The 121,896-nt window shown below is 51.4% G+C and overlaps 4 protein-coding genes across 8 annotated transcripts; 2 read left to right on the top strand and 2 right to left on the bottom strand.

Annotated features, from left to right (window-relative positions):
• Positions 1 to 9,052: 9,052 nt before the first annotated feature.
• Positions 9,053 to 10,976, top strand: NPPC (natriuretic peptide C). The gene is made up of 2 exons (XM_086468019.1): positions 9,053 to 9,145; positions 10,677 to 10,976. The coding sequence occupies exons 1-2, from the start codon at positions 9,053 to 9,055 to the stop codon at positions 10,974 to 10,976; spliced, it is 393 nt and encodes a 130-aa protein (XP_086324145.1).
• A 2,752-nt stretch (positions 10,977 to 13,728) lies between these two features.
• Positions 13,729 to 31,710, bottom strand: COPS7B (COP9 signalosome subunit 7B). Of its 3 annotated transcripts, none has more exons than XM_086467530.1 (7): positions 31,683 to 31,710; positions 29,533 to 29,708; positions 28,131 to 28,206; positions 26,517 to 26,605; positions 25,738 to 25,940; positions 24,373 to 24,478; positions 13,729 to 14,145 (listed from the first exon to the last, which is right to left on the bottom strand). In XM_086467530.1, the coding sequence occupies exons 2-7, from the start codon at positions 29,692 to 29,694 to the stop codon at positions 13,900 to 13,902; spliced, it is 882 nt and encodes a 293-aa protein (XP_086323656.1). In that variant the 5' UTR covers positions 29,695 to 29,708; positions 31,683 to 31,710; the 3' UTR covers positions 13,729 to 13,899. The 3 variants fall into 3 exon arrangements, with proteins under 3 accessions (XP_086323656.1, XP_086323658.1, XP_086323657.1); XM_086467532.1 differs by lacking the exon at positions 13,729 to 14,145 and adding an exon at positions 19,043 to 19,088; XM_086467531.1 differs by lacking the exon at positions 13,729 to 14,145 and adding an exon at positions 22,718 to 22,925.
• A 5,253-nt stretch (positions 31,711 to 36,963) lies between these two features.
• On the top strand, positions 36,964 to 76,272 carry PDE6D (phosphodiesterase 6D). Its single transcript, XM_086468055.1, has 5 exons — positions 36,964 to 37,001; positions 67,376 to 67,464; positions 72,235 to 72,360; positions 73,213 to 73,318; positions 75,646 to 76,272. The coding sequence occupies exons 2-5, from the start codon at positions 67,383 to 67,385 to the stop codon at positions 75,725 to 75,727; spliced, it is 396 nt and encodes a 131-aa protein (XP_086324181.1). The 5' UTR covers positions 36,964 to 37,001; positions 67,376 to 67,382; the 3' UTR covers positions 75,728 to 76,272.
• A 10,264-nt stretch (positions 76,273 to 86,536) lies between these two features.
• PTMA (prothymosin alpha) lies at positions 86,537 to 95,689 on the bottom strand. 3 transcript variants are annotated; one of them, XM_086468275.1, is made up of 5 exons: positions 95,633 to 95,689; positions 91,219 to 91,290; positions 90,464 to 90,560; positions 87,828 to 87,901; positions 86,537 to 87,395 (listed from the first exon to the last, which is right to left on the bottom strand). In XM_086468275.1, the coding sequence occupies exons 1-5, from the start codon at positions 95,675 to 95,677 to the stop codon at positions 87,348 to 87,350; spliced, it is 336 nt and encodes a 111-aa protein (XP_086324401.1). In that variant the 5' UTR covers positions 95,678 to 95,689; the 3' UTR covers positions 86,537 to 87,347. The 3 variants fall into 3 exon arrangements, with proteins under 3 accessions (XP_086324401.1, XP_086324403.1, XP_086324402.1); XM_086468277.1 differs by having other exon boundaries at positions 90,470 to 90,560; XM_086468276.1 differs by having other exon boundaries at positions 90,464 to 90,557.
• Positions 95,690 to 121,896: the final 26,207 nt, after the last annotated feature.

Below are 121,896 nucleotides of genomic sequence, written 5' to 3'. Positions count from 1 at the left end.
AAGCAGTCCCTCCCAGGGAAGGGCTGGACTGCTTCAGTCTTGCCTTCGGCTCCATCTTCCATCCGCACCATCCTCATGGCTGCTAAGCAGAAAGGAGCAGTCACCTCGCTGCTGTTTCCGTGACCCTCCATGGCAACTCATGGGCTTTCTAAAAGCAGGCCCATGGACAGATTTTTCCACTGTGCTCTCGTTTCCTGGGGTCCTGTAGCAGCAAGCCCAGCCCTGTGTCCTAGCTTGCTTTCCCACAGCATGGGATTATCTCACCATCTTCCCCCAGGCAGTAACTGGTAGCTGCTCCCCGACATTGGAGGCTGGAAGGCTGGAACGTGTTGCGGCACCTCGGCCAAGGTGAGAGCACTGCATGGCTCCTTGGCCGGGAGCACCCTGCTTACGAAGGCTTTGGCTCCTCTGCTTGCGGTTTCAGTGAGGAGTAAGGGCCCTCCCAGCCCTCGTTTACATCAGTGTTAATCAGGAGTGACTGGCCAAAGGGCTGGAGCCGCCCCGAGATGACTCAACAAGGGGAACCCTAGATGGGAGCAGAGCGGTTCCTCCGATGCCTCCATCTGCTTCCCACAGCCCACCCGGCGTGAACCGACACTGCATATGGAAATGTCACCCCTGCCAACCCGAATGTTGCCTGTCATTGATCTTGAATATTGCAGTTTGCAGGCCATGGCAGGGGTATGGCCGGCGGCAGGGTGCTCTGCCTCTGTGTCCTGGTTTGGCTGGGACAGAATCACAGCCCAGCCATGCCAGGCAGGCCGTTAGCAGGCTCAAGTCAGCCAAGACAGCTGACCTGAGTTAGCCACAGGGGTAGCCCATCCTGTAATGTCATGGTCATTATAAAGGGGGAAGGTTTGCTAAGGAAAAGGTGTTCCTGTAGGGTTTGTGTTAGAATTTCTTCTGTTCCTGCTCCTGAGGACCACTCTCACATTGATTGTTCGTTTGGCTGGGTATGGCTTTGTACGCCTCTGTTGGGGTTAGTGCTGTTTCCTTAAATCTGTTTTCACTTCAACCCATGGGTCTGCTCTCCTTTTCCTGATTCCCCTCCCTGGCTGGTGAGGGGTCATTGGGTGACAGAGTGACCGTTATAGTTTAGCCCTGGATATGGGCTAAATGTAGGCACTCTGCCTCCCTGCTGTTGTCCAGAGGATAGACCCGCATGGCGTGAGGATATGCTCAAAGGCAGAGTGGGGCTGTGGGTTTGCTCTGGAGCCTCTCTGCACCCTTAGAAATGTCTTGATTGCAGCAGTAGCACCCAGAGTTAGGCCAGAGTCTCACTCACTTTGACATTGCTCAGGCACTGGGAGCCGTCTGGGCATTTGACCTGAGGATACAAGCCATGCTCAGGGGGGATAGAGGGGAGGAAGACAGATTTATTGCCATAAATAAGCTAAAAAACATCTCTCTCCACAGTAGATACCCATCTCCTAACTGTGTCACAACACATGTGGTCTTGCCCCACCCGTCCTTCAGCTTCTCCAGTCTTCTCCTGAGCCCTCCATACCTCTGGTTGGGAAACACATCACCCAGGATCAGGACTGATGGGTTCCCATCTCCTTCAGACACAGCAGCGCCTGAAGGAATGCCTGCAGCTCACCCTGGGCAGGGGGGAAAGGTCTGGTTTGGCTGTGTTTGTCCAGCAAAGGAGAGGTAGAACCAGATCCTAGCGAAGAGGGACAGGCAGTCAAGAAAGGGTTGAAGGAGGCAGTGGAGGAAAGAGGTGGGGTGTCAGGGTAGGATGTTGAAGCAGCAGGGTTAGTGCCTTGCTCCTGATTTAGCTGGGGCCTCCTGGATACCTTCAAGTCTCTTCCTCCCTAGTTATAGATGGCCAAATCTCTTTTAAAACCCAGCCCTCAGTTTCCCTCCACCTTCCTGCCCTGCCAAGGGCAGGACTGAGCCTCCCAAAGGTACTCGAAGTGGTTTCCGATGATAAAGCTCTGAGGTCCCGGAGTGCTGGGGCACATGATGGGACACAGCTCCATGGGTCCCATCAGGAAACCCAGGCAGGCAGCTGCCCTGCGCTTAACAAGCTTGTGGGCAGTGGGAATTGGGGGACAAGTGAGACAGGGGATGTGCGGTGAGTTCAAGCCCCATATGATGGCACCAGGGAGGCAGAAAAGGAGCCTTTGAGGCAGACAGGGACTAATGGACCATGTTGCTCTGCAGTCCTGGGTTTTGGGACTCACTCCACAACCCCCCCTGTCGCTGCCACCCTGTCCTCTACCCCACACACATGGGATGGGGTCTGAACAGCCCCCACAGAAGCCGCTTCGGGGCTGCAGGCCGAGTGGGGGGACCATGCCAAGGGTGAGCTGGGGAGATATTCCAGAGGAGACCGTGGGACCAAGGGGCTAGCGGGCGCGTCCTGGCAGCTCAGCGAAGGCAAGTGGGGGCTGCTGCCAGTCCCGCTGCCGGCTGGCGGGCGGAGCGGTGAATGAGAGCATAACTTATCAGTATTACCTCATGTGAAAGCCCTGTGCCTTTGTATCTCAAGCAAACACCGGCCATTATACCCCAGCGGGCCGGCATTGTTATTCTGTCTGGTTGCAAGAGGTTAGGGCTGTGGAGCCCCGCACGTCCACACCGTCTGCCTGTGGGGTGGCAGCGGGGCTGCTGTGACACCCTGCAGCCGGCAGTGCTCCCTGGCCGCGGGAGCGGTGGCCCCGGCTGTTCCCAGGCCCGGCTGAGGCCCAACCGGACCGTTATCTGCTCCGCAAGGCTGCCCCACCATCCGCAGAACCGAAATCTGCCCCTTCCCTCACCAGCCTCTTGCCCTGGCCGGGGCCACCCTATGCTGCTCAGCCTCCCATGGGATACAGCCAGACTCCCTCCCAAAAAACAAAAAAAGTGGCAGAAAGCCCAAATCTGGCTTCAGTGGGATCACAGCCCTGGCAGGAAGTCAACGGCTTGACCACCAGCATCCCCAAGACCAGCATGGATTTGGCTCCCTGCAGCCCAACACTCCCCTGGAGTTTCCCACATCTGGAATGCTCCAGGGAAGCCCAAAGGTTTTGCCCCGAAGGATCGATGCCAAAAGGGACTTCCCACTGCCTGGCGCTGGGTTCCTGGGAAGCCAGCTCAGAGGGGCCGGAGGGTGTTTGGGGCTGGTGTGGGGGACCGCAAGGGAGCTGCAGATGGCATCTTCGAGGGTGACAGGGTTTCGCCCAGCCAAGTCAGCTGGAAGAAGCTCCTGCCAAGCCAGGGCATGCACCACCGGAGCTGTGGGGCTAGTGAGGACCTGCTTACCCAGCCTGGATGCACACGTAGCACGTTGGGCACAGACCTCCCCGGGGCTGCAGCAGGGTGACGTGGCGTGGTGGTGGCATCCGGCTCCAGCACCGTGATGGGGTCCCCCCTGGGTATGGGCTGGGGTCCATCCCCACTGGCCTGACAGATCCCTGCCTGGGGTCTGCACAAGGCACGGCCCCCTGTGGTGACAAATGCAGTGACAATACCTCATCCCTTGGCCTTTCTGGGCCACCACCTTTTTGGACAGTGCTTCTTCCCAAAGGGATAGTCAGTGCCAAAACCAACAAGCCTGGGCTGATGTTGGGACCTCCAGGCTGAGGATGAAATGCTGCCAGACCCCCATTTCTGGATGGAAGGAGTCTGAGAAAGGGAGGACAGAGATGACCATGGATTTTAGCTTGGAAAATCCCAACAACCTGTGCCTACATTAGCTGCAGAGCGGAGGCTGCCAGCAGCTGGAGGCAATGCAATTCATATCCTCTGAGGACTGACACAGAGGGAGGCTCATGGTGTGGACTCACCCGTGCGTTAGAATTGCTTCATTTTCTCAACATTCAACAAAAGTCTGAGACGTCGTGTTCCCGCTCCCACCAGCCTAGTGAGGCAGCCTCGCCTCACAGCATGGTCATCCCAGCACAGCCCCGGGGAAAAGAAACACCCAGAAATTCAAGAGGAGACTGGAGCATCCCCAGGAGCCCAGGGAAAATGGCAAACCCCAAAAGCAAACCCAAAAGCAAGCTTCTGGGGGCAAAACACATTGTGCCTGCTAGGGATACCAGCACTTCGCTAGCAGAGGTCTGGGAGTCTCTGCCTGGGGCTTTCCCTTGTCTCCTTGCCCTCACCACCCTGGGAGGTTCGGGAAGGGACAGAGATGCCCTCAGTCTCCGTGCCCTTGCTGTGTCTGCAGCCCCATCCTCTCTTGCCTCATCATGGCAGCTCTGCAGGGCCTCTCCCCATCACAGTCCCAGTTTGGGAAGAGGGGATGTTGGCCATGTGTGTGTCCTGGGCCAGAGTCCTCTCCCAGATCCAAAGGAGACAGGAGAAAGTGTAAAATCATGTAGTGTTTCCTGTAATGCCTCATTCAGCTGCAGCGTCCAAAATAAACACCAGCAATGTTCAAACAAGCTGAAATCTCCATCAGCGTTTCAGACGCAGAGACCTGGAGGTGAAGCAGACACTGGTGCTGCCACAGCACCCCAGGAGCATCGCACCCCGGCGTGTGGAGCCACCCTGTCCCCATCACGGCCTGGCGGCTGCCTGGGCCCCAGGGCTATTGGTGGCCATAGCTGAGCCGTCCTGCCCTTGGGGGCTGTAGGGTTATTCTCCAGAAAAACTTGCTTCAAAGCATCCTCAGGAGGTATATCGCCTGCTGCGTCCTGCCACAGCAGTGGGACCAGATGGTCCCCTGCCACCGCATGCGCCAGGGGTTGCTCATCCACCCCTGCAGCCAAAATTGAAATCCCCCAAAAACTGCTTCTCACTGAGCCTGCTATCACCAGACCCCTAGAGAGGTACTGTAAAACTGTAAAAAACCTATAAACTGTAGAAAGCTCCCGTTGTGGCATGTCAAACCCTCAGTGCTGTTCTCTCGGCGAACACCAGCACACGTCTAGTTCCTGGGAACTGGTAGTGGGTGACTGCGCTGGAGGGGAAGTAGCTCCTCCATCCTTGTACCTGCTCCTCTCCCTGGCCCTGCCCCAGGCGGGTACTGAGCAACACGGGCAGGACGAGCAGAGAGCAGCAATGTTTTGGGGCTTGTTCCAAAGCCACTGAGGGACTTTGGGACTGTGCTTAACCAACAGCTCCTTGGGTTGGCCGCTGGTTGTGGGAAAATGTTGGCCACCCCAGCATCTCCATCGCATGCATGCAGTCTTCTGGTGTCTCTTTTTGCAAAGGGACAACTGGTCCTCACGTGGCATCAGCAGGAAATCCTCACACTACAGTTATCCATCGCTCTGTCAGGAAATGGTCCCTGGACCATGCTGGCAAAGTGGCATAAATCTGGGCAGCAATTTCCCCAAATCTGTACAGAAACATGCTCCCTGATGACAACTGAGTGGGAGAGAAAGGGGATAGATAACTGGCTATTCGCTGCTGCGGTGGCACAGCTTTCTTCAGGCTAGAGTCCACATTTCTGTCCTGTAAACCTTCTCAGGATCATCCTCTAGAAGATGCCCAGAACCTGGCTCCTGACTTCAGCCTAGAGAGCCGAGGCCCCAGCGCTGCCCAGCAGGATCCAGCCTCACCCGCAGGCATCACTCACCCCTTCCTTGTGATGGGGCCGCAACACCCCATGCTGCTGTCACACATACCCCCATGACCCATCTCCTCCCACCCTCCAAATCATGCTGGCACCAGTCACATTTTGATGAATCCCTCTCCAACCTCAGGCGCGGGGACCCGTGTGCCCTCTCACACAATCACCCGCTCCGCTCCCTTCCCCACTCCCTACACACCAACAGTCGCCCCGAGTCCCCCTTCTCAGGGGTCACCCCCACTTTGGTAAGACTTGGCAGTATCTCCCGATTTTTAGCCCGACAGCAGCGATGTTCTCTGCTTTTGGGCAGTTTCCAGCATGTGCAGGTTCCCACCTCACCCTGGGAGCGGGGCTTTCTGGAGGGCAGGATATGTCCTGGATTTGGGTGATGCCCAGCAGGACCCAAAGGGGTGAGAGGCTCGAATCCAGGCTGGACAGACCCAGCACCGCTGCCACCATACAGACAGCTCTGAACAGCCCTCAGTCTGCTGTCACACGGGAACGGGTGCTGGGGACATTAAGTGACATGAAGAACAGTCAAATATGGATTTTCACTCCTGTCACCCCAAGCCACCCCCTCACCAAACGCACCGCATCCCATCTCCCCATAACCCCTGGTTCAGCGCTGGTATTCCCCAGGGGCAGACCAGCCCTGCAGCCCCTCTCTCCCCCTCCAGCTCTCTTTGGGTCCCTGGGTGTGATGGGGAGGGGTGTCACCCCCTCCAGCCCACCCCACGGGTCTCCATCCCTCCTTGTCCCGCTGTGCAGGATCCCCTTTGCTCTCCAGCACCCGGGGGAAGGCCCAGCGCCCCCAGCCCTCTCCACCCCACTCTCTCAGCTTCCCCACATGTGCCCCGAGTCTGCCAGTTCTCAGCCTGGGCAAGGGCCATGGGCTAAAGCAGGCACATCACTCTAAGGGTTAAAAGCTTTCAAGCCCCGTCCCACGAAGCAAAAGGGTTTCCGTGCTCTTAACCCCTTCCTGCCCACGTCGTCTATTAACCCCCCGCCCCCCCCCCCCAACCCCCCCCCCCCCCCCCCGAGCTGTTGCCACCCCGGTGGATACGATCTGGTTTGAGTTAAGGGAAAGGCTTTGCGGGCGCCCGGCTCTGACTCCAGCGACTTTCAGCAGTAAAGGCAGAGTAATTTGAATAACAAGACTAATTGGATTTATAAAGCACAGCCCCCTGCCCCCCCCCCCCCCCCCCCCCCCCCCCCCGCCCCAAACCCGAGGCTCTGCACAGTGTGACAAAGAAAACACGCTAATGAAAACCACCCTGGTGAAAGCCGAGGGCAGGGGAAGAGCCTCCTGCGGGCAGGCGCTGGCTGAGACCTGACCGCGTTGTGGCATTTGTGGAAACGCTCTATTACCCCGAGGTGAGGGGCTGGTGGACAGGCTCCCATACAGCTCCCGACCCCACGTCCCTCAGAGTGTGGGGGGCTGGTGGCAAGCAAGGCAGCCCTTCCTCCCCGCACCGTGACATTGCCCCCCAGCCATCCTCCCCATCTGCTTCCCCACCCCGGGTCCCTCCCCGGGAGAAGCCTGGGGACACTGCCCACAGCATCAGGGCAAGAGTCAGCCCAACCAGGACGGTAACCTCGGGCACCCTGACAGCCCCAAGGTGCGGAGACCCAGGGCTCAGCTGCCTGCTGCTCCCCTTTCCCCTGCACAAGCCCTGCTGAAGGGGGTAGTGCTGCAGAGCCCCCCTCTTGCACCCCGGAGAGGCTGGATGTCATCTCAGCTGTGCTTTGGGTAGGACGAGAGCTGAACCCCAAGAGAAGGGGCCTCTCTCTGCTCCTTGCCTGCACCCACGGTTCCCTGGCACCCGGGGCCGGCTTTAATCCCAACTCCATCGCCTCGCTCTGCCTGCACGCAGACAAATGCCCAAGCACAACTTTACACTCCAAGAAGTCCAAGTTGTCTCCACCTGGCAGGCATGATGGAAAAACCACTGAGACCTTCTCCTTCCAGCTCCCGTTCACATGGAGCTGAAAAGCCAATCTCCTTTGAAGTGTCCCGTGCCGATACAGTAGCCCGGGCTGTGGAGGAGGAAACATCTCCCAGCTCCTGAGCAGGGAAACCACAGACCCCCAAAGAACCACCGCCCCCCCCCACCCCCGGCAGGGGCAGCTCCCCAAGGATTTGGGGAGCAGCAAAGCCCAGAAAGGGCCAAAAAAAGGAGCAGGAGGAAGGGACCAGCCTGGAGCTGACCCCAGGGAGAGGGGGAAGAGGAGAGAGTGTTTCCCTGGTCTCAGGGAAGGGATTTAGGGTGCAAATCCAGCCTGGTGCAATCCAGCCCTGCAAGCTTCTGCAAAGGAGGGGTGTCTTTCCTCTGGCCTGATCCCAGTAAGTGCATCCCCACCAGTCGAGGTGCCAGGGATGGTGCCCAGCTCCAGCAGCAAAAAGCAACCAGAGCCACAGAGCTGCCCGGTGCCAGGCACAGCAGCAGCAGCCACCCAAATCCTGCCCTCCCAGCTGCTGCAGGGGAAAGGTGAGGGCAGGGGGGAGCCCCCATTGTCTCCCCAGAGCCCCTGCGAGCCTCTGGGGTTAATCCATTCCAGGATCAATCCTTCTCCTGCACGATCCAGCTCTGGGAGCAGGTCGGAGGAGTCCAGGCTGCATAGCTCTTCGGTGGGTCAGCCCTTGGGGTCCTGTCCCCAGCAGGGACCCCATGACACCGTCTGTGCCCTGCAGAGGACAATCCCAGGGCGTGTGAAAAGCCCCATCTCCAGGGCCAGGGACACCATCCAGCCCTCCCAGGAGAGCAGAGGGGGTCACCCCCTCCAAGCCGAGGCACCCACCTAGGTGCCCTCAAGCAGCGCCACTGCCCCCTGCATCCTCCTGTGTCCACAGAGTCCCTGCCAGGGAGGGCAGTGTCCCCCCTCCTGCCAAGCAGGGACCTGAGAGTGAAGTTGGGGGACAGACAGGTTCTGATTTAATCCTGGATGTGGAAAACAAACAAACAAAAAAAGTGCTTTGGTACTCGTTTCTGTCTTTTTGGCTTAACCCCCCGCCGGGACCCCCCTCCCAGCCTGCTACAGCCACCCCAGGCTGGCCAGTCTTCTTCTGCGGGGGGTCACCAGGGGAGTAGGGGGGAGCAGAGTGGACCTGGGGCAGCCGGGCAAGGGGAGGGCAGACAGCTTGCAGGGGGGTCTGGCGGTGGTTGGGGGGTAGGGGGCATGAAGCCAAATGCCCCCCACTTTCCCTTTCTGCTCTCTGACTTCCCAAGTCGGTTGCCTTGGGCTGATGTGTCATTTGTTCCTGCCAGGGGAGAGGGGACACCCCCCCCCCCCTTTAAATTCCTGCTATTGTGGAGTGGGAGGCCGGGTTGGACCTGGTTGTTTAGATGACATCACCGAGCAGGTTGGGTTATAAAATGAATGAAGCAGAAAGCCCAAGTTCACTAGCTCCGCACTTCGCAGGCGGCAGGAGGGACCTCGGGGCTCCGCTCTGAACTTTTGACTCCCGTTGGTCCCGGCCTCTGCCCGGGGCTCCCCTTGGCTCCCCGCTGCGCCCCCGGCCCCCCTCTCGCTCGGCCTCGCAGGATGCAGATCTCACCCTTGCTGGCTGGTGGACTTTTACTCGCTCTGCTCTCCGTCAGGCTGGAGGCGAAGCCGGCGTCTCAGCTCCCACAGAAGGTACGGCTGGAGCTGCCCCCCTCGGTTCTCCCTTCTTCCCGTCCCGCTGGGGGTCCTGATGGCGCAGGGGGGAGACGTGGGGTGATTTGGGGGCGGCAGAGTCAGTGCAAAGTAGGGTTCTCCTTCCCCATTGGCTTTTTGAGTGCGAGGGGACCCTCTGCTTCTCCAGCCTGTCCCAAGCGTGCGTGTCCCGGGGACGTCAGCCCCAAACCAGGGGCTGGAGGGGGGACGCTGTGTGCCCCATAGCTTGCGGGATCGGGGCCGGGGAGGGCGGCAGTCTGCTCTGTGGGGCAGACCCTGGGGTCCCGCTCGGTGCTGGGCACTGGGGAAGGGGAGCAGACCCAGAGCAGGGCGGGCAGCAGGTGCATGGTGGGCAGGGTGCGAGGCCAGAGCCCTCCGGGCAGCCCTGCCCAAACAGGCCAGGTAGGGGCACCTGGGGTGTCCCCCGGGGAAGGGGTGTCCCAATTGGGGGTGTCCCAGGGAGCTGAGTGTCTCGCCGTGCTGAGGAGAAGGGTTGCACCATGCTGGGTGTCATTGACCTGAGGGCAGGGCACAGAGACGGGGACACAGACTGAGGGCGTGCCCCAGGACAGCAACGGGATGGAACTGGGGGTGTCCTTGTAAGGAACTGGGGTGCAAGCTGTAGAGAGAGGGGTGATACGGGGGGAGTGGTGGTGTGAATGGGAGTGAGGAACCCCAGGCTTGGTGGGCAGCAGCCCTGAGCAGGGAGAGAGAAAGGGGGCCTGGAAAGTGGGGGGACAGTAAGGAAGGGGGTGTGCCCCCCATAATTGTGAGTCAGAACTGGAGGAGCAGAGGAAGCCAGGGAGTGTTAACTAGGGGAGGGGGCAGTAGGGAAGGGGAGCCCTGATGTCCCCACTGCTGCTGGGGACATTCTGCAAGGCAGTGGGGCAGGGAGGGCTGCTGAGAGCAGTGTCACTCCCCTGGAGCTGGGCTGGGGGGCAGGAACAACGCCCCCCTCCCCAATAATCTGAAGGGGCCTGAAAGCTGGCAGGGGACGCACGTGTCCCCTGCCAGCTTTCAGGCCCCTTCAGATGGGGGGGGGGGGGGGGGGCGGGGATCGTGACAGCAGCACAGCTGGGGGGTGCAGCAGCACCGGCCCTTTTTTTGGGGGGATGCAGTGACCCCAGCTCGGGTGAGGGGGCCACACAGTGACCAGGGAACTGCGGGAGGGGGGGCTGTCGAGAAATCATCGCTATGGTGTGGGTAGGGGGATGCTGTGACCCTAGCGAGGGTAGCACGGGTTTGGGCAGGGGGTAGGATGCTTTGGGCACAGTCGAGGGGCGATGGGCTGCAACTGCCGGGGGGGGGGCGGGTGGAGGGAGGGCATAGACCCCAATCCCGGGTGTGCATCGCTGGGGCAGGGGGGGGGGATACACCCACAACGCTGCGTGTCCCCAACCTTGGGGGGGGGGGGCGGGGGGGGGGAGGGCGCTGTCCTCGGCGGGGGGGGGGGGGGGGGGGGCGCTGGGGGGCGGCGGCGCTCTGACCCTCTCCCCCCTCCCCACCCCAGGCCTCCCGCGGCTCGGCGGCGGCGGCGGCGGCGGGTCCGCCCGAGGCGGCGGCGGAGCGGGAGAAGGAGCGGGAGAAAGAGCGGGAGAAGGAGCGCAGCAGCGGCGGCGGCGGCGGCGGGTCGGGCCCGCGGGAGGCGCGGGAGGCGCGGGCCGAGGCCAGGCCGCGGGCGGGTTGGACGCGGTTGCTACAGGACCCGCCGGGCCGCCGCCACAAGGGCCTCCATAAGAAGGGCCTGGGGAAAGGCTGCTTCGGCCTCAAGCTGGACCGCATCGGCGCCATGAGCGGCCTCGGCTGCTGAGGGACCCCTGGCGGTGAGTGCGGGGCCGGGCCGGGGGCGGGGGGGACACGGCGGGGTGGGCCGGGGGGTGCTGTGCTGTCCCTCGGTAGGGTGCTGGGTGGGAGATGCCAGCGGGGTTACAAGCGGTTAGCCCGCTGAAACATCTGCCGGTGGGTACAGAGGAGCTCAAAGTTGGGTTTAGCTGTGCTCCCACCCCCCGGCTGCCTTGCCTGCCCCTGCAGAAGGATCAGAGACCCCGGCCCTGGTCCGTCGCTCTGGCAGCAGCGCAGGGGAGATCCCCCCTAGACCCGCAGGCTGCGGGGAGGCTGCAGGAGGAGCTCGGGTGCAGCCAGTTGCTCCCTATGCTGTAACCCATGGGCGTACGTTAGGAGGGCAGGGTACCCGCTGTGTGCCCGTGATGGGAGGATTAGTGAAGCACCTGTCTCAGCCATGCTCCAGCTCTTTTAATTTAAGGAAAAACGATACACAAGTTCCCCAGGTGTTTCCTAATTGCGGTGACAGCCAAGGGCAGGACTTTCCTAACTTGGGCTTTGCATCCGAGCAAGTGAGGGGCAGCCTCCAGGAGAAGTTCTTCCCACAGCACTGCACAGCCACTGTGCTCAGGGACTGATGGGCAAGAGAAGTGGCGCTTCCCTGCAGTGACCCATTTGGGAGAAACAGGGCATCTCCTCCCCTGCCAGCTCTCCCCGAGGGTGCTGGGGGGAGCGAGGCACCACTCTGGCCTGGTCCCTGCCAGCAGGTCACACACAGATGAACTCACACCTTGGGAAGCACTTGCCGGCTGCAGCCCAGGCCGCTCACTCTTCTTCCCACGGCACAGCACTGCCCTACACACAGGGACGTGCCTTGGCCCTGCAGTAACATAACTGGGCACAGAGAGGAGCGGATCCAGGCATCCTGCTGCTCTGCAGAGCCATGGGAAGAGCCGGGCACAGTGGTGCCCGCAGGACACCAGCGCTGGTCCATGGCCCTGCGGGACGGGTGGGTGCTGCTCCTCTGCTCCCTCGTGCAGTGGCTCTCAGTATTCCCAAGGAATCGCCCAGCTCAGGGCTCTGAGAAGCACACGCACGCTGGTCAGCCAGCTTGCACCCATCCTCTCTTGTTAAATTCTCATCGGGGGAAAAAAAAAAAAAAATAAATTTCTTCTAGACCCAGGGCCAGGAGGAGCAGCAAGTTTCCCTCAGCCTCTCCCCTAAATGCCAAATAGCCAGAAAGCAAAGGGTGAGCTTCTTCCTTGCTTTAGCACAGGCAAAAAGCTCAGGGAGGGCTTCTGTTGCCTTCAGCATCCCCTGGCCCCAGGCCGGGATTATTCTCACGGGGATTTCAGCTTGGGACAGGCATGGGGTGTTGTATGGCAAGTACTAACAGGCACTTTGTTCTTGTTCCTCGCAGGGCTTTGAATCCATAGTCCATTTTCTCCTACCATGGCCAGGCAGGGCCATCCCCCAGGCAACGCCTAGAAGAGCAGAGACCCCCCCTGGAATGGACAAAAGATGTGGCTGTGTTTTTCTTTTTGGTACGAGGAGTCATGGCACCAGCTGTTTTGGTTTTGTTATTTTTTTAAAAAGTGCTCTCTCTATCTTATATATATTATATATACAAACACTCACCGAGACAAGGGACAGTGCTTTTCCAAGAGACTGATGAAGCCAGCTGTATAACGTTGCTGTTTGTAAATTCATGTCATGCATAAATGTATTTATGTTGTAAAGCTATTTATATATTGTTTATAAAGAGATATTTATAAAAAAATTATTTATGTAACTAAATGAAAAAAGTCAAGCATTGTAACATTTTTTGTCCTAAGTAGTTGAAAAACTTAAAAAAAAAAAAATCATTCCGTGTGGCATTTTGTAACCTGTCTTTATTTATCAAATTCACATACAATTTAAACGTCAGGTTGACTGATTTTAACAGAGTTAAAGAAGAAATTGTTCAGATGTTTTAGAAAAAGTCGGGAGCAAGAGAAAGGCCAGCTGATACTTTAAGCTTTGATCCTGTAGGCAAAAGTAAACTTGTGCCCAACGCTGTGGTGCTCTGGTGGCCTGAATCCTGCCCGGAGCTGTGCACCTCTGCAGAACCCCGCTGAGCTCCTGGCGAGAGCGCGGCCGCGGGCAGCTCGCCCTTGCCCAGACCCTGAAGGGAACCCCTGGAAATAAACCCATCACGCCCCAACAGCCTAGACCCGGACTGACGGCGGTGCGACACCAGCAGCGTTTGGCCTAGACGTGTCTTAACAGTGCCCAGGCTGCAGGTTTGGGTCCGAATCTCAGCCCCCACCTGTAGCTTTATGCCCAGGTGCCGTACAGAGATGCAGCCCCTGCTGACAGCAACGAAGAGACCGCGCTGGATCCGGCCCTCGGCGGCACTCGAGGGAACAGAGCTTTATGCTGGAGGCACTTTTATTCCGGGATCCAGCAGCTCCCTAAGTACCTTGTTGACATTCCCATTCACCAAACTTTCACCGCTAAGCTGTAAAGTCCCTTCCTCCAGCAGAGATTTATTTCACTGGGCCTGGGACAGTACATAGACAGACCAAAATATACTGAGGGCTGCCTGGTAGGGATTCACGGACACAGCTGCCCCTACAGCTTCCTGCTATGTAAAGTGCACGAAATAAATCGTTAAAATGACTGGGAGCTCTAGAGGAAACAGCAAGCGAGGGGGTGGGGAGCGCAGCGAACATGCAAACTCCTGCATGAAGGCTCTTTGGTCTCATTCTTCAAAGAGGCCTTAGGAGAGGGGGAAAAAAAAAAAAAAAGAGTGGCAGGCGCCCAGTCCAGCCGTGACAGGAGTCACAAATTATGCCCTGACCATTGTAGTGGGCTGGGAAACAACGAGCATTATGTTCTGCTGGGCTTCGGTGCCTAGGACAGGGCAGAAAGAAAGTCACCAAGACCTAGAGGCAGAGAGATCCTTTTCCTTAGCAACCACCAGGAAACCATAGAAACCTCCAGCCAGATTCTAGCCAACTATTAGAGAACATCAGGTTTACAGAACAAGAGGATTCATCCAGACCCCCGACAGCTCCATCAGGTTCGGAGCGCACGCGGGACGTTTCTCGCCTCGTATGAGCAAAGCCTCCGTCAGAGACAGGTACCCACCTTGCGGTGCCCACAGCGTCCAGCTGAACGGGGAGCAGCAGCTGACGGACCACGTCAGACGTTGCCTATGGGGAACAAAATCAAGACCCTGGGAGGCCGGGCTAGGAGGGAGACAGGCAGGACGGGCAGCTGGCAGCTCCTGCCCTGCCTGAGGGTCTGCTAGGGCCCTCCAGAGCTGTCCACAGGTAATGACAACCTGCTGGCAGGGCTCTGTGGGGCAAGTACAACACCCGTGAAGGTCACCCTACCGGCTCCCCACACCTTTAGAGGGAAGAAGGGGCTGTACCAGGAGCTCCTAAAGAGATGTCCATCAGTGGGGACTGTCTGATGCCACCGAGCAAAGCTAAGGAACAATAAGGAATCACCTACAGTGCAGACCTCACGCACCAGGTCTGAACAGTGGTGTAAGGAGGTGGCACTGCAGGTCCCCCTCGGGGTCTTGGTCCTTCAGCATGAAGCCAGAGTAGTGACCACCACAGAGTACCAGGCTGCAGCCAAGGTGGGGCCAATTCCCCTTCCAGCTTTGGCACTTTGCTGCAAAGGCAGAGCTGGAATGAAACCATCTGCCTGGTGGCAGAGGGCCCCTCCTTAACAGAGCAGAGGGAGCTTGGTCTCAGGAATTCAGTCCTCAAAATTTGACCACCTCCATGGGGCACAACTTGAGCTCAGGCTGGAGGAGATCCCAGCGATCACACACGGGTCTGGGCTCCCGTTTGTAGCACAGTCTGAGGAGAAGAGCGCAGCCCCATAGCGCGGGTTCCTTCCATCCACTGGGCTTGCTGCAAAAGAGCAAGCCCAAGGAAAAGGATAAAGCTGCACTGCAAAAGGACACTAGTTTGGCAGAAGGAGAGTGATCCGAGCGAGAGCTCCCTGTGCAGAGGGAAGGGATAACAACTTGGCTCCTCGCTTTGCTGCTTCCGCTCTGACCAGGGGTAAGTCACCCTGTCCCACCTGCAGGACGGGAACACCGTGCCCACGTCAGGGTGTGAGCTGATGTTCAAGACAGAAGGCAGCACGCAGGGGTGAAAGAGCACTTGGGAAAACTTTCAGGTCCGCTCCACCTTGGCCCCCAGGCGGCACAGCCGGACCGGCGGGTCTGGCAGGCGGAAGGGGGGCATGGCGAGCAGAGGGCAGTTTTCAGAGTGCCAACAAGCACCTTCCTCGGTTCGGTGGACAGGCCAGCACGGGAAAGGGGAACGGCTCATTAGAGCACAGCGAGCACCTGATAAGGCCACAATTGGGTCTCCCTGACAGGGGCTCCGCAGGAAAGAGAGGAGCCACAGGAATCTAATTCGGAGGGGAGGAGGCATCACATGCGGTAGAAACAAATTGATCTCACGTCACTGCCTGCCTTGTGGGCCAGCTAGGTCAAATCCTCATGACATCCAGTCAAAGGATCCAGGGCCAGCACTGGAAAATTCTCTTGCCACATCCCAGCCCGGAGACAGCCTAACTGAACAGCAAGAGCTGCCCTGGATGCAAGCTGCAGCCTCAGGGGGGTGGCATCTGCCATCTCAACAGCAGGCTCGGAGAATGGCATCTAGCAGAGGAGTACACACACACCTGGAAGTGAGGGTGGCAGGATTCCCAAGCTCCTCTGTCCACGCTCAGGTCAAACTAGCACCTCAGGTCCTACACATTTCCTACGCTACCAGCTGAACGAGCAGCAGCCACACTGAGCTTCCAAGTGGGAGCACTTGTGACATGACACAGGAACAGCCTCGATTTCCGCTTCCCAGAAGCTGTTCCTAGCATGAGATGAGCCATAGGCCCCCAGCCTGAAAAAGCACACTGCTCTCCAGTGAAAAAGAACAAGACCTTTCTCCAGCACTGTCGTACAGGTGCCTTGCAAAGCCCAAACAGGCCAGAGCAGACCTTGGAGCTCCCACAACAGGGACACAGCTGCCTTGTTGGAAATCATTTCTGTTGCCCCAGCCCACATTGAATGTTTTTCCCTGGTACCATTAATGCCATTTTTCCAAGGTATTTATTGCTGAAGGGTTACAAAGCCCAGCTCAGGTGACAGCAAATCCCAAATCAATGAAGAAAAAGAAAAACCCAGAGGCCCAGAGCAGGAGAGCAGTGGAATTTTCCAGCTGGAAGGAACTTGAGGCATTGAGCAGGGACTGCCAGGGGCAGCAGCACACACGCCCCTGCCACTTGCTCTAGGACTTCTCCAAGCATGGGCTGCTTCCCTTAGAATGCAGAAAAACAAAGGGAAGGAATCAGAGGGCAGCTTCCAGAGGGAGCCTGCGCTTGACACAAGTGAAAGTTGAAAACAAGAAGGGAATTGAATTCAGGCCCCTTCCTGTCAGTCAGCAACTAACCTCGTCAGAAGGGATGGCAGCACTAACCAAATCAGGCAATTCATTAGGTTGGGGCACACAGCAAAAGCCCATGCTCTCTGGAGCAGAACTACAGTGAAAATCCAGGGTAATGAGTTGCAAACTGCCTTTGTAAATGACACTTCTGCAGCGACACTGGCAGACTGGGAAAACAGCTAATAGGAAAATCATTAGGTAGCATCCCTTTGATATTGTTGAAAACGGCACAGGCTATTTTTCCTGCCCCCTCCATAATTAACCTGGCATATTACCCATAATACTCCAGGCCGATATTCCCACGATGGATCTCCTTATTTGCATCAGGGGAAAGGAAGGGTATGGTACACAGGAAGAAGATGACTTCTAGAAAAGCTTGAAAAGCTTTAAGATTCCCCCCCTGCCGTACACACACATCATCTCCAACGCCATCAGCAACGAACCTCTGCCCAGCCAGCAGATCAAACCTCTGTCACAGAGTCAGCACACGCAAGAGAGAGGTTGTCCTGGGAAACGCAGCTGCAGAGGAGCTGATTTGCCCAAGGTTGCTTTCTGCAGCTGTAGCAGAGCTGGAAGAGGACACAGCTCCATGCTTTGCCCCTTATTTGTAACACTGCCCTTGTCCTTGATTTCCACTGCGCTAAACCAGGCAACAGCCTGTGCCTCTCTAGACGCAGAACAGCTCCGAGGAGCAATGCCTACCCACCTGGCTTGTCTGCCAGCAAGGAGAGGTGTCATCTCGCAGTCGTGATGTAAAAGGAATAGCATCACAGCTGGCAGGTGATCCTGTAGGAGCTGGTGCTCTCTAACAGCTGCGAAGGTGACAATGAAACATCGAGACGTTACTTATTCCATCGGCGCAGATCAGCCTCAGGACTGTGCTGATCACGAGACGGCGACTGAAACATCAGGGCTGGCGAGATAAACAGCATCTTCAGGAAGAGTCTGGAGGGCTAGACAGCACTGCTTCCAGACTTCACACCCATGAAGGTACAGCCCTGAGGCCAGCGAAGCTCAAAACACTTGCAAAAAGGCCGAGCTCTGATGGAGCGAGGCATCGCTGCCCACCACAGCCAGCTCTTCTGGAAGCACAGAGGCATCACGTGTGCACGAGTGTTTGAAAAATGCCGTAACGACACCGAGATTCACAAGCCTCTACAGGAGACCTGGAGCTGCGGGAGGGTGTCCTACCTTTCACTAAAATTGCACCAAACAAGGACCACCGGCACCAATTCTTTTGCGCTCTGTGGGGAAACGCACATTTCAGCACTGTTAAGTGACCTTCTGGCATCCTATTAGTGCCTGGAATTTCCAGTGGGCATGTTCATTCGCTAGAGCAGGGACATCTTTTCTCCTTCTTGACAAGAAAAAGCCATGGTCACAGCTATCACACTCATGCAATTTGCAGCCTGTACCAAATACATCGGGGCATCTTGCAAGGCCTACACACTGTGGGGAAAACCAGCGTGCGCGCCTGCGTATTTGGAGACAGGGAGCAAGGTGCTGCTCTGCCTAATCCTTTGGCTGGTTCCCTGGTCAGGTCAGGGATGCAGGTACCACCACAGTGCTGCTAAGAAGCAGGGGGCAGCCTAGGCTAGGGGGTAAATTCGCACTCTCTTTACGGTACACCTCTCTAGCTTCAGTTACTTACCCCTGGTAGCTCTGTGGTAGGGCCAAGCTTGATGGAATATCAGCAAAATGTCAACAGTCCCTGACAGACACCGACCTTCACCGTGGAGCAGAGTGAAACAATTACATATTTCTAAAACTCTGCCGAGAAATTCAATCAGACTGCCAGGTTAAAATTCCGTCATAAAAATACAAGGTTGAAGTTACAAGTAGGAACTGAGATCACTAAACTTAAATTTACCTTTCTTGAAGCCCCTGGGTTACTCTCTCAGATTACACAAAAATAAGCTAGATAGATTCAGGTTTTGGATCCCTTGCGTTAGGTCAGATGCTACAGAGGACTTAGCGGGGGAAAAAAAAAAGAAACCACAACAGAAAACTTTGTGAGGCAGGTTCTTCAAATCCTCCATTTCCCCATTATTCAGAAAAAGTTTGCAACAGGCTCAGACACTGAAGTAACAAACAGCAGCCCCAGCCGGCCTACAAACACATAAGCTCAGACTGTTTTACCCCCGCAGGAGGTGGGCTTTATGTGGCTTTCAAAATCGGAGGCCTCTCTCAACACCTTAGATACACTTGTATAAACCTGTACAGAACTGAAAGTTTAGGAAAAGCTTGGTTTACCCATGCGATTTGTTACATTATTTACATTATGATACAGCTATCAAAAGTTGATGGCACTCTTCCTTCTGCCTCCCCTGCAGTGAGCGAGCCCAACTTCTTTTTTGTGCACGTGGACCAATGCATTTTACCCTCAGAGGATAAGGACACTAAACCCAAAAACACTCACTGGGTTCTGTATCATTTTCCACTCTTCCAGGAACAGAAAGCTGTTCAGCAAAATTCACTTTGCAGGGCTGGTGGGAGAACGGCCACCTCTCACCACCACTCTCTTCTATGGGAACAAGAGCTTCAGCTTCACTCTGGAGAGCAGCTCTGCAGGTCCTGCTCCTGTAGCAAATCCACGGAGAGAGACGTGCGAGCCTGAGCGCAGCTCCACAGGCACCCGTGGGACTTCAGAAGTCTGCACAACACTGACTGCAGGATGGGTCTCACATCTGAACACAGAAGGGTCTGTCAGCATCCCTGATTTTCCCTCCTGCTCTCAACAGAAGACTAAGCTAGCATTTCACTTATCTAAGGGGGTGAGGAGGGAAGGAAAAGAACAAGAGTTTGCGAGCCAAAACTTTTTTCTGTAAAAAGATTGACATCAGCACTGCTTTATGATGTTCCAGAATTGCCTGATGTTAGCTGGTATCAACTGAGTCACAGCAGGAACGCCAGGGACATTTGTTAGCATGAGGCACAGCTTTAGGGCTAGGGCAGTCTACCAGCACTGCAATCAGCTGAGATCCTCTCTTCCATTTTCCAGCTCAGTGCTCAATTCCATATTAAACAAGCACTAGTACAAGTGGAGCTGCAGAACATGACGCTAGACAATAAAGCCCTGAAGAGCAGAGGGAAGGCAGCTCCATCTACTTGGTTTCCCTCTGGGTGGAGGCAGCAAACAGAAGTTCAATAGCTCAAACTCTGTCCTGCTGCAATCTTGAAGTGAGCTGCAGCTGGAGCAGCCCATTGCTGCCATAAACCAAAGCAGGGCAGGATGCTCTCCCCCCATCAGGGAGCAGTGTCCAGCAGCGCTCAGGCAAACTGCATTAGCTGACTCCAGCAGGCACAAGCAATACACGGGAGTTTGCATCAAACCCACCTCTGCTTCCACCTCCCTCTTGTCCCCATGGCACAATTAGGCTCCCCAGGCACTTCCCACTTGAAACTGCCTGCAATTTAGCCCCCACCAGCCCCTAATTCACACAACTCTGGCTCCGACTTACTGCCCTCCCGGCAGTCACAGGCAGCCAAGGCAGTTTTTTATCTGTTGTCCTTCTCAAACACCATAGCACCTCCTGCATCCTTCCCTGTTAACAACTATGCCTTCAGCTTCATTCCTGGAATAGCTTCTAACTCTTTCCTTCAAGCCAGATTCATTAACCAGCTGCTGCAGAGCTGTTTGCCTCCCCCAGGTACTCTGTGCATGTCATTTGTTAATGACTCATCTCAGACTGGGCTCGTTGCAAAGACGCCCCCCTCCTTTTGCGGCACCAAGTGCATCGCTGGCACACCAGGAAAGCCAAAGATGCAAACAGCTCGGTTCCCTCCAATATCCCATTCCCTTCTCTCTCCTCTATCGCCATCAAGCACGGGACAGCTCTTTATTCAAAGTGCTGTTTCCTCCTTTGCTTCTTTGCTGATCAAAGGCAATGTGTACTGAAGCATAAATAAGATCTTCACCCCCAGCCAGGCTTTGAGAACAGCAAAAACGTAAGAACAAACTCGAAAACTTCCAACACACTAAAGAAGCTTCAGCAAACTAATGTGACTCCTGTAACTGGCAGGGAACAAACACCGAGGATGCCAAATTCACATCTACTTCCCCAGCAGACTGTGGCTTGCCGAGGAGCTAAAACAATTTCCAGAGGCATTTGTATTCCTCCTGCCTCTTTGCTGAGGCCTGATACTAAAAATGAGACGGAAAGAAAACAGCTAGTGAGGACCACAGTCAAATCTAGTGAGAAACTGGATGACCAGTACACTGCAGCTGCCCAAGTGGGAAGCCAGAAACAGACTCAGCACACCTCCATCGCACAGATCTATGAGACTTGGGTACACAAAGTCCACCTACACCTCCTGAAAATTTAATACAGAAACTAGTACTGCCACTGCTTGGGAAACAGTTCCCTTGAGATATAGGGGAAGGCTTTGTGCTCCCGCCTTACTTAACATCCTTCCCTGGCAACTTTTTGCCTAGCATTTCTTGGGGGAGAGAGCGCTGGCAAAGAATCAAAAAACAAGAGACTTGACCCAGAGGCAACTGGACGGGAGGTATTTAGATCCGCCTCTCAAGATTAAAAGCTGGTGTGCCTGCACTGCAGGAGAAGAAAAGGAATTTACTTTCACAAGTGTACAACAAGTCCTGCGACTGAGGACCAAAACCACGCAGACGGCAAAGAATTCTGGTAGCACTAAGAGGAAGGCACGTGCAATGCACAGGCAAGTGTAGGTGACAGCTGGCTGCAGGACTGGAGCACTGTCACAGCCCTCTGCTTCAACAGCTCCCCTGCCTGCTCACGGAAAGCCCTTCTCTTTACAGCATGGAGTGAAGTGAAATGCAGGGGCCAAACTACAAAGCAGAACTCTGCTAGACCCAGAGGAAGGAACTGACCGGCCTAAGACAGAGCACAACTACACACCTTCCACAATCAGGCATCAAAGGTGTTTAGGCTCAGGACACTGGGCTCAGCTCCTGGCTTTGCCACAGATCCTTCTGCACAAAGTTGGACAAAGACGAACTACTGACAAACTGGGAAGAGCAATTCCCTGTCTCCTGGACGCATCAGGGAGATCAGGACAACCTTCTGATAACGTAATGTCAAGAACCGAGTAAATGCTCAAGTGAACAAGTGCTGTTGGACTGCAAGCCTAAAGCAGCTTCAAAGCCAAGACTCCAGACTCTGACATTAAATCAGCATTTTTAATTTTTTTCTAAAATGTGCTTTTTTGTGAATCACTGTTTCAATGCCAACCCCAGCCTCCCCCTTAATAAAAAAAAAGCCCCGCACCTTGCCAAACTAGGTGCAAATCACCTGAAGTTAGTCTGTAACAAATAAAAAATAAAAAACCACAAAACAAAGGCTGAAATGCTTTAGAATCACAACAATGTACAAAAAAAAAAGGGAGGAAAATACAACCTGAAAGTGTTTAAAATTCAGAAAGACTAGTCAAGTCCATTGCTTCAGCAAGGGGATGCTGCTGCGACCCCTGCCAGTGGGTCCTGGGCCACCAGCCTGCCACGATGCTAAACGGGCTCTTCTCCCACGCAGACCACTGTCGCCAGCATCCACGGAAGAGCGAATGCCTTACCCTTGGAAGGTATCAATGGGGGAAACAACTCACAAGCAGCTCTGGGAGGTCACATCACATTCAGAAGGAAACAGTTTCTAGTACAGCCCCAACAACCTGCAAGAAGGAAGGCTTGAAAGAGCAGCCTGCTTCCTCCTTATTGTATTGACGCCTCAGAGATGCAGAACAGCGCTTTAAATCTGTGAGAGATTAAAGGGCTTAGTAAGGGCAGTAAACAGACAGTTAAGTAAACAGCCCAGCACTGGATCTCATCTTCACAGAGCGAGGTAGTGTGAATTTCACCCCAGTTTAAAATACACAGGGGTAGCAGAAAGGCTGAAGACTTCCATATAAAGCAGTTCCTGGCCTAGAAACCTTTCTGTGCTCCCTCTGGAAATGAAAAGATCTGTGTTGATGGCTTCCTCGCTCCCAGCCTGGCTTTGGTAGCCAAACTTCAACCCTGGGATTCAGACACTTGCTACAGAAGTTCTCCCAAGATCTGACTTAGTACAGCAGCTTCCTCAAGGTTAAGCAGCAATGAGACTGGCTGGGAGGGAGCAAAACTGTCCACAGATTTTTTATTTTCCCCTGCCCCTTTTGGTTAGTCCCTCTCTTTAGAAGTCCTTCTTTACAGGACCAGAACAGGGACACCCTGGACATTAATAGGGGCTGCACAGTGTAACTTAGCCAGGTGCTGCTAACTGGGAGCTGTATTCAAACAGGGCTTTTATTTGCCAGCCTGGAAGGACTGGCCCAGAACCCACTGAAAAAGGAGACGCAGGCCCTTTCTTGCTCCTCCTGTTGTCATTCCTAGCTGAATGACATTTAGATGGTATGTTCTAGTGACGGCTGGAGACCAGCCCTTTGACTTTGGACATCTTCTTTGTGGGCTGCCTTTGTTCTGTGTGTGGAGGGCACTCTCGCTCTACCAGCTGCTGTTCCATCTCCTGTGCCGACGACGAGGCTGTAGCTTTTAATGTTTTCTTTATGTTTGTGACCTGGCCAAGAAGAGACAGTGAATCAGCACCTGGTTCCTCCTCCTCTCGCAGCAGAAACTCTGTTCATAAACATATTGAAAAACCCCTGGAGCACAGAGTGGAGATTATAAAATAAACTCTCCCAACAGAAACATGCTCTGCACTTGAGTTTATTAAAGGCAATGTTTCATCCTCACTTACAGCCAGTTATTAATATTTCCAGTCTGGGTCCAATATGGAATAACGAACTTTTTTTTTTTCCCCCTAACAGACAAAGGCACAATATTGTACCACCTACTACTGCCTTGGTGCAGAAGGCAGCCATCCTACCATTATGTTGGCCAGAAGCAGGAAGGACAAAGGAGACTGCGAAAGAAACAAACTTATACTTAGGACTGCACTTGAAAAGGGAAAATGCCACTTGGCCTAGCTGGCTGTCCGAACCACAGAGATTTGCTAGAAGCAAGAACAGAAACTGGTTCTGTGGGAGGCAGCAATACTGCTTCTACTACTCTGGCTGAAAAGGAGAGATACAGCACCAGGCACCATACTCTGTCCGCCGGAACCCTGTAGGGCTCACCAGAAATAGAATGAGCAAACCTTAAAAAGTCAAACCAAACCAAACCAAAAACCTCACAGGCCAAAACAACTTCAGGAGTCAGGTGGGCCAACTCCGGGCCAAAGGCATCTGGCAAACCAAATGCACTAGGGATGCCAATCAAGCCGCCAAGCGTACGCTGCTTCAGAAGGCAAACGTAAACCTGCAGGGATGCAGCACTCTGCGAGAAATAAACCCTGAGCATGTGTCTCGGGAGGACCATTTTCACCTTTACAGCTGTATTAGCCAAGATTTGTTCTCACAAGTAAATACACATCAGCAGGAGCTAAAATCGCGTGCCTGTGCTGCCATCTACCGCCTGGCTGCGCAGGAACAGAGGCAGGAGCGCGCCCAGGCCACGCTGCTGGAGAGCGTCATCTGGGTGCTCAATGTGACCCACCCCCCCCGAAAGAAGCTCCCGAGGGCACTTTTTGCAAAAGCAATGAGACTCGAGAGATTTTTTGTTAATGACACTTTCAGGTTTAAAACAAAGACAACTGTTTTTTCCTTCCTTCCTGCCTTGCACAAAAGGAACAGAATGCCATCAAAGCTCTGCGTTAAAAGCACACTTCTAACAAATCCGTTCAGGAAACCATAGCTAGTGCAGCCACCTAGGCTAAATTTATAAAAATTTATAAAGAAAAGTTCCAACCTGCTCAGAGTCAGCAAATTTGAGGTTTGTGGTGTTACTAGCACATGGAAGCAGATGCGTTTTCTCCCCCCCCCCAAAACCGCCACATCTGATTTGCATGACTCCTAGCCTGCTTCAGAGAAGCCATGACCATTGACCGGGTGTCAGCAGACTATTTTCTTCAGTAAACAAACGTTTATCAAAAAGCACAGAGTGGTCTGAAGCGACTCTCCACCCACCTCCATCTCTACCTGCTGCTGAGTTCGGTGATGGTTCTCTTTGTATTGGTTGGCTCTAAGTACTTGTTGCTCAATTCCTAAAAGAACCGCTTCACAACCGTCGCACCTGCAAGACACAAACGTCAAACACTGTTTATGAGTCCTCTCTGGAGCAGCTCAATCAAACAATCTGAAAAGTCAAGTTTAGGAGATCATTACATTTCTACCTCCTGCTTAAAGACTAGAATTCCAAAAAGCTGACAAGAAAAAGCTTTGCTACTTACTCAGTGTATTTCACAGCACTATTTACAGAGCCCATCTTACCATCAGTTAGGGCAGGTTCAACACACTTTCAACTTCCATCAGAATTACTACTTAAATGGGGATGCAATGCATTTTTCAAAAGTAAGTAAGATTTTAAAATTAAACAAAAAAAAATGAGATTGAGAGAATCCTCCTGCCTGTCAAGTGTTCAGAAGACAAGAGCACTGCTCCCACACAGAACTTGTAACTGGAGAGGACAGAAAGGGAATTGGCAGTGGGTTCACTCTTACCTTCCAAACAATGTTGTAAGGTCCTGGAAGCTGCCAGAGCCCTCCCACTGTGATGGGATTGAGGGAGTTGGAGTAGAGAAGGAAAAAAACCCACCCCCACCTCAGGACGGCATATTTGCCCAGCAGTTCAATTACTTTTCATACACTCATTACCACAGCAACTAGGAAGCAATTTCCAGTCAGCTCAGAACCTGCCACAGACTCCACAATCTTCAGGGGAATTTCTTTGGGAGGGAAGGGAATCCTACAGAAAGATGAGAAGCAGCTTCCTGGCAAAGGTACAAAAAGATAGCACCACAGTCCCAACACGGCTGCCTGCAGCCTGCATTTGCAGGACCAAAGCGAAGGCAAACAAAGGCATCTGAAACTTCAAACTTGAAGAGACATCCCCTCCAAAGAACTGTGACTCTCCAGAATTTGCCCATGTGGTTTATCACAGTAAAAAAGGCTGAAAAGTAATGGACAGTTCTGGTTTTGTTATCAAGTGGAATGGCAGAAAGCGGAGCAGCTCCCACCATAAGATCATTTTGGCATGTCTGTTTGAAAAGGCTCTGACTCCTTGCTAGGGTTTTGCTATGTAAAAGCTATGGTGAGAGCAGAATCTCGAGGCCTAGTATAGTTTGGCTTGATACATAACACAAATTGAATCCTACACAGGCTCTTGTATAACTTGCTCCAAGACTCCTCCTCCAAGTGCCTACTTACAGCATAAGATTCCCAATTAATGGAACATGATGAAGTTGAGCCAGCACTTGAAACTTTGAGGAATAAGAAAAAAAAAAACAGGACAACCTATGTACAAGGAACAAGGAAGGTGGAGAGACTGCCTCACCATTCCTGGAGCGTTTTGACAATGTTACTGATGTCCTTCTTCTGAATGTCTCTGCCGATACAAAAATCCACCTCTAGCACCTGGTTTCGTTGATCCAACTTGCCCTGGATAATATCTGTATAAACCGCTTCAATAATCAGATCTTCCAACTCCCTCAGATTCCTCATATCCAGGTCCTTCAGCAACACAGAATAGGGAATGCACTAAAAACAGCAAGCCCAAGAGTAAGTTAACAGTCCTAGAGCCAAAATGAACAGCTAAGTCTCAGAAGGTCAAGACCCAAATGTTTATTGCACCCTACACCTTAACCTGCAAGTACAGCAGTGACTGATCGTGGCAGAACGAACGCCTGCTACTGGGCTACATAATATTCTGACACAACTTTGGTAATTCCTGAAGCTTTGGCATAGCACATGCTAGAGGCAAAAACATAATGGGGTTATAGAAGTAATTAAGAATGTTGAAGAACAGAAAGTCAGCGGTTTTAACAACGATTCTCCACCTCCAGCAGTGAAGAAGCCACACAAAAGTTTCCCAGCCCTTCCTGATCAATTTGCATGGCAGTTCAGACACCCCCAACATCTCATCCATGGAAGTCCACTAAATTAATGTCCCAAATGCAGCACGAGAGAACACTGCACATCACAGGTACTTCCCTAGTTGCAGGATTTTTTGTGAGTACTCATGCAGTCCGATACAACTTCAATGTTATGGAATTTATGCCATTTTCAAAAACAAAACCAAACAAAAAGACAACTACCATACACGGTGCACTCTACCTTCATCCTGGAAGCCAGGCTTACAATCGTCAAGTGTTTCAGCTTGTTTTTCTGAGTCACTGTTAATTCAGGCAGGTTATCTTTATTTGCTGTTAATGTTAAAAAGACAAGATTTAGGAATCTGCTTCAAGAATCATATAATCCAGGCTGCAGAACTTCAGGCTAGTTACACCACACTAAACCCCGAAAAGGCTGAACTCCTCCAGCTACTGGGTGCTGGTGAGCAGAGAGAGCTGCTGCTGATGGTAGATTAGCACACCCAGGGAGAGAGGGGAAAAGTTAAAAAACAAGTTGGCAATTCCATTCTTCTCTACTTCTTTAGCAACGCTGGGTTTGGAATTAAAACGTCATTTACATCTACACAAGTGACGTCCTGCCAAAATGGTTGGTCAATGCTTTGCTTCTACCACAAAGTCATTTTTATTTGACTAATAAGCCAACAGAATAAAATCTTCCCCCTTTGATGATCTGGTTGTAAATAGAGCTGGTTTTATTTCTCTGAAGAGCTGCAGAATTTAGGGTTTAAAGTGTAAAGTACCAGGCTCAGGAAGAGAGCAGAAATTATTAATCTAGATGGCCTCACTGTCATTGTATTATATCCGTGTGCTTCATGAATATTTAAAATCAGAAAGGAAACTGGCGGCTTTCCAAAGCAAAGAAACTCTTTAAAATATCAGCTTTAATGGAAATTAGTGTTTCAGGGCCACTCAAGTTCTCCCATCCATCCCACTTCATTCACTGCTCTTCATTTTGACTACTTTTCCCTCTCATTCTTCACTAGAAAAGGAAGAACGAGCTGCGCTGTCACGTGCTGGGACACAAGACCCACGCATAGCAAACACATCCTCTAATCAGTCACAGAATTCATGAGGCTCATGTTGCTCCACAGCCACTGGAATATTCAGTCCTTGCACTTACGGATGCCACTTCTCCTTACACAACAAGACAGCTCATCCACCGCAGCGATAGCCAGCACTATGACAGAATTATTTGTCACACACTGCAATGGTCTGGATTAGGCTGCTACCCACAAAGGAAGTATTAAATTGTAGCAGAATGGAAGCATAAACACAAGCGATAAAAGCACATCTCGACAGATATTAAGATGATTCACACATAGTCCTTCTGAAGCTGTACAAAAGTAATTATTTCGATTTGTATTCTAGCTAAGAAACGCTTCATTTTGTTTCAGCAATGCCGTCGCAAAATATAAGGTTATCCCACAAACCACACAGGTTTTTATAAATAATGCAGAACAATTTTGTCTAAGTTTTCTGCAGCTTCCATAGCCAGTGTCATCTAAATTTCAAAACAGGTGTCTGAAATTGCACTCCACGGAGGTAAGCGGCCTGTGCACGTCTATGAATACTGCTACTGACCAACTCAACCCAGTGCTGCAGTCCAATCCAGATCAGTAAAAAACACCATAGTCTCTAGCCTTATCTCCACCTTTCAGCAATTAAAAAGCATGTATGACCCAGAGACCCTCTGTGAACAATTCTTCTCCCCAGCAAATTCTGTTCTTGGAAACTTTTACCCATCCACACTACACCAGGTACCACAGAAAGCAAAGAGCCGTCCCTGACGATTTGAAAGGGCAACCCAGTCTCTTACCTACATAGTCTGGGTACGTTCCGTACGCAAACAGGTTCAGCAACTGGAAATAAGCAGCATTAGACCCTTCAGCAAGCTGGATGGGAAAAAAGCAAAAGAAATTCCATGTAACAGAATCACAGCATGGTGGGGGTCAGAAGGGACCTCTGGAGATCAACTGGTCCAAGCCCCCTGCTAAAGCAGGTTCACCTACAGCAGGTTACACAGGACTGCATCCAGGGATATCACACAGTAACAGCCAATACAACCCTGGTAGGCAACTTCTCCAGAGCGTGTTTGAAATCTACATAGGACAAGTAGCACCCAGAAAAGCAATTATGTCCCAATCTTAAAGAGCTGGACCCTCTCTAAGGCCTCATGAGCAGCAGCAAATTTCAGCAGTTTCACAGTCAGCATGATCCAGTTGTTTCTCCGCATCAGAACTAAACTACAGTTTGGACTGTCAGCTGCTTTGTGTGGCACCTTAGGAGGTAAAAGAAAAAGGCAACTCTTCATTTCAGCTGACGTTGTACGGGGGCAGCTCTTCTTATGACGTGACAAGCAAGCAGGCAATGGTGTTGGTTCGTAAGCATCCTTGCTCTTACTGGGAAAGCTAAGACAGCTTGCCTGCAGAGCCACAAAAACTTCAAAGCAAAGCAAGCTAGAACATTTTAAGTCAAGTGCATGTGAAAGCAATAGCACTCCTCTGACATGCAAACACTTCACTGGAATAACCGCAGCACCAAGTGCTGATTTTTACTGAGTGGGGTTTTTTTAATACCATTTGCTGCACACAGATCCAGGAAAAAAACATACTTGCAAGTTGATGCTGAATAACCATAGAGGCATTTTTCGGCATATCTAAGAGCCCAGCTGGAAAGCCAAACCTGCTGTACGCCACATCACCCCAGCTGCAGAGATACTCAACACAGATTCCCGCACTGTAGCAGACGGGGTGCTGGCGAGGCATTTTCAGTAAAAGCTCTGGAACTTACTTTCCACCTTGGTTTGAAATGGTTTGGATTTGGTTGCCACCCAGGCCTGATACACTAGACATCTGTTCACGAAGACTTTTGGAGAGCACTGAAGTTACGCTTTCCAGGACAACGGAGTAGAAATGGATTTTTTCGTTGCTGGCTGGCTAGGTGCCTTCTTAAAATGGTTACTGCGCTGCTGGCAGGTTTTTGCTGTATTAGCAATCACATTAAGGCAGCAAAGCTTTATATAGGTATTTTTTAATGTCTAATATATACAGGCAAAAGCGACGTCAATCTCTCATACACAAACATCTCAGAACCAAGGTAAGTTGCACCAGGCCCGCCCTGGCACAGAAATTTCACACAGAGCCTGCCTGGGGGAACTCCTGGGGATCCCTTATACTGGGAGTGCAGAAGGGGCATTAGGATAGAAACTCATCTCTTACCTCTCGCACATTGGTTAACTCCAATAGCTCTCCGAAGACATAAACCCCAGGAGCCTCCAGCACTTGATTTATAAGGGCAGTCAGAGCTGAGCCACTTGTACCTTTGGCTAGTAAAATAAACTGCTCTAGAAGATTGCAGGACGGTTTCTGTTCTCCTGCCATTCTAGGTTTTCAACCTGTCAATAAAAGAACATAATATTAATAAATCCTTTCTCCTCTGCTGAATTCTTCCTGACAGTGGGTCAGAAGGTACGCTCAGCATCGTAACGTTTCCGTGTCAGCAGAGCCAGGTTTTTCTGCAGCATTCAGAGGGCAGGCCAGGAAACCAGGAGGTTCGACTGCTGATTTACCCGGGAAGCAAAAACGATTAACAAAATTTCTGAGCAAAATTTCTGCAGACTGTCTGGTCAGTTCCCTAAAAGGATCTACTCCTGCTAGTAGGAAAGGAGTTTAGACTCTATGCTGTTTTCAGACTTTTCCTTCTACTAACGCTGCCAAATAATGCCAACAGCAAAAATGCTCATTGTTACATCTGTTAGAGGCCACCTAAGACTTCCTCCTTGCACAGCTTTAAAACTGCAACTAAGAATTCTCTGTGAAGAACTGATCCACCTTGTAGGCCCACACACCATACCTTGTCCTTCGACACCGGCTATAGATAAAGCGTGCGTACATAATTCCTATTGCTTTCTGAGCCTAAAAGGCAAAAAGAACTGCAGCTTCTAAGTAGCTTACCAGGCTACATCGTACAGTTAAAGTGTTTTGGGTTAACTGGAAAGCTTAAGTGATAAAAATACCCTTTCTACAAAGGCTCTATTTAAGTCCCTATAAAGAGAGGTCTTTGTCTTCAGCTGTTGCCTGACATTTCTGGTGTGCATTTTGTCTCCCAGCACCAACATGTTGTTTTTGAAAAATAAACCACTATTTATTAACAAGTTCAACAAAATAAGTTGTTTGTTTACAAACAACTAAGAAAAATCTTCCAAGCATATTATTCAGACACCAAACAAAGAACTTGGCAGATAAGAGGGGTTTTTGTGTCATGCTTGCATCGGATAATTACCAAGTATAGCAGGCAACCTTAACTCTGGTGAAGAAAACCAGCCACCAGAGAACCTGTCTCATTCTGTCTCACCACTGGGACCACATCTGCCCTCGTGGGGGTGGTACAATCACACAGATGTTCACACTGTTTTACCATGCCTAACCAAATTAAAACTTGTGAAGGCAAGGCAGCCAGCTTCCTTTATTAGTCAACTTCTAAAAATACACTTCACTCCGTTCCATTACACCTGCAGGTACAAACGGTGCCAACCTGAGCAGGCAATCTTTTGCACTCTCCACACAGATTTCTCGGTTCTCAGTGTAAAGTCTCTTTGGGACGCCTTTCATCAGAGACACACATGCAGCCCGGCTGAAGAGCACCTCAGTTTCAACGGTGAAATCCCTGCAATACAATAACCCTCAACGTGGCTTCCTAATACACCTGAGAGTATCTCAGCACCAATCTCCCCGCTCACAGGTAAGGAACAGACAGACAATCTTCTCAGGAGAGCACGTGAAGCAACCGAGCTGGGAATGAAATCCAGATTTCACCGTTCCCGAGTTATTGTCCTCCCTCACTACTTGAGACCCACGCTGGCGTGTGAGGATACAGCAGACCGGCTGGCTTTATCCATGCCCTGCTAGGAAAGGAACGCCCGGTCCTTCCCCCTTCCCAAGTTAACGTTCAGACCACCGCGTTGCTATTGCAACCTGCCTTCACAACCCTGCCACCGGGACCGCCTCGCTGCTCCTTCCACAACCGACCTCCCCTGCTGAGAAGTGACCGAGCTGAATCAAACGGAAGACCCTTAAACGGAGCCAGGCCCCCCGGCCCTCCAGGCCCCCCGGCCCCGCAGACCCCCGGCGAGGCCCTCAGGAATCGCGCCCCACCGAGCGGGCGGAGCCCCGCCACAGGGGGTTGATTCACCGAGGTCCCGCCGCGGGGCCCTCTCGCCCCTCACCGCCGACCCCCGCTCCCCGCTCGCCTCCCGGGGCTCGGCGAGCCGCACGCCCGGCAGCGCCGGGACGCGGCCGCGGAGCGGGGAAGGGAAAGGGTCGGTGCGCGGAGGAGCGGACGGGCCGTTCGCTCCCTGCCCCGGCGTTACCTCTCCGCTCACGGCCTCTCCACCCGGCCTCCCGCCCTGTGGCTCCCGGCGCCGTGCCCGCCGCGCCTCAGGCCGCCATGATGGCGGCGCCGGGGTCCCGCGCGCGGCTCCTTCCCCCGGAACGCGCGGCCGCGAACGGAGCGTTCCGCCCTCGGGCGGCCGCCGGGCCCGGGCGCCGCGCCCCGGCATCCCTCGGCAAAGCGGGGCCGCTACCGCCGGTGCACGCCCCGCCGCGCCGGGGGCGAACCTGGCTGGGCCCCTCCGGGGCAGGAGAAGGGCGGGCGGGCTGCGCTGGCGGCGGCTCCCGCCGAGCTGTGGCACGGCAGCCCCCTGAGCGGCCGCCTCTGCGGCCCCGCCGCCTTTAACAACAAACGCGCGAAGTTTCGGCTCCTCCGCGTTTCGGGGATGTGAGGTGCTGCGGGAGCGTCGGGGGGTTTTGCGCTCCGAAAGGACCCGTGCGAAGGGCCGCGGTCGTGAGGCCACGCTGTAGCGCGTCCTTTGTTCGGCCAGCATGGCAGCGCGGGCATCTCCCCTGCACGGCTCCACTCCTCCTCGGAGCCTTTGCGTGCGCTGCAGCCCTCAGAGGGGATTAAATCTTCCATTTTATGGCAAAAACCGGGCAATACCTGAGAAGCTGAAGTGGGGCCATTCTTAGATTGAACGGTTGCACAGGGCAGGATGATGGAGGCTACCAGGCGAGCCCCTCAGGCCAGCCCTCCTGGGGTGCGAACGGAAAAATGCCAAGAGACGGGGGTGAAAGATCACAAGGTGCTAGGAATTATTTTAAACTCCGTAGAAAAATGGCCCACACAAATGACAAACCAAAGGGCAGAGCTCAGTCTGTGATGTGAGGGAGATGGAGAGGTTGAGATCCTCTCCGGGACACAGCTCAGGAGCTAAAAGGCTCTTGAGGGGGTAGAAGAGCAAGGGTGGACACAAGAGGGCTTTTGGGGTCTTTACCCTCCCTAAGGTCTGTATGCTCGTCTGTGCCACGCTGTGAATAAAGAGTGCTTCTGTTAAAAATCCTTCAGCCGAGAGCAAAGTGCTTCTGGCTTTCAGTCAGCTAGTCCCTGAAGATCAAACTGTGGACACCGTCAGGCGGGGGGAGCTTTCAGAGAACGAACATCAGAAACTATTAGGAAAACTGACAGGGCTTAGCCTGCGCCTCAGAGCCATCCGCAGCAAGTCCCCGGGGTCCCACCTTCCAGAGAAGGGGTGTCAGACAAGCGCAGAGATGCAGGTGTTGGGATGCTGTTGTGACACTCCGGGCTTCAAAGAAAACTGGATGTAAAAAAACAGGCCCTGCACTGCAAGGGAACTCAGCCAGGGCTATAACAAGCCATTCAGTAATTTACTTAAGCCACGCTTAGATCTCATCTGCACAGGGAGGGAGAATTACCTCTTTAATCACATCCTAAACACGCCCTCCACCACGGTTCATGTCACCCCACAGACACACTGGAACAGTTGCCTTGGGCAAGCAGTGCGCTGCCTCATTTGTCTGAAGAGTCACTAAAGCTGAAATCCCAGGCTGAAATACAAATGGAAATATATGATTGTGAGCTGTTTCCCATGGATTGTTTTTGCAACCTCTCGCTGGAGCCTGCAGGTGAAAATCAGCTGTGTTACAGCTCCGTGTAGGTCAGCCAGGAGGGTCTGTTAGTCAGACTGCCCTGACACCTGACTGTGGACAGCCAGCCTGGCTGACTGATGTGGACTTTGGAGGATAGCATCAGCTAAGCTCAGCTTTTGGGATGGATTTCTCTTTTTTAAGAGAAAAATATGAGGATGCCCAGCTGTCTCATCCCCTTTTAAACAGCTATTGCAACCTCTTGCTCCGCCCACGCAGCTTTCTACGTGCAGGGAGATGTTAATCCATTTTATCTTTTAATGTTGGCATTATCTCTTGACTCATCCTGTCTCTTCCCCTTGTGATTCTGCAATCCAGGTCCCTTTTAGGTAGCAGATAATTCACCTTATTTCCCTGCATTGCCTGAGAAAAGAAACCATGAATCCAGAGTCACGTCCCTAAGCAGTGGGGTCTTGGAGCCCCAGAGAGAGACTTTGATAACATGGTTTCTCAGTCAGAAGCCAAGGCATGAGGCTGCAGTCACCTGTAAGGGACAGAGACCAGGAAGGGTGTGATTAACGCAGTGACCCCCTTCTGTCCTGCAGCTTCCATCACACCGAGTCACTGTCTGGTTATTCAGGCTCTCCAGCACCCTGTGCCTCCAGCTGCTCATCCTGCCTGTGGCTGCACCCTGCCTGTGTCTGCCTGCTGCATGCCAGGCTGGCGGCACCAGCTTCGCTCCTTGTAGGTTTGCACCTCCTGGTGCCCCAGGACACAATTCTGGAGCTGGTTCTTCCTCTCCTAAAGTCTCAATTCTGATGCGTCATTGGCAAGAAAATTACCACCTGGCCTCGCCAAGGAGAGGGCTGACAGTGTAAGCAGGTACTGTTGTGTTTCTTATCTTTTTCCTTATCCACCCTTAAGGTGGTTTAAATCAAAAACTCTTGTGAAAAGAGGTACATTAGGACAACATAGGACCTCTGCTCAGAAATAGGACACTATATTCAGAAATCATACACTAGGCTAGATGTAGCTGCCAGGATTAGGATCCAGTTCCTAAAGTGTCTGTAATAATTTTACTCCCCAACAACTTAAAGCAAAACAAAATCAACAGTTGGCACCGTGGCCATGTTAGAGCAGGAGCAGGTGCATCTGCACATGACGGAATGGCCAGTAGTAGCTCTAGGGGTAAGCTAAGGCTGCATAAATGCTACCATGGTCCTGGACGCAGCTTCGTTCCTCATCTGTGCACGCTTTCACCGTTTCATCCATTTATCCTCTCTCCTTCCAGGCTTCTGACCCCCGCTGCTGCCAGCACACATCTCCAGAGCACAGGGTGATGGGAGCTCCCAGGCCCTGCTGAAGAAGCTGTCAAGATCTCTGCAGTTCCCAGGATCCAGAGGCTAAGCTGCTCGCTGGATTCTCATCTCGCACCTTGGCTAGCTGACGAGTGATGTTGTGTGTCTGGGTGGTTGCAGATATGCAGCTGTACAACCCCTTCCATCAAGAGGGGGCAGGGGGGGAATGAAACCCCAGCTTATGAAACCATCTCCCAGTTACACTGATCTGCAGAAACACCAGCTTGTTTATCTGCACCATGAGAGAACAGCTTCTGGGGAAGCAGAAGGCAGGCTGGAGGCATCTTCTCACCTGCAATGGCAGCTCAGAAACTGCCAGAGATGTGAGAGCAAAGGTGAAGTTTTCAGTACAAAGTGGCACGAAGGGATAATGAGATTTGCAGCAACTTTCTTGCAAGTATATTGGAAAGTTGATGTGCTCAAGGGTGTCGTTTGTGCTAATGCAGCCAAAGGATTTTGCGAGGAGAGAGATCCCAGGGTTTCTGTCACTCTGAGTTACGGTGTCACGCGTTCCCCTGCTCCTCGTGCCCGGGGCAGACTCAAGAGCTTCACACTTCAACCATGAGCTCTTTTGTGATTTTCAGAAGTTCAAAAATGAGAGGCCTGTGCTTCCCTGCACAGCAAGGTGAATTTGGGAATTCTGAGATTTGGCCAGAAAACACAAAGGCCCCAGCTCTAAATTCTGGAAACACTCCTAGCCCTGTGCTAAAGAAGCCTTTCAACACTGCAAGAGTTCCCCGCTACGAGACCCATTTGGTCTCTGGCTCTTTCATCTCAGAGGAGCCTGAACAGAGGCAGGATTGAGTTCCTTACGTCTTGTGTAAACTGGCGTGTCATACTTCCACCAGCAGGCTCTTCCCACACACACGACCATTTGTTCCTGCCTTTTTCAGGTCTGCTTTTCTTCTTGCTCACCTTTTCACTCTGTCAGTTCTCCTCGGCAATCTTTAGTCCCTCTTCGTTAGATAGCATGCAGTTACAGAGCCTAAAACCCAGGCAGGACTCCTAATAAAAGATAGATATATATTAGCATAGCATACCCCTGGCCCTCTGCCCAGATTCAAAATGATCTGCTCATACACTTTTAAACTGATGGTGCAGAACTGAGCATGGATCACATACATCAGGGAAATAAATACTACCTATTTTTATTATTAAGATCTCTTATTGGTTATACTGGCAGTGGCCTTGTCCTTATGCATTAAACATGACCTTTATTAATGTTCATGTTCTCCTCACGGGTACAGTGGCGGATTTGGAGGCAAGTGGAGCCATGAACATATTGATGGCACCCAGATTGTTCACCAGTCCTGTTCTGAGCCTGGATTACAACCACTACCTTTATTTTCCTCGTGACTTATTACTGCTTCATATTAGCTGTGCTCAGCTCGTTAATGGAGGAGTTAATTTGTCATGCTCATATTAAAGAATACCCTGGCTTCTGGGATGTGTTAATGAACCAGACTTTCCCCCACAATCTGTTACACTGACACAAAGGCCAAATTTCTGCAGTGCAAAGGTGGCTGCTTTTGTTCCAGGGAAAACAAACTCTTTTAAGCTTTCTTCATGATGACGGTCCGGCCAGCTGCGGCCTCGGCATGCCGAAGTTGCTCTGGGCCCGAACGCAAGGCAGCACCAAGTCCCCAAGACAACCCAAATTCACGGCTGGAGCCCGCCTGGGCTGCCGTCGAGCAGCCGGAGGGATGAATTCGCTGCCAGAGAAGCGCCAACCGAGCTCCAGCAGCTCGGGCACGGCCCAGGCGGCGCTCGCCCGGCCGCGCGGGCTGGCGTCGGGCCGCTGCTGACCAGGCCTGGGGCGGCGTCTCGCCCGGGCCGCCGCCTGCCGCGCTGTCCGCTCCCCCCGCCGGCCCCGGCCCGCGCCTCACGACGGCAGAGCAGGGCAGGGCGAGGCGGGGCGGGGCGGGGCGGAGCGGCGCGGCCGGGAAACGTTTGTCCTGCAGCGACTCCCGTTCCCAGGCGACGTCAGGCGCGGCCGGGACGTACGCCTTAACGACCGCTGCGCAGCCGCCCTTGAATGGAGGGGGGGCGGGCACGCGGGCGCGCCGTCTGATTGGCCAGGCGCACCGTCCTTCCTGGAGCAGAAGGCGGGGCGGCGAGGAGATGACAACGCCTGATTGGCCGGTGGTGCGGTCCAGGGGGCGGGACTTCGGGAGGCCACTGGGGTTGGTTGCGCCGGCCAGTGGCGGGTGCGAGGGAGTGAGGGGGGAGGGGTGGGGGGGGTCCTGAGGCGCCGCTGTCACCGCCGCCTTCCCGCCCAGGCCCGCGCAGCCAGGCCAGCCCGGCCCAGCCCCGTCCGCCCGCGGCGCGGCGCGGCAGGACCATGTCGGCCACGGACGAGCGGGCCAAGGAGATTCTCCGGGGCTTCAAGCTGTATCCTCCCGACAGGGGCCGTGAGGCGGGCGGGACCCGGCCGGGAAGGAGGGGGCGGCGGGGGGTACGGGGATCGTCGCCCCCCTGTGGCGAGGGCGGATCGCCAGGGCGGGAAGGGTGGTTGTCATGGAAACGCCTCCCCGGCTGGGCCGTTCCCAATGGCGTCCTCCTCCTCCGGTGGCGGGGGAGGGGGTGTCCCTCCCCCTGGACATGGCCGAACCCCCGCGGAACAGGGACTGGCCCTGAGCCGGCTGGGGAGGGGGGGTACGGCGAGGGAGCCCCCGCAGCGCTGGAGCCTGGCTCCCGTCCCTGCTCCGCGGGGGTCGCGGTGTGAGTGTGGGGATCCCCACCGGGGCGGTGGCAGATGGCCAAAGTCCCTACCAAGGTGGCGGCGGCGGCCACCGCCTCCCCGGCCCCCACCGCAGAGTCCCGCCGCGCCGGAGCTGTCCGCCGGGCGGCTGCTGATGGGCGGCCGGGGGAGAGGGGCTGGGCAGGAGGGCGGCGGCCCCGGAACAGCGGGGTCCCCCGCCTCGGCAACGAGGAGCCGTGAAGTAGCTCGGCGCCCGGTGCCCTCGGTGGCAGGAGGATCTGATCCCCTCCCCTCCGGCCTGCGTTTGGCACCTCTGCTTGGAAAGGACATACCCGGTCGTTTCATACCGTGAGGTACTGGCACACGTTGTGTTGGTCATGGTTGGTCATCCAACGTCTTGTATTGCTGGCACTGACATACTCGAGGTGTTAGTGCCTTTCTGTGAAGTTCATTTGAAAACTTTCCGTGTTGTGGCTTTCAAAAAGCATTCTGATTTCATGTCTCTTTTCTGAATATGAATTTAAGGCTGATGAAATGAGATAGATCTGAGCTTGGAAGACAAGAGAGATCCTGTGTGTACTCTTCCAACTCAGGATTTCAGTGAAATAGAGAAAAGCTCAACCTAAAGGCCCATGTGTGAACTAAGGGTGGGAGAAATATGATACGTGTAAAATAAAGCTACTGTATTTTACTATAGTGGATTCTTCGAAGCTTGGAAGACAAATGCAAGCTTGCTAGCTTGACAGACCACAGAAAATTGTGGGTTGTTGGGTTGTTTGGTTTTGTTTTTTTGTTTTTTTTTTTTCCAATGAAAAGGACAGAAGTGAACTGAATACCCTCTTGATCTAATACTATTATTTCTAAACATTATTTTTTTTGTCCGGTGAGATGTTCATAATCTCTATGCCAGCTGTAGCAGGATCTGATTTTCTAGGGTGGATTTAGGCAGATAGCTGGTATCAAACTATAAGCAGATGCTTTTCTTAACTTTTGAATCATTGTCCTCTCCCCCAGCTCTTAGTACTGCATCTGGTTGCTTCGCTTCTGCACTAGCACTATTGACAGTTCTTTTTGTTTATGAAGATGGAGTATTTTAGCTGTCAAAACATAATTTAAAAACCTTTTGTGCAGGCAATTAAAAGAAGAATAAGCTTCTGACAAAACCAGACTAAGCTGTTGATAGAATTGAGGAGTGCCTGGAAAGTTAAGCCTGGGGAACAAACTTTTCAGTGCTTTTTGCCTGTTTTTATATATAGTCTTTGCTGGACAGCAGAAATTACGTGAAGGCCTTTGTCCAACTTGGGATGAAATAACCCATTTTGTTGTTTGTTTGCTTAAGTAGAAAATGCTTTTTGCCCTTTGAGAGGAAGGATGTTAGACAAACCTAAGGTAAACTTCTGTTATCTCAAGGAGCCATAGCATGGAGAAGAAGCTTTAGTAGAAATACTCTGCAGTTCCATGTTGAAGTACCTCAAATTTAGTCTTTCTTTGCTTGTCCTAAGCAAAAAAAACCCCAAACTGATACCAGTTTTACTTCAGATAAGACAATTTTAGGCAAAACCTTGACTGTACTTCTCCAAAAGTGCTAGAGTACTTCGATAGTTCCCATAGGGGCCAGGTAGGATAAAGTCTGAGAAACAGGAAAGTTTGGAGAAACGTTTCATAATTGGAACTTTTAGCAAGTTAAAATAGTTGAAAAACATCTACATATGCCTTTAGTAAACCAGAAGAGTGGCTGAACAGACATTCCTCATTTATGAGAGGAAGCCTGGAGACACTGCGCCATCCACACAGGAAACTACTCATGCCCAGATGTGGCCGTGCTCTCTGTAAGGCAGCCATCAGCTCAGACTTCTACTTCCTTTTCTAAAAGCCAGTGTGTATTCTAGAGAGCATTACATTTTAAAGAGATGCTTTATCTTCCACCCACTGTACTGCTGTGTGTGCTAATTTAATTTACTTCATAGAAAGAAAGAGAGAAACATGTTCTGAAAAGCCGTTAAGTTTCTACTTTGAGTACTTGACAACTTTTTCCTCAACTCCCAGGAGGGAAGGAGTTCAACTCCACCAACTTAAGCACACCCTGCAAACTTGGCACTTGAAACGGAACCTGCTTTTAGCACAAGAAACCGGCACAGTGTTACACCTAAGGTCTCTGTGTATTAGATTCCTTGTGTGGCAAGATGGGCTGATAGGGCAGAAAGCATCATTGAGGAAGCAGACTTCCAAAGTACTTCCTTACTTTAACACACAAACAGCCACTGTAGCTGGAAATCCAGTTCGCATTGAGTAATTGAAGTTTACTTAAACAAGTTCTGTTTACTTGTGGTTCCTGGGAAGAGGTTAATTACAAGCTTTCTAACTGATTAGGACATGCTGCTGTGGAAATTAAATTATAGCCCAAATCCACCCTCTAACTTTAATGCAGAGATATGCTTTCCCTCCTCTGTGACACTAGTGCAGAACCATGTTGTGGCTAGTGTCCTGGAATTCAAGCCAGAAACATTTACTCCCTCTTATCATGGATTTTGCTATTTTAAAAGGATTAAAACCAAAGGAGAAATATTTAATGCTTACAGGCAAGTGAGGATGTTCATTATACTTTTCCACACTTGTCCTAAGAATTTTTATGGCACCAGTTAAAAATTGAACACTGACAGTCCAGTAAGTATTGTGTAGTAAGAGATGGAAGGCAGCCTGCAAAAACTTTTATAGCTTGTCACTTCTTCAGAGACAGTATTTGTTAAGAGGCCCTGTAAGTATGTTCATCAGCTCCTTGTTTGGAAGGCACTCGCCTGAACAGCAGTTGTTACTCTTAACAACTTACAATAGTATCTAGAGCTGGTCTAGTACTGTGAAAACGCAGACTTGTCTTTTGACCAAAAGCAATATCAGTTCAGTTGGTAACTGAAGATTCATTCCTCTGGAATATTAGTCAAGTCTTACCTCTGCAAGTATTTATGCACAGCTGGCCCTATAATCTCAAATGCATGAAATTTGATTATGCCTTTTTTCTCCAGGAGATGAGACAGTTACTCTGTCAAGCCACAGAATAGCTTTTTACTTGACCCCCACTTGCCCTTTCAACACATTCTCCAGGTTTCATTTTGTCATTTTATCTTTAGAGTTAGTGTGTACTATTAAATGTATGTATTTAGCATCCTTTTTCGTAAAAAAGTAACACTGATAATGTATTTCTCTAACAGTGAAAACTCAGGGCTTTTTCCTGATTGCTTCCCCCCCACCAGCCCCCTTGATGGTTTGTGGGTTGCCTGTTTATCTTTGTTCTGATATGAACTAGAATTATTTTTTTTTTTATGCACTGTGCTCACTAGAGTGAGGACACTGTAGCCAGTTATCCTATTTAATTTGGTTTGCCAGCATTTAGAAAGCACACATGCTTTGGTTTCTCACATAGCATCTGTGCTGTAGATTAGAAATATCCAGCCATGGTTTGCAACAACAGATTCACATCCAGCTCTTGAGGAACCACAGTTCAGCTTCTTTAAGCACTTCTTCCTGTAACGTTTCAGCCAGAAGAGCAAGGAAGAGAAAACCCAAACAAGTCAGTTGGGTCTCACAGCATAGTTAAGGCATCTAGCCTCTCAACATATGAGTAAGCATATCCATTTTCTATTTCAAATCTTGCAAGTCAAACAGGATATCACCTATTTTGTGTGCTTCTGTACAGAGGAGTCTCATCAGTTAGGTGTCCATGGTGTTGATTGTCCTATAGGTACTTATCAGTTTAGGATAAGTTTCTCCATGAATTTCCATTTCAGGCTATGCAGTATATCTTACTGTACTTCAAAAGTCTCCTGAAACAAACCAGTGTGGTGAACATAAGCATGAAGAGACAATATTAACTGTAGGTCAGAGTAGTTATGGAGTTATGAAACTAGTATTTGTGGTCAGTATAGACATATATCCGTAGCTCAGGCACTCCAACATTTGTAGGCAAAACTTTACGTGTCAAAGGCTACCTTCTGGAATCCTCAAAGTTCCCTGTGCAACATCCTCCTAGCTCCCAGAGCTTCTTCCAATCCTGCTCTCACAACTGTTTTTCTGTGTAGAAAATCATTCTAGCAGAGCATTAACCTCTTACAAAGATGGATAGAGCTGTAATGAAAATGCAGTTATACCATTAAGAGCTTCTATGAACTTTATATTACTCTGCAGACAGAGACTTCTATTTCCAGTTTCTACCTGGTTTCTGCTGTATACACAGAAACTGTAGTCAATGACAATCTTGCCTATCAAGTCCTAGAATACTCACTAAGTTTTGAACTACTTCGATGCAGCATTCAAAAGTTGAGGAATCCAAATGAAAGCTCCATCAAATCAAGTTTCCAATTTATTTGTTAGGCCAGTAGATCTTTAGCTGCATATTCACTTAAAATGCTTGTCTGTTGTTTACAAAACTTAACAAGGTAGCAGCTTTATTTGGCTTAAAAATTCCCCTTTGTTTTGAGGTTTCCTCTGTGCACTTCCTCAGATTTCAGTTTGTTTAGACTTCTTGCAATGGAATAGAAAGATGAATCACCAAATTCATAGGTTAAAAGGAGACAGTGGCTGGCTAAAAGAGGGAACAGGGCTGCCCAGAACCTGGGCAATGCACTCTGTAGAACCGAAGCAGAACTTGCATGTAGCTTGTGCCAGTGCAATTTTTTAAAACACTCTAGAAAACCTAAATTTGTGCTCCCTCATCCATGTTCCTGGTTTCTAAAAACTGGAATGTTCTTCCATATAATGCATACAGTTCATTATTCATATCACATGAGAAATTGTCTTCTGTTGTTCTTGACCTTTCATTACCACTTTCCCATCTACAAACCTTAGAGTACTTTACAAGCAAGAGTTGTCCACATTTCCAGTTAGTCTGACTGCAGAACAAGTTCCCACCCTGGCAGCCTCAAGAGATCTTTGTTTCAAAGAGGCCAGTTTCACATAGAAGCTTGAGCCAGGTTGTACTTGGTGGTTAAGTGTCACTGTGGTCAAAGTACCTTTACCGTATCAGAATTGTTTCCAGCAGTGGCAGAAGTTCTGCAGTATGCAACGATCTGTAGTTCTCGCATGCTAAACACAGACTCATCATCTTTCTTATGCATAAGTCACGAGGCATGCTCCTGCTTTATTTGCAAGTAATTCAACCAGGTTTGGTTTTGCCTGCCTGGTTCCTCAGGGAGCACCAAAAACTTCCTGTCCTCCCCTTGTTCACTTCCATTGAAAAAACCTGTAAATATTTAATTGTGCTTAAACAGCGATTTGCATTAGCTTTATATCTGAACGAGCTACAGTCAGTTTTCTGCATTTCAGATTTAATGCAAACCACTCATAGTGCTGGAAGTGGTGCTCTGCGCCCTTGACAGTGGAAGGGGCATCAAGAGCTCCACCATCACAGGAAACAAATGAGTTGCCAGGTGCTACAGAGAATACATCTAACTAACACTGATTTAGAAATAAGTTGACATTGAAGTTTGGGGTTTTCTTATTAGTCAGCAATATTACTTTAGCACCTTGTGGTTAGAATTTTATTTCTAAGATTTATCTTTTAATCTCTCCAAAGCTTACCCATCCAGCACTTCACTGGAATTATGGTTTCAGTATTTTTAATTGCTTGCTTAGTGCTGACCTAAAGGTACCTAAAATAACGCAGTTGTCATTAGCAAAGTTATTTCCCCTTACTGCCTTTGTATCATGTTAAGATAATATCAGTTACTCTTCGCATCTTTAGAAGTCATTGGTGCCTTATGTTTCAGCTGTTGTTACAGTATTTGAATTTCCACACAGCAGAAGATAGTAATTTAATCCATCAAGTGATAATTGATAGAGCTTCTTCCCCTGCCATGCATCTTCACAGCCAACAAGTAGGAAAGGCGCCCAAGCAGGGAAGGCATCTAAAGATCCTCAAATAAAATGCTCAGATACTGTTCAGAGTAGGTTTTGGGTTTTTTCTTGCGGATATCTGATGTGTCTCCTGTGTCTCTGAAAAAAATGATTTTCTGTTACTGAAAGCAGTCTTAGCATGGAAGCTGATTGGACTTGCTCTTACACATGTTTATCTCTGAATTTAAGTTGATCTGGAAAGAATATTACGTCAAAATTTTACATGAAGTTTGTAAGATAGCAGGCCACTGTACTCCAACTTCTGCCTTTGACTTCCTCAATTTACTTAATATAAGCCTCTTCTATTTCCCTAAGATGGGAAATTAAGCCAGCTTCAAATTTGAATTCAGATCCTCCATTAAAGAGAAGTGTTTTGTTTACATCTAGATAGTCAAAGTTTGTAGAGAAGCATCAGGTATGCTGAATTCCCAGTTACAGTAACAAGCAGAAAACATTATGATCCATTAAGGTCCGCCTGGCAATATTGAATTTTGTCTTTTTCTGCATATTAGTATAGCAAAATTTATCAAAAGTAAGTTCTGTGAGCACATGAAAGGTGACTTTTGCACGTCTGTTGCTCACACATCTTAAGGAGCAGATCATTTATTTATGCTTGATGTGCAAGAAACTACAGTAGGGAGCAGTAACAGCAAAAACTGTTCTCAGGGGCTGCCTTTTTATCCTGAGACTGCATCAGGAGCACCCACAGAAACAAGAGGTTTGGCACCTGTGTAGCATCACTCCCAGAGCAACGTTAAAGGACAGACAGTTTTTGAGGGAACACCCCCCATACAGTCATTGGGCATCATGTCCAAGTAGACACAGTAGGGCTATTGGGAGGCTCTGTCCAGAAGACACCTGACTGTAACTGAAGTTCTCGTGAACAACAGTAGGAACCACATCTCAGCTGCATATTGCTAAATCCTGATTGACAACCAGGGTTTTCAGTTGTGAGCATGAACTTGAGATTCCTTTGTCAGATTTCTCCTGAACAGAGTTCTCACTGTGACAGAAATCTCAGGTCTAGAAGAGGCTTAGGGGAAACAGTCTCAGATTAATTCAGCCATGAGTGAACCTTTGAGTTAGTTATGTTCATGACTAGAATATCACACAACATTCTTCTGTAAGAACAGCAGGCTTCCGTAAAAAGCAAGAAAAATAATTTTTTATTTGCAATCAGCCTTTGGGATAACAGTGCACAAAAGCATCATGTTATTAAATTTATCCACTCCTGTATTGCTTAACTAACTAGGAGCAATATTGTCTTCCATTAGAGAAAATGAGAGTGCAGAGGATTTTACTTCTTAGTAATTCTGTGGAGGAATATTTATATGGGTCAGTCTGTATGCTACACTGTGTACATAAACTTCTGCTCTGTAGTGAGTCAGAAGCTTACTTGGTCCTTGGGACAGCTGACTATAGCCATCTTTTCTTATTTATTGTATCAAGAAAATGGAGCGGATCTTACACTTTAATCACCCATGAATGTATACACCAGCTAAGCAGGTTGCTTGCCTTCATGCCTCTTTCCTCCTCACTTCAGATGACTTGATTTGAGCCTTTCCAAGAGGAAGGTTACACATGCTTGGAACCAAGAAATCCATCTGATTTTTTATTAAGAGTGTCAGAAACTTCTAATCAGGGACAGCCTGCTGGGCAAGCAGAGAGCTAACGCCAAGTCACTTTGGTTTGGAAAGTCAAAGGAAATTCTATTTTAGACAGCAGTGGAAAACTGGCTATTTGCATTGCTTTAAATAAAAATTCTTTCTGTGTATGGGAAAACACTTACAGACTCTCACTGAGGAGGATCCATTTTCTGTTCATCTCTTGGCATGGACTGTTGCTAGATCTGTGTTTAAAGCAACTTCTGCAACACCCCCAGCTCCTCTTGAAGGAAGAGGTTTGCAGAGAGAGAGGGTAGAAAAAGAACCATTGTCCCCATTAGTGTACTGCCATGTGGTGGAGTAGACCAACCCATCTGGAAACTGGACACGGAGAAATACCTACTGACCTTTATACAGGGGGATCTTCTGGAGACACTTTAGACATGTGACTTCCAGTTTAAGTCTTTAGGGTAGACTCCTCAGTGTATTAGAATACTTGCCTGTCAGTCACAGTCCAATTTAAGACTTCATTGGTTCTTGAGTAAAGTTACTTTCTTCCCTAGGAGCTGAGATAAGGAGGAAAAAAATCCTGATGGTTGTTTTACTTGAACCTTATTAGCCTTTAAGTGACATTTTAAAAAGCAGTCCAGGAAGTGGTATGGGTTTGTTGCTTCTGAGGAAAAACAACATCTGAAAAATATCTGCCCTTGCATTCTTCTTGATGTGTGCTTCTGTCTCAGCAGCTGTGCAGAGCACAGATTACCATCCCCAGCTGCTTGTTACCTCATTTTCAGATTTACCAGCTGAGCTGCTCAGATGAGCACTGCAACCTCCTGTTTCAGTCAGGATGAGGCATGCTAGCTTAAAGAGCTTAAGCGATAGGTTAAGGAGCAGAGACCTGTGCTGGTTGAGTAGATCAGGTTAGCGGTTTTACAAACAGCTCAGCTGTTACATTTGAGGGAGAAAGTAAGAAGCAGCTGGGGAGGGCTGTAAACAGCAGTTCTCTCCAGCCACTGCTGCTGTGGGTGTCATACCCACAGCCTCAGTCTTAGGGCAGATGAACTTGTTCTCAGTGCAGCCTCACGCTGTCTTCTCCAGCACTCAGCATCGACCGACCTGAGGAGGCTTCTCACATTACGATGCTTAATTGCCCTTGCAGCACCGAGTCTAAAATCCAAGCTTAGCATGATTAGTAGGGCATTTTAGCTTTGCATTGCTAAGTCTGTGGTCACATAACTTCTTTTGAGTAAGAGAAATACATTTGAGATGACTTTGGTAAGGTAGTCATCTTTTTTCCCCTTGTTCTGTGCAAGAAGTCTTTAGCATTACTGTGCTGTGTGACAAGTTACTGCCCAGTCACCAGGCAGAGTCACAAACAGGGTCTGGGATCCTGTAGCAAGTGCCGTTAGAGACTGTTCTGGTGCAGCTCTCATAATGAGCCAGACATGGGAAGTCATTGGCTGAAAATCCCATGCAGCTTTGGAGAGCAAATGCATGTTATTTTTAAAATACTCTTTCCAGAAAGAGGGAGAGAATCCAATAAATTTCTCAATCCAGTTTGGGCTGTTCATTTATGGCACCCTCATTAATCCACAAGGAATCATTACAGTTACACTACTGCCATAAAAATGCAGTATTTAAACAGCTCCAGGAAGGAATTGTTTTATGTGCTTCCCCCTGTAATTTCTTCAAAGGGAACTGCATTATATTAGTATAACACTGACCTTAAGCTCAGCTTCTGCAGAGAAACATTTAGCTTTATAGAAAGAAAGAAAAAAGTGGTTCCCTGGTTCTCCTAGCACCTTCCGTTCTGCCATTAGAATAAGTTCCTTAGAGTTTAAAACAAAACCCCGCAAACCTATATAGATATTTTAAAGTAGTCTGAAGTGCTACTTGTGAAATAAAAACAAAGCTTCCCTGAGGAAAGCTGTAAGTTTACCTCTTCAAGGCTCTGGTCTGTTCCTCAGAGAAGAAGATCAAAGCTCGCTTCTTGCCACTGGCAGTCCCACCATGACCTCCTTCTCCCTGTCTATACAAAGAAGAGGTGAGCCATTAACCAGGCAGCTGCAGAGCAAGCCTCTACTCCTCCAAGGCCCTCTTTCTCATTTAAATACAGCCAGTGGCCAAGAGAAAATGGTTCACGGTTCATGCTGATCTCTTGCATTTGTTTCACTGATAAAGCAGTAGTTCCTTGGTTTCCTGCTTAATAATGTTGTCTGCACAAGTCCCAGTTTTGCCAGTTCTGAAATAGTAAATGCAGCGGATGAGGCACTGGGATGTTTGAAAAGGTGGAAATTGAAATAAATAAGGACTATATTTTAATGTTGGCATGTGTATAAAGGGTGCAGATAATTCTAATTATGGCATTTTTTTATTTTTTTTGTGTATGACTTCACAAAGTTAGCATTCACCTTAACATAATTGCTTATGAAGTTCACACTTTGAAACACCAAAATAATATTTTAAAACCATAATATTTGCATCAGCTGTAAGTCTAGCTTTTCAATAAGTAAATTTTTATTATTATTAATAACTAAATTGAAATAATCCACTTGTGAACTACAGCTGATTGTATTATTTATACATGCTATTCCTTTTCACAGCAGAAATAAGATATTTCATTGCTTCAGCTGGAAAATGTCTTAATAGATGTTGATTAAAATTAAAAAATCAGGTTTCAAATACTCTGAAAATTTAACATATGGCTACAAGCTTGTTAAAATAATAAAATTTAAAATTTAGTTTTAACATAACTGTAGCTTTTATTGACAATGAAAGCTATAGAAGCTGCTTGGAAGTAATAAAGGTCATTGTTTTTTTGTAGTTTCAGTGAAGATTTCATTATTGTATCCCCACAGTAATATTTTTCATTTGAATTCCAATGTGTGATCCCCTAGACATGCTCAGAGGTTTACATCGGTATAGTTCACACTAGTACACCTGTAGAGGCTGATTAAAGTACAGCATTCAGAACCAAATACTGGTATTTTACCTATGCTAAACTAGTTTGGAACTGAATTTTTTATGCGTAATTTCCATGTTTTGTTGTAGTGCTTTCCCAAACAACTTACTCTCTGTTCAGACTGCCATACTGTCTAACATAGTGTAAAATGTTGGGATGGTTAAATTGTCAAATCACTAATCCACACTGCAAATTTAAGCACTTCTCATGTTCTAGTAGGTTCCTAAAAAAAGCACAGTAATTCTGATATGGAGTCCTTGTTTTTTGAGAGTTCTGCCTCAATCTATGTAAATCCCTCTTTATTCCTCCTCTCTGCCTCCGCTTTCAGCAGCCTCTGGTCCATTTACAAGATTAGTTTCCTCATGCAACTGCCAATCATGCCCTCCTGACTGTATTTTCAATTTTATTTTGATTCTCCACTTGGTCTGTATGCTCTTAAGTTTTCCTCCCTTCCTCAGAAGAGACAAGATAATTAACTTGTTTTCCTTGAATAATCTTAGTCCTGTCAGTTTTAGGTGGAAAACCAAAAATTGTTTGATCCGCATTGCAGCATGTGGTCCTGCCATTAAGCTAATTTACTACTTTCACTCTGTTAAATAACTTACTGGTGCCGCATGTAGCAGCTATTGATTTTTATGTCCTATGTTTTTAATACCATGTATCCTAAAATGAGTTGTCAGCTTCTTGTTTGTACAGCAGCTTCCTATCATGTCAGTGGAAATTGGTCCTGGCTCTGAAAAATAACAGTGCCATGTCAGCAGAGGAAAGGCAGCTTTTTAAAAGATACTATTAAATGGTTCTTTCAATGACTTGCGTGGTGCTCCAGAGGTGTAACTACTTTAGTGGCTCAGATCCCCGACCTATTTTTCTCTTGTCCCTTTGAAAACTACACCTGATTCTCACTGTGGTCTTGTTCTGTGAGTGCCAAAGGCCACTGACATCCAGCTGAGCATTCACATCCTTACTTACTGCCTCGACTTGGTGTTGAGAGTGTTTGTAATAATTTTTTGACAGTCTGTCCCTGGAAAAATAGAGCAGCTGGCAGTGAAGATGGTCTTTGTGTTTAGTAATCGACGCCCTGGCTGTAAGGGTTGTACTGTTTGCAGGACTAAAGCATGCCCATTTCTCCTGCACGCATAGCCCAGCTTAAAACAAACAAACAAAAAAACCAAACCAAAACCAGAACCAAAGTATTTGTAGCTCCAGTAAGATTCAAGCCAGTACTGTCCACATGGATTGTGTGTCTGAGGAACCATTTAAGTTAATGCTAGGAAAAGGGTGGCTTGTTCCCCTGCTGTGCCTCGTCAGCATATAGGAGATTGGCATTTGTCATTGTGGACTTTGTGAAAGTGCTTGTTGTAGCTGTTTCTCTGGCTGATTTGAATTTTTATTTTGTTTATTAGATGAACAGTGTTAGTGCCAGGGCTAAATACTGTTTTACTGTAAAATCTCAATAAGATTAGATCCCCTTGTGATTCTCTAATTACATTTCAAGGATACTGAGTTGCTTTCCGAGAGAACCTGTGGTGATCTCTAGATGTATGTCTGGTTGCAGAGCAACACTGGATTGAAGCAGCGAGGGATACACTGTCTGTGAGAGACTGCGGGGCAGTTAAAGGTGCAGAGGTTCAAAAAAGCCTCTGAAGTGCTTTGAGTAAACCACCTTCAGTGGTACCGAGTGATTTCTGCCCTGCCAGCTCCCATGGCACATCCATGCTGGTGCAGATATGCTGAGTATTGCTATCAGGTTGAACGAAACAGTGGGACTGTGTTCAGCTGGTATTACTTCTGCTGCAATAGTTAGTTTTCACCCTTGTCATAAACACAAATCCTTCCAGACTAATTAACAGATGTATTGCAGCAGCAGCACTTGTTTTATCTTTTCCCTGAAGGCTGCAATTGGCATTTGCTTTCAAAGCTACAGAAAGAGTATCTTTCCAGGATTTCATTCATTTTTGTCTTTTTTTAGCATTACTTGTGAGAAAGGGCATATGAGCACACCTGGAAAAGGAAGTCCAATTGTCTGGCCTATTTTTGTGAATAGCACACAGAGCTGTAATCCCACCCTGAGGGAATACACACCATCTTTATGCCAACTGGCTTGGGCAATATGGAGCTTGTCTGTGCCAGGAGGTTTTGAACAGATGTAGCTACACTATGTAAGTGTACTGTACTGAGATAAAGCAGTGTCTGTACTTTTCTTCCCCAGTGTCAAAGAAAAGGTGGCTATGCTGTTGCAAAAAGCTCTAATCTAGATAAAGCCATATGGTTTATATGCTTAAAATTTACTCCATCTTAACTATTTCTGCTTGATTTCCACACTGTGCATACCTTTATCTCAAGATAAGTGTGTCCAGTTCCAAATCACAGAAGTCACTTCAAAGCTTTGGAATTGGGCTCTTTAGGTGCAGAACAAGAACATCCGTGCAAAGGTTAAATAAGGGGTAGTTAGCTCAACTCTAAATTCACTCCATGCCTTAGTCTGGATTGGCTCCTGTGCATTGACAAACTCCTAATTAATGCAATTGATGGTGAAAGGTACTGTTCAAAAGTTAACATTGTGCTGATAAGGTATTGAGGAACAAATTTTCTTTCATCAGAGCAAGGGATGTTTAGACAGAATCAGTGCGTGAATGCAAGAGAAATTCAGTGCTTGACCTTTTATTCGTGCCTTCTCTGAGACTGCCAACAAGAATCTCTTAAATGCTCCCATTACCGTTGATTTTGCTGGTGTGAACACCTGCCTATTAACAATTAGAATAAAACTCACAAGCTCATTTCCTGGAAGGTAGGAGCTATCAGACATAATGACTGCAGGCTTTATTGAGCTGATGGGGATTTGGAGTGCTAACAGACAGCCTGAAGTTTCCATGGCCAAATAAAAATCCCTGAGTGGTTGAAGTCCTTTGCACAAATTAATTGTTCCTCTTTTACAGACCTCCCAGAAATCAAGACGTGTCTCGGTGAAGACTGAGCTATAGATTTTCCCTAAAAGTTTTTACAATCTTTTTCAATGGTGATTTTTTGCTTTATTCTGTATGTGTGGATACCTCACTTGACAGTAACTCTGAAATCTCCCCAGGCCTAATTTCTGTTCTGAGCAGCACAAGTTAAAGTATGCTCTTGAAGAGAATTTTATTTCTGCTCTTCCTGATTCCCTGGAAGAGCAAGAGGCTAAGCAACATCAGCTTCATCAGAAATATAAAAAGTCAAGGACAGGACTTTCTAGAGCGACAACTACCTGTCCCTCATGGAAAAGAGGTAGGTGAACAGCTGTCGATAGGAAAGACGCATACTTTCATGTACCAAACATTCACCAATTACATAAGATTGCTGGAGAACAACAAACTACCACCCGAGAGTTCTTTGAACTTATGGCTCTTGATCACTTGTGGTAGCTGCTGTTGCTTGGATATCCAGAGTTAAGGATATTTGCCTCCTGTGCCTGGAGGAGTGTTTTAAGGGCCAGCTCAGAACAGGTTCTCTCCCCAGTAATAGTACAGCGTGCTTGTAGCCTCTCCCAATCTTCGGGCAGTTAACCAGAAGTAAGATGTAGAAATGTAGAAAATCTGTACTCCTAGGCTCTGCCCTGGCCAGTCTTTCTGCTGTAGAAGATGTTAAAAACTGACAGTCTCTCTCAGTTTCTAGATTTGGTGTTCAAGGACCTGTGTCACAGTCCTTGCTAATATGGCTCTACATGTTGACTTGTCATGTCACATGCACAAATTCTAATTTGCTCCTTTTTTCTCCTAACATCTTGTTGTCCACTGATAGCACCATTTTGGTCTGAGGTTCTCCTTGCCAAGGTGGGTATTTTGAAATATCTAGGAGTCCAAGTCCAGGGAGTCTGAGTTGTTTGGAAGTCAGAGCAAAGCTGTGGACTTTTTGTTCTTTGTAGGAGGTGCCCACAGACTGCACGTTGCCCACACGCTGTGTAGAGAAGTGAGGAGTGTGTTTCAAGAAGACATAAAACTGTATGTATACCATACTCATTGACAGATCCATCTAGTACCCTCTAAAAGAGAGGGTCAAGGCACACCTGCTTATCAGAGGTCTTAAGATATACAGAAGCAGTTCTTCAAGCCAATATCATCAGTGCCGTCTTTCATAGAGAAGCCATCAAGTTAACAGACTTTGTTGTGTCCGAACAAAATCATGGGTGTTGAGTGAATTACTCTGCAGAAGGCGGATATCACTTTCTCATCTCTTTCTATTGGGATGTAATCAGTGTCTGAGCCACAAGGAAGATTGACCCAGCAGAATAAATGTTCTTGTAAGTCCCAGAGAGGCCTTAACAGACTTGATCCCATACAGTTGATCTCTTACCCTCTGTACTCACTGCCCTGTTCAGATTTCTTCATGCTGCTTGCTACTGTGAGAAGAAATTGGTGTTCAGCAACATTGATTAGGATTGCTTTGCCAATAAGTTAATGTTACTTATTTTGTGTATAGTAGTTTTTATCAGGTACACAAATGTTTGTGGACAGAGTGCTGAACTTCAGAAGAAAAAGTATCACAATAGTCTTTGTATATGTACATATGTGATCTAGTTTTTCTCGCAGATCTGAAGAAGTACTTTAATTTTAGTCCAGAGAGGGTAATTGAAGAAAGCTTTATTTAAAACAGATGACATACAGAATAATCTTACTGTTGAAGCTGTCAAATTCTGGAATTTACATTTAAGGAACTCTGGACTCTCAGGAGTTCTGCAGGAAACTGCCTAGATTGCTTTCAAAATCTGTTAGTTTTCTTCACAGGTGGAAACACTGCTTCTTGTTAAGGATTTTAGTTGTAGGTCCAACAAGTAGAATCCTTTTCTTATCATTGTAATGGGATGAATCAATTTACTGCATTACACCAAAAATTTAACAGGAAGCAATGTTCCCACTGATATCTTGAATAGCAATTAAGCATAAAACTTGATCTGAAATTTAGAGGTAGCACTAGGTAACAGTTATTCTGGAACTTAAGAAGGTTTCAGACTTAAAGCATAGATAACTCAACTAGGATTTAAAAAAATGTGTTCTGTTTTCAAGACCCATCTCCTTTAGGACATGTTCAACATGCAAGTATGCCGACAAATGATGTGAGTCTGTGACTTGACATACTTGCTGTGCCGCCTTCATCATTGAACTAAAGTAGTATTGTAAAGAGATTTGGTCTTGAAATTAGCTCTTTTTAATGACTTGGAGTTTGAATGGCCGAGTTATTTAGTTCACCTGAGAAGAATGGCTGGGACTAAACTATTGCAGACAACTGCTGATTTTCCTATCCAGATTTCCACTATCTCACGTGTTAATCCTCTATACCAACAGGGATACTTTGGTAGAGAGGAGGGAGATGGCCGCTTCTGTGGTAAATAACCCGTTTCTTCTCTCTTCTCTTAGTACGTGCATCTGTGTGAGGACATTTTCATGGGAACTCACCTTACTTCTCTTACCAGTAGTTCCCCACAGAACAGTGTTTCTCCAAGGGATGTTTAAGGGGCATACAGTTCAGTCTAGGAGGACTCCCACGTATCTCTGATTTATTTTCCAGAATTTGTGGGTCAGCAGTTGCTACAAGTTTGGGGTTTTGTTTGTTGGTTTGGGTTTTTTTCTGAAGACCAAGAAGAAGGATTCCAATAAAAGATGGAATATATATTTGTTCTGTGAGGAATATTTTTTGCCAACAGAGATTACAGTAAAATTCTGGAGTAAACAGTATCCACCTGAGAGAAGTAACCAAGCTAGCAGGACTGTTTCCTTTGTGAACACTCTAATCACCTACTTAATGTTAATGTATGGAAGTCCAGGAATGATTAATAGGAGGCTTTATAAACAAAGATGTTTGGTAGTACATGCCTCCTGTATGTGTGATCTAAGTGCTGCTGATCTTTGACACGGGCAGCAGGCCAAAGGAACGGTAGTATGGAGAACCAGATGTTGAACTGCTAGACATTCGGTGGTGCTGCCATGCCGTGCCTTTTTTATCCTTGGAAGTGGAATAAATAAAGATTCTCTAAAGAGAGGAAGCCTAGTTGATCTGCTTGGAGTACAGGCACAAGAATCCAGAAGAATTTTTGCACTGTTGAGGGTGGCAGCATAGTAAAATAGCGGTTTTTGAAATTAGAGCTCTTTTGGATTAATAAGGGAAGCCTTTATGCAAAATATTAACTATAATTGCAGGCTCATTTTCTGATTGCCTTATCAGAGGAGATGCATCCTCAATGGCATCTTTGTTTGTCTTACAATAGAAAAAGACTTATTTAAATGAAAGTCTGTTTAGGTGCCACAAATCCGAGCATTCAGCTATGCACTTCTAGCTAAGATGTTGGTTAGCTTTTCTATTAAAAAAACCCAAATTTATTGCTGGTGTGTGTACTTGCTTTGTAGTGTGGCCAGGCTACTGACAAGAGATAAATTTTCTCTTTTTGTTTCAACTGTGATCGATCTTCTTCTCTCTCTTCCCTCTTCTTACCCTGAAGCAGCCTCTTATGAATGTGAACACAGAAATGAGAGGTTAATTACTTCCATTATGTTCTTGGGATCCTTGTTATACCAGTGAATCTTGTAAAGAAATACTACAAAATCTGGTACTGGTAATTTCAAAAATAGTTGGACTTTGCTCTGGATGTATATCAGTTGACATTTTAGGGGCAAATAGAGTATTTATCGAGCTCTGTGAAAATGCAAAACAAACCCCTTGCTCCCTAGCTTGTGGTCTGAGTGCCAGCAAGGCATGGGCAAGTCTACCATTAAATTCATATCTCCCAGGAACAGAAGATACCCTAGGGAAAATCAGCAGACATCTTTTATATAGCGATAAAGGAATATCTTTTCAAAAGGAAATGGTTTGGTTTTATCCTGTAATACCTACTCATAACAGCAGTCTAATATTAGTGGAAGATTAACACTATTCAGTCATTTAAATGTCGAATCTTTATGGCAGACCAGCATAGATTTTGAGTTAAATCTCAGAGACTCCTGCTTTCTCAGGAGGTGGGTGTGTGTGTGTTGCTTAATCTCCCTGGCCAGTGTAGAGGATGTTGTGATCTCCTTGTTAAAGACGTCATACTGAGAAGATTGTAGTAGGGAAATAAATAGAACAAGTGTTAGGAAGCCAAGCAGCTCATCTTGGTTGAACTAAAATGCACTCCACACAAACCAGCTTCCCTATCGGTCTGTTTCTCCTAAGTTTAAGTAAGATTCAGTTACCATTTTGCAGAGTATCTAGCTAGCTCCTTTGGGGCACTTCTGAGTACATTGGTATCCTTGTCTGAAATGTTGTTTTACCCATTTTTGCAGCTAAGCAGCCAGTAGTTTTACAAGAAGGTATTCTGGTGGGGAGAGCAGACGAGGGCAATGGATCCCGAGGTGTGTAGAGGCTCAAAATTTCACTGGTGAGGTTCAGCAGGGAGCTTGAGCACTGAAAGTTCTGCTCTGTCTGGATGCAGGCCCATCTCATCATTATTAGCCTGTATTCCTGGCCTATGGTGCTGAGGTGTGTTGTGCTGAAACACCAGAGTCATTCTGGGTAGGGGCTGCCAGACCCATCCAGGCTGATTCTCTCTTTCTAGGCGCCAGCTGCATAGTCACAGTGTGCATCTTTGCTAACAGGTCTGCTCTTTCTCCTTGTAATTGGCCTATCTGGAGCAATCTGATCAGACAGGGCTATCAAAGGTTCAGACATCCTTCACGAATAGAGGAGATCCATCAAAACAAGTATACATGTTTCTGCATGGCGTTTTGTGAAAGGAAAAATGGCAGCCCAATGTTTAGGGGTGCAACTACAGGTAGATATCTAAGATCTGAAAGATTTCCCACTAAAATGTTAAACTGTATGTGTTAATAGATGGCATAAAAACAATACAAGAATGAGTGAAAAACGAGTCCTTGCCCATTCTCAGCTGGATCTGGTGAGTCTGGAACTACTGGAAACTTTTTCAAACAAAGTTAAGTTAGAAAAAGCTTGCTGCTGGAACTTACTGCTTTTTTACGGAAGGTTTGTTTCCCAGAAGTGGTGCTCAGACTTTATTCTGCTCTGATCCCAACAGATTCTGAAAGAATGTAGTGAAAAAAGGAAACAAGGCAAGATGCAACAGTGTGGACACTTCCCCGTAGTGGCTGCCTGCTTGCAGTCCAACTCTGGGAAGCTTCAATGGATATGGAAACAGCTAATCCCAAAATACAGTTACGTTACAATACAGTGTGAGGGAATACCTCAGTGTTAGGAGTCCACTCGTGGATCTTTGCTGCAGAGCTGGTCAGGTGGCATTCACTTTGGAAGCACAGCTCTGCCTGGCACAGAGAGTTTATTTTTAGTGTTTTAACCAAACAGCTTCAAGACTTGGCATTTTCTCTGAAATTTAGGCTAAAGGCTCGACCACTGACTGCCCGTGTTCGAGGAGTCTGACTCTGAGGGTGCTGATGGAGTGAAGGTGGTATCAGGCTGTTTGGACATACTTAAGCAAAACGTTTGCATTGGTTCAGCTCTTAAGAGTCCTTTAGACAGTACTCTGAATGTCATTCCGTACAAAATGGGTGGTCACTTTGCACAAAATGGTGCCTGCCTCTCCCTGCCAGCAATGAACAGCCATAGCATTTGCCCTAAAACTTTGTCCTTTCGGAATGACTGCTGACTATGTTTTGCAAAATTATGGCTACAGTTCCCGGAGCTGCAAATTTTGAAGGTAATTTGAATAGATGAAAAACTGCTGTGTTTCCACTCATTCATTGGGCTCCGTTTTACACCTAATGAAATTTGGTGACAAGAAACCTTGTATATTAAAGGATGTATAAGGAGCATCTCTAATTTTTAGAGTGGGGGAGGTTTTTTAACTTAGCTGACTACTTGTCTTAAATGAACAAAGAAACAAGCGGTGATACTGAGCATGACCCATATACAGACTTCATTGAAGCACTTTGAGCTCAAAATGTGCTTGAGTGTCTAGAGTTAAAAAGGAAATTAAGCATTTTCATAGGAACTCTGTTTGAAGTAATATGAACCCAGAAAGGAACCAATGCGTTATTTTTCCCTATGACTCTCCTATTTTATATTTCTGGTGGTTTTAAGTTGTCTTAATGAACAAGAATATTATTGATAAGTTTCAGGGTTTACTCATTTTTCTAGGTTTACTCATTTTTCTAGCTAGAAGCATTTTGCTTCTATTGTCTGAGCAAATACATCTATTTTTTTGTCCTGCTTTAATATGCCATTTTAGACCCTAAAAAGTACTTCTAATTCTGCAAGCAATCATCTTTATTTCCGTCCTGCCCCCCGCTTCCATTAGTAATGCTTGGCAGCAATTCAGAACCACCCTGCAGTCTAGTTAGGGTGAATGAGAAACCACCAAAAGCAAGAAAAACGTGGAGTGAAGGGAACCACTGGCACCCGCTCCATAGCGTGATTGCAGCAATCTGTGCTACTGCACAGTCACTCCAAGTTAGAGTAAGAGTTTCCATTAGCCAGAGAGCACAGTTCCTGGCTGGCTAGAGAGAGAGAGGCAGTGTTGTCTATTGAAGCACGAGACTTGAAGCCAAACACCTCCTGAGATGTCTTTCCTCTTCTCTGACTGATTCCTTGTGTGGCTGTGGGCAAGTTTTTGTGCTTATTTCCCAGTCTCTAGAATATGCCATTATTAAAACCACTTTGAGAACATTATTTGAAGTTTTTAAAGCACAGCGTAGTACTAGGAATTGTTTAAATTATTAGTCACTGAGCTGTAGCGTATCGCTTATTCAGTGGGACATCCTGTGTTTCTCGTTAAATTGTAGGATTCGTCTCCTCTCTAGGGTAGCCCAAGGTAGATGGTAGTGACAGTGTGAAGCTGTGCAAACTGGTAGTGACTGAGTTTGTGCCAAACCCCCGTCTCCCATCAATTTCCAATCTGCAGATCTGTTCTTAAGAAGCACATTATATATTAATACATCCAGTAAATTACTTATTCTTCTAAAATACTTGAATCTGATAAATCTATGGATTACCAGTAGTCTTTGAAGCTCAATAGGCTGGTGTACTAGAGAGCTCTGAATGAAGAGACATGAGCTGAAGGAGAAAAAAAAGATATTAAACATTAATGGGGGAGAAAGCACACAGTCACAACATAAGCACTGGCAGTTGGAAGTCATCTAGGCTTTTTGTGTTGTCAGTTGCTTATTTTACCAAGGGGACGCTTTCAGACCGAGATGTTGCTTGGAGTTCAGAGGATAGATAAACCGAACAGCAGGGGAACCTGCTGATGCTCAGCTGTGCCATTTTCACTAAACATCACTTCGCTCAATAGAGAAATTATTGCAGAGGCCTTCAAGGAACAAAGGCATCGACTGGCCACAAACAGTGCTGTATAAAACTGCCTTTTTAAAGCCTTTTCGGTTGTTTTTTTTTCCATTCTTCACACAAGGCTACAGGTCATTCAAGTGAAACTCTGTGAAAACGCCAGCTAAGCATCCATGTTTATCCCATTTAAAAATGTGGTCAAAGAAGTCTTTGTTCCTCTGCTCAGGTCTGTGCCCTGTCAGTGTGAAGATCCTTTTAGACATGTAAAAAAAAGCCACTCCTACAGTGACATGAAATCAAGCCAAGCTTTCTTTTATAAGCAAGGCAATAAAATGCATGTTTTAAAACAATTGAATAATGGTATAAAATAAAGAGGCATATCAAGGTTCAAAATACCTCATTCCATTAAAGCTAATTTTGTTGCATGACTTGTGACATCCTGCGTTTTAACTCTGTAAAGAACAATAGGCCATAATGATTTACAGGGAGGTAAATTCCTCTGAGAGCTTCTGGTTACAACCTCATCTACGAAAATGAAGTTGTTCACCAGAACCCCTTGATAGATTGTTTCCATGAAACTCCCTCTAGTTCACTTATTGCTGAGAACCTTGAAATATTATCATAACAGTTCAGCTGTGTGGAAATGATTGAATGTTCTGAAGTAGTTAAGATGAAATGAAGTTGTTTCAGTTGCTGAATCACTTGGAGCATTCACTTGGAGAAAGGAAAATTGTTTGATGTGCTAAAATTAAAAAGTGGGCAAACTTACTCCAAATCGTTTTGGGGTTTAAAGCATTTTAACTTATTTTAAGCATTCTGGATAAAACAAAACCTCTATCCAGCCAGATTTGAATTGCAGGAGTGTTCTTCTTTTAATTGCCTCTCCCTCATCGTAGCGTTCCTTCGAGTGGCTTCTCAAGCTGTCCTGTGAGCTGCCTCACCTTTTGATATAGGTGAGGCATCTTCTGTGAGGAGGTACCAATGGGGTTTGTTTCAATTGTCTTTTTGGTTTCCCTCGTGTATGCCGTGCCTCTATTAGCTTTCTCCTTAGTTACATTCAGTTTTGTTCTTTCCACTGAGCTACAAGCAACCCACTTTAAAATAGCATTCTGATAAAGCCCTATGGATTTTAAAGGTCACGTTATTTTCCCAGATGGATGCGTCATTCCCATTGGTTCACCTGCTGTTTCTGCAAACTCAGAGTATTACTGATGACATTAATTATGTTAATATTCAAAGGGTTCTTAGCATGAGCTCAAGCTTTTGTAACATGCTAATTTTTGAGATCCATTTAAAATGCAGGGAAGATGGGGAGGAGTTGAGTGTCATCACACTGGAAAAGAGAAAATAATTTTCTTTGTGCAATTCATACTTCTGAGATGGTCCTGCAAGCAATGATGACTTTTTCTAAGTTATTGATTGTTTTACTACCTGGGATGTAAAGCCATCTCCAGATGTGATCACATGTTGTTTTTACTGCTGAGGCACTGGTATAAAGGAATTCTGTCAAGCCTATTCAGAGAAGCCAAAGAAAAGCCTAAAAAACACAGGCAGCAGAAAGCAGCATAAAACCACTACATTGCTTCAGCTTGCTTTTATTTTGGCACTGTTATCTGGTTCTAGGAACCATTTTAACATCTGTTTCTAGAGGAAACAAAACACATTTGTAGTAGTAGCAAACAAAGCACTTCCACAGATCTGGCAGAGAAAGCAGTTTGCTCCCTCTGACAGGAGAACTTGCCCCATAAGCTGGCGATCTGTGTGTGTATATTTGATTTGGAGCTTATTCCCACTTTAAACAACATTGTGTTCTATGTACCACAAGTGCATTTTTTTTCTTTCTTTAACTTCCATTGTCAGGGATGGCAAATCTTGGGTATTTTCTTTAGAAGTGGTTAGTCTTTTTGGGTTGAGCTTAGTTCCTAGAGAAGTGCCCGGCACGCACTCTGGAAGCATTATCTATGTGGTCTTTGCGGGTATGTCGGGGTAACAGGGCAGGCTTCTCCTCTGCTGCAGGCAGGAGCTGCTGGGGAGCATCACATATTCTTGCTTTTGTCTGAAGAAATCAAAGGTTACTTGCAAATGCCTAAATTGGTTCCTATTGCTCAGCGGAGACAAAAATTGCTGGAATTTGTGAGAGTTAAGCTTCTCTACAAGACTAAGACTCATCTGGACACAGACATAAACCTTGAAACAATAGTGTCTACATCCCTAGCTCAGCCATTTGCAAACCAGTATAATTTATTCTTTTTCATCTTTTTCCCTCCTGATGACCCTTAGCTTCATCTCAGTGGTCTGTAACTCTTTCCTTCAAAATGTGCATCTATTTGTTTCTTGTTGCTTTGGTTTGAGGAAAAGTCAGTGAAATAGAAGCCTGGTCACTTTGCAATACCGCTCTGTATTACTGAAGAAACAAAACACATTTTCCCACCCTGCCCTTGCTGGACACTTCTCTTTCCAGAGTCTAGGAGCTCTCCATTGTTTTTGTACAAGTACCTGCTTTTGTTCAGCCTGGTACGGGTGTCACCAGTTCTGATTTAAATATTTACGATTTGGAGAGATTTCACTCTGAATATTTTCAGGCAGTAAATTGACAAGAGTGCAAATTAAATGTAAACTAACTGAAAGCAAACTCTGTGCCTTGTTCGGTGACATCACTAGGGTGCTATGGAGTAGAGATGTACGTTGATTGTCCATTTGGATGAAAACAGTGCGTAACAATTGTATTATTCAACCTAAACTGTTGGAAAAGCACAAACGTTAAACTGGATAGTCTGCATAATGTTTTTATTAGCAAATGTTGGATGTGGTTTTACTGCATTTCCAAAGAATGCCGAGTTACGTGGCTCTGTATTTCCCTAGTTTGATTAGCATCTCTTTGCTGTTGATCTGACTATGAATTGACCTGTGCGGCACTGTTGTTGTAGACTTTTGCAGTGTGCCTCACTATGAGCCCTGCTAAGATAATACAAATTAAGAGGTTCAAGCATTGAAATACTTTCATGGTGGGAACATAGCTCATCTTCAAAACAGTTACGCAAGGCGCAGAGGGTCTGTTAAATTCTTACAGGGAGAACATGACCCGTAGCAATGAACAGCGTAGCTTAACAACAGGACTAACCTTACTGCACAGCAGAAGCAATCTGAGGTGTACTTAATATAATATAATGTAGCAATATTAACTTCTCCCCTATTAGCACCATTTTCTATTACAATCAAGGTAAGGTTGACATGGTATTCAGTCATATGTGTGACTGCCTTTCCACGTAGAGGCCCAGAACAGATTAATCCAGGACTGTCTGATATTAGATGAAACTATGTGGTGACAGGAGATCTGTGTAGATGGCATCTGCAAGCAAAGATGTAAAGGGGAAAGTAAAAAGGGAAGTGCAAATTATACGAGTACATAATATTGTGTTGATTTTTTTGCTATGATGCTGCAGCTGTTAAATATATCTCTCTGATTACATAATTTGCCATGAAATGACTTTGTTGGTTGCTGAGGACTTTTGCTGCATTTTGTCATGTGGTTCACATTAATCTGTGGATTTCCCTGGCTTCGGTTGCACAGCAATTTGTTCTGTCCAGGAGACTTTAAAAGCAGGCTCTTTTACAGTGAGTACAGGAGTGTGAGGAGTGCTTCGAAGGGATAATTGGCTTCCTTCCATTTGAGGATTTAATAGAGCACCTTTCCAGTCCCCAGTACCTCCCGTCATTTGGAGAAGCACAGTAACCCATATCTTGTGTGTCACTCCAGGGAAGTTGGTTTATAATAGCAGAGTTTTTAAAAATACCTGCTCCTGTGAGAGCTGTCATAGCACGCTTTCTGATTAGCCTGGAACCCCGGAGAGTGTGCTGCGGTCCGGAAGCAGGAGAGGTTGACAGTGCTATACCCAAAGGCTCCAGTGATGTTTGAGGAGTAGCTTCCAGTTTGTGTGTTTGTTTTGCTACTGCTGTTACTAGACAGAATGGATGGATGCTCATTCAGTTCTTCAGATATGATTTTGCACTGAATTTCAGCCTTAGGCTAGGAAGAAAGACTCCTTTTCTCTTAACACACCGCCAACATGTATACTTGTGGTTTATTAAACACCAAAGCAGCATTTCTCTTGAGTGCAAACAGCATGAACTCAAGGACCTGATTCAGCAGAATGTCTGTGCATATGCTTAAATTTAAGCACACGATTAAGAGTTCTGTGGAAGAGGGGATTTGGGAATTGTAATAAAAAGTGAGACTGGAGATTGGAAAGATTAGAGGACAAATGGCATGAGTGGAGTAGAAGCATAAGGCTGTTTGGGTGATAATCCTGTAGTTTGGTAGTTATTTTGTGTAACTTATTTTGGTCCTTACTCCTCAGACTGTATTGAAACAACTGACATGCAAATATTCTTTTGGGAAAATATGTCTGATAAAAATACAATCCCTAAGGTTGATCTTTACTTACGTGTAACATTCTTTGAAGTAACATGCTCACCCATGTCATGAGTACCTGGTTGTGCCTGCTTTTCACAACAGACAATGTAAAATCAGGAGTGAAAGTTAGGCAGTCCAGATCAGAAGCTTTTCTGGGTCTGCAACAGAGATGTAAGTCTGATTTGTTCAGGGCTTTCAGCTCCACCTTCTCCGCCTTCTCTCTGTCATTTGTCCTGTAGGACAATTCTTATTAGCACGCACGAGAGCCTGTTTGCACCTGACGTGTAGTGAACTGTTCTTAATGTTGCATTTCATGCACAAAAAAAAGAAAAGCTGGCAAAGATGATGAAAGACCTTCCCTTCCAGGAGTGGTTATGAACATTAGGCTTGCTTTTATTGTGAAAGATAAGAGTGCAGCGGTTCCTAAGGTTTTAGAATAGTGTAGACAGAAAGGAATAAAATGAAAAATGGACCATTTTAATGGAAGAAATTACACTTACTATTTGCTGCAGACTTTGAGATACTCAAGAAGTGCTAAACAGTATGACATAGAAATAATAGTCAGGGAGGTTGGGGCAGAACTTCTATAACTCCATACTACTTTAATGATTAATTTTATTTGTACTCATTCTCTTCCTCCGAGGTTATTCTTAATTACCATTGTGGTAATACATAGGAATCTTTTGCAATGCTAAAGCACTTAAAGATAAGTATGTATATTTTGATTTGTTTGAACAAAGTGATCTCTATGACAGCTATAAAAAAGAAAGAATTTCTGTTCTGAGATCAGAGGTATTCAAGACAACAAAACTTGGATTTAGAAATGCACAAACCGTTTCCCTTCATCAGGCTAAGCAAAGTAGGTCTGTGAGGAAGCTAATTCATGTCATGTATATAAAGCAAGTCAAATTCCAGCTACTACAAAGCTTTTATGTAAGACTGCTGACCCAATAGGTGGTGCAATATAAATAGATCAACAGTACACCCTTCCTTCTGCCGTTCTACCTAATCCTTCCTTGCCTTCAGGACTGAAGAGCATTTGATCTATTGAGTCTTAAATCAGACATTGTTTCCCACAGAATGAAATTGTGATAGTGTAAAAATGTTCTTGTGATTTTAGAATGAGAAGCTGAATGAGGAATATACTATTGTTCTTCCTTTTTTTTTCATATGTGTTAACTTCACAAAGCTGTAACTGCCTGGCTCTCTACTTGCTCTCCTTAGCTACCCCTGCCAGGTGGCTTGACATGAGCCCCTTCAAAAAGAGTAATTGCGTTAAACCTGTATTAATTTACTTTTTCAATAGTGCTTAAAATGCCCTCTTCCTCCTGCCTGCAGGTCTCCACTGCTGCTCAGAAGATGGAGCACTTTTTATTTTTAGTAACAATATCTCTCATGCTGGGATGGAAGAATCTTAAACCAATTAAACACATTAGAAGATAACAGTGCGTGTGGGTTTGGTTCAAGATCTCCATTTTCTTCACTCTGGGGTATGTCCTAGCGCCAGCCTTTCTATCCAAGATGACAGAAATAGTGCGATAAGCTGCTAACTAGGTAAGCAGGACAGCTGCTGCTTTGTGAGGTATTCCCTTGCCAAAAAATCACTTGTGCCTTTTTTTTTTTTTAATTCCATTACAGTTAAGTTTTATAAATTATCTTGATTTTGACTTAGGAAATTTTTTTCAGATGCCTGTTTCTTTTTAAACATTTATTTTTTTAAAAGAATGACTCTCTTGAATGTGAAGTGGCTTTTCCAATAGAAGAGGATTGTGTGTGTGCACTTTTAAGATTTGATGGTTTGTTCTTCCCTTTTAATAATGCTTAGTTACTGGGAAAAGAACTTGTGAATTGGCTAGAGTATTCTGATCCTTTAAAGTGTGTCTGGGTCCACATATTTTAACTCCATGTATACACTCCGAATAGCAGTTGATTTCATATTTTTATTTGCAGAAGTTGGAAAAGCATGTCCTGAACCTGCACGTGCATCTGTCTAGGCCAGGAAGCCTTTGGCTACACTGACACTGAACCTTTGTGCATTTGATATGGAATTTATATGGGTTAGCAGTGTCCAGATTGTTTAAATACAAGATATTTTCTGGGAACTGTGGCACGCATTGCTGACCTGCACTTGCTCTCAGCAGGGATATAGTCTTGAGCTTTTTATTTATTCTTCATCTTTAATTTGACAGTCAGAATACAAAGCACGAGGCAAGCTGTCCTGCATGGATTTCTTCTTACGGTGGAACATCAATACCGAATGAAGTCTGATAGCACTTTATAGAAGTCTAACACCTGAAATGTTAACATATCTAGCATTGTTCAGCATGACAACGTAACTTTATCATGTCTCTTGGACTGGATTGAGAGGTAAATCCTTAAGAGGAGAAGTAACAGTGGTCAGTAGGCTGCAGTAGTGTTTTCCCTGACCAGAATCGGTAGGTCACTGCCACTCTGTAACTATGCATTTCAACTAAGGATGATAATTAAGCTGTGAGACTACATATAGTCTTTGAAGGGCACTTCTAATATAGTACTTTTGAAAATGGTAAATGAGATTTCAGAGTACTCCAAAAGTTGATAGGGGAAGAGGGACAGGCAGGTAAGGCAAGGCATGGCAAGGAAAAAGGAAGATAGTCCATTAGCTAGTGTACTGGCATAGCGCTTGGGAGACTGGATCAGTTCCTGTGCAGTGCTGGGTTTGCTGTTCTGGTTAGTGTTTCATCTCCAATTCAGAGGAACTTGTCTACTGCTCAGTCTGGCACTACACAGCCTATGGCCAGACCTGCAAGCTCATAACTCCCACTGATATTGACAACGAACAAATAGCAAGTAAATGCTTCTGGAGGAGACAATTTTTAAAAGTAATACAGGTTTTTGATAATCAAGTGCCCAATTTACTGAATTACTATACAGCTAATAGTCAAGAGTGTTTGCGTCGCAAGGTGTTGTGGAGATAAATGAATTTGTCAGTGAGGTGCTGAGATTGTCTCATTTGTTATTCTTCCCTCGTGCAACGGCATATGATAGATTGCACACTGCTTTCTATGCAAACAGCTTCACCCTGGCTAGTTTGTATGTTTGTCTGTGGGAAGATGTAGTGAAAAATGGTGGGGTTTGGACATTTTGAATTGCAATTGGAGCGGTTCCATCCTGTGGGTTGCATTGGCTGGGGACTTTGAGTTTTCCAGCCAGCCCACATGAAGTGCCCAGCCCTGCTGCAGGTTCTTCTCGCCATGCTGCTACTCATTTTCTCTCTGACTTGCCTGGCTGTGGCCCCCATCTCCCTTGGTTTGCTAGCTGGGGAGAGATCTCCACTGTCCAGCTTTCTGCCAGGATATGGAGGTGGCGTATGGGGTCCTCCGAGGACAATGCTTTCCATCTTCTCCCCCTTTCACTTTCGCTTAATCCCAGAACAACTGGTAGATATTATGTGGTTTAGAACAAGTCTAGAAGAACATGAGCAAGCTGCCCTACGCTCCCTCTTCCCATGCTCTAAGTTGTTGCTAAATTTTGGAAGCTGTAAGGCCATGCCTGTGTAAACGGACCCTGTGTGCACATTCCCACCATTCTCCTCCCTCTTGCCCTTTCAGTGGGACATGGAAAGTCTGGCCAGGAAGGGAAAGGTTCCTCACATCTGTGCTGAAGCAGCCATCTTCCCTTCCCTCCTCCACACATGTAATTTTAAAACAAATGTTACCCTGTAATGCAAAATTTGCTAAAGCATCTGTTTCTTCCCTGGAGCTCTGGGAAAATGTGATCAATGTGACAAGTTTGTGTGTCTGCCTGGAAACTGTGTATGTTAGAGGATGAGCTCAATATGCATATCTCTGACAGCTCCTATTTATACCTACGTCAAGGCCCATATTGTCCCTCTTCTGTTTCCCTACCTCCCCAGTCAATTCCTTGAGCAGTTGGTCTCTCTCCTTCTCTCAGATAGTTTCCAGTCCCTTGTCTAGGAAGTCCTGAGTACGAAGGGTGCGCTGCCGTAAACCAGGAAAAGGAAACACCTGGAAAGGCAAACACCTGGTTTGCGTGGCCGTATCTCACAGGTCCTGCTCTATTCAGGCTGCTGGCGTTTACCCTGGTGCCTCCTCAGAGCCACCCTGAAGAGCTCTGGAGCAGGAGGCTGCTGCAGGGCTTCAGGCTTACGGACAGCTGTATCCCTGTTCAAAACGGCATCAGGCGGGTGTGCAAATGCCTTGTTTGGGTGTGTCGGTGTCTGAGTTATGTTAGGGGAGAGATTTTTCAAAGGTGTGCTTAAGATAGTTATTAATTGTCCCTTTGAAAATATTAGTATTTCATACTTGCCCATAACTTCAGTGACTAATTCACTGATCACTCACTTTTTGAAAGCTGGCACAGCCTCACTTGCTCAGAGTGAAAAGAGAGGATCTCTCTTTGCTTTGCACTCAGCAGCCGAAGAATTCCCATGAGTGGCTGTTACCAGGTCAACAGCAGTAGAACAACCCTTGATACTAGCATTTTGTAAACCAGGAAAACAAGCTTGATCGAGTGTTACTCTTTTTCTAATGTTATATAGGAAGCACTTCTTTTTCTAGCATTTTTCAAATGCTGGAGAACAGCAGTTGTTTGTGTAGAATTATCTGTTATTGTTAGCAATGTTCTTGCTTCTCTGCAGCACACTGGCATTGCCTTTATCCTTTAGAAGCAATGGAAAATGATAAATGAGGTTAACAAGCTTCAGTCTAAAGTGAAAACTAAATCTGTGACTATACAACTCTTGTTGCATTCATTCTGGTCAAGGGTTGGTTTGTTCATTTATTTTCTGGGAAAAAGTATCTCTTTTCCTTGGCCTCCTGAGAATCAGAAAACATGACTGAAACTCAGCTGCAGTAGCCTATTTCAGGGCTTAGCAAAGAATGCTAGGTACAGCATTTAGGGATGTAGAGAGCTTGTTTTCCTTAATTGCTTCCCAAATAGAAACTGGATGAACCTTCGGGATGCAGAAACAGGGAAAATCCTCTGGCAAGGAACAGAAGATCTGTCTGTACCTGGAGTGGAGCATGAAGGTACTGTGTGTCTTGCTGTGCATTTTGGGGACGGGCAGTGCTGCATGTCTAGGTCACCGGAGTTGCGAGCATACCCCTGCTTTGGAGGACAGATGTCCCGGCTGCGACTACACATCTTCGGAGGCTTCCACCACAATAACCTGGGGACACATGGAAAAGGGTGGAAGTGGATCAGTGGCTGGCAAAGGGGACAAGTTAAACAATGCTAAGCAGGGAGCTCAGCTGGGTAAGGAATGAGTGGCTGACCTTTGCTAGGTTGAGTGTTGGTTCCAAAATGAAAAGTATAAAAATATATTGACTTTTCTCAGTGTAACAACCGGGTTTAGTCAAGGTCAAATGGAGAACTGGTGGGGAAGAAGCATACACAGTAGTTACCTTGCCTGGCCACAACTGTCCTAATATTCTCCTGCACTAAACTTGACCTCTGCTTTACAATGGCGTACGTGGCACATTGGCTCTGCTCTCCTGTCCCTCTACCATTGCTAGGAAGGCCTGTTGCCCTTCTTCGTCCGTCCTTGATGAGTACCAGAGGACTTCACTGTCCCTTACTCTTCCCTATTTGTGACAAAGCACTGTGATGGGTAACGTCCCTTGCCAAGAGCTTTGCTTTGTCTCTGTGAAGAGTCTGACCTCACTGAATTAATTTTGAAGGCTTTTGTATTATGTGGGTACCATAGCTGATCTCCAGTAAGTGGAGTGGACTTGATCATTTAATTATGCTGGTGACATTGATGTATTTTTTGTTGAACATCAAGGACTGAGTTCTGCCTGTCACTACTAGGACTTACCTCTCCCGTAAATTGGAAAATCTGTTATGTCTGAAGGAGGCAACTGGCATATAAAGATCCTTCTCTGCCCAGAGAGCATACAGAAGATCTGTGGCAAACCACTGTGAGTCCCGTAGTCCTCCAGCAATATACCTGGTTTAAAGCCAGCTAAAGGCACAAGAGAAACAAGTTGCCTTCTTCTTATTTGGTCCCCAGTCAACGTCCATCTCCTTTCTGACAAGAGTTCATTAGCAGGAACAGTAGTAGGTTGTCTCAGCTTAAGAGGGGCCTGATGCCAGGCACAGAGGATGCAGGTCAGAGCTGGAGGAAGGCAAAGCTGTGACTCAGCGATGACTAACAGCATTTTCCAATCTTTGTCTCCTTCAGCCTGGCTAACCTGTACTCCCATTCTCATACCAGTGCAAACAGCAAACAGTTCTGCCAATGGGCCTTAACAGATGCTTACTCGTGCCTATCGTACAAGATACCTGTATTAAAGAAAAACATTCCAGCATGTTCATATGCAACTGAAGGAAAGCAATTGAAATACAACTTTCAAAAGAAATGTGGCACTTCATCAGTTTAATACTAAATTTCTTAAACTGCAGGTTAGCAATGCTTTGCCTTCCTGAAATAACTGTGTAACAGGAGACCTAGGAGAAATGAGGAATCAGGCTTTAGAAAGCAGAGGAGAATCAGCTAAAAATATTCCCAGTCTTCCCAGATTTTGTGCTGTAAAAGCTTATCCTTGGATGCACGGCTAGTCTTTGAATCCTCTGTCTCAACAGACTGTTGCACTGCTGTGGTTCAATGTAAACTGGGGAATGGTGTGCTTTGGGGCGGAGAGGACAGCTGAAGCTGTGTCTCAGGAGGGTTTGTTGTGTTGCCCCATTTCCCTTCTGCCACCTTTCTCCCTTTGGCAAATCGTATCACCTCACTGTGTCTCAGATTTTCCTCACATATATAAACCAGGAACCCTCACCTCCATCAGAGGAGCTTGGGGAATTAATTAAAACATACTCTAGCATGAGATTAATGCCCATTGTACAAGGAATTGTTAAGACCTTATCTGGTGTGCAGTTCAATAGTCCATCTAGAAGATGGATGACTGCAAACTGGAACAGGTGCAGGGAAGAGCTATTAGGAGAAGCCACTGGAAAGATTATGGGTGGGAGGATGGTCTTCCTTGGAGAGGAGAGGAAAAAAGCCACTCTTGTGTGGCTTAGCAAGAAAAGAAGTCTGAGATAGATAGATTATTCTCAACAAACAGGCTAAGAAAGGGCAGAGGCGTCCAACAAAGGAAGATAATCTGACTATGAGTTAAAAGAAGGTGTGGGGAAATGCGGTTCTGGTACAGTCACGCAACAGAAACAGTGAGGGCAAACAGTCAGAATAGTTGTTTTAAAATGAAGGCCATGTGTGTCTCAAAGTCGTTATATAGTACTTGTGAGTGCGTGTGTAAGTGTTCTGTGGCCATTCAAGGCAAATCACAGTCTAGACATAGCAAACAAAGAATCAAATATATAGCAGAGTGAAGAAAATATATTTCCTTTGAACAGGACTTTTGTTTGCTTTTTAAACAGGACTTCTATTTAATTTTAGTACAGGTTTCCTTAAAAAATTAACTCTTAAGTTTCAAATCATGATACTGTATTGCTATCTAAACTTACGACTGCCACTTAGATTAAATAAAAATAATATTAATGTGTGGTTTTGGATTGCTGCTGAAGTCTTAACATTAAACTGCTGAAAGTAGTGAAAATCACTGCCTGAGCACCTGAACCTGTAATTAACCATCTAGACCAGCTTTTGACAGCAGGAGCTTTTCCATGTACCCCGTCAGCTGAGTTCAGTGACCGTGCATTCAAAACTGGGAGGCAGTCTGGAAGATGCAAATCCATAAAGTTTGCTTTCTTCCAATATACAAACAAATCTTGAAGTAAGCTGCTGAGATCTTGCACAGTGTTGTTCCCAGTCACCACAGCCAGCTTTCATTCAGGGAATACAAATAATCCCTTCTTTATCTAGGAAAAGATCTAGTTTGAAATATAAAGTAAGTTTGGCTAAGATAGCTTGCTTTCTTACCTGTTCCAAACATTTAAGATAGTTTTATTAAACTATATGAAAACATAATGATAAGGATATTTTAATTGAACAACAGTTTCTAACTAAACGTAGTTGGGCCCAAAATGACTTGCTTAGTAAATCAGAAATATGTCATTCATCGCTTTCTAATCTAATTAGAATTAAGTATCTGACTGAACGTATGCTAGCTGTGTAATTGCTTAAATAAACGTGCAGGTATAGTATATTCTCAAGTTAACAAAAAGCAGGAGTAAATTTAGGATAAAGTCTATGCTTACCTGCATTTTGACTTGTTTTAAAAGGGACCTAACTGATGAGAATCAAACTTCTTTCCCTTCTATCTTTTTAATGGAAAAAAAGAGGTATAAAAGTAAATTGAATTTAAAATAAATAATTTAAATTAAAATTTTCTGCTTGATGATATAAATATAAATTAAAATCTCTTAGCACCAGGTTTAAAGACTACACAGTCCTACTTTTATGAAAATTAACCTTTTATTTTGTAGTGTTACAATATTAAAGCAATCATTCTCAGCAGTCTGTCTTGGGGATGTAAGAAATGTAATTACTAAATTGCAGGATAGTTTTAACAGAGTCATTTTACACTTAACTGCAAAGGGATGTTTGTTCACAACAGGCTGTAGTCTGTACTTGTGAGAGCAGTAAAGGATGGTGCCATGCAGATTTTTAGATGAAAAAAAAAAAAAAGACTAAAAATAATTAGAGAGGTTTTACATTTAAAAATCTTCCCTTACACTCTTAACTCTCTTTTTCACTTTTCTTTTTTTAAAACAAACCGTGGGCCATGTGTTTCTCCATGGGATGGGACAGTAGCTTACATTCCCTAACCCTCCAGCTCTCTAGATTGCTTTCATATCAAGGTCCTACTCCATTAAACTGTTCTACATTAGGTGGATTTGCCTGGGGTTTGGTAGGCTCTTCCTTTTATTAAACAGCAGCCTGCTGTCTGCTCATGGATGTTGTGATACGCTGTCTGTTTAGGAGCAGTTTGGCTCATAAAGCACATGCCAGCTGTATTCCCTCCCCTCTTTATTTCTAATAAATTTACATGAAACATTTTCTAATACGCAGGAAGGATTATGTGCAGTCACACCACTGAGGTATGACGGGCTTGGGAGATTTTTAGTATATTGACTCCCCCCCATATTCTCCTGATTAGGACCTTTCAGCATATTAATCAGTGCTCCCAAACTGTCCTTTCTCTTACTCCTCTGCCTCCGGAAAAAGCCTTGTGAAATATCTACCAGGTAGAGTTTGCCACTTGCTGTTGGCGTCTCACCCACTGCGAGAGCCCAGATACCTTGGATTGCCGAACTACTCTCTTAAACTCTCTAGTTTGGCACTGACTTTGCTGCCTGTGTGGGCCGCGGTGCCTGGGGAACAGACATTTTGTACACTTGCGCAGGACGACTTCAGAGCGGTGTGAGATAGCTGGAACAGTGCTGCTGGGCTGAGAAGTGGCCGTTTGTGGTTTGCTGGGGATGCACAGTCCGCAAGGGAAGGAGAAGTGGGAAGGACTGACACGCTGCGTGTACTAAGCAGCCCTTCGGCTAGTTGTGATCTTCAGCACACTTCCTGAGTAAAAATGGAAGTTGCATCTCATATTTTTACCTGAAGAACTGTGGGGTTTAGTAATAAACAGCTAAGAACCAGGAGTCTGGGAGGTCAGTCTTGTATCCCTGGTTCTGTCACAAGTCTCATTCCTGACTCTGGGCAAGGTACTTAACCTGTTTGCATCTTGGATTTCACTCCTGCAAATGTAAAACCAAAGTCCTTTGTATTTGCATTTCTCCTGCTGCTATGATCTTGCATTATTTCAGAGTATATTGCAATAGCACCTGAAGGAGCTGGGTTTGGTTTATTGTGTCCAAATAATGCTTCTTTATCTGTCTCACAGCTCGAGTTCCTAAAAAAATCCTGAAATGCAAAGCAGTGTCTCGGGAGTTAAACTTTTCCTCAGCAGAACAAATGGAAAAATTCCGCCTGGAACAGAAAGTTTATTTCAAAGGGCAGTGTCTAGAAGGTATGCATCTGCTCCGTGTGCAGTCCTGCTGCAGCGCAGGGAGTGACCCCCAGCACGGCGGGGATTAGAGAAACTAAAATGGGTTGAACGTGGTGATTTTAATTTTTCAGAGTAGCACCGAAGCACTCGTCAGGGCTAATGGGCCACAGTATTAGGGATAGCATTTCATAAGTGTATTAACACTTCGTTATGTAAGCAAAAAATCTGGGTAATCGTGCTTCAGGGCATAAATCCACCGCAGGCTGCCTGAGGCAAGGAAAGAGGTTATTTTAGAGTCACCCGTTACAGGGATTCGTGCCTCTTCCTCAGGAGCACCTAGTGCTGGCCACCACCGGACGGGAGGCCGGGCTAAAAGAGCCTCTGGTTTACTTTGGTTACAGCAGTGCCACCAAGTATTGTCCGTGTGACTCCATAGCTGCACATTTGATCTCCCTCACTGCGGTGTTACTCTTAATCTGGGGTGGAGGAGGGGGAGATAAAACATGGAGCTCCTTGTCTTTCTTTTGGGCAGTGAGTTGTACACTTAGTCTCAACTGGATCAGGGGGGTGTCTGCGAGAGGGGGAGTGTGGTTTCCCTGTTCCCAATTAGGTGTGATGAAATTTTCGCTGAATGCTGAGGAAGTGGTGTGGCTTTATCCTTACCATCAGCTGTTTCAGAAAGGGAGTAACTGCTTCAAGAGGAGGGCAGGGTTCGGTGCAGTTTAAGCTGTACGGAGTAATTTAAATCTAAAATGTTGGCAGCGCAGCAGGACAGTTTAGGGAGTTCCCCGGCCTGTCAGGTGAAAAGCAAAAGGACCATTTGTGGATTTTACCGTCTTTCAAATGCCTCTGGATCTTCTTTTTACTTTGCAGAATGGTTCTTTGAATTCGGTTTTGTGATTCCTAACTCCACAAACACTTGGCAGTCCTTGATAGAGGCAGCACCTGAATCACAGATGATGACAGCTAACGTTTTAACGTGAGTGCCTTGGGCTTACAGAATCTGAGAGCAGGCAGAGAAAAAGCAGTGTGTGGCATTTCCTTGGGGGCCACAGTGGGAATGAAGAGAGGGAGCTGCTACCAACTCTGAATCACCCTCACTACTGATAGCTGTTGAGAGATAAAAGGGGCTAAGCCAACCTCATTACCTTCTTTCCCACAGGTCCAATTTGCATTAATATAGCAGTAAAAGTTTGGAGAAAGTGGAGCTGATCCTTTATTAGAGTTGCTTGATTTTTCTGAAAGGTGAACTCTGAAGGAATTTTAAAATGCTTTCCAGCTTAATACTGCTTACATCCAGGAAAAAAAATAAAAGAGATGTTTGGGCCGTTTTCAAGTCCAGCGATTGATCACTGACTCTCGTCCAAGGTGGTTGGTTTTTGTGCAGTATATCACGCATAGGAGCTGCTCTAGTGTTTGTTTCATCACTGTAACATTTTGCCAAGCTTTGTTGGCTTTTACGTTGGCTTATTTAGTCACACAGAGTTGTATCTGGGGATAAAATACCCTTAACAGGTAGGAAACAGTCGTTTTACAGTCAGCTGTAGTGGGATTCACACACCTTCCTCAGAAGTCCTGGCCGCTGATTGCATATTGACTTCTGAGCAGGTCAGCGATCCCTTGGGCTTGTGTCAGAATAATGCACGAGCTGTGGTGGGGGTGACAGAACGGGCTCCCGGAGGGAGGCCCCTGGGAAGCTGTAATCGCTGACAAAAAGCCACCCTCCCTGCAGTTCTAGATGGGTGCTGGCAAGCACGCGAGGAGCACGTTGCCAGCAGAGACAGAAGGGTACGGGAATCCTGCTGCCAACAAGAGGCAGACAGGGAGCAGCCAGTCTCACCGCAAGGTCACTGTGTCCTCTGGAAGACCTCCCTCTCCAGCGTTTTCCCTCTCGTTCCTGCCTGGAGGAAAGCCAGTCGCATAGAGGAGGCACTGGGATGGGAACTGCCGTCCCTGATTTTTATTCTCGGCACGTTCCAAAGAGAGAGCGGACTCAGAAGAGCGTCGGTGTTCAAATAGTGCTCCCTGGCCCAATCTGCTCAGAACCTCGTAGGTGCTACACGTGTCCTCGGCTCCCAGAGCTGGTGGCTTTCAGTCAGTACAGGAGGTGCCAGATTTGGGAATCAGAGTAAAGAAACAAAGACATCTGACAAGTTGGGTTTGACCCCCTTGGGAAATCAAGGCATTTTCAGGACCGGGGGTTATGACAGTCCAGTTCTCAAGTGACTTTGAGGATTTTCCAGTGTCCCATTCTTTCCCTGGAGCCTGTCCACTCGTTGTGGGCAGCCCAGAACTCTCGCCTATTCATGGAGGTGTCCTAAAGCCATTCTTGAGGCTTTTCAGTAAAATCACCAGCCCAAAGAAACCAGCTTTTTTCAGCTGCCAAGGCTTGGAAAGCCCCTCACTTTCTGATATTCCCAAAGACCTCATGTTTGCCTCGGTGTTTCCATAGCAGGAGAGAACAGAGATGTGGTATTTGGTGCTCACCAAGGCACTCTGTGCAAAGGATTCCCAGGATGATTGACTGTAAGACCGAGAACATTCCCTGACATTTGAGTTCAAACATTGTCCACCCCACAGCAAAAACCTTACACTCTTGCCAGGTTCAGCTTTGCCAGTGTTACAGACACCAAGAGCGACAGTGAAGGTGGAACTGCTGCTTTGATTTTCAAGAGCCGGGTGATTTAGACACGATCAGATCACACTGCTCAGGTGTCCGGGTGTTGTAATGGCCCCAAAGTTCTTATTTTTGTCTACCAAAATCTCGAAGTCAGCACGTTAAATCATCGGAGCTTCTGTCGTGCCCACATCTACATTTCCATTGCAGTTTGTGTAAAATGTGCTTGTGCGTTTGCATTCAAGCACTTCTTGAGGGCAATGACATGCCAAGCTGGTTGGAGTAGCTTGCTCAGCACTCGAGGACAGAGATGGGGACTAAAAAAAGAATTCCCATCCGTTGTCACAATTCACTGCAAGAGAGAGGGGCCTGAAGGTGCTGGGACTGCTCGTTTATTTTTAGCAGCAGAAGTTTGCTGTTGGTGAGCACTCTGCAGCCTGCGTGGTGCCGTGCCCAGAAGGGGAGGGGTGGGGGGAACTGCTCCACGTAGGAATGCGGTGGGGAGATCCCTCAGCCCTGACAGCCCCCGGCTCAGGACACGGGCTCACTGCCTGGGCTCCAAACCAAAGCTGGTGTTGCTGGGGGTGAGGAGTCAGCCCAGGCTCGTGAGAGCATTGAGAGGAGCAGTCGTTTCCTGCGGTTCATGCACTCTTCTAACACCTCTTCTTTCTCCTCTTTTCCTTCCACAGTGGTAATGTTATTATAGAAACCAAATTCTATGATGACGACCTTCTCGTAAGCACTTCCAGAGTGAGACTTTTCTACGTTTGAGATGGGGCTTTTTGGAGCTGTTTTAGTTTTCCTCCATACAGTTCTTGGTGCAGAACCCCCCGACTATCCAGTGGAAGACACTCCCGTAGGCGGTGACCCTGGGGACCAGCTCAACGTGGGTTGTGACCTTTGCCCATCAGTTATTTTGCTTTCTCCTCTGCCAAGACCAGACCCTCAGAGACAGGACCATCTGCTCAGCGATGCACTGGGGAATAGAGGCTGTCTCTGAACGCGGGCAAACGATGGTCATGCAGAACTAATACTGTAAATTACGTTAGTCTCATCCTTTGTATTTCTCTGGATCCTGGTATCTTCTCCCATTTCCACTCACACCAAACTCTCAATGCGTTTCATTTTTGGGGGATTAAGTTAACCTTTTCATTTTCATCATGCTGTAGGTTTTTATCCTTTCACTGGATTTCTGTGTAACTGGTCCACACATCCTCTTACCCTGAACTTGTAAAATAGACTGTGATATCACCCAATGTAATTAAAACAAATTTCTCAATAAAAACATTCCTACCGTCCAAAGAAGGGAAAAACAATGTTAGTTCTGTGCGTTTTCCTTTCTGTTATAAAAATGCCTCACAGCAGGCACAAGCTCCCGTCACTCAAGCCTGCAGCAGAACAGGGCTTTCCACAGCCCCATTTCTTCCACAGCCCCCATATCCTTGTTAAATTTCTCTCCCTCCAGCTGACCACGCAGGAAACGTTTCCTGACTGCTCCGGCCAAGGTTTCTCCTTGGCCTCATTTCTGTCCGTGAATCCCTCGGGGTGGTTTGTCCCGTTTGCCCCGTCACTGGTTTCTCGAGCAGCGCTGCACGCTGTGCTGATTTTCTGAGTTCCTGGGGCCGCTCAAACCCCTCGGGAAAAACCTGCGTTCCCCTGAGCCCACCAGCACCAGTCCTGTGCTGGGCTGAGCGCCCCGAAGCACAGCTGTGGCTGCGGGTGCCGCTGCCAGCAATCCCCAGAGGTGGGCAGCTTTAACGACACGCGGCGGGAGTTTTCGCTAGGACAGGCTCTCAAGCCCTACCCCTTCCCCTTGTCCTTTAGCTCTAGCACCTGTAAATCCTGGGGAGGGGGTGTCGCCAGCTTCATAATTTAAACATCACGGGCAGCTTTATGATCGCTCAACACCTTGGTCAGCCTGTCCTGCGGCTGGGCTTGAGGTTCTCAGGAGAGTCACGGGGCAATGAAATGCATCATTTCAGCTCCTGAATTCAGCCCCTGGGTGTATGTGGGAGGGATACAACATGATTTGGTTTTAGGTGAGTTGAAGTTGGGCCGTTAATCCCCACGAGAAGAGCATTAGCTGTTGTAGCAGCTTTCTCGTGAGACCTCGCGGGTGGATTCCAGCCTGCTGGACTCGCAGGGCAGAGTCTTCTCGGCCTGTCCTAGGCCAGCCTTTATACAACGGGATCAGCCGAAACTGCCTTCCGCACCCAGCGTGAACGACCCCAGCAGCGGTGACCTCCGTCCGAGGGGAGAGGCAAAAGGTACCCACAAAGGAAAAATACGAAAGGTCGAGGGTTTTGAGAGCCGGTACCTCCACGTTCTGGGGCAGACGCTCTGCTAGACGCACGCAGGAGGTGTCGAGCACGGGCAGGGAGAAGGCGTCTGCTTTTGCCTCCGGAGCCCCTTTCCTCCCTGCCCAGTCCGCCCAGTTCACCCAGTTGGAGCTGGCCAGCCCCGCGGCGGCGGCTCTGCGGCGGGTCATTGCCGCCCTCAAGTGGCTCCGTGGGAAATAGCTGGCAGCTCACCCGCTCCTATCCCAGCCCCCCTCCAGCCTCTCCCAGTCCACCCCAGCATCCCCCAGTGCGCGGCTCAGCCTCCCTTAGAGAACCGAGGGAGCAAGAGCCGGGGGAAATCAGGGGGCCGGATCCAGCTGGAGGAAAGGGCCCAGTAGGGCAGGGGGGGAACAGAGTGGCCTGACCAGATGCCACCCAAAATCCGTGCAAGGGGCCCCTGGCTGCTCCAAGCTTGGCCCAGGCAGCTGCGTGTCCCCTCCCCGTGGGGCTGACGGGGATTTGGGAGCCCTGGGAGAAGGGGCAGGAGGCACTGCCGACGTGCTGCCCTCGGCGTGCCCCGTCCCCAGCGTGGCGTGGGGACCTCTGGGCTCCCTGGCACAGGGCCGTTGGCGCTGGGGCAGCAAAGGCACCAGCAAAGGGAAAAGTGGGGCTGGAAAGGGTGAGAGCGGAGCAGGAGGTGGGGGTGTGCACGTCACCACCGCCACCACCCGTCCCTGTGCCCATGGGCAGCCCCGTGCCACCCTCCGCTCAAAGGCCGGGGCAGGGTAGGGGGGAGAAGTTGGAGCTGGGAACAACACAGCGATTCCTCCTTTTATTTACCAAAAAAGATCCCACCTGGCAACTCACCGCCTTGGCAGGCACCTCTGCGGCAGGGAAACTCCCTGCAGCCTGGTCCACGCGCCAGGCTCTGCACGAGGAGAGGGGTCCATGGTGGCGAAAGGGGCAATTTTGGGGCGGGGCGGTAGAACCTGGCTGGGCCAGACAAGGAGCCTCTTGCCATGCGGGGCCCTTCCCAGAGCTCAGCCGCTCACAGAAACCCCGGCTCACCCAGAGCTACGGCCGAGCAGTTCCCGGGAGAGGGAACCCGCCGCCTTCAGCAGCAGCAGCCGCCGCAGGTGAATCCCAACCAACAGCCATGGCTTTCCCCAGCTCGCTGTTCGTAGCCAGGGCGTTTTGGCCTCGGCAGCCCCCATGGCAGGCGTGAGTTCCTTCCAGCGGCCCAGTGTGTCTGCGAGAGCCTCGGGGCAGGGACCGTGCTTGGGAGGCTGCTCCCCACCAGCCGGGCAGCCGCTACACGGGGCTCACGCTCCATGTCGGGAGGGCTCTGAGCCACCCTGGACACCTGTGGAAACCGGGAGCGAGGGCAGGGCGGCCCTGCAGAGCCCAGACGCGCAGTCAGAGGCCACAGAGGCATGTCAAGAAGCGGAGGAAGGAGGGAGGGAGAAGCAGGCGAGAGCCAGGGCTGTGCACAGCTGGGGGGGGGCTGGCACAGAGAGATTTGGGGTGAAGCTTGTGAAAAGCAAGCTTTATCCTCACTGCCTTTCAGCCATGGCTTCGCCTGGAGCCCTCCCAGCTGGGGTGTAGCACAGCTGCTGGGTAAGAGCAGCGAGGCAGCACTGGAGGAAGGTGAGGCTTTTTTGGCTTTAGGGGCGCTCTCTGCATGGTTTTGGGGTCCATCACACCACAGAGGCTCCCTGAAGCATGGGCATGGCTTATGGCAATGAAAAACACCCATCGATAGGAATGCAGGGCTGGATGCAAAGCAGGACCCTGACCCTGGGTGCATTGCGCTCTTGCCTGCATGCTGCGACGAGGGTGATGGGGGAAGGGGGCCAGCTCCTCCCCACCACACAGCAAGCCCTGGGCTCTCGCACCCTCACTGCCTATTGCCAGCACCCCGTCGGGCGGGGTTCCCCACCCTGGCTGCTGCCTGGGCACCCTCCCCAGCCACCATGGGGGCTCTCAGCTGCCCGACACTACGGCAAAGCCGACTGGGGCTCCCGCTGGCGTGCTGCCCCAGATCTGCCCTGCCCAATAACGCTCAGGCAGGGAAGCAGAGCCGTCCTAATGCGGTTAATTAGCTGATTCACGAAGGTTACTGGCGCACAAACAGCCCAGGGCCACGTTATGTTCGGTGCCTGCTTTGCTACTCTTACCTTCCCATGGGTGCAGGCAGCCCAGGCAGGCAGCGCGTGGCAGCAGGCAACGTATGGCAGCGACGGCAGCCTGCGAGGTCAGCGCCATCTCATCCCGTTTCATCCAGCTCTGTCCTCCCCCAGCAGCACTGGGAGGCGAGCGGGAGCGCTGGGAAGGCTCAGGTCCCTCTGCCACTTTTGGAAAGGGCACAAATCCCGCTCCTGGGTCACCAGGACAGTGCAGGCAGAGCCCCAGGCAGGCATTGAACTGCTTGGACACAGGGATTTGGGGCTGCCAGGTGACTTGGGTGCAGCCCCATCGGTCCCCAAAGACAGAACGGCAGCCGGGGCAGAGGCTGACACCCACAGCACACCTGGCACCCGCACCCAGGGCAGTGCTCCCCACCAGCACCCCCCACTGTGGGAGGGGATTGGGGTGAAGCTGTGGCCATGGCCCCTCTTGCAGAGCATCCCGTTCTTATGGCATCCGGCTCTGCGCCAAAACCCTGCCTGCACCACCCCTCCCCATGCCAAAATCCTGCCTGCGTTCCCAGCAGGCAGGGTGTAGGGAGCATAGCCCCCAGGAGGGATGATGAGCTGAGAGGGGACAAGCTGGGGACACAGAGCAAGGGGAGAAGGGGGCAGCAGGACAGTGCTGAGGAAAGCTCTCCTGGTGTCCCAAAAGCCGGGCTGGAGAGGGCTGGCATTGCCCCAGGTGTGCGAAAGGGGACAAGTTGTGGGAAGGGCTCACACTCACACCACCTATGGAAGATGGGCACCAAGAAACCAGCAGGGATGCAGGAAGAAGCCACAAAAGCGATGGGAAGACCCCGACGGACTTACAGAGCCAGCGTCACCTGGCTGATCGAGAAGCCAAAGTGGTCGGAGGAGAGGACAGAGGCCCGATTTCCATGGGAGGAGGCGGCAAAACCAGCAACTGAGGCCAGGTACATTCAGCTCAGGAACTGGGAATATCTGTGCCCCTCGATGCTTCCCAGGATCCTTGCAGGAAACTCCCTGGCGCGGAGTAGAGCAGTAGCTCTGGCTGCCCCACGCCAGCGGACGGGCTGTGCCGCCTGTTCAGCCCCGTCCCCAACAGCCTGTTTGGGTTTCCTGGCAGGGTGGTCTCGGCAGCACAACCCACGGACCCCAGACAGCCACGGCCTGTCCCCACCGTGCTGCCATAGCCCCCGGGGGGGGAGCGGGGGGCCGATAGTTGGGGCGCTGGGCTTCCCCATCCCGCAGCACTAGATGGTGCTGCAATACAGCGATAGTGCCTGGGCTGCACCGTGCCTACACAGCGCCGGCGGCCGAGCGGGGACGACGCTGGCTTGGGTCACCGCATCGTCCAGCAACCCCGGGAGAGGCACCGAGGGCCAGCTGGGGCCAGCCAGCCCCATGCCAGGTAGGCTGGCAGGCCGCCTGGGACGGGACGTGTCACCAGCTCTGCCCCCAGAGAGGAGCAGCCCTCGAGCCGGGCTGGATGTGCCCAGCCCCAAGCCAGCCCGGAGCCCCCCGGGAATACCGACGGGGGGCACGGTTCGGAGCAGGGCTGCTCCTGCTGCAGGGGGAGGCGTCCCAGCATCTCGACACCTCTGTGCCTCACGCCTGCCTTCGGCCCTGCCCCTGCCAAGCTGGGGGGTGCACAAGAGGCGCCGAGAGCCGAGGCCACAGCTAACAGCCCGGTGGGGCTGGCCACGGCCAAACGCAGCGCAGGGAAGCAGTAAACTCATCCTTGCCTTGGGGGGATAAGTAGCGTTAAGGGGGACTTGCCCCAGGATAGGGGAGCCAGCCCCTGCAATGGCTCTGCACCCATCCCTGCAGGGTGGGTGCACCCCGCAGCAGCCAGGAGCTGCTCTGAGCCCTTGGGCTGCCCTCGGAGCTTCACTTGGTGGTGGAGCCAACCCCAGGCCCACGTAGGACCACATTCCCTGCTGCTCCAGCCAGGCAATTTGGAGCCATGTCCCTTCTCTGCTTGTGGATTCCAGGGCTGGCAGTGCCCAGGCTACCAGCCAGGGAGTAGGTGGCTCATACATGCTACGGGTTGTCCTCTGCAGCGTTGCCCATGGGTCATGCGCCAACTGAGCATCCAGGTCTTCGGCTTTGGGCACAAGCTGCATCACCCTTCAGTCCTCTTGCCCTAAGTCATGAAAGAGGGGTACTGGTTTCCAGTTCCCTGAAAGACCAGGGCCAGGAGCCTGCTCTGCCTGTGGCAAAGGAGACGGGTCCAGAGAGGTGCCCACAGCAATCTGGAGGACCCACATCCCCATCCGACACCCAACTGGCATGCAGGGAGAGGCAGAGCCCCTCACCTTCAGGCCTTCCTCCTGGGGAGTAAAGGACACATGCGAAGATCCCCTCCCTGCAGATTTACAGCCTGAGGTCTCCATCCCTGTGGACTCTCCAAGGGCTGATGAGGTTGAGCTTTCTCATCCCCCAGCTGCCTCCCTTGCACTGTGCTTCCTTACAGAAGGGATGCAAGAGCTTCTCCAGGTCCCGTCTGCTCCAAAGGGCAGCACTTGTCCCTTCCTCCCAGGTCTCTTCCTGGGTCAGGTGTGGTGCAGCACTATGGAGGGGCCTCCAAGTTCACCGCCCCTGGCCAACCCCCACCCCTCCCTCCAGGGCTTCTTGGGGTATGCAAAGCCAAGAGTGCCCTGTGGCCCTTCCTCCTGCTCTCCTGCCCTTTGGAGAGGATCAGCTCAGCCAGACAAAACAGAGCAGCCATTGGTTCAGGGAAGGATGGAGGATTCCCAGTGTCTGCGCTGGAGGAGCCCAGCCCTGCTCCCTCTCCGAGGTGCCCATCCCAGGGTGAGGAAGGATTGGGGTGGTGGCCCCAAGGAGACCTGGCAGCAGGGGTTAGCATCCAGCTGGGTTTCAGATTTTGTGGACCTCCACTGGGCTGGGGACTGCCAGGTCCCTCCGACAGCCAAGTCAGAGTCCTGGACTAGAGCTGCCGGGGCTCACTGAGGGGGACGGGCTGTGGGGCACACAGCAGCCAGGGACAAGACAGGAACTAGGTCTCCCACATCTGCTCTTCAGTGTGGGCTGGGCTTTCCTGCCTACACCAGACAGCCCTCAGGGCAAGCGCACAAACATCATTACACCACTTAGGAGGTGCATCTTTAATATGTGGGACGAGCCAAGACTGGCCAAGGGCCCTGGGATTCCCCAGCCCACTCCTCAGGGGTCTGCTCCCCTGAGACACCTCGCATCTTGAGCCAGGTGGCAATTTCTCTGCCAGAGGAACAACTCTTCATGTCTATTTTCAACAGCAACACCCCAAAAGTGCTTCTGGTTTTGTGACCTTGAGGAGTCATGCCTGGAAGGCAGTTTCACTCATCAGACTCTTAAGTACATGCCAATTATTTGCCCAGACACAAACTGCACCAGTAACCCCAGCCTGTGTCTAGTTTGGAGTTCAAGTCCTGCATTCCCCACAAGCAGGTTCTTCACCAAGCCCTCAAGGTGCTCCAAATTTCATTAAGGTTGTCAAGATGCAACAAGAAGAGTTCTGGATGAGGCTAACCAAAAGCTACAGCTGTTGCAGGACAAGCTTTGAGCTGATGAAATGGATCCTATCCTACTATGGGCAGGAGGTCAGCACTTGAGATAAGGCTGCTGGTCCAGACCCAGTCCAGCTGCCCACAAGGAATGGCCTCAGACCCACTGGTTACACTGGCTGTGACCTTCGGTAGCACGGCTCCACTGGTGCGTTGCACTTCAGGCCGACCACGTGGAAGCTGCTCTCAATTCACGTGGTTGTTCAGCCACACGCAGGACACGATGGCTCCAGCCGAGGTCCAGCCACAGCAGACTCCTTGGGAAGGGCTGCCCTTGGTCGAAATGGCCCCCTGTACACATTGGCACAGCCTGAGTCCTTCCAGGCTCATACGAGGCACCCTGCAGCTCTCCCGGCAGCTGCGTTTGGGAGCTACCTCGGCTACCTTCAGTGGTCAGCAGCCAGCTAGCACACCCCAGAACAGCTTCACCTCCACGGTCTCCAGGACCAGCGTGCTCAGCAGTCCAGCCGGGGTTCAAATCACTCATGGGTCACATCTGCAGGCAAGGGGCAGCACAAGCACTACTCCTGCTCTGCAGGTTACAGCGGAACGTGCGACCTGCGAAGCTCTAGGTGAGGGACCCACTGTCACCACACCATGCCTGAAGGCACACAGTGGCCATATGCTCTTCGCCTCCAGTCCCGTGGCATCATTCCCCCACGGAGCCTGGCTCTGGTCACCAGGCAGGGGCGGAGATCATCTTCTGCGCACCACAAGCGGACAGGACTCCTCGGGTCCCAGCAGACAGCCCCCAGCACAAGGCCGGCCGGCGAGATCATTTCTAAGATCCTTGGAGGTGCCTTCAGGTAGCACGACTCCTGCAAGCCCTCTCCTGCTGGGGGTGACCTGATACTCCCAGTCCCCATCCCGAGACATCCAGGTGAGCGATCCCTGCAGCGTTTTGGATTCTCCTAAAAGGCCCTGCGTGGCATCGGGCACCAAATGAAACGAAGAGCCACCTTCAAGGCTGCACCCCCTCTGGGACCTTACAGGCAGGAGGCTACTTCAAAGGACCATCACCCCTCCACCCCAGGACAGCCCCAAACACAGGCAGAGCCCCAGCACTGAGGGGCCTTTATACCCCTTGGTGGGGTGTGGCTGCCGCTGATTGGCTGGGACAGCTGACAGGTGGTAGCTCTGGATTGGCTCGGAGTGGTCTGCCTCCCCCTGTGATTGGTGAGCTGCTGCTGCGAAGGGCAAGACAGCAGGAGAGACAGATGGCAGCACGTGGTTGGCTGGGGGGAAGCACTAGGTGGCAGACTGGGATTGGTCAGGCCTGGGTGTTGCTTGATTGTGGTTGGTGGAGGCAGCATGAGAGAGGGAGGGAGCTGTGGGGGGGAAGGCAGGGACAGGTGGCAGTGTGGGATTGGCTGGCAGGCTGTGCTGGTGTGTGGGGATTGGCTGGGGCGGGGTGACTGGGCAGTGGGACTGGGGAGGGGTTCCTTGCAGTGGCCCATGCACTGAGCTGTGCCCAGTCGCAGCCCCCAATGCTGGGACCAGCCTGTCCCCCTCCCTGCTCTGTGCCCGGGGCAGCATCTGCCCTCTCTGAATGGAAGACACAGGAGCCAGTCCAGAGGGCGGGGGGTTGTGGGGGGCTGCCAGACCCCACCCACCCCCCGGGACCCAGCCATGAGGGTGTAGACACAGCGAGGACCAGGAGCTGTGGGGCTGGGAGTTCCCCCCTGGCCTGCCCTCTCCCCACCCAGGGCCGCTCCATGCCCTACCCATCACCACCCTGTCTGGCTGGGAGGCCAACGGCAGCCTCCAGTTTTACCCCATACCCAGTTTTACCCAAGACCCCTAGGTTTTGGGGGGCTGCAGGCTGTAGGACATGTCCTGCTCTGCAGTGGGGGGCAGTAAGGCCACTGCTCCCTCAAAACCTCCCCCCAGGGGCCTCACGCCAGCTGTGTGTGCAGGGTCCCCATGTGTCAGTGACATGTGGAGCCTGCTCTCACCAGCCCCTCGGCTCCAGAAACTTATTTGAATAATTTGCCTCGCAAATCTGCAAGCACCAGCTTGACTCGCACGTCATCGCAGCCCATCGCGGCGCACGAGCCACGTGCGGGGCAGTCGTGGCGAGGACACGGGCACAGCTTCTGGCGCTGCACCACGAAGCACCACCCAGCGACAGTCGGCAGCGCTGCCTGCCACTCCCACGTTGTCCCGTCCCATCAGGGACAACAGAGCACCCGCTAATGAAACCTAGCCCCAGCCTCCAGCCCTGCCACAAGCACCCCATCACCCAGGCAGGTGAGAGGCACGCCTGGATCCGGCCCGTGAATTGAGGCAGTAAATCTGATAAGCTATCAGCTAGCACCACGATTAGTCGGATAATTAAGGACAAGGAGGCAGATTTTGAGCTTATTTGCCACTGGTGTAAATACAGAGTAAGTGACCTGGCTGCTCCTGGGGATCAAGAGGAGCTGTGACCCCTGCAGCCAGCGCATTAAATGCACGATGGTTCCTCTTCTTTAAAAAAAAAAAAAAAAAAAAGAATAAAAATTCACCCCCCAGCATCTCAACGCTAACTGCCGGCATTGCAGGGCGAGAGGAGGAAACGAGACCATCTGGCAGGGCTTTGGCACAGCCCAGCTCAGCAGGGAACGGGGACTCGCCAGAGTCGGGGCGAGGGTTTGGGAGGCACAGACACAAGGCGGGTTCCTGCAAACAGTCTCCGCACACCTGGCAGAACAGGCTGAGCTATTCTGAGCTCCAGCGCCCTAGAGGAGGGAGGAAAAATGAGTTGGAGGAAGGTTAGGAGCAAAGCAGCAGAGGTCTAAGCTAAGTTACAGCAGTTTTGGTTTGGTTAAAGCAGACAAGACAAACCCCATCCTGCCTCCCGGGGTCCCACTATCAAACTTCTGCTAAGCTGGCACCCCAGAAATTGCCAGGCCACCAGCATAGGCTGGAGCACCCCTCAAGGACCACTTCTGGCTGAATTCAACCCCTACTGAAGCTCCAGCACCCATTTCCTACCGTGCTGCCAGCGATGCTGTAACCAAGCCCCACGCTGCCTCACACAGCCCAAAGGAGGCATTTGCGCAGTCTCAGCACCCATCACCCCACAACCAGAGGGTCACCCACCCTCAGCAGATACAAGGAAGGAATTTTGGGATGGGTTTCTCACCCCCACTGCACCAGGCAACCGCAATCCCCAACAAACCTGACTGTAGAGGGCCAGCAGGATTGCTGAATACCCCATACCCACACACCCCAGCTCACTTTCACTGTATCTCCAATGGTTCCCAGTCTAACTTGTCCCTACCAGTCCCCAAGCGCAGCCAGACCGTGCTGGATCATGCTGGGGCACGGCTGCAGCTCTCCAGGGAGTGCAGCCACGAGAACACGCTGCCCCGAGAGCAGCAGGGGGATGGCACAGCCCTGCACTGCAGGCACGAGCTGGGACCACAGCCCCCAGACCCTCCCCATCAACACCCTGTGCCCCTCTACCCTCTCTCCAACTCTCTTCCCAGCCCCAAATCCAAAGCAAAAAAAGGAAGGAGAAAAAGAAATAATAAAAACTAAAACAAATGAAAACCAAACCAAAAAGCAGCAGTTGGGAGGCAGCCTTGTTAGGACAACTCAGCAAAATAAAATTCCGGTTTATTGTTGGACAACATTGTTTCACACATACATCAAACAGGCCAAAAAAAAAAGAAAAAATAAAAATAAACAGCAACTTCATAGACAGAAAAAAAAAAAAAGAAAACCTTTTTATCTTTGGCCTTGCCACCTCATACAAACCACGATCTATGGTACAGCTAAAGTACATACACAAAAAAAGTTACTGGAATGCTCAGAATAAGATTGTAAATTTTTTTTTTTGCATTTTTGTCTTTTTTTTTTTAATTTTTTTTACAAGGTTTTGTTTTATTCTCCTTTGAGATAATGGTTTGGGCCTGGTCACACCACAAGTAAAGTCAGAGATAGGTAACAAGAGATATACACTTCAAAGCCCCCCTTTTGGTCAATCCGAGATCACTTAAAAATGGCGGACCTCCTAACAATATGTACAAAAATATAAAATGTAAATAAAAAATACAAACAAATTCTCCTTTAAAGTACTTTTAAGAAAGAAAGCAGGGCCTTGAAGTTTTGGTGCTTGGGGTGAGGGGGTCTGTGGGGGAAGGGGGGGTTTTCTCTCCCCGCTAACGGGCGAATCGTTTCGTATGTTCGTTGAGTGGCAGCGCCGCGCCGGGGGGCCAGGGACTGGGTTCACTCTACTTGGTGAGGATGACCACGGCGGAGGGGGGAGGAAGGGCGTGTGTGTGTGTGTGTGTAGGGAGGGCGTTGCAACGGGAGGGAAGGGGGATCCCAAGGGTGAAGAGGACGCGCTGGCCTTTTTTGTTGGTTTGTTTTCCTCCTTATTTAAAAAAAAATAATAATAATTTGCTGCCTAGTCATCTTCATCGGTTTTCTGCTTCTTGGGATCAACGTCGTCGTCCTGGGGGGAAAGCAAAGCCGTCAGGAGAGGGGGCAGGGAGCAGGGCTGCCGGGGGGCTGGCAAGAGCCACATCAAGGGGGGCAGCAAGGCAGGAGGGGGTTTCAGGTCCCTTTCCCACCTCAGAGACAAGGACAGAGCAACACAAGTGTTCCCCCACCATGTGCAAAATCCCTCCAAGGGAGCCACCGAGGACCCCCACCCTGGCCTGCCATGAGCACCCTGGGGCTCCCCAGCCCAGGGCCAGCAGCTCCAAGCAGCGGGAGCAGACACCCCCCTAACCAGGCCAGCATGTAAACGGAACCGGGCCGCACCCCCGGAGAGCGCACCGGCAGGGCGTTCCCGCCCCAGAGCCCAGCCTGGCCTCTCCGGCCCCACCGCCACTCGCCCCGAGCCCTCTGGGGACACAGGTTGGTTGCTGGTTGCTCTTCCTACCTCGTCGTCCTCAGCTGCCCGTTTGCCTGTGGCTCCCTCAGCTTCGTCGTCTTCATCACCATCTTCTTCCTCACCTGCATGGACAAGGAGAGGAATATGAGACCCTCCAGGAGAGTTACAGCACCGTGCACCTCCCCTCTGGTTCAATTCTGGCTCAGCCCCACACTGCGACGCTCAGGGTCCCGTCTCCCCAGCTGGCACAGCCCCTGCTCAGGGCAGCAGCTGCCTGAGGACACGGGGGGCTTTCGGAGCAGCCCCCAGCTGACTTGACCCAAAGGGGAAACAAAGGATTTGCAGCCCTGAGCCTGGCTCACGCCGCGTTTGCGGCGCAGGCGACAGGATGGCAAAACCAGCACCTACCGCGAGCACCAAAAAAATCACAGCAAAAGGGAGAGGAAAAAAAATTCTTTCTAGCAGCTGCTCCGCCTAACTGCTCCAGATTACTTCTGCTTCCCTTCGCAGCTATTAGTCCATCTTTAATGAGTTAAGAGAGCCAGAACGCATTAGTTCTGAGTCAGAACACTTTCTAATTATCAGAACAGCAAACAAATGCTACCAACTTATCTTACAGCCAGCGAGGAGGATGAGCAGAGAGCTCTGGGCTTTGACCCACTTTGAGCTCAAATAGGCCAGTGGATCAGAACGACAGAGTCCATCGCCTTTGGCCAGTTTCGGGGGGTCAGGGGCAAGACTGAAGGCCCCAGAGGAGGAACAACCTCTTGGCTGCCGAGACGAGTCTCTTGTGTAACAGGAGACCCTACTAGAACTTAGAACATTAAGGCCAGTAAGCTGGCTTTAAACTACCGCCACGAGCCACACGTATAGACAGCCGGGGGGATTAAGGTCAGCCCATCCTCCCTTCCCCTCTCCTCTCCCCGGCGTGTGCCCAGTCGCAGCGTGGCCCATGTGGCGGGAAGGGCCAAGATTAGCTCCCAGCAATGGATCAACACCCCGGCAGCCATCACATGCACCGGGCCGGCCGGTGGGTCAGGTGACAGCACCAAGCTGATTGGGAGCATTTTTAGTTCTTTGAGCTGCTTTAAGCAAAGCAAATAATGAGATGGGATGGGGAGAAGGGTGAGAAAAACATACCCTCAAGCTCCCCTCTGCTGTCAAACTCCAGGATGGAGTTTGGCTGCAAGAGCTGGGAAAAAAGCTGATGCAAGCTGCACTCGCTGCCTTTAAATCTCTCTCCTGCAGCGTTCAGGTGCAGCTCTCGGGCAGGGATCACCCGAGGGCAGCAAGCACGGACAGACAGAGCCCATGCAGGATCCCGGCGAGGCGTTCGCGCCTCCGAGCGCTGCGTGCCAAATCGTGCCTGTGCTTGGAGAGCGGGGAAGAGCGGGGCTGGCACTGCGAAAGGGACCAGAGCTCCCCGGGCTTGTCACAGCAGTATCCAAGCAACACTTCCACCCCACTCACACACACGCCTGCAGCACGCACATCCCCCTCCTGCCCGAGGGGAGCAGGGAGAGGCAAGTATTCCCCCATTTTCCACTCCTAAGCAGAGTGGAGGTAGACAGGGCTCAGGACAGCACACGGCAACACTGCGCTCTGTCCCCAAAGGATTAAAACCCCTAGCATGAAGAGGGCCACAATTCCCAGTGAACCAGTTCCTACCAGAGGGCACAGCAGACAGCCAAGAGCCGAGTGCTACCCCAAAGGAGGCAGCTTTTGCTGCTTACGCTGTCTGAATAGGCGCTGGTCTAACGGTCATTAATTTCCAGCCCTGTCCCTGTCTCCCAAAACTAACCAAGAGGTTAGTAGGTCAGCACGTAAACCGAAAATTCACAGGGGATTAACCTAGTAACAGCTAATCAAGGGCCCTGACTTCATTTCAGCATAACAAGAATGGTTTTCTCCCAGCCTTAACGAGTGATAAAAATAAACAACGTTACTCATCCAAGCAGATCTTGGGGAAAAAAAAAAAAAACATAAGAGCGGGGAGGGTGAGAAGTGATTCGGCAAGTCACTGCTGGATTTCTGGTCGCTGCTGCCAAAACCCACTTCCAGGCTGGGTCAGGTCAGGAAGCAGGGGAGGGCAGGGAGATGCGGGACACTGCAGACAGGGAAGGTTCAAAGCAAGCCTGTCCACTCCCGTTGGGAGAGGCAGGGAAGAGACGCAGGTTCCTCTGCCTGCTTCTACACGGCATCCAGCCCAGGAAAGGGCTGGGAGAGGGGACACCCCAGCAGCCTCTCAGCAAGCTGCTCCACGAAGAAGGACGGTGACCTATCCTCTGTGCCTGGGCCAAGGCACGGCCATCCAGGGCTGTCCCCGTCCCACACGGCCGGCACTCGTGTCCGCAGCAGCCGTTGTGATCACGGGAGTCAAGGGCAGGTTTTACTACTCGCACGGAAGGGCTAATGCGCTTATTCAGCGCCACGGTACGGTGCCGTCTGGCCAGAGGAAGGAAGGAATCTGCCCTCAACCTGCTGGAAGGGATTCAAAGCTGACTTCACTCCCAGCACTGGTGGCCCAGGCAAGCAAGGAAGGACTGAGCCCAGCTGGCGAGAGCAGCCTGGCCGCAGCCGCGAGGGGGAGATGCTGCTCTCTGCTCTCCTCGGCTTTCTGGGAGTCTGCTGTTCAGGGCAGGAGGCAGCCGTGGGATAGGGGTGGGGGGAACAAAGAAAGTTACCATCACCCTCTTCCTCCTCGTCCTCTTCCTCACCACCTTCCTCTTCCTCTTCGTCTACTTCGTTGTCGGCCTCCTGCTCTCCGTTTTCCTCGTTCTCCTTGGCAAGACAAAACATCACTTAAAAAAATGCACTGGGGAAGGGAGAAGGGGGGAAGAGATGTTCAGCAGAAGTGCCAGTCCCCACCTTTCCTGCCTAAAGCAAAGCACCAGCCCACCGGAGCCCCAGGGGTGCGTCCCGTTTCCTGCCTGCCTCCACACGAAGGATCAAGTCTGGAGTAACTTGGGGCTGCAGCTCTGAGGCCAGCACCAAGACTGCAAAGGCTCTTGTGACATGTTGAAACGCAGTAGAGTGAATTTTCCCCAGCACGTTAAAAATAGGAAACCAACCTGTTTACTTGTATACAACACTTTTCCCCGCTGAACTGTAAATCTACAGTTGGGGTTTTTTTCCTCATCCTTTTCTAGTGCCTAGGGAGAAGGTGGCACTGGACACAGCCTCACATGGCTTTCGGGGAGGGGAGCCGTACCAGCCCTTCCTTTCTGCACACACATGAACTGCCCACAGGCTCGAGAGTATCTGTTGAACCTGAAGCCCCAAAGGCTCAAGGGCTCTGCACCGCGCAGTGCTGCCACTTGGAGGGGTCCCCTCTCAGCAGAGCTGGGGACGAGCTCGGAGCAAAAGCACGAAGAGAGAGGAAAATAAAGAGGCGTTGGCCTAAGGGCTGTCTCTCCCTGCGGATTGTAGCCATACTCACAGCGTTGCCGTTGGCCGGTGCATCTCTGCCATTTTCTGTTTCTTCAACAACTTCCTTCTTCTCTTTTAGATCCTGGAAGGAGCAGAAAAGTAGAGAAATCACCCTGATTCCAGGTGCCTGGGTCAGAGAAGCTGCAGATCAGGTGTGAAAAACACAGTCTGAGAGAGCGCGGGAGCTGGTTTCTCTTCACACCGATTTGCTCTGTGATTTGGTCGCCGTGTTCTGGCTCCTCCTTGGGAACGGGAGAGTGTGGGGGCGAATCTCAATCCAAGTCAGCCTTGCCAGAGAGCAGCTATCTAAAGAAGAGACTGCTCTGTTTCACCTCTGAGCTCCCAAACACACAGAGCTGGCCGCCTGCATATGCTCAACAGCAGCAGAGCTGGCCGACTGCCCATCTTAGCACAGTCCACGCAAGCTCCTGCAACGCCATGGAGAGCCGGCAGCCCTGTCCAACGTACGGGGGCTCCATCGCCCCAGGGCTGCGGACATCCACGGCTGCTCGGTACCTTCGTGGCAGGAACAAGTCCCAGGGACTGATTAGCAGAGACTGTGGTCTCTGCCCTGCCTGGGGAAAAAAAAAAATAATAAAAAAAAATCACCCGGCAAATATTACACGCCTGGTCCTTCTCGTGGCAGCAGAGAGGAGACTCCAGCATCCAGCTCGCAGCATTAAGTATAACAGGATGGGGTGGGGGAAGAAGTCTATTTTTACACTGCTCCAAGAGCTGTGCCTGGCTAGTTTGGTTCAGATCTCCACCGCGAGCAGAGCAAGAGGAGAGCGGGAGGCTTGTGTGTTTTTGCTATTGATCACTGTCAAAATGTCATGCCAAGTCGCTCGGCAAACAGGCTGAGAGGATCCAACTTTATGTTCCCGCATAAAGAACACTTGGATTTAACACTGGCATCTCTGCTTGCATCCTCCTCCCCTTCTGTTCCTCCATCAGCTGGAGCGAGATCCTTCAGCACAAGGAGTGTTAGCCCAGCCAAGGAAAGCAAAGAGGCCCTTCCCCGGGGCCAGCGGCACAGCCACACAGCCGGCTTCGGCAGCAACCACGAGGTGTTTAAAAGTTGCTGGCAGCTCCCTCCTTCGCTGCAGCAGCGAGCGGCTTTGCCCCCCTCCCGCCCACCCTTTGCGGCTGCCTAGCAGCCCGCAGCGAGCAGGCACTTTCACTCCCGCTGAGCCACTGTCACTTCCTCATGGGAACACCGGCGGGTAAGAGCACAGCCCCGGCCCTGCTAGCGTGACCGCTGCTCCATTTTGGGAGGGTTTCTACTACCCTGCAGGCTACTTAAGCGAGACAGCGCAGGGGTTTTTAGAGCACGAGGTTATTTAAACCCCTTGGGCCCAGACGGGCACACACAGATGCTGTCACCGGAGGCACCCAGGCTGCAGCGCACCACCGAGGGAAGAGTTCCTTTGGAAGCAAGCTGCGGGGCAGCTAAACCTGTTGATCGAACCTCACCTCATCAAACCAGCATCCCAGGAGGCTGGGGTAAAACACAAACACAAGCGCCCTCCTCCTTTCACTGCTCACATACAAATCCCAGGCCATCTCCTCCCCACCGCCTGATTCCACCACAGTTTCATGCTGTCAGCGGCTCCCCGGAGGCCGATCACAACCGTTTAACCCCTCTGGCACCATCGCGCTGCTGCGTTCTGCAGCCGCTGCCTCCCATCAGGCACGAGGGCGACAAAGCATTTCCTAAGCTGAACACGGAGCAACCCAAGCGGTCAGTTTCCACGTCTCACTATGCCCGATGGTTCTTCTCAAGAACAGTCATTCACGAAAACATAAGCGATTCTCCCAGCAAAGGAACAACCCATTCTGGGGCATTTCAGCTGGACAGATCTCCAGCCCTGACCTTTCCCGCACCAACGAAGACGCCCTCAGCATAACAACCATCAGGACGCCAGGACACGAAGTCTGTGCTAGCGCCGGGGCTGTGGAGCGGACCACAGCTTCTCCCATTCCCCAGTCCAACACAAACAGACACGGCCAGCGGCCTCCAGACCAGCAGCCGTGCAGCAGGGCTGCTCTAGCTCCAAAGCTTTGACAGAGCCTCTAATTATAGGTGTGGCGAGGTTGTTTGTCCATAAAATAGCAATGGTGTTTAGTCACATACCGGCTGCCCGTGAAGTTCTACCTTTCCTCCCGCTCTGCTCCCGGGGGCGACGGTGCCCGCCCGCGCAGCCGGGGCTCCCAGTGCGGAGGGGCGGCGGCAGAGGGCGAGGATCCCGGCAGAAAGGACCAGCGTTGGCCGCTGCCCCACGGCGGAGCCGCGTCCACCCGCCCCGGAGATGGCGGAGGCGGCGCAGCCCGCGCCTCCCGCCGGTAGGGGGCACACCCCCCCCTCCGCGCCCGCCACGCGCCCGGCCGCCGTTCAAACCGCGCGCCACTCTCCGCGCCCCTCTCATTGGCCGTCCGCCAGCGCGGCGCCCCGCGGCTTGCCGGGAAATGTAGTCCCGGCGGGGGCGGCGCGACGGACTCCCGTTCCCAGGGGGCGGCGCGGGAAGGGCCGCACGTGGTGGGCGCCCCGCGGCACGGCGGGGGCGGCGCTCGGCGCGGAGCCGCCGCCCGGGCGGGGTGGGATTCCCCCTCCCGCCTCCCGGGAGCGCTCCGGGCGGCAAGGCGGGACGAGGGCGAACGACCCCGGTGCCTCCGCGCTTCCCCCCACCTCCGGGAGGGGGGAGGGGGGTCACCTTGCCGCCGTGCGCGCCTCCGCCTGCCCCGCGGCACGGACCCCGTTCCCCACCGGGAAGGCGAGCCGGGGACGAGGCCACCTTCCCCCCACGCTGTAAAGGGCAGGGGAAGGTTAACGGCAAACTTGGCCCCGTTCCCCCGGGGAGGGATGGGGATCGACCCGCCTCGTCGTTTCTCGGCTCCGGGAGAGTAGAAGGTAGCGGGGACCGAGCGGCGGACCCGGAGCGGAGGCAGGGCAGGCGGGGGCGGGAAGCCGGGGGGGGGGGGGGGGGGGGGGTACGGCCGCGGGAGCGGGAAACAGAAGTGAAATCGAAATCTGCCAGAAACGGCGTTTTGTTGGTTGTTTTTTTTGGGGTTTTTTTTTCGTAAATCCTCCTCCCTGCCGGATTTTCTTTTTTTTTTTTTCCCCTCAAGTCCCGCTTCCCCCGGGAGAGGTACGACCCGGTGCCGGCCCGGGCGCAGGGTGAGGAGGCCCCCGGGCACTGCCGTCCCATCCCCCGCCGCCTTCCCGTACACCCGCCCCGGTCGGGTCGGGTCCTCCCGCAACTTTCCCGGTCGCGGCTCCGGGTTCGACGGGGCGCATCGCCTCCGACGGCCCGGCGGGGAGCGCAGCCCGCCCGGGTGCCCAGCGCCCCCGGGGGACGCTCCGCCGCGGCTCGCAGACAAAGGCGTGCGCTGGGAGCCGCAGCGGGGACTCCCGGGAGAGCGTCTCCCGGACGGTACCGGCGCTCCGCATCACCACGGTATCGACTCGCAAAGTTATCCCGCTGCGAGGAGCTCAACCTGGGGCCGGAGCCCTCAGCCGCGCCGCCCCAGCGCACACCCGGGGCAACTCCGCCGTGGGGGCTGCCGCCGCTGGGGCAACTCCGAAAATAGCAACTACTCCCCCCCTCTCCCGCGCTGCCTCCGGGGGCGACCGAGAAAGAGCAAACACAACACCCCCCCAACAGCAGCTCCGACACAGCAACTGCCGCCCCCCCCCCCCCCGGGGATAGCAATAACACAGCAATCGCCCCCCCCCCATCAACCGGGTTCAACTCCGGAATAGCAACCGACACCCAGCCCCCCCCTTTTTCGGGAGCAACTCCACAACAGTCACTGCCCCCCCCCCCCCCCCCCCACCCTCCGGTGCATGTTCCGGAGTGCTCCCCCCCGTCGCCCCCCCCGCGGGGACGGCGCCGAGCGGGACCCAAGTTTGACGGGGCTGTCAAGCTCCCGCAGCGGATTGAATGAGGCGAGCGCTGCTCGCCGCCGCCATCCTCCCGCTGCACACGGGTACCGAAGCGCAACCGTGCTTAGCCCCCCCTCCCAACCCGAACTCCCCGAGCCCCTCCGCGGCGGGACGGCCCCGCAGCCGCTGCTGTCGCCCCCGGAAAGGCGGCAGGGAGCGGGCCGCGGAGCCCAGCGCGGCACGACGGGGCTCGCAGCACCGGCGAGCACGTTTCCCGCACGCTGTAGACAAAGAAACGGCGCAGGCAGCTCCGCACGGCGAGCGCGGCGGCGGCTCCGCACCGAGCCCCACCGCGAACTTCAACAGGAGGGCAAAGGGGGGGAAGGGAGCGGGCGGGAAGGCGGGGAGGGCGTAAAAAGATTTTAAAAAAAAAATATAAAAATATTTAAAAAAAAAAAAAAACCGCTTAGAGGGAAGGAAAAAAAAAAACAGCCAAAAATAACGCGGCGAGCGGAGTGCGGTGCGCGGGGCGGCGGCTCACCTTGGCGGAGATCTCGGCGCTGGTGTCCACGGCCGTGTCGGACATGGCGGGGGCGTGCGGGGCTGTGGCGGGGCTGTGGCGGCGCGGGCGGCGGCGCGGGCAGAACAATGCCAAGATGGCTTTGCGCGAGCCAGTGGGGACTCACGCGGCGCCACGGCGCTTCTTATAGAGCCGGGGGCGGCGCGCGCGCTGCCCCGCGCCGCGCCCATTGGCCGCGCGCGCCGCGGCCGGCGGCGCTCATTGGTGGCGGCGCAAACAATGGGCACGGCCGCTTAAAGCGGCAGGAGCCGGAGACGCCGGCACTGAAGCGATGAGTTCGGGTTCGGTCTCAGCGTGGGCGAGGCGCCGGGAGGTGGGCGGCAGAGCCCCGCCCCCTGCCCCTCCCTTCGCGCTGCCTCCGCCTCCGCCGCCTCCGCCCCGCCCCGCCGTGTGAGGCGGCGGGCTGGAGCTTCCCCCCCCCCCCTCCCCCCGCCGCAGCCAGCCCGCATGCCTGCGGAGGGGCGGGAGGCGTGCGCGCCCGCCCGCGGAGCGGAGGAAAAATAATGAGAGTTAAAAATAATAATAATAATAACAATAATAATGCGGGAGAACCGGCGCTGCCTCCCCCTCCGCGGCCTCCCCGCGCCCGGGGAAGCGTGCCCGCCCCGGGTCGGACGGTGGTGCCGGAGCAGGCGGGGGGTAGCGGGGAGCCCCGTGCCCCTCGGCCGCCGCCGGGGTAACCCCCTCCGCCCTCCCTCCCCCGCGCAACCTGCGCTGTGTTTTCAGCGCCGCGGAAAGTTTTGCCACAACAACAACCGGGGGGGGTGGGGAGGAAGCGGGGGAGGGGCGGCCAGCCGAGCCCCCCGGGGGTGCCGGAGGCCGCTGCCGCGCAGAAATGCGGGATTCCCACCCGTTTGCTTATTTTACGATTAAAAAAACCCACACAAGCCGCCTCGCCGCCGCGCCCCCCCCCCCCCCCCCCCCCCCCCCGCTTCGCGAGCACGCACCGGGAGCTTCCCCGTACTCCCCCCTCCGCAGTCCGCCGTTACAACAGGCCGTGACACACACACCCCCCCCCGCAGGCACCGGGGCCACCTCTGCCCCCCCCGCCCCCGCCGGGTAACGGGGCACCAACGCGGCGAGTGAGGGGTCTCTGCCACACTCAAGATGGCGCCGAGAGCCCTTCGTGGGGCAATCACCCTGTATTGCCATCCAGCGGGAGCAGCTCCGCAGCCCGAAGCGGCCCCGCGGGCGAGGCAGCGCCGCGCGTAAGCGCCCCCCGGTGCGGCAAGGGCGAAGGAAGGGGCGAGGGGGCGAGAAAAAGCGTCCCCAGACGGAGCGGCTCCTCTGCCACACTCAAAATGGCCGCCAGGCCGGGGCAATAGTCGGCGGCGCCTGTCCTCGGAGGGCGGGATATAGGGATCGAGCGATGCGGATTGGCCGGCAGCGCTGAGCGAACGCAGTGCTGACGCTTTGCGGCTTTTTATTGGCTGAAGCGCCTGTCTGTCTAAATTGGAGTGGTTTTGAAAACCCGGAGCGGGCGCGGGAGCGGAGCTGGGGCCACCTGGCTGAGAGTGTGGGGCACCCTGCAGGAGCAAGACCCCCCCTCCCCGGGGGGGCTGCCTGCCTGCCGCGGGTGGAGGATGCGCTTCTCCCAGCTGCTGGGAGCCGGGCTACCCTTGGGCTTCCCCTCCCGCAGCTTCAGGAGAGCTGTGGGGACGCCTCCGCACCGACAGGCACCAGGCATTGTGGCACAAGGCATCATGGCACCAGCCTCCCCTTGCCCCATCCTCACACGCGCGTGGAGGCTGGACACCGAGGCCACACGGCCCCTTTTCCAAGGCAAAATGTCCCTCCAACAAAACGTAGTAGCACCACAAACAGGCTGGCCCGTGCCTGGTCGTGCCATGCAGCACTTTCCTCCTCAGTCTCAGCGTCCTGCCTCTCGTGGGAGCAGCCCTGAGGGGGCTCGGCGGGGGCAGGGGTCAAGGCCTCAGGGCTATGGTGGGAGTGGGAAGCACCAAGGAGCCTGAGACTTGTTGGCTGCTGACCCTCCGACCGACCTTGCTCTGGGGCTGGCTGTCCCCTGGCCCCAGGGGCCACCTCACCGGCTGCTGCGGGAAACTCCCGCTTTGTGTCAGAGCCGCTCTTGGCACGACAGTGCCGCGCTCGCAGCTCTCAGGCACCGCGGGTGAGCTGGTGTTTAGTCAGGAGGGGCCTTTTGGGGAACCATGAACTTCTCACGTTGGATGTCCCGCTCTGACCTGGCGGCGTGGCCGGGTGGGAGCGGGGCGAGAGCCTCTCCATGCTCTCGGGGTGAGGACAGGGCTGTGGAAACTGGGATTTCTGGTCGCTGCTGGCTACGCCTCTCGCTTGGTGTGTTCTTCAAGACAAGGGCGGCTGCTGTCTTCTCCCAGAGACGGCACTTAACAGCGGCTGTGGGTTTGGGGCAGGTTGCAAACAGGGCTGGAGGCAGGAGCGCCCTCTGCCACAGCCGAGGCAGGGGCTGGCGGACAGCGAGTCTAAATGTATCCGACAGAGGAAAGCAAAAAAAAAAAAAAGCAACAAGCCCAGCCCTAAAATAAAACACTCCTGCTATAACTTGGCTTTAAGTGTGGCTTCTCCTCAAACCAGGGATGTTCCTTTGGGCTTGGAGTTCCCACGTTTCGCAAACGGTTAAAAAAAGAAAAAGAGATGTGGGATATTTGGGGAAGAAAATTAGGAATCCTCAAGGGACGGTCACACCAGGATCCCACAGAAGACAGAGAGAGAGGGGGGAGGAAAAAAACCAACAACTGAGCCTGGAGTGGAAGCAAAACTGCCTTAAACCACTCTGCGTTGGAAATCCATGGATAGCCCTCGCCGCTGTCCCTCCGTGCGGTGGGATAACCCGGCTGGTGAGCACATAAAGCAGAGAGAAACAGGCTCAGCTCGGCGTTTTATGCCTCAGCAGTCCAAAAAGAAACAACAACAACAACAAAACTGTTGCCTGTAAAAGGCAGCTGCTGCTTTACCTCTTCTCCACCCCTCCCGCCGGCCGGGGCTGGGGAGCGGCTCTGCAGGGAGCAGCGAGAGGAGGAGGGTGGAAAGGGACTTTGCAAAAGCGCCCGAGCATCGGGGACAGAAGTTTCCAGGGCTGAGCTCTGCCCGGGACCTCGCTCCGTCTGCGGCAGCCGATTGCTTTGGCAAAGAAGTCGAGGTGCTGGAGGAGGCGGTAGGAGTTTTCCCTCCTCGTCGGCCGTTTCCCTAGCTCAGCAAGTAGCAGCCTCGCTAATCCCCGACGAAGATCCTGCTGCTCGGGCGATTATTTCATCGCGGCAAGCTGCTCCTCGGAGGAAATTCTCATTACGCTCTTCAGAGAGGCAGGGGAGGGGCGACTGTCACTCAGCTGCTCTGGAAAAAACAGAGGGATGAGCCTGCAGCATCCCCGAGCTCCAGCGCACGAGATGTGGTAGTGTTTCTAGGTCAGGCTGGTGATGCGGGACGTGAAGCCGGCGGAGATGACATCCCGGCTGTATCACCTTCTGTTCCTCGATGGGCAAGGGTTGCGCCCAGGGGCCACGGCTTCGTGGACGTTTTCTCTGTGGTGTCTGGAGGAGCACTGCTGGGGGATCTGGAGGGCGATGAGGAGGTGGGAAGGAGCTTCATGTGCACTCACAGGAGGGAGTGGAGGTGTGTAGAGCACTGGGGCCAGCTCACGGGTCCAAAAAGCGTCTTCGTGAGACTGTGGGGCCAGGGCTGAGACCTTGGAGCAGGAGGCAGAGGCTGTGCTTGCAGAGCACCAGCCACCTCAGCCCAGGGAAGGACCGACGAGGCCGCCCTGCTCCCCACATCCCGGGCTCCTGCTCCTCCATCCATCCTCACGAACCACGTAAACAGGAGGGAGCGGGTCCCTGTGGCACACTTTAATTAAGGGATGGAGACACCGACTTCGCCTTTCCCCAGAAGATTGCAAAAGGCCCAGGCGGGCCCCACACTTCAGCTCACGGCCATCCCTGCTCCGACACGCGCTCGGCCCCCTGCGTTACAACACAGGGCTCTGACTCACCGGCCTTTCCCAGCCCGCTGCTCGCTGAGCCTGGAGACATTTTCAGGGATCCCTCAGAGGGATGTGGGGAGCCTGGCTGCTCTGCACCCTGCTGCCAGCACCCAGAGCGGGACGCAGCAGGCAGGACATGGCACCGTCCCGCTGGCATCCCCCTCAAGCCTCTGCATGCAGCTTCAGGGTGAGAACAGCTTTCTAGGGGGGTTATCCCCCATGACTGGAGGATATGAGAAACTGAGCGTGACCTCTCCAGGTCCCCTGACCCCAGCAGGCAATGACACCATGATCCCTTGATGTTTAAGATGCTCGCGGGTTTCTCCACGGCTCCAGCAAGCCACCGCCCCAGCCAGCCGAGTGGCAGTGGCAAGGGAGCACCCAATTCTACCTCCTTCGGCTGGGTGCTGGCAGGAGCCAGGGCCAGGTTGAGGACAGCAATACACCCCATCGCTGCTGCTAATCCTGCTCCTGCCTACGGGCAGGGTGGTGACGCAATGGGGGGACGAGGGAAGCCTCTGGTTTGGGATGCTGGCTTTTCCAGGGAGCCCACAGCAGCAGGAGAGGACCCAGCATCGCCTCCCTGGCTGCCAAGTGCCGGCGTCAGTGATGCCATGGCCCAGGAGACAGCACTCAAATCCCTGTCCTTCCCTGCCTGCGTGCCAGAACGACCCTGGCTCGCCCCTGGCAGGCTGCCGGGGCCCCACGTCTGGGTTTAAAGGTAGCAGCAAAGCTGATTATTGCCTTTCTCTCAAGCAAAGGCTGAGGAGGGCATTGGGGCAACCTGTCCCAGAGGCAGGGGGAAGAGACCTGTGCCCCAGGGTGTGGGCTTGGTGAAGGTGGAAAACAGTTGTTTCTCTCTTTTAATGAGTTTTCTGGTTTTTCCCCTGGTTTGAAGGCTGGTTGTGACTACGAGCCTGAGTGAACAACATCATCGATCAGACTCAGAGCAAGGGCCTATCACATGGAGATTACACACCCACACTCTGCCCCAGGCCTGGGCCTTGGGCCAGAGACGTGGTTTCACTCCTCAGGGCTCCCGTCCCACTGCTAAAAGTGATGCGCGGATGAGATTTAAAAGGAGAGAGAGAGGAAGGTGGGAGGGAGGAGGTGAGGCCAGATTCTCTTCCCTCCCTGCCTCTCCCAGCGCTTTGCAAACAGGACGTCTTTGCAGTGTCCTCAGGAGGAGGGAAAACACGCCCCTGCGCATGCCCAAGGCTGGATGCGTTTTGGGGCAGGGATTGCTGCATGGTGTGGCCAGCCCCGGGCACACAACCCCAGGTGCCCTGCTCTCCGTGCCCCTTTCTCCCTCTGTCACTAGCGGGACACCCCCCAGAGCCACCCCATGGGGGTCCCCAGCTGACTGGGGCCACCTTCCTGCCCCAAGCTGGCCATGGGGTCCCAATGGCCGTCATCCTGCAGGGACAACTGCATGGAGAGCCACCGCTCCTTCATCTTGTCCGTCCTTGCAACGTCGGCACACCTGGGAGAAGACACAACGCGCACGCACACACTCACAAAACCGACCCCAAATCTGGATCAGTATCAGAGAGAATTAATTACTGGCTCATGCATATTCAGATGAGAAACTCAGCTGAACCTGGCGGCAGTTCGGCGCCTGGGGCGGCCCTAGAAAGGAGAATTCCTCTGGAGAGATATAAATCACTGCTCCCCTCTATCGCTTCCCCCGTGGAGCGCTACCTCCTGGGGAAGACTGAACCTTGATTTCCTTTTTTTTTCCCTCCTTCTTCTTCGTTTTCAATCTGCGCGGGGCCCCTGTAATTACAATGGGCTGCTTTAGGGCTTGAGTTATTTATTGGGTAACAGCGACACACCTACCCGGCTCCAGCCGCCTGCCGGCCCGCGTGTCACAGCTTGTCCTGCCTACCCAGCAGCGCCGCCGTGCCGTGCCGTGCCATGCCGTGCCGTGCCTTGCTTCTTTAGCTCAAGATAGCATGGCTGGCGGCAGCAAACAGGGACCACCAGCCTTAAGCAATCCGCTAAAGACACATCCATGGTGGTGTAGCCCCTGAGAGCAGGGGCGAGCACCACACTTTTGTCTTACTGCAAAACACCATCTCACACACGTGTTTGTGTGCTAGAACGGCGGGAGGTGGATGCCACCAAAGCTCACACAAGTTGTGAAACTTTTGGCCCTGTTTTACAGGCCAGGAAAGCGAGGCATGGAGCAAGGAGGTGATTTGCCTGGGGTCATCCTGGGAGATCGAAAGAAGAACCCACGTGTCCAGCTGACATGTGGCTGGGTGAGAAGATGCCAGCTGAAGTGCCCAGCTCAACGCTTCAGCTAGCAGGACCTCTGTGCTTCTGCTTTGCTTCCCGGGAGGGTTCCTCTGCCCAGGCCTGGCTCTGCATCCCCCTGCCCAACCCTACTCTCCCCCACATGCAGGCTTGTGCATTCTGAGGAGACAAGTACTCGGGGCTGGAGACCACATGGCTGGAGGGAATTAAATAATTGATGGGCCAGAAGTCTCAAGCAGCTACCAAATCTCCAGGGGTAGCATTCAAGAGGCAAAGCAGAACCCTGGACAAGCCCCTTCTCTCTGATACGATGCCAATGTGTCTTACTCCTTCCTGGGGCTTCTGGTGGGCTGAAGACATGTGGTGCCGGGGATGGGAGTGCTCCACTGCTCGCCTCACCTCCCGGCTCACCCCCCCGTGCTGCCAGAGAGCTGAGGGGACTGGCCATCTTCCAACCAGGCAGAGAGGAGCTGGGGGGAAGGAGGCTGCTGCTTCCAGGCTGAAACCCTCCTGCATGGGATGGTTCCCCCTGAGCAGCACCCTTGGAAAGAGCGGGCTGAGTGGGGAGGAGGAAAAAAGCCTGTAAAATCAAGGCAGGTGCCCAGCTTTTCCCTGTACAAGAGCGTGGGGCCACCAGAAAGCAGCAAGCTCCACACCAGTGAAAGGGACAGCTCTTCTGCCATAGCCAAGCTGCGGCCTCCTTGCTGTGGGAGCATGGAGAATGGCTTTAAACTTTACAGGAGAAAGCAACTCAATAAATTCAGCACAGAAATCGGAAGAAATTAAATCTGGTGGTCCTGCTTCCCACCCTGGAGTTCCCTCAGCTCCAAAGCCTCAGCAGCTGGGAGAGGGTCACTGCCCCACGGCCCCGTTTCTGCTCCCCGCCCTGAGCATTGGGACAGAAGAGCCAGTCACTCACTGCTGGCATAGCCACACTGGGCATCGGGGGGTCGTAAGGCAAGAGGGGTACCCCCTGTGCGATGGCCATGCCCGCGTGGATCCCAGGCATCAGCCTCACAGGGTCTCAGCGGTGGGAGGAAGAGGCTTTCCCACCCAAGGTGCTGGCGCAGAGCTTCCATGGGATTTGTCAGGCTACAGTGTGAAGCATCTCCCTGCACTAGACGCATTTGTCGATATTTAACCCACCAATAAAAGTGGTGCATGACCAAATTGAATATTTAATTTAATATATGCTAACCAGGAGCCGGTTGGCATTTCACCCAATGGAAAATGTTTGCAGCCCTCTCTCTCTCTTTTTAACTGATTTTTCATGAAAAGTTGTTGATTTTTTTTTTCTTGGGATTTATTCGTATCTTTTTTTCTTTTAGGTGCTGCTGTTACGATCTGAAAATTATGATTTTCATTTACGAGCTCAGGAATTTAATGAACAAGCTATTTAAATAACCATTTGGACAAGTATGGAAAAAACAAGAAGAAAGAAGAATCCATTTCAAATCCTCAGAAATAGCCCCCCCTCCACCAACTTCAGCAATTTGCAGACGAGCAGTTTCTTCTTTTTTTTTTTTTTTCCCCAGTACACTAGATGAAACAGTTGAAAGTGTTTGAAGCTGGCAAGAAAAGCATTTCTAGCTACTGATGTCATGAAAATATAAATTGTCAGATTTTTCACGCTGGGTCAACGTGTAGCGATAAGCACAATGCCATACCTTTAGGAGCAGTATTTGTTGGTAAACAGATGGGAAGCAGCCTATAATGTCCGTAGTCAAAAATATACAGCCAATGTGCATGGGTAGGGTTGCTGTCGGAGCAATAAATCACGCATCTTCCTGGCAGAGCCTGGACCGTCCTGTGCAGGCACTGTTGAGCCTGTTGTGGGCAAAGCACACAACATGGAGAATCGCAATGAATAATTTAGAGAGCATCCTTGTTCGTCTCTCTTAAACTGCCCATTGAGTCATTTCTGCTGCTCCCATTTCAAGCGGCCGGAGGAATCCTTCCTATTTTCCATGCCAAATATAGCAGTTTTTCCAGAAATGCTCAAACACGCAAGCCAGGAAGTTTCCCTTCTCTGGGTGAGTCACTGGAAGTTCAGGCTGCAGTTGCACGATTGCTTCAAGCCGATCGAAATCTGTGCCGCTGCCAAAAGGAGCCATCCAGCCCTGCTCGGTGAGTGGCCTCGCTCCCTCCTTGTGCAATGAGAGTCGGATTAGGGAACGGATCACACTGAAAACAAGTCCTGCTGGGGATTTTATTTTTAGAGGGAGGTTGATTTTCAACCAAACCATTTGGCCAGCTCATCTTGAGGCTGTGCGGAGTTGAGAGGAGGCTCGTCTGATCTGAGACGGGTGTTGTGCGGATGCGCCTTACATCAGGGTGACTAAAGGCAGAGGCAGAAGGGATATGGGGGTAAACGCCATGCCCGTGAGGTCACAGATGGGTGCGTGTCCCCTGTGTCACCTGCAGAGCTGATGGGGTCTGTGTTAATCCCCCTAACCCCAGGATGGGAACACAGGGAAGATCCCTGCCTGGAAGGGATTTTCTCGGGTGCCATTTCTCAGATCCAGGACAGGGATGTGACTGGGGACATCGGGGCCAATCTGTATCTCAGGACTGTCCCCCACTGGGTCAGAATGCTCAAGCATCCTACTTCAGTGGAGACACCTGTGATACGCAGGATTTTGGAGAGGGGACATATTTCAACCTCCTCTTTTAGGAGCAGGACTGCTCTCATCCTACTTCTCTCCTTTCCACCCTCCCACATCCCCCAGCATTTTTTCTAGCTATTTTCCACATTGTTTTCCAAAGAAGGGGAGCCTTCCTCCCATTTTTTGATGCCTGTTCCCTTCTAATTGGTGTAAAGCCATGGGACCAATTTTAAATAAATCTGATGGGGAGGCAAGGGGAGATCCTAGATCTTCTTGCAAGTGTCCTGGAAACAAGTGGCTAAGCAGAGGGTGAATGCTCACTAGGACCCCCAACCAAGAGACTGGCCACTGCAGACTCGGGTCTTTCATTAGTCACCAGAGAATCCACACCAAGCACCACGGCTGAAGCATGGTTTTGAAGCTGCAATTTCCCCAGCGCTGCTCATCCTTGGGGGTGCACCTCAGCTTTCCCAGCTTCACTGGGTGCCCTCCTGCCCTTTCCTTAGTAGGCATGGGGCAAATACCGCTCGTGCAAAGGCAATGCCCTCTGGCAGGCCTGGGATTTTGGGGCTGGAGCCTGCTCCACGAGGCTCTGGTGTGGGTAAAACAGCCTGGTTATTTACATGTTTCCAGCGCTCATGAGAGCTGCAGCTTTCGTGGCTGGGGGATTCCCGTGGCTCCGTGGACTGCTTTTAAGGAAGGGTAACTGAGGCCAGCAAGTGTCTTGCCAGGTGATGTGGGTTTGCTACAAAGGAATTCACATCTCTGGTGGGATATTTTTGGAGATCAGCAAAGCGGAACAGGTTGAAAATCCCTGCTCTAGAAACCTGCATTATTTTTTCCCTCCTCCCAACATTTGTTCCGTTATTTTTCAGAGACAGCGCTTGCTTCTTTGCAGAGAAGCCTTGCTGACTGGCCATTTCTCTGCCTGCTTTGGAACGGCATCCCCACTCACCTCTGGTTTCTCACTCCTTCCTCTGAGGGAGCCTCATGGCCAGAGTTTGCTCCCGTTGGCCCTGATCCAGGCAGGCACTTAGGCAGGTCACTGCTCCAACTCGGAAGCCAGTGGATCGCTCCCAGGCTGCCCCAGGGACTAACAGGTTTTCCTGCTCCATCTCCTGGAAAAGCTGGGGAAGGGAGGGAGGTTCCAAGCTAGGGCCAGAGCTGGCTCCGGTGCCAGTCTCTCGGTGAACTATCGGAGGTGCTGAGGTAGTTCTTCCCTACCCTACGTGACATTGCTGTCCCCAGGCGCTGGCACTGCAGGGTGTCAAAGCCACCAGGGTGGGACATTGCACCTCCTGAGCAGTCCAGGCTGGAAGAGTGCCTGTGGGCAGCGGCAGGCAGCTGGGCAGCCCCAGCGCCAGGAGGGACAGCCCCGTCACGGACTGCTGGCTGCCACCAAGGAAAGTTCCTGCTTCCAAGGGCTTCTTCCAAGATGCATTTTCCATCTGCCAGGGGAGACCAGGGCCAGGACTCACTCTCGCTACGAAAGCTTCTGGCAGGATGTGCCACCATATCTGCCTGCTCTCCTTCTCCCCAGGGTCCCTAGGAGATATGGCAAGGAGCAGCCGTGCTCAAACTATGGTTCTCTTGGGTCCTTACAGCTCCTGCTTCACCATGGGGACATCTCCCCACGCCGGGAGCCAGGTAGGCAGCGGGACACTGGTGGTCCCTCACCAGGTCCGTGTGACTCAGGATATGGGGACACCATTTGAGGGGGGCACCCTGCAGGGCTCCTCTCTCCACTGCTTTCCTGCAGCAGGACCTAGCTTAAGAAGGCACCTCGCCTGCCCTGGAGCAACGGAGACCTGCCCTTTCATGTCCCCATGTGATGGTGGCCTGGGTGAGATGCACAAAGCGATCAGGCTGGATACCTTGCGACAGCCAAAATCCGCAGCTGAGAGCTGTGATGGGTGTCTGCTTTGAGAGGACATGGCAGGAGCCAGGAGCAAGTGGGACTAAAAGGCGCCGCTGAGGGACGAGACTGCTTGGCACACGCTGAGCATGTTGCAGCCCTCACCCCGCTGCCTCTCACCTCGGATGTGTACTGTCCCCCCAGGGGACAAACCTTCCCAAGGCCACAGCAGCAGGGACACGGCACCCCGCGCGCACAACCTGGGGAGGCTTCAGCACATACGATGCTGCAGAAACCCATCAGGAGTTGGGGATGGGGAGAGGCAGGGGAGCAGGATGGCGCTGAGTGCTTGGAGGTCAGCCTGTATGGACAGATTCAAGGGACGCTAAGCTCCGTGTGCCAGGTGCCCCTGGGTCGAACAGGCTCTGCCCGTGCTGGGGTTAGTGGGGTCCCCGTGCGGCCCCTCTGGCTGCGTCGCTGAGCTGCCGCCTCCCCTCCACGGCCACCCCAGCAGGCCCAGCCACGGGCTGGGCAGTGGGCGCCGCAGGACGGAGCGGAAATGAGGCAGCCGAGGCCCTGCGGAGCTGCTGTTTATCTCCACGCCGCTCGCACGCCCTCGGTCGGGCTCCGGAAGACTAAATCACCCCAGCCTTCCCCAGCCGTGCCATTTCCACCCTGGCTGGGACAACGGGGTCCCCACCAGTGCTTCCCGCACCCCACGCATCCCGCAGCTGGCAAGCCTGGGCTAAGATCTGCTCCCTCAGCACGGCTGGGACTCTGCTGCCATCCCCTAGCTGAGCTGCACGGGCTTTGCCCCAGGTTGTGAATTTGGGTGCTGGAATTTATTCGCGGCTGTTTTGGCTGTGGCTGAACTCCACCTCCGGGCAATGACATGTTGTTTCCATAGTAGCTAATGGACTGGAGATGGAAGGGGGGAAACACATACCCGCATTAAAAAGGGACTCGTGAGTAATGTGGTTGCTCCCAGCACAGGGCAGGAACAACTTTCTAGCACTCGACGGAGCCCCTCCTTCGCCGGGCACCTGTGAAGTGTCAAGAGGAGAGTGTGTGTGTGTGCAGAGCTGTGCAGGAGCAGGCGCGGGGCGGGAGGACAAGGGGGTCCGTGTGGGTGCTAGGGGGTTTGGGGGCATACGGCGCTGGGAAGAGGGAGTGTGGCAGCTGTGCAGGGGCAGCCTGTGCAAGGAGAGGGGGGACACGGCGAGTGTGAGAGCCTGTGGGGAGGGTGTAGCACAGGTGGTGGGGACATGCATGGGTGGCACGTATCTGCAGGGGTGTCTGCACCCTTTGACGTGTAGAGGGCAGTTCCTGGAGGGAGGAGGGAGCAGCCCTGGGCAGACTCACACCATGGTGGTCCCCTAGAGCAGAGGCTGTCACAGGCTGGGACGAAGCAGGCCACGGGTGTTTGAGGGGTGTGCTTATGCATGGGACAATAAAAGGTGACAAGGATAAAGTCTGGAAGGTGCAAAGAGGCAATGGGGGCCGGGGGGGAGGGCAGGACTCTTTGTCCCAGCTGGACCCCCTGTGGAGGCACTGGGTGAGTCTCGATGTGAAAGCAAGGAGTCAGCCCTGGCTCTGCTGCTGAGCCCCTCACAGCCTCCTGACCATCCCCGAGTCCCACAGCTCTCCAGGAGCACGCAGAATTGGATTTTCCTCCTGTGCCACAGCCCTGGGTTCCCCCTGGCCAGCCAGACACAGCACTGTGGGGCCACCACACTTTGACATTTCCATCACCCTCAGCTACGCCATGGACCAAATCTGCCCTCAAGGGAGAACAGCTCCGTTACTCCACGTGTGAATGGAGGGTGGCTCCTGGGGACATCCTCGTGCCCATCTCTGGCTGGCAGCCCCGGCCAGATCCCTGCACCCTGGCTGCTGTTACAGCATTTTTCTTCCACTTGCACGTTCCCCAGCTTGTTTGGTTGCATAGCTCCCGCCGTGTCCGGCTCTTTGTGTTGTTTGCTGTTAAGTAAATCACTGGCAGCTCCCCAGAGCGCTGGGTAATGGTAGGATAATTCCCAGCAAGACCCTGGTAATTCACTTGAAGGAAAGCAGAGCAGAGGAAAACAGCGCTATTAGCCATTATCCCGGCCTCTCAAAGGCCTCCTTGCTTGCAGAAACACTGCGTGGTGCAGCAGGCATGCCTGCCATGGCTCCCAGACACTGCAGGCCGTGGGAGGGCCACAAGCAGCAGAGGAGGCCAGGTTTTAGCCTTCTCTTGCCAGCCTGGACCAGCAGGTGAAATGTGAGTGCCTGCCGCAGGCAGGTTGGTGCCCGTCCCGGGAAAAGCACCCTGGGGACGGGAGTCAGGTGATGCAGAAGTGCCCATCATGCAGCACAAACCCACGGGATGCTCCAGCCTTGTGTCTCACACTGAGCTCACGGGATGCATGGCAAGGCTGATGTCTTGAGCTGCAGGAGTGACCTTTCGGCCAAGAGCTGCCGGGCACCTGCCCTGTCTGGCAGCCGGAGTCGGGGGGAGGATGGTCACAATGGCCTGGCTGCTGCAGGCTGCTGGCGGCTCCTCTGGACCTGGGGGAGCTTTGCCACCTGCATCAGCAAAGATGGAGTCCCTTCCACACAGCCTCAGCACCATTGACACTTCTCTGCTGTTGGGATGCCCTGATCCCGGCTGGGGCTCACTGGAGACCAAGAGCAGGGTTTCTGCTGGGGGTTTTCCTGGGGCAGCTCAAGCACCAGCCCTGCCCCAATGAGCCACTCCGCACCCGCCAGATCCACATCCATAGGCAGATGCCAGCGCCAAACAGCTGCACCCGGGCTCTCCAGAGAGCTCCCAGCTGTGTTTCTGAGTTGCATGGGTGTGTGGCGCGGTGTGGGGACACTGGGAGGGCAGACCCTCCAAAGAGCTTGGAGGAGGGCTCAAGGCAACAGGCCCCCTGCAGAATCCGCCTGCTTCCTTCCAGCTCTGCAACGGGGCACCAAGCTTCTTTGCAAACCTGCCCCTGAAGTGGCTGCCGGTGTTTCTGAGAGAGGCCTCTGTTTGCAGAAGTGCCAAACTTCCCCTCTTGAGCCTCCCGGCAGCAGGAGAGAGCCTGCAGCCGCCAGCAGCAGTCCTCCGCCTGGCTCCCCACACTGACACCCAGGGAGGGCGAGGTATGCTCCTGCTGCACCCAAACCCAAGCTCACACCCCTCGGCATGCTCACACACACACAGGCACCCACACACGGAGGAATGCATGCACAAAGGTGCATGCACGCGCATATATATAGACACAGGTTCTCTGATGCTTCTCGTTGGTTGGCGTTAAAGCAAAGTTCCGGCTTCGTCAGGAGCAATAAAGGTTTCCAGGCCAGGCTGGTAATAAAAGTAGCAAACGTTAAGGGGAAGAGGGTTCTCTGACTGTTTCCACAGCATCAGTCGCCATTGCCTGACAAAGGCTTTCCCTCTGTTCTCTTTGTGCACAGGCACATTTGGTGCTGATTAAGTGCGTGGGATTGTAGCTCCAAGTGCGTGGAGCAGCTCTGCTCCCAAGCACCCACAGATGCACCCAACCTGCACACCCGCTCCCATCCAGGTTCTCCTTCCCGGCAGCCAAGCAGGGTCTGGAAGACCCTCCCCAAAGTGCCACGGCCTTGGTTGCTCTTCCATGTTCTCCCCAGGAGTGGCAAGTCTGTGGAAGAGAGTTGTGTTTTTATAATCAACGCCTGCGCGTGTTTCGCAGCAATGCCCCTTGCTCTGTGCTTATGCGGCAAGAAGTGAATGGCCCAGGAAACAGCAGGGGTTGCAGGGAGATTGGGAGCTGCCTGTTCCCTTTTGGAGAAGTGGGTTCCACCGTTTTGGGCTGTCTCCTGAGGAGGTCCTAGGAGCATTATGGTTTCCCTCAAATGTTTTGTGTCAAAGTGACAGATAATGACCCTAACCTTAGCTTTTAGGCTCTACCATAGCCTCACAGGATAGAGCACCCAAAGGCAAGGAGAGCTTGAACTCGCTTCAGTAAAGTCCATCCTTTTGGAAACCAAGGGCTTGCTTCCATTTGAAAGGTGCGATGATCATTTCCGTAACAGCTTTGAGGGCAAAGCATTCACCCTCATCAGCCCTATGGCCTCCAACCCTGAGATGCTGGCATGGAAAGCACAGGACAGGTTTGATGTACTTTGCTTGAGTCGCTGGAGATAAATGTGGCGACGGTGTGTGCTCACTGCTGTCTCCTCAGGGTCAAAGTCCTCATGTTCAGGGTACTGTGCTGTGTGGGGCAGCCAGAAATGGCTGTGAAAAAGGAAGGACACGGCAGAGATCTAGCCACATCCAGAGGGACAAAAGGAAGTTTGCCAGCAGGAGCAAAGCTTTACTGGGGGATGCTTCAAGATGATAGCTGGAGGTGGGATTTTACCACTCCTAATGTGACCATCTAATACTGGGATGCCCGCTATCATCAAGCAAGATGGAGAACCACCTTCAGTGCACAGTTCATCCTCGCAGCTTTCACCCATCACCTTGTGTTAGTGGCCTTTCAACAAGTAGCAAGGAAAAGGAGGTGCTCTGTGTCCAGAGGTACCTCTCAGTTAATAAGCTATCACAAGACAACATGTTGGGTCACTTGTCAGAAGACAATCCTGGCATAGTTGCCATAAGGCACATAAGCAGCTCTGATCTAACGGGGCTTCCCTCAAGCACCATGATCTGCGGGCTCAGCCTTGGGCTGGGGGCTAGGATTTTGAGAAGGAACGAGTTCCCCAAGTTGAGACCTCCAAGGAAGGCCCTGTTCAGTCTTTCGCATTAGTGGCACTTCCAGACAGATGCTGAAGATTTACATATCAGAGAGGCTCCCAGGCCTTTGCTGACTCTGGGCCGGGGTTAGCCACGCTTTGGCTCTCTGCCCTTGACTGCTTTACACTGCATATTAAGGGATCCCTCGAAGGCAGAGGGGAGGGCATGCAGGATGGGCTGTCTCCCCAGCCTTGATTTCTGGGAGCCCGTTTGCTCACCTCCAGGTCTTGGTGAAGCAGATGGAGGCGCAGTGCGTTTGGGAGGATCAGACCAGAAAGAATGGCCACTCCTCCCACGTGTCTTCTTTTACACCACAGGCCATTGTATTTTGCCCACTTGCTCCCACAGTGGGTGCCAAATCAAACACCTCTTCCAGAAGGGAACCAAGGCTTGATCTGGAGATAAATTTGTAGAGTCTAGGTCTCTCGTCAGCTGGTTGGTTCTGATGATTAATCATGCTTCTTGTTGAGGAAGCCTGATCATTTCTAATGTGGGTTTACCCTGGCTTTGGAATTTTGCCATTGGTTTGTTGCCTATATTAAAGCATTTAACATTGAAATTGCGGTAATTAGGCTCCTGAGAGAGTTTTAACTTTAAAAATTTTAACTCCTAGTTAAGCGTTTTGTCAGTTAATATAAAGAAAAGAGTCATAGGACCTCAGTTGAAGACTAAGGTGGATGATTTCGTTAATGGAGCAATAAAACAATAAATCTCTCGATGTGTAAAAGTGCTGGATTAAAATGGGTGTAGACGGAGCAATAAGGATATTTTGGCATCAGCTGCCCTCATAAGACATTAATGAAGTCAGGCTGTATGAACACCACCTTCTTTAAGACACTTGTGAGATCAAGCACCAATAACGATACGTTAAGTGGCCCTAATGCTTCGACTAATGCGGAACTGATATGAATGTGATGTTAGCCAGCAGAGGTAGGTATCCCAGGTATGTGCTGTGGGATACCTGCTTGGGGTATGTTGAGATGAAAATGTACATTTGTATTGCTGTAGGGGATCGAAGGGCGTGTCTGAGGGTTTTGTTTCCCAGGGTGAGGTCTCTGACACCTGTGGTGCATCTTCCTCCTGCCAAGCCAGAGAGATTGGGAACACGATGAGAAACGGCTGGAGGTTTTACTTTGTTAGAACGCGTCCTTCGTGTCGGCAACAGTCTGTAGAGTTTGTGTCTTGTTGGTTTCTCCTCTGTAAATGTTCGGTGTTACCTACAACAACTGAAATTAGCTTTCCTGTGGCCTTAGGAAAACACTCATACACCTCTTAATCTCTGTTTCATTTGCATAACCAGGCTAGGCATGTGTGCTCTTGTTCTCTCCCATGCTTGGGCTTCCTTGCAGTGATCCTTTTCTACATCTTCTCCCATGTTTCATCCCCATTAAAAACAAAGCAAGACAAAACAAAACAAAACAAAACTGAAAAGCATAGGCAGGACTTCTGCATCAGCCATGTCATCGCTCTCTATCTAAACATCCAAAAATTGTGCTATATCAGTCCCAGAGCTCTCAGGAGCTCTGTTTGAGTTGGTTGCTCTGAACCTTTCCATCCTCCCACTCGGTACACGAAGTCCACAATCTGCTCCTTGCTCCTTGCGTTTGTTTGAATGGGTTGAGTTCACCAAAGGAGCAAACCACTGAGCAGGACTGTGGTGCCCTTATCTCATCACCCCTCCTTCTGCCATGTGCCAGCCTTATCAGCAGTGAGAAGGATTCAGGAACATCCACCTTCTAGGGGAAGCCCGTGGGGAAGACTCCTGTGTGTCAACAGAGGTCAACTATTTCTGAGGCCCACCTGTAGCTGGCTCCTGTAGGAAATAATTTATCGCGTTGTATCGCAGACTTCTCAGTCAAAACGTCCACAAGAGCAATGTTGTGGTTGCGCAGTGACCTTCACTTCACAAACACAGGATTGGTTTTGTGTACCAAACAATCATTGCCACAAAACCAGGGAAATTCATTATTTATATTCTAGCCTGTTAGTTCTGTGTTTGTTAAAGCTCAGATTCTCTTCCACCCTTTTGCATGACGCCAGGTTAACAGGTCTGATTTATCCAGTGATCTCATTTGCCTTTTTTAGAAATTCTGGCAAAACATTAGCATTTCTCTGATCTTCTTGCAAATAAAGATTAGTAAGGCAGGACACCTCTGCCAGCTCTCTAAGGACTCTTCTGGGCTTGTGAGTTTACTCTTGTATGTGCTCTAATATCTTTCCAAGATTCCAGTGGTCTGTATGATATCTCGTCTGATACAAGTATATCCCCCTCCTGCTCTCCAAATGGAATTATTTACAGAGCACAACAACTTTTACATATCGCTATTAGTTTTACAGTCTCCTTGGTGTTAGGTGGAGACTGTATCAACACTGTCACTTCTTTTGTTCTACGTCTACCTTCAAGTCTCTCCTGTAGTCCTCACCCCTGCCCAACATGGATTTTTTCCTTGTTCTTTTTTAGCTTTCCTAATCAATATCTTAAGTTTCCACTTTATTGAGTGATTTTTAGTGTCCTCGCTCCCCTCCGGTTGTGATGTGTAGCTCTTTGGTTTCCAATTCACCACTGAATCAGAATGGGCTTCTAGCCAAACCCGTTTCCTCTCTGTTTGCACTGTGACCTGCCAGCTATCAAAAACTCTTTCTGAAGAGCTCACAATATTTTCTCACATTTTTTCTAAATTATTCCTCCCAACTGGTTTCTCTCCTATTTTCTCTCAGCTTTGGAAAAATTAACCCTACGGAGCATCACAGGTAAATAAGACAGAACTACCCTTTTTCGCCCAGAACAAGTGGAATCAAGTCATGCTGACTAGGCCCCAGGCAACCACTGCCTTCCAGCCCAGCGATTAATTCATCTGTATCCGTCATAACGAGGTCTGGAGTCACGTTATTTTGTGTCCTATGTGGTTCCTTTCATGTCAGATTATTACCTACAGTTTCGGCAAGATTCATTCTTTGTTTTTTAACTAGTAGATGCGTCAGATCTTCAGGCTGGTCCTCACCTAGGTGTAAGTTCTGTGAACAACCCAGTGTTTTATCCTGGTTCCCCCAATGGCAAGCCAAGGAATAGTGAACTGCTCTTGCTCTCTGGTTCAACTGCCTGGTGCAAGCCTGGCAGGCAGGACCGCTCGCGGGTGTTGGCGTTAGCACGTTGGTCCATGTGCAGTCCAGATCTCGCACTTCGCAGTTATCAATAATTCTAAACCGAGGAAACAGCCTGTTCATAAAGCGCTCCCTCCCACGCAACTCTCACGCAGGCTATCCTTCCTAAACTGTTCCCCTCACGTGAACCATACCAGTGGCTTTTATTCCTGCCAACGGCATCAATTTTTTCCTCATCAGGGAGGGCTTCCCATTCCTTTGGCTTGGTAAGCACACATCTAACCCCGGCGTATATGCAACCAAGATCTCTTCCAGCCACGTCCTCTGCCACATGGGCTCATTCTGTTGATAACACATTGTGTTTCAACTGCTTTTATCTCCTCAGCATCTTTGCCTTGCACTGTCAGCCTAATCTTTCCCCAGACTGTCACCAACTCGTCTCAAAGCCACGGCAGTCACTAGCAGAGCCCCAGTCTATGTGTAGCTCTGCCTCCTGCACAGCCCAGGGCTTCATCTGACAAAACCAACACAGCCAGTCACGTCTGACACCTTCCTTTTCTTTCGGGGCTGGAAGAGTCTCTACAAATCCCCCTTGGACTTTCTTCCATAGGATGTTCACTGTACTGGTGTGTGTTAACACCAACAAAGTCTTGTTAGATGACTTCAAAATCCCACCCCGCCTCACCGCTACATTTCCCATCCTTTCTTCCAGGAGAAAGCACGGCATGTCCTATATCTCCTGGGCTATTTAAATATTTCTGTTTAGTTTTCAACTCTCAGACCCAGACTTGAATTCTGCTTCTCCAGTATATAATCCTTCTTCTCCAAATGCCAGTGGAACCACTTGTCTGGACGCCAAGAGTGTCTCCACGGTGGCTCCAGCCTCCCCTTGAAGCTGCATCTGGTGGATTGGGTCAGCACTGGGGCGCAGGTACCTCCCAGTCTGGAGCTTCTCCCCCTTTCCCTGGGCTGTTTGGGGGATCCTCACATTATGAACTCCCGGGGGTGTCTCAGCACTGGACCAGACATCTCAGGCATCTCGTGGCAGAGCAAGTTGGGGGTGGGGGTGGTATTTAACAGCCGCCTGGCTGGACTGTGGGACAAGAAAACGGGCAACAAAAAGGCGGGGTGGGGTGTCATTTCCAGAACAAATTGCTCAGCCCTAAGCTGGCAAAGGGCATATGGGAACCTCCCAGGCCTGCAGCCAAGAGGCCAAGGTGATGGGCTGTCACCTGGAGCTGCAAGCAGTCAGCTGCAGGGAGGGAGAGATGAGGGAAAGGAAAAGGCTGGAGCATCTTCTGGCAGCTCAGGGAGACCAGGGGAGCACAGAGAGGAGCAGAGGAGCATCCTCCACTCTCCCCATGCGTGCAGGCAGCCGGGAGGCCGTTGTGATTCAGATCACAGCCTGGCCAGGCTCTGTGTGCCTTGGCTTGCTGGGAAAGGCTGGCAGCCCCAGGGCTGCGGGTTGTCTTCTGCAAACAGAGATGGCAGCCTGGGGCACAAGGGCCCGCTCGCAGGGTGGTCTGCTGGGCCTTCTGTGGGCTCTTTCCTCTTCAGGACCAAACAGTCCCCAGGAGGAACATCCCTCACCCCTCTCTGCTCCCTCTGGTGTGTCCCTGAGGGCTTTTGCAAAGTTTTCTGCCTGGCGAAATTTTCTGCCAACAGTCCTGCAAGGAAAACTGCAACAAATCTTTTCTGTGTCCCAGCCCTGGGAGGGGGACAGGAGGACGAAGGGGATCTCAGAGCAGAGAGGGCTCTTGCTCAGAGGGGACACACAGCCCCTGTTCGAGTCTGCCTGTTCCCTCGCCATAACGTCAGCCATTGTCCTCCCAAACGCTGCCTACTGCAAAGTGGCTCTTCCTGTGGTGTCCTCTGTCACCCCAGTCCTGTCCCCAGGGGACCTTTCTCACTCCTGAGCAATGCTGGTAACCCCTGGCCTTTGGGCTGCCGGCCAAAGACTTGCCGATGGGGCGGGGGGGGGGTGGGCAGCACGGGCTGGCAAGGGAGGGTGGCTTAGCACAAAGATTTCCCTTCCCTCCACCTTCATTGCCAGGGAAGGTGAGAAACACAATACACGGCCAGCAAAGCCAAGCTGGAAACGATTGCATCCACAAAAGCAGGCAGCCGGGTGCACCAGCTCCCCCCGGGCAGCCCTGTGCGGGCACCAGGCTGCGGCATTAGAGGAAAGATCAAGCTGCTGGTAATCAGCTCAGGGCTCGGGCCATCAGGATCAGGCCAGACTCCGAGGGCACAGTGCCGGTTCCTCATCCGCTTGTTTCAGTTGCTTCCCCAACTTTTCCTTCCCTCAGGCAGCAGGGACTAACCGCATCACGTTTGCACCAGCAGCAGCAGCTACGACAGGCTGCCGGGGGGTACCATGCCAGGACGCCAATCCATCTCGCTACAATCTGGAGCTAATTCTTAATCTGGCAATGAGCTTCGGGGATTTCCCAGCGCTGACACGCTCTGCAATTGCAAGAGTATCTGAATTACAGCACCGATCCTCCCTCTGCACGATTGCAGGCCTCTGTCCCTGCAGCAGAAGGAGGTGGTTTATAGTCTAGATCCTATGACACCGGCTTCCCCTAAAGCCACCTCCTTTGTGTATCCCGGCTTCCCAGAGAGGTTCAGCTGCAGGCAGTTATTTTTATGGTCTATTTCTTGGTCCTTTGCTCATGCAATGAAAATGAGCGACCCAGAAGCCAGATGGGACAGGTATTGCTGGGTAGGAGCAACTGGCCTCTTTGAGGGGGGAAAAAAAAAAAATCACAGAAAATCACATTAGCTTTTAGTGTGGAGGGAGGCTTGGTAGGACATAGTGCAGCATGAAATCCAGACTGTGTGAGAAGGGAAGAGAGATAGAGTGGGGCAGCCCAGAGGTCTGTCTCCACCACTGCCCCACGGTAGCCAGCCTGGATGTCTCCCAGATACACAGGGAGCAGTGCAGGAACATGAACCATAGGGTGGGATTGACCAGGTTGTCCTCTAGACTCCAGCCACCGGCAGCACATGGACATCGGAGCTTTTGTGTCTAACAGAATTCCACGGATTTTTTCTTCCATGAATTTGTCTGCTTGCTTATTGGCCCTGTGCAAACCTCTGAGCACCTCCTGAAGCAAGAAGTCCTTTGGGGAGTCCTTCAGGGAGTCCTTGTGTGACCTACGCCACCTGTTTCACATCTACACCTTCAGTCTTCTTTTGCTGCTCCAATCGCTCTTGTGTTGGAGGTGGCAGGAACAGTCACCCCTTCTCACCTTTTCCTTGCCACTTGGGATGTTTTAACCTTCTATTTTCTCCCCTTGGTGTCTCATCATCCATGCAAGCGTCGCCGCCATTTCCTGCACAGAACATCCTTGAAGCACCACTCCGAGCCTTATCCAGCTCTAGGGCATCCTTAGGAAATAGGAGGACTGGAATGGCAGGGGCAGCACCTGCCATAGGCATGGATGCTGGCTGCAAACAACCTCACCCTCTGTGGGGCAGGGATGCAGGGAGGCAGGGATGCAAGGATGCAGGCTGCAAGCCACCTTGCCCTCCGCAGAGCAGGGATGCAAGGATGCAGGGATGCAAGAATGCAGGGATGAAAGGATGCAGGGATGCAGACTGCAAGCCGCCTTGCCCTCTACGGAGCAGGGATGCAGGGATGCAAGGATGCAGGGATGCAGGGATGCAGGCTGCCCTCCGCGGGACAGGGGCTGAGGTTCCTTGCTTCGGCAGGCAGCGGGGTTTGCTGGGGGCTCTGGGAACCGGCCAGCCTGTCCCCGTCCCCGTCGTCCCGTCGTCCGTCCGTCCGTCCGTCCGTCCGTCCCCCGCCCCCCCCGCGCCACTACCACGCCGCGACTCGCAAGCGTGGAGCAGGGCGCCCTCTGCCGTGGGAGAGCGGGGCTGCCGGGAGCGGGGCGTGCGGTTTGCGCCCCCCGTCCTCTCAAAACCGCTCGCCCCGCTCCCGGCAGCCCCGTTACGACGGAAGGGTGGGCAGGGAGGCAGATCCCCCCCCCTTCCCTTCAGCGCAGCTGGATCCTTTCTTAGCCCCCTCCCATTCCCAACCAAGGATGCTGTGACAAGCCCCCCACGAGTGTCCTCCTCCACGTGGGGTGCGAAACCTTGCCGTGGAGCAGGAGCTTTTCCCCCCAGGGGAAGGAGGAGAAACATGTTTGTTCTCCCCGGCTTTTTTTCTCAAAGGCTCTTTTCAAGCCGCGGCTCCCAGTGAGAGATGCTTTGCGGCGTGTCTGGGCTAGTGAGTTTGGCTGCCGAGGACTTTTCCGAGTGCTTTTTTTTCTCGTGTGGCTCCTTCCTTCATGCCCCACTGCCTCCCGACCCTCCCTGCACACCCCATCTCGCTCGGGTCCCTCCTCAGAGGGAGCCATGCGTTCTTCCAAGCATCCCCAAGCCACTTTATGCACCCTGGTTTGGCAAGCTGGCTGCAGCAAAGCTGGCAAAGGTGCGCTGAGACATCACAGCGTCCAGCTGGCTCCTCTCGTCTGCTGCCGGAGGGCTCTGCATGTCCCTTGCGTGTCCCCGATCCTTTTATGAACCTGAACATGGCCGTGGATTTGTACTCAGGCCCCGAGCTGCAAACTCAGGCTTGGAGAAACATCCCCTGCGGCTGCCTTTGCTTCCCCAGGGGAACGTCTGGCAGAGCCCGTCACCAGCCACGGGCTGATTTATGCCGCCGCCTGAAATGAAGTGTTGCCCGTCCTGCTCTTCACGCTGGGTGAGCTGAGCCCGTTCAAAAACCAGTTTCAGGAGGAAAGTTCTGTGATCCCTTGGTGTGAACCAGGCCTACGCAGACAAGTATGGGGGCACGTTGCACCCCCCAGGCAGGGCATGGGAGGGGTGTTCACAGCAGGGGTGCAGCAGGGATGCAGGCAGCTGTGGGGGCAGATGCCGTGGTTCTGCAAGGGACTGCAGGCAGGGGCTCCCTGCAGCTGGCTTGGAAGAAAGGGAGTGTATGGGCTTTTGCGAAGTCCCCACGTCCCTTCCATCTAGGCAGATCTGGATGTCACTGCCCTGGGGGCGCAGCATCCCATGGCACCCGGTGGGAAGCAGCGTGGGTCACGGGGTAGCACCTGCCCTGCTCATGCCACACACTGGGTACTTGGGGCAGAGACCCAGCTGGCCCTAAATTGCAGCCAGAAACTGCATGACCATCCCCTTCATGCTCACATCCTCAAAGTGATGTCTGCCCCCCCCCCAGCAACGTCCTGCCCTCTTCACCACCCCTGACCCAGCTCCAAAACTGCCCCTTGGGGAAGGAGGCGGTGGTCTTTGTGTGCCTTTAAGACGTGGCGATGCTTTGCCAACGCCAGCTGCTCCCCAGCCACACACGCTCCCCTACAATGCCCTTTTCATGCGCAGCGGCCGTCTGAGCAGTGAAATGCCCCTTCAGAGCCGCGCCGTGCCCGTGCCAGCTGTGACTCTCGCAATGCGGGTGCTCTCTCAGCATGGCACAGCGTCCTTGCCAGCTCTGGCGTGAGCGATGCCAGTGAATACCCTCAGACCGCAGGAGCCCGCTCTTGCTCGGTGCAAACACGGCATCGGCAAAGGTTGCTGGGCATTGCAGCTGCCCAGTCCTCCCAGCATCCCCAGGGATGTGGGTGCTGGTCTTTTTTCCCCTGCACTAAATGCCTGTCTCTGTTCCAGGTCACCCGGCAGCGCTGCAGTCATAAATCCCGGCCACCTGCCCTCAAGGGCCGGCACAAACGCTGCCTCGTTAGGTTTAGCTAATAAAGCAACAACAACAACAAGAAAAAGAGCTAATCCCCCAGCGCTGGCGCTGGGCAGCGAGGTACCATATTGCACCGGGGAGGAGCTGCGAGGCAGCCGGGCTGGGCAGGCTGCGAGCGGGGTGGACGGGAGCTGGCGGCCATATGGAGCTGACCACGGCTCTGCTGGGAATTACAGCAGCGATGTTTCCAGGGAGGAAGCCGATGTCCCAGGCCTGGCGGGTTTATTTGCAGCCTCCAGAGAGGCAGCTTATCCCCACATGCAGGGAAGGGGAGGAAATGGGTTCAGGAAGAGAAGCAGCATCATGGAGGATGCTCACGGGGTCGGAGGGGTGGGTGTGAGCCCTGCCTAGCCCCATGGGGCTGCTGCCGTGGGCAGAGGGATATAAAACGCCGAGCCAGGCGTCTCTAAGGGCCCCACTCAGAATGTGGAGTGTGGCTGTCCTTGATGCCTCTCTCAGCCCAGTTTTGCCCCCATTAGGACTCCGCTCAGCCCCAACACCAGAGCACTTTCAGCCTGACACACCCCAGCCCAGCGTCTCTTCCCAGCCCCGGTCCCTCTGCAATGTGGTGGCATCATGCCAAGTGCCACAGCAAGCAGATGTCCCATAGGTCATCCAGATGCCTCCTGTCCCAAGGGATGTCTGCAGTGGTGGTGAGCAGATCCCACAGGTGATGCTGCTGCCACACCACTGCCCCTCACTGCCCTGACTGCAGCTTCCCTGGACAGCTGGCATGAAGTGAATGTGAATGGTGCACCCCGCTGGAACCCTACCTGGCTCTCAGAGAAACCCTGGCTGCCCAGGGATGGGTGCTGTGGTTGTCTGGACATTTTGGGAGGAAGGCCCCTTTCTTAGTATCCTCCCCAAAGTCTTCTAGATGCAATCAGCCCTGGGGACTGCACCCATCTCAGGCTGTGACTCCTATGCTGAATCAGGCCTGATGTGAAGCCATGCAGGTGTCCTCATTGTGTGCCCCGTCTTCCTCTCTGTTCCCCCTCCATTCTCTCAAGAAAGTCCGATGTGGCCCTCATCCCTTGCTGCTAAACATTGTACTCGTGTCCAGGTTGGTAAGCAGAGCGTCCTCAACTTTCTGGCCAAGGTGGAGTGTCACTTTCAAAAGAGCCACATGTGCTTGTGACAAGGACTGGGGTGTCCCAGCAAGGAGAAGCTGCTCTGCCCTTAGAGAGAGCAATGCTGGATAGAAACACTCCCTAGTGCAATGCACCGTTGGGTGCTGGGACTCACTGGACAGTCTTAGGTGCCATGAGTGGATTTGGGCATGAAAAGCCAAAAGGAAGCTGGTATGTCATGACTGCCTACCAGGGTGTTTGGTGAGCTGGAGCCCATTTGGCTATGATGCTTTGCAGCACTGAGGCTGTCTCCCCTTCCTTGCCGTGGACAGACCTGGCCACCATGCTTCATCCCCGGCCTGCCTCAGGCAGCCAGCCTGAGGAGGTGTTGCAGAAGAATGAGACATTCAGCATCTTGGCTTCTTCCTCAAAACACTGCCAGCCTCGGACGAGGGCTCTTCAGCTCTCACAGGCGTATTTCCCAAGGAGAAGTGCAGGCTCACCACTTTCTCCTGAGCTGCAGCCCAGGTTGGTCATGAATAATGTATTGGATGCCTTCGATCGATGCGCCTCACCCAGACAGACTCGCCCCCTCTCAGCCAGCCTTCCCCCAGTGCTTTTCTCATTCTGCACGGCTGGACCCGCCAACACTTGTCACTTGTTTGCTGGTGGCATCATGCAAGGATGACTGGGACTCGTACCCGCTGGATGAGTGGAGTCGGAGGTGCCAGCGGCCATGGCCAAGCAGGGGACCGGCTCCATGGATCATTTCATATCCTCTTTGTAGTAGGAAATTTGGCAGATCCACGATCTTGCCAGGGGTTTCCCTGCAAGGCAGAGCTCAGCAGCAGTGATAGGTAACTCTCCCCTGCACAGCAG

Source organism: Leptosomus discolor, chromosome 7 (assembly GCF_034619465.1).
Source record: "Leptosomus discolor isolate bLepDis1 chromosome 7, bLepDis1.hap2, whole genome shotgun sequence".
Lineage (NCBI taxonomy): Eukaryota > Metazoa > Chordata > Aves > Leptosomiformes > Leptosomidae > Leptosomus > Leptosomus discolor.
The sequence above is the reverse complement of the archived record's forward strand: the minus strand, read 5'-3'. Positions and strand labels throughout refer to the sequence as shown.

Bases quoted from the DNA above. Each gene is read 5' to 3' on its own strand.
- NPPC (XM_086468019.1), top strand. From the start codon at position 9,053: ATGCAGATCTCACCCTTGCTGGCTGGTGGACTTTTACTCGCTCTGCTC. The intron at 9,146-10,676 runs GTACGGCTGGAG...TCCCCACCCCAG, and splicing joins CGTCTCAGCTCCCACAGAAG to GCCTCCCGCGGCTCGGCGGC.
- PDE6D (XM_086468055.1), top strand. From the start codon at position 67,383: ATGAACCTTCGGGATGCAGAAACAGGGAAAATCCTCTGGCAAGGAACA. The intron at 72,361-73,212 runs GTATGCATCTGC...TTTACTTTGCAG, and splicing joins CAAAGGGCAGTGTCTAGAAG to AATGGTTCTTTGAATTCGGT. The intron at 73,319-75,645 runs GTGAGTGCCTTG...TTCCTTCCACAG, and splicing joins ATGACAGCTAACGTTTTAAC to TGGTAATGTTATTATAGAAA.
- PTMA (XM_086468275.1), bottom strand. From the start codon at position 95,677: ATGTCCGACACGGCCGTGGACACCAGCGCCGAGATCTCCGCCAAG. The intron at 91,291-95,632 runs GTGAGCCGCCGC...TGCTCCTTCCAG, and splicing joins GCGCCGAGATCTCCGCCAAG to GATCTAAAAGAGAAGAAGGA. The intron at 90,561-91,218 runs GTGAGTATGGCT...TGTCTTGCCAAG, and splicing joins CACCGGCCAACGGCAACGCT to GAGAACGAGGAAAACGGAGA.
- COPS7B (XM_086467530.1), bottom strand. From the start codon at position 29,694: ATGGCAGGAGAACAGAAACCGTCCTGCAATCTTCTAGAGCAGTTTATT. The intron at 24,479-25,737 runs GTGAGGCAGTCT...TGTGTCTTGCAG, and splicing joins GTCAAAACGCTCCAGGAATG to GTGCGACGGTTGTGAAGCGG. The intron at 14,146-24,372 runs GTGGGTGGAGAG...TGTTCCCCATAG, and splicing joins AGCAGCAGGTAGAGATGGAG to GCAACGTCTGACGTGGTCCG.